Source organism: Teleopsis dalmanni, chromosome 2 (assembly GCF_002237135.1).
Source record: "Teleopsis dalmanni isolate 2A chromosome 2, ASM223713v2, whole genome shotgun sequence".
Lineage (NCBI taxonomy): Eukaryota > Metazoa > Arthropoda > Insecta > Diptera > Diopsidae > Teleopsis > Teleopsis dalmanni.
This window is the reverse complement of record NC_051847.1, coordinates 146,208,779-146,352,957: the sequence shown is the minus strand read 5'-3', so window position 1 is coordinate 146,352,957 and position 144,179 is coordinate 146,208,779. Positions and strand designations below refer to the sequence as shown.

Here is a 144,179-nt window from a genome sequence, read left to right as displayed (position 1 = left end):
CTGAGTAAATATTAACACTACTTTTCAATCGTTTTTTGTTTTCACTGTCTTGCTTGTGTATAAGTGTTTTTTTATGTTTCTATCTGACATCAGCCTTCTTTTTCTCGCACACAATTTTTTTCCATCAATAAATGTTTGATTTAATTTAATTTATTTATTGTCATTTCTTTTTCTTCTTCGTCTAATACTTTGTTTTTTTGTTTTTTTTTTGTAATCTCTTGTCCTGCTCGTTCTTTTTATTGCTTTGTTTGTTCTTTTTCTTTTTTCTGAATTTTCTTATCTCTTTTTCTCTGTGTTCTTTTTTTCTTTATCTTTTTTTTTCTTTCTCAATTCTTTTTTTTTTCTTAATGTTTCGTTTTGTCTTCTCTTGTTCTTTTTTCTATTCGTTATTCCGTTATAATTCTTTATTTTTTTTGGTGTCCTCTTCTTCTCTGAATTTTTTGATTATTCTTTTTCTTTGCTTTCTCTATTTCTCTCTTTTTTCTCTTTCTTGTATTCTCTACTTCTTTGTCTTCTATATTCTCCATGTTTTGTATATTTTTTTGTCTCTTTTTGTCCTTTTTATATTTTTTCTTCTATTTTTTTCTTCTTTTTTTTTTCTTTTTTATCTTTTTTTTCTTTTTTATCTTTTTTTTTTCTTTGTATTTTATTTTTCTTTGTATTTTCTTTTTCTTTGTATTTTCTTTTTCTTTGTATTTTCTTTTTCTTTATATTTTCTTTTTCTTAGATTTTTCTTTTTCTTAGAATTGTTTTTCTTTCCTGTATTATCTTTTTCTTTGCCTTTTCTAATTCTACTGTATCTGTTTTTCTTCAACTTTTCTCCAAAAATTTTATTAACTATTATAATTGGTACATTTTTCATATCATTCTCCTTTTTTTCATAACATTATTCTTTCACTAATTTGTTCTCCAAAAACTATGAAATTTATATTCGGTGATTTTTGTATTAATTCTCCAATTCCTATTAAAAAGAACTACCATAAAATATATAGTGTAAATATTTTTGTTCATCTTAGGTGTTTACTTAAATATTACTACAATAATAGTTTACTAAATTTTCTGATATTTTACATCATTATATATTTGCTATTAAATTAGCAATCACACAGCGATTATCTTAGTATGATTTAATCTGCAAATTGCATCAACAACATCCATCCTTATGAGAATTTAACTAATTCGTTTATCAGTTGCCTTATTTGTTCTTTAGATATATACTCAACATCATATAATATACATCGTACAAATAGAAAAGCACAGTATACATCCTTAAACAATTCGATTAGTCCATTTGACATTTGACATAAACATGTCCATATCCTTTACACAATTCAAGTAGACAAATTGCACATCAATCAATTCATGTGTGGTTTTGAATTTTTAATCGTATTCTCAAGTAAATATATATGTTGTAAGATAGGTATATAGTATGTAGTATAGTCTGTATTGATGTAAACTATCACTACACTATGATATTTGAAATTTAGTCCTATTTACTTTACTTAATTTGAAAATCCTTTTTGATTTTAAATTTTGTACGGATTTCTATTTTTTCTTATAAAATGTTGTGATATTATGGAAAATGTTATGGAAAACTTGTTGATTTGTGGTTACAAATGAAATGTATAACTTAAATAACAAAAATTTTTTGTGTATTACAATACATTCCTTAAATATTAGACAGAAAGAAAAATAAAATAATACTTTGCATTGCATATAAAAGATAGATTTAATTTTTTAATTAAATGTCGAAAATGCTTTTTGCTAACAAAAAAAAAATTTTTAATCTTTAATCACATAAATGTCTTTTTAATTTTTTATTTTTTGAGCTTAAGATCTTTAGAAGATATTTCTGATTTTTAAAGTATCTAATGGAGATAAGTTCTATATCCTGTGCTGTCTGCCATTAACGAAACGAATATTGTGTAATAAATCTACTAATAGAAAGTAATTAAGAGAATTTTTTTTAATTGATTTTTAAATTAATATTCTTTTATAGATATAAAAAATTTTTTAAACTTTTATAGTGGCATAAAATTTCACTTTGTATAAATCATTAAAAAGCTACTTAACTACTTTTTCAATTTTACTACTTTTTTATTTTGTTTTAACTTCCTTTTTCATGTTTATTTACTTAAAATGTCTCGTAAATCTTTATTCGCAACAATTCGCCTGGCATAGAGGCACTAAAAATATAAAAATACATTCTACTGCAACCAAAATTAACTCCCAACCAGAAACTCACTTGCCAATGCACATGACGAGTCCTTTTTCATCCTGCTTGACAATACAATATTTGAACTTTATATATTATATATCGAATTGTGTTTGGTATCGGTTCGGGTTATATTTGTATTTGTATTTATTTTTTATTTTAGTTTTTATTTTGTATTTTGTATTTTATATTTTATATTTGGATTGCGTTGATATAATAAAGTAAATATGAAATTGAAAAACGTGACTAAATGCAAATGCAGCATATCAACTTGGTAAATTCGAAAACCAAAACATAACCAAAGCTCTTTTGTACAATTTAATCAATAACAAATAAAATGAAATAAATAAATTAAAATTTAAAATGCATGCAGCCCACAACAAATGCCAAAAAAGAAAAATATTTCATTTAATTTACAATTAAATAAAAATTTTAAAAATAATATATATTTTATTTTTTTTATTTTCATAGCACTTGCACTCAACACATCCTCATTGACAGGACGACGTGACTCATTTGATCGCACTACTTCCGCCTTTAGCCCATCAGCTATGGATTACACCAGTAGTAGCACAATAGCCGCAACTTCAGTATCACAAGTAGCAGCAGCTGCAGCTGCTGCTGCAGCAGCACGTGCTAAATGGCCAACAGTTACTAATACATATGGTACAATTGGTGCTACAGCTTCAGCGAGTCCTATTGGTGCACCCATAACTCCACCGCCGCCACAGTCGTGCCTAATGACAAATCGCGCACCAGGCGCTGAAACCAAATTCCGCCAGCAAATGGCAGTCGGCTTACCACCAGCAACTGCACAAGTTATTGCTGCTGCTAACAATATGTTCGGTTCAAACAATTCACTCTTCTCAAAACATTTACCCATTCCAAATGCTACATCAGCAGCTTTAGCAGCTGCAACATCAAATCGTTCAGCAGCACTTGCAGCCGGTGTTAATCCTACTGCCGCAGCAGTTGCTGCAGCTGCTGTGCCAGGAGCACCACAACCAGGACGTTCACGCTTGCTTGAAGACTTCCGTAATCAGTTATATTTAAATTTACAACTGCGTCACTTGACGAATCATATTGTGGAGTTCTCACAAGATCAGCATGGCTCTCGTTTTATACAGCAAAAACTTGAACGCGCTACAGCTCCAGAAAAGCAATTGGTCTTTAATGAGATACTCAGTGCTGCGTTCAGTCTAATGACAGATGTATTTGGAAATTATGTTATACAGAAATTCTTTGAGTTTGGCACTCCAGAACAGAAGAATACACTTGGCATGCAGGTTAAGGGGCACGTTTTGCAGTTAGCTTTGCAAATGTACGGTTGTCGTGTTATACAAAAAGCTCTGGAAAGCATTTCGCCTGAACAGCAGCAGGAGATTGTACGCGAATTAGATGGTAATGTTTTGAAGTGTGTTAAGGATCAGAATGGCAATCATGTAGTACAAAAGTGCATTGAATGTGTTGATCCATCTGCTTTGCAGTTCATAATTAATGCTTTCAAGGGACAAGTTTATTCGCTCAGCACTCACCCTTATGGTTGTCGTGTTATACAGCGCATCTTAGAACATTGCACTCCGGAACAGACTGCACCAATTTTGGAAGAATTACACGAGCACACTGAACAGTTGATACAAGATCAGTATGGAAATTACGTTATACAACATGTTTTGGGTAAGTGATATATTTTTATGTAATTTAATTATATAACTTTAGATAAATATATTAAAGAGAACAGCTTGAAAACGAACCATATATATATTATAATATAAATACATCAAAAGAAAATAATTATAATAATAAAGCTTACGTTTTATTAATAACTATTTAGTAATTATTTTTAAATATTAAAAACCTGACAAATAGGAAACATAAAATATTTTCTGAAAAACATTTATAAAAGAAATAACTTAAGAACAAAAAGTATATTAGCAAACCTCTCTATCTAAACATAACAGCGAAGATATGAAGTATGGACGAGATTTCGACATCGCACACATGTCCATTTAACAACGAATTATGGTAGAATCTGCAACTGTGGGCAACTATTTTCATACGTTGTAGAATTCTAAAGATATTGACGTTTTAAATTTATTCCTGTTTACCCAAAAAACTACTAATACGAGTAATGAACAGGTGAAGTGTCCACTTATTTTCGATGGCTTCTACGTAAAAAATTATAAATTTGAAATCTGATGTATAAAAAATTAAGCGTGCCTTCGGAAATCGGAATCGTGTCGGAAACTGAATAGGAGAACTGTTTCCAGTAGTATTGACTTTATTAATTCTCTACTATTCAATTTTATGGATTATTTACTTAATGATTTATTAGCATCGGCATTCGTTAACGAATAAACTTATAAATTATTTCTGTAGCGAATGTTAATTGCACATAAGTAGTGTATGAGAAAAACATTTATATGCATTTATATTTGAATTCTTATGAGTGTACTCTGAGTGTTAAAATTATGACTTGAAATTGGAAAGGCAAAAAAAACAAACATATTTAAAAATATTCAGACAAGCCAAAAAAAAAAACAAAAAAAAATCATCCAAAGTTAAAAGAGAACACAATGTTCCACAGAAAATCAAAGTACAACAGCAAAAGCATTGGTATATATATATCAGAGTTCGTATTTGCGTACCCATGAGCGGCTCATTCTGCTCACGGCTCATGAGCCGGCAAAAAACTCTTTTCATACGATGGCTCACGCTCACGAGCGAGCCCAACTACAGAGCTCACGCTCACGAGCAAGAGCCGCCATTAAGTTATAAATGGGCTCACGCTCGTGAGCAAGAGTATGAGCTGCGGCTCATGAGATCTCATGCGCCCAATTTAAGATTTTGCTATTATTTTTTTTTTTGTGAAAACATGTCATTAAAAAGATTAAAAATATTAATAACCTTGAATTAACTTTAATATGGAAATAATCAAAGTTCCTAAAATAAATAAATACATTTTTATTGTTTATTTGTGAAAAATAATAATATATATATATAAAAGAAAGTTGTGTTAGTTACACCACTTATAACTCAAGAACGGCTGAACCGATTTAGCTGAAAATTGGCAGGGAGGTAGTTTAAGGCCAGGAGAAGGACATAGGATACTTTTTATCCCGTTCGACAGCATTCCCGTGTGACTTGACATGAAACGTCAGTGGTGAGAAACGACAAAGTAGGTTTTGAAATTATCAAATTTTTGATATAAGAAAATATTTTATTAAAATTTAACAGATAGAAATATAACTTAGTTAATGTGTTTTTAAAAGTTGTATTAGATCAATATAAGTTTGTGTTGCAATAAATATCGTTTTTAATCAATAAAACTACCTGGTTGTTGCAAACTCAACAAAATAAATAATTAACAATTATAATGTATGGTATGGTTGAAAATTTGAGTTTTTAGTTTTTTAATTGACATGAAACGTCAGTGGTGAGAAACGACAAAGTAGGTTTTGAAATTATCAAATTTTTGATATAAGAAAATAAATAAATAAATATAAAAATAAATAAATTATGAATGATTAATGTAGGTATTTTTTTTTTTTTTTGTATTTTTTCCAATTAAAAAAAAACTGCTTATTTATTGCCTTTAAGGCGGAACAGAGTTCGCCGGGTCATCTACTAGTATTTTATAAATTTGTTTTTCAAATTCAAATTATTGTTTCATTATATTGTTTTAATATGAAATTATATATTTTTACATATAACGTTTATAAAAATAAATAAAGCAAATAAACTAATAAATCGCTTTTTATTAAACAGTTGAGCTCGTGAGCTCTCGGCTCGTGAGACCTCATGAGCAGCTCTTCAATATGAGCAATTTGAAGGCTCACGCTGGTGAGCAGCTCTTCATTATGAGCCAATTATGGGCTCACGCTCATGAGCCAATTTTGGGCTCACGTAAGAATTGGCTCTTGCTCATGAGCCTGAGCTGCTCATGAGTGAGCAAATACGAACCCTGATATATATTGACTTTTTACGTCAACATACATAAAAATAAAAAGAAAAGAAATACATAAATAAATGATCAATAAACAATTTCGGAAACTTATCCGATGTTTTTCGATTTCTTAGAACTCACCTATTTCGTCCAGCAAACCATTAAAAACTAAAACAGAACAAACGTAAAAATCTTAATATTTGTTCTAACTTGATCAGTGTAGAAGCAAAAAAGAAAGAGAGAAAGTGTAGAAGCAAGAAAGAAAATGAAAAGAAAACGAAAAAAGCGGGAAAAAGGACAAAAAAATAAGAAGAGAAAAGGAATAAAAATAAAAAAAGAAAAAGGAAAAAAAAAGGGAAAAGGAAAATAAAAAATAAAAGGGAAAAAGGAAAAATGGAGAAAACTCCCCCTGGGGAAAAAAGGAAAAGGAGAAAAAAGAAAAAAGGCAAAAAAGAAAACAAAAGAGAAAAGATAAAAAACCCAAAAAAAAGTGTTATTTTTCTCTATACATATGTTATTATAAAAAATGTAATGTGCGACGGGGTACATTTGTGATACTATCCACTAGCGCAGTACAGGGTTATTTTTATTATTAAAAGAAAAAAAAAAGACAATGTGTCGTTTTTGTATTAATTTAACTGATGCTGAAAGAAAATGCTAAATTCTTAACGCATCGAAAATTTAAGTTTAAAAAACAAATGAAAACAATAGAAGACGAAAATGTTGGGATTGCTTGAAGAATGTGAAAAGTACATACCTACATATTAAATATGACAGAGTCAAATGAATATAACGAGGGTTGTCGGGGAAAGCTTGCTGGGGCAGAGCCTCCTAGTATTTATAAATAAAAATAAATATATTGCTAAGCTGGTACGTTGCGCCATATCATGTGAAGATCAAACCAATACCAAACACTATGATATTTATTTTAAATTCTATTATTAAACAACAAACAAAAATTAAAGAACCATCCTGGATTAGTGATTAATATTAAAGTCATACCAATACCAACTAAAACCTTTCATTCCACTCACTGACCGCTCAACCACTTAGTTCAAATATAAAAATTAAATCAAAAACAATATTCACTTATGAAAAAGCAGTCAAAGTATGAGATAACAAAACTAATGGAACAAAATAATTAGATATAAAAAAAAATAAAATGAGATAAAATCCTAGATGTCGTTAACTAAGTAAATACTTTATTTTCACCAGCAATCAGTGATTAACTATGTTCATACATACATAGCTAAATAATCAAAAACAACAACAGTTAACAGTATCAAAAAAACAGAACTGACGTTTAACATACTAAAACGCACACACACGCATACATACACTAGAATTTTCAAATATTAATATACTACAATTACAATAAACTGGTTACTACCCAGGAAATAGTCAAAATATCATAGTGCTGTTATTGAGAATAGTCCCGGATAAGCTTACGAATTAATTGTGGAAATAGTGTTTCGTCTAGTATTTTCTTGTTTCCACAGTCACGGGTAGCCATAAACCGAAAGTCTTATATTCTAATCGCAGAATAGCGTTAGACGATTGTTAGATATAACTAGCTCGAATCACGTTAACAACCAATAATACGAATGTAAAATTGTTCTTTAACGAACGTTATCGTTTGGCAATTGTTAATGCCAGAACAGTAGGGCTCAAAGTTCATACGAATATATGAAAGTATTGTAAATGCTATTTAGATGATATTTATCAGAGAGTTGTTGCCTACTAACATATGGTATATATGCTCAGATATTGTCTTTGAATAAATATCAAAATGTCCTTTTTCCCAACTATGTTTTAGATATGGATTTCGAAGTAATTTTTGCCTCTAATCTAATATTTATTTATTTAATGTATCCAAATAATATATCAAAAACTTTATAATATTTTTGATATCAGAAGTTGTAATCCTTTTTAACTATTTAAACGGTGTTTTAGAATACTAAATGGTGTGTTTTTTTTATAATTTCCCATTTTTTTTTTACGCGTTAAGCTGATAAATTTTGTTTGATATATTTATATATACATATGTTTTGTTATTTACATTACCTAATATATTAACGTTTTTCATTCTTGCGCGTTTCTCACTCTTGATACCTATGATTGCTTCCAACTTCAGAACATGGCAAACCAGAAGATAAATCAATTTTGATTAGCAGCGTACGTGGCAAGGTGCTCGTTTTGTCGCAACATAAATTTGCTTCGAATGTAGTTGAAAAGTGCGTGACACATGCAACACGCGCCGAACGCACTGGTCTCATAGATGAAGTCTGTACTTTTAATGATAAGTAAGTACAAATATATGTTCAATAATAATATACTTTAAAAAATAACTAAATTTTATTCATTCCTCTCTCTTATAGTGCATTGCATGTTATGATGAAGGATCAATACGCTAATTATGTGGTACAAAAGATGATTGATGTCTCAGAGCCAACACAATTAAAGAAACTCATGAATAAGATACGCCCACATATGGGAGCATTACGCAAATATACCTATGGCAAACATATCAATGCCAAGTTGGAGAAATATTTTATGAAAACAGCTAATCCAATAACAGCAACAGGCTCTACAGGTGTAGCAGCGAGTAGCACTGCACTAGGAGGTGCAGTCACTACAGCAACAACAACAGTTACAGGTGGTTTGGCAGCTATGGTGGCTACAACAACAGCAACGAATGTTGGTAATGTTGTAGGTGCAGGCGCTATGAACGGTAATGGCATAGTGCTACAAGAGAATTGTATTAATGTAACAGCACCAGGACAAGCATCACCTGCTGCTTCTTCAGCTGTATCGACAAATAGCAGCAGCGCTACATCTGTAGTAACAGCTGTCAATAGCGGTCTCGGACCCATCGGTCCACCAACAACAAATGGTGTTTTGTAAGCAGTTTAACAGCAATAGCTTAAATAGAACAAGAGCAACGGTTAATAGAAATTAGTAAAACAATAAAGTAGTAAGCAGAAATTTTTCGAATAAAATTTAGCTTAGATATTAGGTATTATAGTATTTTAAATAAAGCAGTATGAAAAAAATGAAATGTGGTGAAAATAGTAAGGAGTGGTGAAAAGAAAAATCGTGGTGAAAATAATAGAGGGTGGTGAAATTTGTAATATGTTGCTGTTTTAAAAAATAATTAAGGACTAATTAATTAAATGTTTCCTTGTCAAACACCACAATTTTTTTTAATATCGGACAGACACAATTCAATAAGTTTTAATTAAAATTTTATTGACTACATAAATAGATTGCTAGGTATAAAACACAATTTATATTTTATAAAAGAGAAATCGTTTCTAATCGTTTCGCTGAGAATACAAGAGAACACAAAATATGTAAAAAAAATATAAGCTTAGCTAAATAAGTGTAAACAACTCTAAAGTAAGAGAAAAGTAGATGTAGCAATAGCAATTAAATCAGAAACAGAAAACAGAAAATGCTAATTGTATTATAAATTGCGCTAATATATTAATATATATATACATAAATGTATGGATGTATGGATTAGTTTTTAGATAATTTGATATTAATGTCTTTCTCCAAACTATCTAAACTCCTTTCAGTCTTTATAGCGCAAGAACTCAAGCATTTTGCACGATGATGTGAACACTATGAATCATATAACAAGAATAAGTCAAAATTATGTTTGAAACTGTTGATTTCAGTGAACGCAATTGAAAAATCTTGAAAAAGTTCAAACATTCGCACTGTATTGCATGCAAAAGCAAGATAAAAATCTTTTCAAATTTATATTTATTTTTATTTTTAAAAAATTTTTTGAAACTACTTATATGTTATGTATGTTTTAATTGTACAATTTTTGTAATTTATTATATGTAAAAAATTGTTTGTAAACATTTAATTTTAAGTGTAACAATTCGAGACTCATATGAGATATATATTATATTAAATGAAATAACAACACTCACAAACGATTCATTAACAACCCATTTAGTAATAGAGTGTATGTATATGAATGCATTAACAAAGAAAAATGATTTTATTTATATATAATTTACTATATGACGCTGCTTATAAATGAATTTGAAATTGTAATTATTATGTTAATAGAAAAATTGAAAAAATTATAATTATATTGTCATCACAGAAACGTGACATTCTACTATATAGTTGTCACTCTCGCTCACTTTATGTAACAGGCATATTTGTATCCGTTGTGTATACTTTGCATGTTCTTTTGTAAAAATATGTAAAAAGCAAACTTTCCTTTTAAACAAACAATATTTTTTCGAAAATTATATTTGTAAATTAACTATATTTTTAATTTGTATACTTGTATTATTTATATTTTCGTTTATGTATAAAAATATCACTACAACTTGTAAACAATTTTTATGTAAAAATGACATTTTTAAACATTAAATTATTAAAACTATATTTTTAAACTCAACAAAAATAAAATAAAACATATAAAAACCCTTGCAGATTTATTTCACAAGCATTATTAAGAAAAGATTTTCATATTGTTAAAAACAAACAGATGCAAGTTTTTTACTATTATTTATAAATATTTCAATTCTATATTATAGCGTATAATACAGTAAATAACAGCCTATGAAAGATTAAAATACAATTAAAAACAAAGAAAATGCAAACAGTTTCACAAATTTCAAATTATCTTACAGTTTGAAATAATAAAAAATTATTAAATGTTCACTATAATTTCTAAAAACATTTTTATTATGATTAAAATTATAAACAAAAATTTTAATAAAATATTAAATTAAAAAACATACAAAATTTATAAATAAATATTATATATATAAATACATTCAATAAAAATTATATATATTAAATTAAAAATATATAGAAATATGAATGAAATAGATTTCTTAAGCATGTTTATAAGAATTTTTAGTATTTACGCATTATACATACTATTACATATATACATTTATATATGGTATATATAATTATTATAAAGTATTTTAATTTTAAAAAATTGTAATCATGTATATCACAGACGACAAACAGGACACATACGACGTAAAAGTAAAAGAAAACCTTATAAAGAAACATTTCTTTCTTATATTATAATTAAATCGCGTACATGAATTTAAAAGTATGCGGAATGCAGGAAAAATTAATTTAATTTATACGCATAAGAGAATTATAAAAAATTTCACGTAATTTTAAGTATATATAGAAATTGATTGATTTTATAAATATGTTATTTAAATAATGTTTATTAACAATTATTGTAACTTGAATATATAGCAAGCACGTGTAATTAATTAATTACAAAATCAAAAAATAATATAAATATATAAAAGCTTGCTCTCTAGGCCAGTTGTTTGGAATAAATAATTTCAGTTTGATTTGCTAGCATAATTTATAATATAAAACCAATTAAAATTAGAATACAAATAGTAAAAATTTCACACAAAAACTTAGATACGTACATAATAAATATATTGGGCAGATTTTATCAATCAGTTACATCTCTCAGTGAAATAAATTAATTTAATATTTTATACATGCAAATTTTCTTCCAAAATGAAATTGACTTTTCACTTTTGTAAGAGCTAAAAGCTACAGTTGAAATACAATATATATATACATATATATTTCAAAAAACTTTAACTTAAACAACTGTCGTCGTTCTAAATATAAATAGTGAAACTGTGGAAATATGGCTTTGGTTAGCTTAAGATATCTAGAACATAAATCATATATGATTGTAAATTTTATAATATTATAATTATATTTATTAAGTCAAGTCATTTTGCATTGTAAGTTTGAGATCTCCTTTTTCCCCTTTTCATATTATATATAGAATAGTTTTCTGAGCATAATTTGCTTATAAATTGTAGAATTGAACCTACTATAATGAATCTAACTTCTTCATCGACTATAAGATGCCCAGCATGATATTTCTTTTACTTGTGCATTAGTGCTGAATAAGTTAATTTTTTTCTCAGTTAAACCTACAAGTTTAACTGGAGTGAATTCTCACTTTTTAAAGTGATTATTTAACCTATAGTGCTCTATCAAAATTTCTGTAATGATTCTTAAATCATTTTTATTTCATTTTATTAGACACTGATATAGTGCTTACTATATCAGTAACAATATTTAATTATTAATACATATATGAAATCACAGATGTACTGAAAACGTTTGCTCTTAAATATTGAGCATCAATGACATCATAAGATACAATAAGAATGACAAATTAAATGTTCTTTAACAGGTCATTATTTATTAATAATGGTTGAATGCAATTATATTAGTTTTGGTAATATTAACTGTGAACTAAAAATATGTTCACAATTTCATTGATATAATAAACATAACATTTCTTTATATATAAAATTATGCAGAAATAAATGGTTGTTATAATTCATTTAAAATTATTTTGACAACTTATATTATTTATCTGTATATATGAGAATATGTACGAGCTATTTTGTATTCTACTACAAATCAAACAAATTATAAATAAATTTATATAAATTGTAAATTAAAAAAAAATATTTAAAAGCAAGCGAACAAATGTTTTACCGAATTGTAGTGTAGAAAAAAAAACTGGCAAATTATTATAACAAAATTTTTCTAAAACAAAAAAATAAAGTAAAACGTATGAACATATGCTACACGTGAATGAAATGAAATTTTATAATAACAATAAATATATATATATATATATATTCAAAAATTTATATGAAACTCATATAATAATAAATAATATATTTTTTCTATACTCACTAGCTTTTGTTGAAAGACTTTTTAAAATAATAAATATATAACTATAAAACTCATCTCTATAAATAGTAATTAAAAAAAAGAGCAAATGTAAAGAGATTGTAATATGTAATAAATTTACTTTTTTGCAAATATGCAAATAGTTATAAATATAAATATATATTTATATATATAGAAAACATTTTGTAAAAAATTTGTACGCTCTTCTATCTACATTAAGTTAAAACCATATTTTTTACTTCAGCAAGTGAAACCCTAATAGAATATAGTTATTAATATTTAACCTAACTAATACTAGTTTATAAAAATAAGTACATTAATAAAGCACTTGTAGCATAGCACTTCACTGAATCACACCTTAATATAAACAAAACCAACAACTATTTATGCAAGCTCTTTAAAATATAAAAATTTTAATTGTTCAAATTTATTTATTTCTAAAATATATTTGAGTCACTGTATTTTTTAATTATTACATATTTTAAATGAACGCTTAATTTTTAATATTGTATTTAATTTTTAGTAATTTTATTTTAAATTAAAATTGTAATTTGTAATTCGTGCTTCTATATTTGTACGATGTATATGCATGTATCTGCTTATTACATTTTAAACATTTTTTGTATTTATATAATATGTTTTAATAATTATATATATTTTATGATTATGTATTAATTTTTATGTAAACTTTAAGATTTTATGATTTTCAAATATATATTCAAAAAAAAAAAGAAAACTACTATCTCTTTTGGTGATATCTTTATTTCTTCTGTATTTATATTTTTAAATTTGTTTTTTACTCAAATTAACTCAAATTTTTTTTCTTATAATTTAAAAAAATCTTTTCATTGGTTAATTCTTTTTAAAAATTTTATTATATCCTGTTAATTATGTATTACATATATTCTTATTTTGAAATTAAATTTTAGTATAATACACTTCAAATAGTTTTTTTTTACAATGTAATACATATATTTTTTATTGCATTCATTTTTATTTCTAATTGATAATATAATTTTATGACTTATACTTAAAATATTTATTTAAATACAATCTATTTTATTGACTTCAATAATTTATATAAATTTTTTTCATTTAAAACTTTTTATTTAGATCATATATTACAAGCATTTTTTTAATCGATTATTACACATTTTTTTAAAGACATTTCGTTTTTTTCATGTTTTTAAATTATTCTATACCAAGATTTTATTTGTTGTAATTTTAACAAAAACATAGTATGAGAAATATATTTTGCTTAAATTAAATAATCGGTAAAAAACATGAAAACAAAAAATAATTATTTTTTAAGATTGATGTTCATTGATCTTTCACCAACGGTTATTTCAATATATTTTCATGTAATTTATTTACTATTTTTATTTTTGAAACAGGCCAATTGGCAATTAGCTAATTGTTCAAATAAACACTTTTTAAATTATTTTAAAAAACTATGTTATATTTAAACTAATATTTTGACTATATTCTATAGTCATCTTCAGGGTACTCTGAAATATTGGTGTAAATAAAACATAATTTCAATTAATTTGTTTCAAAAATAAAAATAAAGAATTTTTGTTATAAAAATAATAATATAAAATTTATTAAAAAAATATTGGTTACAGAAAAATGTTGAGATAATAAAATTCAGTTAATTTGCAAATCATTAAGTCCTTAAAATTATTAGAACTGCTGCTATAGTCTATAGTTTTCCAATTATTAAGACTTTAAACTGTTTTCTTTTACTCACCTTTCTAGTTCTAACGAGTTTGTGAGGTAGTGTTTTCTAGAATAAGAGTAATATTTCATATTCAAAAAAAAGCTTCCAATCTTTCTCTTTCAAATCTGCTTTGGGGGTGAAGTACACTGAAAGTCAATAGTTCTATACAGCCTTAACTTATTGAGAAATGAAATAGCCATTTTAAGTTATAAATAAGTTATGAGTATAACTAGAATCAATCTAACTTCAATAGTTTTCTGATTGAATATTTTAACATTCTTTTAATAATCCTAAAGTGCAGACATGTGTAGGCACGTAAGACCTTCGACTTGAATAAAAGCACCTTATGTGTACATATGAATACTCGTTACTAATGCTTAATAGTATAAATAAATGGCAAACAAAAGTATAGTATATTCAACATTTTATCTAAAAGCTTCCCTTGCATATATGATTTGATCTTGAACTCATTCGTAAGACATATATAGCTAACCAAATTATTCATTATCTGGAAAAAAATTAAATTCTTATTGCAGAGTTTAATGCAGAGTTTAATATTTTATTATTTCCAAAATAGAACTCAAAACTATTCTTCTATTACTTTTGAGAAAAATAAAAATACCTTCATTCACATAGCTTTTGCAGTTGTACTTTTGAGAAATATATTTAAAAGGCTTCTATAGTTGGGCAGGGAGTCTTAAAGTAACACTTATTAAGATTGAAGTGTATATAAACAAATTCTTTCCATTAACAAATTTTTGCCTAAGACATCGAACTCATGTAACACAACTGATTCATATAAGTTGAGAATAAAAAAATATTTGTCGTGCTTTTCATTTTATTTTAATTTTTTTGATCTTTATTTTAATATATTTTATTTATATATAAGTTTCGCATTTACAAAGTGTATGTGCATATAAGAACAGAGGCAAAGCTTGACCCACCTTTCGTATAATATAAATAATTAACCTTATTTTTTAATTAGTTGTATTCGGACGTATTTTTAAAAAAAATTTATTCTCTCTTTCTACTTAACACAGTTTTTGCCCTTAAAAAATATTTTCCTGTTATAAAAATCGAGAAGTCAATTCTCTTGAATTTGTACACTGTAAAATATTAACACATATGTAATTTAAAAGAAAAAATTTCTATATATTTTCTATACTTTTAGAAGATTTTGTATATTTGTAAATTTTGTAATAAAAGAAATTCTATTTACTACCGAAGTTTTGTAAAAAAAACAACAAAAATCATACACTGTAAAAATTACAAAAATCTGTTGTACAAATATTACTACTAATCATATATTAACTGTTATATATTTTTTAAACTTTCGAACACGAATTAAACGAATTTATTTGTTTTATAAATTTTAAAAATTAATTTTAAATTAAAATATATATTCCACATTTGTAAAATTGTAAAAAAGTAACTTTTGTTAAAATTTTGTAAATTCTTTATTAAACTTTTAAATTTATTTTTTTATTTTGTTTTTCAAAATAGTGTATATTTTTTTAAAAGCAGACAAACCAAATCGAAATTGTATATTTTTTCAGAACTGCTTGATTTTTAGTATTTAAGTAATCGATTTTTGTACAATTCAAGAGTAAAAGCCAGTGAAGCTCTATGTAATTAATAAACGGGAAAATATTTTTTGTTTTCATTTTAACAATATGAGAATTATAAGTTAATTTTATATATACAGAAATAAAATGTAGCAGATTTTTATGATATGATTTTACCATGTATAAGTAGTACTGATACTCATGTATCAGATTTAGAATGAATATTATTTTAAAACTTTTTATATCAGTATTGTAAAATTATGAAGAATATATTATAAAAATATCCAAGCAATTTATTTAATTAAATATTTTATTAAAAAACCAACTATTCAAATTTATCGATTCTATAAAACACAAAAATCTGCTGCAATTATTTAATTTTTACTGATTTATATAGACTAATTACTTATTTATAATCACATCCTTTATAATATTTTGTTCTTTTTTCTATAATAATTTTGTAAATAAGTTGTCGTATGAAATGTACACAATGAACTGATATTATTAATTTTCATTCTAGTTTGCTTGTATTATTTATTAAATAATTTAATTTTATTTTTTTTTTTAATATTATATTGTTGAAGAGTCGCTTTTTGTAACAGTTATTCATATTATAAAAATGGATTAGTGACATGTGTTATTAAGACCGATTTACATATGTTCAAGTTTTTTGATTTAAACTAATAACAAAAATTTTCAGCCAGTGCTTGTAATTTTTAAAAATATCCTTGAATTTATGTATTTAAATAATATATTTAAAAATAATACTGACAACTTTTCACTTACTGCAAAACAAAAAAACACAAAAAAATAATATAAGAAAATTAGTTGTCAACCACAAAAAAAAACATGAAGAATAAGAAGCATAGACGATGTTTTCTGGAAATGATGAACAGGAATAACATTACTTTTCATTCTCGTTATTTCTAAGTTTATGAAGCATCCATATACCAATATCATTCAGTTCCTAATTTTCCTTAGTTTTCTTAATATATTTCATGTAGCATATTGCCGAGTTATTAAATATAGTAAACCTATATATGATGATTTTAGACAAATTTTAAAATATATTTAACGTTAAATATTAACTGATAGTTATTTTACCTAATAAGTGCTAAAATAACTCCTTTTATAAAAAAAACGTTCCTATAAACTTGTAATACTCATTTAATGAAAATATGAACTATTTTCATAATAGAACTAGTTAATCGTTATTAACCAGTTCAATGAATGCCCGTTACCCTTCACAGACATTCGTTGTAATAAAAATTGGTTTATTTCCCGCACAAATTTTTTGAATGTGTGATGGCTAAATGCGTTCTAAAGACTTTCAAATTCGTTATAACTAACTAAATTCCTTTTAACTTACCACAAACTCATTTTATTAAATCTTTAGTTCTTGCAATTCAATCTTACTTAAATACAGTATGAGAGTATAAGATTCTTTTTCTTGTCATTAAAGTAAATAATGAAAATAAATTATGTTTTCATAGTTCTTTTAACAAAGAAAAAAACAATTATGTTTAGATACTTTTTATACTGTTCATTCTATATCAATTAATTATAATTCACCGCTTTTTTTTATTCAATTTTAACAATAAATTAACAAAGTTTAAATTTTTTAAAAACTAGTTACTCTTGTTTTGACTTTTCCCCATTAGCGAGTATAATTGGGAAATTTTAATGATTCTTGTTTGAACTCATCACTCAGTTCTTTTCCAGTATTTAAATTACTTAGTTGCTTAATATATTAAAATGAAGATTTTGAAAATTTATTAATATATTAATTTAAGACACATCTACCAAATATAACTAGTTTTTAAAATAGAAACTAGTTGCAAAAACTTCTCGGTACTCAACTCAAATTTGGATCATACAAAATCTTAAAGAAAATTCTAAGATTTGTGTTTCTAGTGAAAACTTTATTATTTTATATATCTTAATGATATATTGACTTCTGTAGCTGCAGTTATCAGGGCCAGAATTATTATTGGATCCTGTCCTATAGTTGGGAGTATAGAACAGCAAAACGAACTAAACTCTACAACTGTAGTCACACAAAATTCTCAAAGAAAAAAAAAACATATAAATTGGTTAATGTTATGTAGGCAGTTCTTTAATGAAGATTATAGACATTATAAAATGTCTCTAAAAAACTAAATCGCTTAAAAGGAAAATATATTACAGCATAAGAGGTAGGGTAACGCACTGAAAGTACAGTCGAACTACGTTTAAGTCACAAACTCGGGCTTAAAACTAACCTAACCTTTAAACTCTAAATTTCTAAGGATTTTTAAGGCTCGCACACACATATCAATCCAGGTTTTTTGTTATTTAAAAGATAAAGCGTATTCTTCAACATATTATTTTAATATTATTTTTCATGCATATTTTAAGATTATTTAATTATTAAACAAAAAAATTATTTGACAATTTATATTGTGTTTATATTGAAATTTGCTTGCTATAAATTATTATACTAGAAGAATAATATATACAATTTTTAACAGTAGTAAACAAAAAAACACTTTTATAAGAAAGTAAATAAATATACTTCAAATTTATTATAAATACTTATAAATATAAATATATAATATACATATTATAACATTAAACATTTTTTACACAATTAAGAACATTATAAATATATAAATAAATATAACATAAAATATTATACATATTACTTGTAATAAATGTAGATTGTATAGTAACAAAAAACAATTGTTACGTATAAATATTAAATGAAAATATTTACTTGTTTAATATAAAGCGAAGTTTCATACAACACACACAGTATAAATTTACTATACATATATAAATATGAGAAACATTTGTAATTTTTTACTGAAATGAAGAATTAACATACATTGCACTTATAAAAAAAATTGTATTTAAATTGTAGAAAAAAAAACATATTCATAAAAATATATATTAAAACTTGTAGAATTTTTAAATGAAACAGTAAAATAATTGTATAAAAAGTTTATATATAAAAACACAAATGCGTATAGTGCATAAATAAATTTTAGCCTGTTTTTTTGTAAGAAATATGAAGGTTTTCGGTGTAAAAAATAAATTAAAAATAATAAACAAAATTGCATTAAATTAAATAAACAGAAACAAAAAATGTTTTCAGCTAAAAAGGCGCAATGTCAAAAGTTTAAATATAAATTATATTAAAAATTAAAAAATGAATTATTTTGCACTTAAAGATTTTTAATAAGAACAAAATTGCAAAAAAAAATTATAACTTTTAATTTTATTGTAGAAAACTGCAAAATCTTGAATTAAATAATTATTTAAAGAGCTTCAAGTAACTGCATAAAAATCTCTTGTACACTGCAAAAAATTTTCTACAATTTTGCACGCGGCAAAATATTGATAAATATAAAAATTTAAAAAAAATTTAAAGCGCTAAGAATTTTTTTTATGTAACAATATGTAAAACATTTGTAAAATTTACTGAAAAAATTGTATTTAATTTGTATAAAAAAAAATTAAATTTTTCAATTAAAAATAAGCTTATTTGGATGCGCAAAATTAAAATAACGATGTCAAAATTTGTATTTTTTAAAAAAAGTTTAAATATGTACGTAATATCAAAAAATTTTTTCTTTGAATAACTTATTTTTAATTTAAACACAATAATTTCTTATAATAGTTTTATAATTAAGTATTATTTGATCATTACTAAAATTATATAAAAATTTAATGTAATTTAATTTCTTCTATTTAATATTTTTGCATTAATTTTAAAATTAATTTTATATTATTTAAGTACAATTACAATTTATATAATTATTAATTAAAAATATAATTATTAATTCAATATATATATATATATATATACATGCATATAAAATTAAAGTTTATGTTTCTTATATGAACTACGGAGTTTTTAAAATTTAATATAAATATTTATATATATTAAAATTATAAAATTGAAAATAAAAAATGATTTATTATGTAGTAAAAAAAATTGGTTTTTAATTTAAAAAAAAAACAAATTCTTTAAAATAATTGATGACTTTTTTCATTGCTTTCATCTATTGGTTGATTTCTTTACATTAATTTTAATGTTTTTTTTGTTAAAATTTGTAAGTAGGTTTTTGAATTAAATATAATTTATTATAAATTATTTATAATGCACAAGAAGACACATAAAGTAATTTCATGACTACATAATATTTATATTGGAATAAATATTATTAAGTTTTACTTTGATATGTTAAAAAAATTAATGAAGAAAATATTTTCGATTTTCTTAAATCGTTTATATTTTAAACTTTTAAAAATTTTGGAGATTCTGAAAGTTTAGTTATTAATATAATTATATTTACATTCTATTAATTATCATTTTTTGTCTCAGGTTTTATTTTTGTTATAGTCACAGTCATTAGAACTCCGAGACACCTGAACTGGTGAAAGTTATTTGTGTATAAAAATTAGTTTGGAATTCTTTCACTCAAGTGAAAGAAACTAGAAATCTACAGGCTTCAATGTATACCCCTAAATAAATGTGTTATGCGTTACTTTTAGTGTGCTTTGGGCAACAAAACCCCTTTGCCTAGATCAAATTAAATTCTATCCAACATTAGATTAGATAACTCAATAATGCTAAATACCAATATTTTGCATGCTTGTGTTATTATATATGCTTCGATTTATATATTTATAATTATATACTTTTAATGCTAATATTTGAATTCTTTAAGAGAAAACTCGCTGAGGGTAAATAACTATCAATTGAATTATAGAAGGCAAAGAGTTTGTTAGATTTTCTTTAATCTCTACTTTAGCTTAATCTTATGGTATTATGGGTCGACTATTTATAGTAGCAGAGCATAAGGTACTGGAATTATATTCTTTATTTAATATAACACGGCTTCGAAATTGCAATACATTTGTAATGATAATAGACGGTATGACACAACCTATTGCTCTTATATTTGTATATTAGACGCACTTATGCATTATATATATTAATGTATATAATTCCTTCCGCTTATGTGAAACATAGAGCCTCTAATAACAAATTAAATTTAATTTTATTATAATAATGGGCACAATTTAATTCCATGAATAATTTCATTCAATTCGCGTTCTATTGTTCTTTTCCAAGTCATAGCCAGCGTACCGGGTTGCCTAGAACAGTGTGGACTCCACAATTCTGCATGTCGAGTTATATTGCTTTTTGATCGTTTTAGAGTGTGCCATATTCAGCCTCATTTAGGATTTTGAATTTAATTTCTTGTTGTAGTTTAACTTGTGCGAGTCGGCTGATCGTTATTGGACATTCTCTGGATATTTGCTGCGCATTATTATTTGTAAACATAAGTTTATAAAGAGTTAGGTTTTGTATTGCATTGCAAGATTACTCTTTTATGTTTCACTTCTATTTAACAGAACATTAAATTAATATTAAAGGTTTTGTATTTCGCTGTAAAATTGAATTATAAAATAAGATATCTTATAACCAGAGTGATACATATCAAAGCGAGAGTTGTTATTTACTGAATTTCAAATGATGTGTAGTTAGTTGGAAGATGGAGGAAAAGCTGCAGTATCATAGGCATGATGTTGTTGATGTTGGGGGTGTTGTCCGGCTTCAAACCTTCCTGAAATATGTCGCACCAACTTACACTAGACATTACATGGACATATGCACTTCAAATTAGTTTTTACAAAACCGCCCTTAAAAGAGTCTTTATATATTCCGATGCCAAAATATTTAATTTCATTCTAATAGACTAGAGTAATGGTATAAAAGGTAATTAGGTGCAATTTAAACAACAGTGCCACTTTTTATTTTCTTACCTAGAATTGATTGGAACATCCAGTTCATGAAGATAAGATAATGTGTGCAAATGATATGAAACGGAAAAAGTTCATTTCGATATTTTAAGTGCTTTCGTAAAAGTGATTATTATTATGTAAATATAAGTATCATACTTATAACAATATCTATAAATAACTATAATTATTATTAATTTTTAACTACAACAAAAACAAATATATTTTTCACATTTATATTTTCGTCATTATCTTGTTGTCTCTCCGTATGTGAATAGTCTTTAAGACCAATAATAAAAGTACTATTCGAACTATCAGTTTAAGAATTCGTGCCCATCCATCATTTTATTACTGCTTAAGTAGTTATTAATTTAACCAAAAATAGTGTAAAACCCAGTCGAGTATTATTGGTCTCCTCTAAATTTCTGTTTTATCTGTCTAAGAAGATATAATAGTAAATATTTATAATTCTTGAAGTTACCTTAGTTAGATTTTACTAGATTAATAGTTAATTGATTTTAAAAAAACATTGAAACTCTTTAATATTTTTTTATCAGATTGTGTAATTTTCTATAATGAAAATAAATGTAAGACATTTTTTAATGTAAAAAAATTCTATAAATTAAAATTTAGCACAGGATTAGAATATAGAAAATATTGAAAATAAATTATTTTTTATAAGAAAATTAAAAGTAAGAAATTATTTTAACAATTGAATATATTAACAATAAATATAAAATGGTTTTAGGAAAAACTTATGAAAATTAAAATAAAATTTATAAATAATTAATTCCAATATATTAAAAATTTTAAAATTTTACTTAAAAAATTGTAAAAGCGATTCTAAAAACAAAAACTTTTAATTATTTTGAAAATTTAAATTTTAGGCATATAAGAAAAAAACTAAAAGGTTTAGTAAATATATAAAATAATTTCTAATAAATAATATATACATACACTTAAAATTTATACTGAAAGCAATTGTAGACATAACAATTAAACATATATTAGAATTCAATAAACTAAATTTGAAAAATATAAATTATAAACAAAATTTAACATTTCAAACAATAAATTAAATACAAAATAAAAAAATACAATATTCTAAAAAAATATAAACATAACATTAATAAAATTAAAATATTAATTAAAATAAAATCAAAATTAACAAACTAATTATAATTAAAAATTATTTATAAAAAAACTTACACAAAAATTGGTTATTCATCGTATTATTATATTCATATTTTTAATGAATATAAGTTATCTGGATTAAAAAAAATAAAAATAAATTTATAGAAATTTTATTATTTATTTTAATCAATTCATGTTTAATGTCAGAATAGGATATTAGATTTACTTATATTTTTGAACTAGTACTGTTAATATTGATATTTTCAGAGAGATTGATATTGATCTTTTTTATGTATGTTATATTGTATAAAGTATCATTTTATGTATCTAACCATTTCTTTTATATCATTTCACATTTGATTTTATTTAATGAATTCCGTTTAAGTCAATATGTTAATTATTTTTAATTTATATCCATTATTAGCTTACATGCTTTTCTAGTTCCTTTTTGTATTATAAAAAAAGAAAACATTTATATAATTTAAAAGTAAAAAATGAAATTATGTAAAAAATGATTAATACTAGGAAAATAAAATTATAAATATTGCTATACATACGTACATATATATATTATATAAAGATCAACATTATCATATAAGATTGTAATTGTTTCATTTACAGTAAAAACCATTTAGACTACAAACATTTAACATAAAAGATAAAAATAATTACGCATAGTTACTTTTTGAAATCATACATAAAAATAATGAATAAATTTTGCAAATATAATATATACATATATATATATATATATTACATATATATAGATATAATACTAAACCCAGTAAAATAACATCTAAAAAGTGCAACTAAAACTTGTATAAGTATTTCAATATTTCATAAATAATATTATAAAATAATAAAGGCATTATTAGAAAAAAAAGGTGGTGTTAATTTATTCCCATTAATTTTTAAAATATAAACACATTTTAGTTTATAAATATATAAAGCGGATATCTTGAATACCACGATAAGACCGATGATTTAGTCCAAATCGCATCAAGGAGTAAACACACATAAGCCAACTTTGATAGACTACAAAGTTGGAGCTGGCGAAGCAGATGGTATATTAATTAGCATCGGTGAGACTTATTTGTACTTGTAAGTCTTAAGCCTGAAAAAACTTAAGCTTGGATGTAGACATAACCGGTGTTCCGTTGTGTTCAGTTCGAGTGATGATAGATGAGTGCCACAAGGCAGGCTCAGCTTGGTTAAATGCTGCCTTATAATCCAGTGTTCCGTTACGGTTTTCTTTGATACTACCGGTTTACTTTTATGTACTAAGTAATAGGTGCTTGAAGAGCTTGAAGAGCTTCATATTTTTAGAGGTGAGCATCTAAAATATAGAATACAAAAACTTTTAACTGTTTTTGCTCCCCAGACAAAGAACTACACTTAAAATGCCAATGTAAGAAAGGTTCTTCTCACAAACAAACTATAAAAAATTATCAAGACTTATCAACTTTCAAATCAAACATCGTAGGTACCTGGGACCTGGGTCAGTGGTTAGAATTGCGCCAATGGGGGGTGTAATATTTGCTAGATAATACAAAGTTGGACAGTTTTTCTGCAGTGTATTACATTTTGAATATTGTCAAACGAAATAAGGTAAAGTGTTAGAATATCGTCGAGGTAGGTATGCCTGTCGTAAGAGGCGACTGAAATCCCGGCGTTATGTTGACAATGTTCAGAAGTGTACATGGTAGTTGTGCTGATCAGTTGATGTTGGACTTTTAGTGGCTGTGGCTAATACCCAAACTTACGCGAGTAGAATAATTGGTATTTGTTTATTATTCGCTCGGTGTGGAGTCCGTATTCATCATCATGTGCTGAGACCCAAAGATCAGCGGAGCCTTTGGTAGGCCTCATATCATACCGAGGTGGAGTTTATGTCCTGAACACATAACTTCCTTAATACTGGCGGCAATTCCTTGAAATTTCCAATAGGACGATTATAGGCGCATTATCTTGATACATGTATTTGTAGAGCACCGTGGTCTTAAGCCGTCAAGGCTTACTGTCAAACGAAGTGATCTATCTTCTTATGTTTAAAAGTTACTATCGTAATCTGATAGATAAGTGTTTTTGGGTTAAGTGAAAACGTTTTATTTTTAGACGTTCTGCTAAAAATATACATAAAAATGTAGTCAGTCGTTTGAAAAAATAAAAAGATACATCTAAAAAAATATACAATTGCAGTCAAAAAAATTTTTTATGTATCGCGAGACACCACGGTAATAACCAAACTTAATATTTACCTTAACCGAATGTGAAAAATTTTTGTTTAAACATTATTTAAATAAAACATAATTTCAATCAATTATTTAATTGATTTATTTAATTTCAATTACAACATAAATTCTTAAGACGATGTATTTAACATAGCATAAAAATCATTGTGGCGCCATCTATTGACTGCTAGCTAAATATTGATACAGTTATAAGCGTCCTCTGTATGTGAAATTTATTACAAATTATGTGTTTAACACAACAAAAAAAATCATTATCAATTTTAAATTTTTTAATAAATTTTATTTTCATTTTATGTTATGAGAATTTCAAATTTACCACATAGAATGGAAAAATAATTTAAACTTAACATTAAAAATATTTACAGAATACTTAAATTTACTAAAAGTAGCATAAAATCGTATACAAATATAATTAATTTTCACATTTAATCTACATAGAACTTTTCTCTAGGAACATTTTTAAGTAATTGATTGGCCAATTTTCCGAATTCAAGTGCCAACTTCTTTTGTAATTGTGACTGCATAGCTTCCAAGACAATCATACCATTTTCACGCAAAAATAGATTTGTAGCTTCAACTTTAAAAATGAAATGATTAATTACTTCTTTTTAATAATTTACTTCAGATATAAATACTTACGTAAGATTCTATTGTTGTTAAAAGCTCGAGAAATGCTCATATCGACCTTCTTAACATCAAGTACCAGACTGAGAGAGTCTACATGCATATAAGTACCGTCTGATTTCTCTTGTGCTGAAACCTTGCCAGTTAGATCAGCAACAGCGCCCTCTATAAGTTTTAAGAATAAGATTTAAATCTGTTTAATTGAGTATATTCATGTGTTACTTACCAAACATAGCATGGAAATCGCCACCACCTGAGGCGGGTATGATCAATAATACACCGGAGCTGGTATATTTGGCTTCAATCTTCAATTTTGGTATAAATATACGTGCTGTGAACGGTTCTCCATTTTCACTCAGTTTCAGTGACTTAACTTGAAAGTTGCTAGCACCGAATACCTCCATATTCTTCAAGGTAATCTTATAGCCTTGTGGACCATCGGTTAACTGTAGTGACAATGTATCCATTTTGAACGGTTCCACTGAAGGCAGCTGCAAGCAAATTAAAAATATTGAATTTGTGAATTATTGTGATCAATTTTAATAAAATCGTTTTTCAACATTTTGCTATATTATGCAATGTCTTAATACAAAAGTAAATCAAGGTTCTTGAAACTAGATAACAAATTATTTGCGCTACTAGTTTCGCAAACATCGCTATTTGCAGCTGCAATTCATTTTTGTGTTTATTATTTTGTTAATGACATTTTCAAAAACGGCTAAAGCCAATTTAAGTCTATAAGACGATTTTATTAAAAAAAAAATGGAATTTATCTACACAAAAGTGCATTGAACTGCGTCGATAACTTTAACTATGTTAATGTTTTTTTTTTTATTATAATACATTTATGAAAACAAGGAAATAAGAAAATAAGCGAATGTGTATTCAGTGATGTAAAGAATAATGATATAAAAGACCTCATTACCATTAAGATACTCCAAAAGATTACAGCATTTTTCAATAAATAGGGATTTATATATATATTTATTTTATTTTATAGCTATATATTTACAGGTTTTACAAGTGGTATCCAATCCTAAGACAACAAGAGATACCAGAGTTGTAGGGACTTAGAATCATCACAGCAATCTTAACAGGACAGTGTAAACTAAAATACTACCTTACAAGATTGGGCATATATATAGATGCAAGCTGTAGATTTTGAGAAGAAAATGAAGAGTCAGCCACACATGTGTTGTTGGAATGTCCAGCGCTAATGCACATACGGAATAATCTCCTGGAAGTGTATATCCTTACGGAAGGGGCAAAAATCTTTGTAAAGTAGGTTCTATACCATTTTTTATTGACGCATAGGGTTTAGAGACTAACTCTAGGCCCAAAAGCGGTCATAATAGACCAAATGATCGCACTGCCATAACCCCTCCTAATAATAATAAAAATCCAATCCAAATTGACGTTAGGAGATTAACACTAATCATTGCTAGACTTAAGAGAATTTTAGTTATTTTATGATACATTTTTAATTATAGTTGTGACCCTATATGGTACGTTTTTGAAACACTTTTTAAAAAAAGTTACGGGGGTTCTAATCTTTGCGAATAGTGTGTTATGAGAAAGAGTAATGCATGTCTACGTCATCTGTCCTACAGCTTCCCGAGATATCAAAGTATCTTGTTTACTACACTTATTGCATTGATAGCATGACCGCAGGCGTAGCAGTAGACAAAAAAGTAAAAACAGATGATTTTAGAATTGTATAAACAGAATTGTATATATAACAGAATTGTATATAAAATTTTTATAAAGTTAGCTATTTAAAGCAAAAGTCACGCTATCTGCAGATATAGTATACCTCTTGAGATAATTGAAGTTTAAGATTATTAGCACTGATTACATTTACAAAAAAAACAATACACGTCATTTCACGTTAACGTTTTATCTAAATTGAAAAATTTAAATAAAATAAAATAAATAAAAATAAAATAAACGAAAATAGAATAAATAAAAATAGAATAAAATAAATAAAAATAAAATAAAATAAATAAAAATAAAATAAAATAAATAAAAATAAAATAAAATAAATAAAAATAAAATAAATAAAAAGAAAATAAAAATCACATCACAAAATATAATGTATTAGATGTATTAGAGAAGAATTGTTCTATCTAGAATAATAATAAATCTTTCTTATGAGAGAAAGAAATACTATACATCTATCTTTAAATAAAGATTAATTTCAAACAATGCTTAACAACACTTTGAAACCATGTTTAACTTCGAAACTTTAATCTAAAGCTTTGTTTAGTGATTGATCTGAAAAGAAACGTTGACAACGATAGTAAAATTCCAAATTTTCTTCCTTAATACAACTTCTGTACAGTCCTCTTCTTGTAATACACCAACATTGGTGTATTGGTACAAGTGCTAGTATTGTATTGCAACTATACTTTTTAATATGGACGTTAGTTGAAGTGGCTAGAAAATTACATGCAATTTTTAACAAGGTTTCACATTTGTGTGAACACGTTTTGAACTTTAACGTTTATAAACTTCAACATCATTTTGTTAGATAAAGTAGTTAAGTTTAACTATGCATCCAAAAAGATTTCAATCTCTAAAAGCACAGAAAAAGTGAAAATATTATAAGGCTATCAGATTTAAAGGATCTCTGCTAAACATTTTCGAACCTTACTTCCTGGGAAACCATCATACGAGTATTAGTCTGAAACCACCAACCAAGTATCGCTAAATAGTTTTTCTCACTTCCTTAAAATCAATTAAAGCCTTTATAAATTCTTCAATAGATATTAAAAATAAACTGCAACATTTAATATTTAAATTATATATTATAATGAAAAATAAATCGAATAAACTTTATTAGCATTTTCATTATCGAAAAAATTAGTAAAACATCAAAAAAAATTTATTTGTTACGGCCATTGACTAAGATTACAAAAGCAGTAAGTAATAGAGTCAAGAAAAAAAATAAAAAATAAAAAATATAAAAATTTAAAATTGAAAATAAACAATTTGCAATATATTAATTAAAAGAAGGAAAAAAATGTTTATTGTGAAAACTTGAAAAACTCGTTAGGAAAACTTTGCAGTCAGTCAATGTGCAACGATCAAACAAATAAAAAATCTCAAATTCGCAAAGTTGCATGAAAAGTGCATTGGAGGCTTGCAACATCCGTCAATGTGTAAATCGAAGCGCAGATTTTGATGCAAAAAAGATTTTTTTGTTATATTGCCAATTTTTTATTTTACTTTTTGGTTTTATTTGCGGTCCATTTACGTAATTTCCTAACCGGCAAGTTTTTGTTAAAACAATTTTTAACCTCCTATTTCATTGTAAAGTATGCTTCCGTTTGAGTGCTTAGGTTTCATTGTTATTTAATATTGAATTACGTATGAGTTTATCTAACAAAAAAGAACAATTCGTTCTTTAAACCATTCTTTTTTGCTCTAGATCTGTGAATATTTTATATTAATTACTACTTTAGGATTCAAACAAAATTGACCTCTTAAGATCCCTAAGAATACGTCAATAATATTAAAATAGAAACCCATCACAGTTTTATGTATGGCTATCCATTTTGTGGTTCCGAAAGGAAATATAGAAAATTATATATGACTTAAATGCTTATGTTTGAGATTTCTATCAAATTATTATTACAATATATTGCTTATACGTTGTCATTAGGTTTGAAATATAAGTTCAGCTGTTATTCACGGGGCATCTCACAATGCTATGTCTTTTTAAGATAATTTTCGATTACTTATTGATAAATAAGTAGCGATAGTTTGGCTCCAATTTCAATAATACTGATTTTTAAAGCTTTTGAAGAGTAGCTGTATATATACGGTCAATCTCATAACTTCACAAAAAAGTCCATTAGTGACAATTGGGATGATATTGATGGTAAATTCATATCACCAAAACACAAAATTACATTTCTGGAAAATTTCTTGAGAAGTGAAACCAATATCATCAATTTCATCATATGACATATGTTATGGCTATAACGATCAGAACTAAAGGTATGTCATAACTTCGTGATATTTTAAAAAGTATAGATCTATCACACGTCCAGTGCAAGTGTGACCATTTTTTGTGAATGTAAATATTTTTCGACTTTCATAAATTTCGTTTGTTAATTTATCTACTAAGAGAAAAATGAGAATAAAAAAATACCATCCAAAAAATTGTCATCAATTTTGTAGTAAGTTTTTTCAGTTTTACTATGTTCAGCGGTTGTTAAACGAGAGTTCTGTGTGGCATATATTAGTCAGACAGTGCGGAATATTAATTCTTTAATGATAATAAATGTAATGGCCACACGCTTTATGATAAAGGAAAAAGATCTTGTTGAGTGAAGATATCACATTCGAAGTAAATGAATATTATGAATACCTTAACGCAATATATTACTTAGAGTAGTTGAAAAAGTTAAAACATTATTAAGCAAAGTCTGTTCAGTTAAGAGAATATTATAACAAAAATATAAAATATTTTAAAATATCTTTTAAAAAATAAAATATAAAAAATTTATACATTTTTCTCAAAATTTTAAGCGCAAAACTTGTCATTCCTTTTATATAATGTATATTTTTTATAAATATTTATTTGATAAAATTAATGTAACTAGTACTGAGTTGTCATAAGTAGTTAGTTAAATTAATAGAATAATCACTAAACCAGCACATCAAATCAAAAAAGTAATTAAATTGTATTAAATTAGCATTTTAATTGAATTGTATAAATTAACAATTGTATTAATTCTTCAGAAATTTAATAAATCGTTTGGGAACGAGAATAACTATTATTAAATTAATCATAGAAAATTTATTAAAAACCGGAAGCGTAAAATTAAATACTATAAATTAAATTAAAAAGGGGAGTCGTGCATCTTCTCTTCAACGTTATCTTTGCGCCGACTACTCGGGTTGTTACACCTTCTTTAGTGTTCCTTAGTATTGTATATATTTATTTGTGATATTACATTTTGTTATGTCCTAGCGGGTTGTGGTTTACAAGGACGCTTGTAACCAATTGCAAGGATTGTGAAGGCAGATCAAAAAACTACCAACCGCTCATACTCATTTATAGTATGGAAGTAGAAATGGGAACAGTTCTCTAAAGGACACTGGACCTATGCACCCACTCCCAACATTAACGAATAGATGACAAAAAAACATAGTGAAGTGGACAATCTGACTCCAATATTGAGCGACTACGGAGACTTTATAGGATATCATTACCCATTGCAGCTAGTAGAAAGTCCATACTGCCAAAACTGCCGCAACGTCGTAGCAACCGCAGAACATGAAGCCTTTCGTTGCGACCGCTGTAAAACAGAACGAGAATTACTCGTGGAGGTTATGTGACATCTACTATCTCCTCGCAGCATTGCATATGAAATGTGTTTAAGCAGCTTTAAATGGAATGTAGTTAAAACGTGCGCAACTCAAATTATGCGGATCCTGAGAAGTTACGAAGAGATGCGGAAAGCTCTTTCACAGCTAACATAAATGGTGAGGGCGTTCCTAAAAAGAACACACTGAAGTGATACAAGATACAATAACAAATGAACATACAGGCTGAAAAATTTGGCCAATTAACGAAATGTCGACAAAAATAGACTTTTGTGCTTCGTGCTCTCGATGGCTTCTTGATGATATCGACGAAATTTTAGTGGGTTGAAGTCTCCCACTAACTGGGTTTACGATTGCTTTACATCTTGTTAAAAAAAAACCTAACCTAACTTAACAATAATCCAAGTTTAAAACAATCACAAATTCTTATTCAGACTTAAACGTATACGTATATACAGACTAGACGTATACGTCAATACAATAACAGGTTTAAAATTTTTAGTAAAACTCAATTAAGAATTCCAATGTTAACATTTTATCATATTAAACAACTTCTTTTCTCCGACTGTTTTTTTCTTTTTTTGGGATACGGATTTCTTCAGTCTAGCTCTTCTGTAAATTGCTTTCAGGTAAAATAAAAAACAGGTTGAAAAGTGTTAATTCATTATGTGGGCAGATAATACTGAAAATTTGAATACTTGTTTGCATGTTGTAGTGGTGTAACAAGAAGTCGGAAAAAAGGTGATGCACTATTTCAGAGATACTCTCAAAATAGTGTGCCAAATGGTCTCTTAATGACTATGTTTTGTATGTTATGTTCATATATGTATTTTTTGGAGCCTCCAAGAAGCTGCGTTGGGTACCAGTTGTGACCGCAATAACATTGCTTTGTTGCACCTTTTTCTTGTTTGACACTACAGTCCACTGTAAACCTTGGCCTTCTTCACAACCTGCCTCTATCTGCTTCGATCTTATGCAATTGTTTTGTATTCATAATTCCGAGATTTCTGGCATCCTCGTACACGTTTTCCTTCCATCTCAGCTTCGGTCTGCCTCTATGCTTTGTTGTCATCGGGTTAGTTTTAAGTATATTGGCTGGATTTCTTTCAGGTCTCATTCTTACAACGTAAGCTGCCCATTGTAGTATTTGTGCTTTGACAAATCTTACTATATTTTCATTTTTCAGCAGGTTATCAAATTCGTTGTTTGTTCGTGTTCTGAATGTTTTCTCGTTCATTCGAATGGGGCCATTTACTTAGCGAACTATCTTTCTTTCAAAAATCTGCTTTGTTGGTACCTAACCACTTTTAATCATTAATAGGTTTTTATTAATTCGTATTCATAACTCTGTTTATATATAATTTTCAGTTTTACATAAACCCCCGGATATTTGTAGAAGTTCATCAACGAACTTCAAATGGTTCATGATAATCATATATATATTCATGATCATTAGTAATCGGAGTTGTAACTAAAGAGATAGAGGTATTAACTACATTTCGCACTCATCCATTTAGTATTAACCAATGCTTCATATTTTTGTTTATATTTTTAACATCACTGAAGAAAACTTTGTGATATTAAAATAAAGCTTTTGTCTGGAAAAACCTATCAGCTTGATTTTACTGGATCTAGTCTCACTTATGATTTCTGTGGTATATTAACATGATCTATATTCACAAAGACAAAGTGCTGTATAATTTTAAGTTTTATGAAACTTATGAATATGAAACTTTTAAAGGATGGTGTGGAAAATTGCAAGCCTATTTTTTTATGAACTGTAAGTTGTTCTTAACCATGAATTATTAGTTGCAATATTTTATAACATTTGCTTTTATTTGTAAACAAAATTAGGGTGTTATTATTTTCTCTGATAATTATTTTCCTAAACTTCAAAGTTTAAGTCAAAAAATTAAAGGCCTAAATAGATTCCTTTCGATCGCCGCTATAACCTAACTTAACCTAAGCTTAGAGATCACTGTTTTCTGTTAAGTAGCAAACAGTTCAGTGAGAGGATGTTAGGGAGACTTAAACCCTGCACTGAACCCAAAAGGGAAGGAAATGAATGTTTCATTAAAATTATAATTGAATCGAAATGTAACTGATCACTTCAAATTCTTGTATTAATTAAGATAGATCACATTACCAATATTTTTTTATGTAAATAAAATTTTAGATTTAACTACAATTCTAGTTTATGTTTCGTTTGATTTAATTAACTTAACCTAATCTTCTTTGAATCATTCACGAAGAGGAAAATATTTTTTGTAAAAACTCTTCCGCTAAAAATTGCCAAAGCTATCAATATTTGAACGCTTTCGTTAAGCTCAAGTAGAAGTGCCTATTTTATCGCAATCTGCGCTCCATCGTGGATTAAATCGCAATGAAAAGTGATGCAATTGCTTACCTCAATTTCTGGTATACCGCGTGCCAAATATGGTTTAAGATGCTCCAAGGAGTTTTTAAAGCAATCGATTAGCTGTGGATCATTTCTTCGACATTGTTTGATGTATTCAGCTGTAAAGAGAGCAGAAAATTGATATTTAACAGAAAGCGAATAGTTGATTAAAAAAGAAAAGCATAATATTATATTATATTAAAAGTCAAGTTGTCTACGAATTCGCAATAATTTTCGTTGATTTTTTTTAAATTGAAAGTAAAAGTATATACCCCAGCGGTTGGTTCACAGTCAAAAAAGTGTGCCTTAAAATTTATCTGCTATGCATAGACAGGGTTCGATGTACTCACAATTGTAGTGAACAATGACTATAAAGATCATTGTAAAAAAGATTCGAATAAACTGCAAAGCATCTTACACAACAAGCAGAAAATAAATCTCGGCTTCGTATTTGCTTAATTTATCATTTAGATAAATGCAAATAAATACGAAAAAATGTTTACTGAATTTTTATGTTAATGAACTCATTAGAGATGCTTTGTCAGTTTCATGTACGGATAGCAGCTAACACAGATACTTTTTTTTGAAGCAAAGCTCAACTAAAGTAATTGATGCTGTATTTAATACAATAAAAAAACAAAAGTTTTCGTTAAAATAAGCAAATCAAAACAAAAGACAAAAAAGATACTGAAATGCATCAACTTCCGCAACTCAAAAATGTAAATATTAAACTAGATACATATGAAATCTCGTCATTCGAAACTGTTTGAAAACTGTTTGATCGAAGTTTGAGGTAACATCACACGACCTTCAACTTGAAATTTTCAATGCAGTCAAACGTCAATACATTTTTTTAATATATTTTATATATTTTTATTATATGTTTCAAATCGCTTTATTCAAATTTAAATGAAATGCACGAAAACCGAATCTCATTACTTTGACATAATTTTGTCAAATTACTTTGAAATACTTTTAATGAAACTTAATTGAATTAAGCCAGTTTATTCATAATGATATAGCAATATCATTATTGGCACTAGCAGAGTTGCCAATGGAAAATAATTTTTTTTTTATATAGAAAAGAAATCCTTTGACAGTTATGAGTATACTGTACTTTAATAATAATTAGAATTTTAATAAACCTGACACCTACAGTTCAACAAATTATGTACAGACTATAAGCTAATTAAATACTCGAAACAGCGTTAATTAAAATTTTTGTTGTTGTTGCTTCATTACTGTTCGAACCATTACTGTTTTATTAGGTTGAAAATTTATTTATTTTCATAAAAATTTTATTTCTATCTTATATTTTCAAAATATATGCTTATTTTAAGCTTATTAACTAAAATATTAATTTTGCAAGTCATCTCATCATTTATACACTGATTTTGAAAAGTTTAGAATATTTGTATTCGACAGCCATTTAGATATGTTAGAATTTTATTACTTAATTCTTCAGACACAAAACAATCATTGCTTACAAGCAATACAATCGGTAGAACAGTCACAGTTTTTGTAACCTAAGTAAAGTATTACTTATATCAGTCATTAAATGTAACTATTTTTGTCTCTAACACTTTCGATAATAATAAAATTTAATGATTGATGGAGGTATACTTTCTTAAGTTTAAGAGAAGTGTCACATTTTTGTCACTGGTTCCCACAGGAAACTATAGCCTAAATTCATAGTCGGAAGAACATTAAATTCTTAAGGCTTTTTACTAACAGCTCAAAAGAGTTTAAAGCTCTAGCAGACTTTTGCAAAAATTCGTTAAAATTTGTCGCTTATTTTGTTGACAGAAAGATTTCATTATATTAAACATAGAACATAGAAAAACATGTCCTGCTTGCAAAGGAGAACATATATTGTAGATTATCGAAATTCAAAAGAAATTGTTTAAAGGAAATTTTGCTAAAGTATAGCATTAGCATAAATTAAACAAACAACATTTTAATGTTCACTTTCTCCATATTTTATTTACGGAATTAAAGTCTTAAACAAGTTGAAGAAGTCGTTAATGTGGTTGCTGTAGCGAGATCTCGAAAATATATCGCTTGCCCATCTATAGGATGTTTTGAAACTAAGTTGGTGCTGCGATGTCAAAACTTTCATAAACTTTCAGTTTTGGTATAATGTGATATGGATCTAGATAAAATGGAATTATTCTCATTGTGGTGTTCGAAAGCTCAAACAACAGCTATTTACGATTTTCCGCTTAATTACAGAGTTATAATACGATTACCTTTGAATCCATAAAGATTTTACTCGAATGCAAATATATTTGCATCAATGCAAATAATTAATAACACATACATATGTCTGTTATTAGGTGACACATGGACATGTGGAAACAAGAAGTCTCAACAGAATCTTTTAATTTCTATAGAAGATATAGATGTAGATAGATGATGTTGTTGTAGATACAGAAGTATATTAAGCGTTTTCGGTAAATCGCAAGTATGGCAAAAAACAGCAAGTTGCTGGCCTATACTGACAGAAATGTACCCAAAACAACAACAGTATTTTCTCTATCAAGACTACACATGGACATATGGAAGCATAACGGCGATGATATTCAATAGAAGCAATAATTCCAACTTTCTGCGAACAAGATGTCTTAACAGAAATTCCTATTTTGTATTTAAGATATAGATGAAGACAGATGATGTAGATGTAGATATAGAAGAATATTTTTTAATATATTTCAATCTATAATTTTTTATGTTAGATGTAAGTCATCTGGGCTTCCAGACAAATTAATTACATATACATTTTTTCCGTTTTTGTCCAATTCATTGTTAAAAAGATACAACCAAGTAAGGTTATTTATTTGAAATAAGGTTTATGTGATAATTTATTTATGTAACTTATTTTTTCTATAACTTTTTTTTTCTTTATTGTTTATCTTATGTTTTCATTTATTTCGTTAAAATTAGTTTGCTCTTGACCTTCCCACTTTTTATTACTCAACACTTTTATTGCCAATTCTGAAGCCTCTTAAGTGAAAAGTTATTCAACTTACTAAGACGTTCGATTCGTTAATTTATTTAACGTTATTTAATAATATTTTTTTTAATTTTTAATATTTATATTTTAAACGTTTATTGACAAATTTTATACAATTTAAGTCAATTTCCGTGTTTGAAACTTCAGTTTATTTACTTTTCGAACTTCAAATGAGTGCGAATTGTCTTTAGTGCTAACAAATAGAACCAATGTGTGAATTTTAATTAATTGTTCATTAATGCAAATTTTTAACTACAAATATTTAATTACATCTATTTATCTAACAATTAAAAATAACAAATATGAGAAATTAACTACAGTTGAAAGTTTGGCTTGTGTGGCCTAAACAATTAATTAAAAATAAATGAAAAATTCAAATGCTTCAAAATTAATGGAAATTTTTTCATTTCAATTTATATATCAACTTTTGATCTCAATCGATTTTGGGCGTATCATTTTGATTACAAGCGCGCTACTCCTCTAGATTTTCCACAATTAAAAGCAATTAGCATTTATAAAATTGTACTGCCGTTTCTACGAAATGAATGAAGTAAAAACTGCAATTTGTATACGTAACAGATGTTATTTAGATACAATCCATACATCTATACATAGTGTATAACTGCTATTGATTGCTAGCGGTAAAGATCAGTAATCTATTAACACTGTAGGTGTTATTTATAATTCAAACATTTCCATATGTAATCATCGTCAAGTCACCTATTAAATGAGCATATTGATCATTTAAACTTTCAGCAGTTCAAAGAATTTTTGTAGTTAAAAAACTGACAGATAGATTCATATCTTAAAATAATATAACATATTTAAAAACCATTCTTTAAATAATAATTTTTATATAATAGCGAATAGACTTCATAAACTAATAAAAGGCGGTTAACTCCCAAGCTATGAGAGTAAATATAGTATTGAATTGGATAAAGTAGACCCTCAGTATAAAAATAGAACGTTGATATATTCATATATAGTCAGTCCATTAAATAAAAAAAAAAGATGAATTGATATATGTGTTCAGCTTCCACCAATCTTTTGCCGGGATAGCACAACAACACACTACATTACAGGGCATGGTGACATTACAGGGCATAGTAATATTTGAGAAAACAGCAAAGCTGCAAAATAAGGTGTGCGCACAAATATTCTTCTACCTCGAGTCGTTCACTTAGAAAGCTAACGTAAGATACAAAACGAAGAATTTGAAAAAACATTAATTTGATCTATGCCAATTAGAATAAGACACTGAAATCAATTGTAGAGAAAAATTGAGCTTACAGAGATAGAAATAAATATAGATAGAAATAGAGATAGTACAGACAGAAATAGAGATGAAGATTGAAATAGAGATAGAGAGAGATCGATATGATATATTTAAGATATAATTCTCTCATGCATTAATAGCAACGTTCTAGTGGAAACAAAAATATTACGCCAACCTAAAGAGATTTAAGCCCACTCTTCTTATATATATTTCATATATGTTTTTAATTTACTGTAGGTAATATGGAGTTAATATTATCTCGAACTGCAAATAAACCTTTCAAGTTGTTTTTTGTCATCGAAAAATTCGATGATATTTTGCAACTGGTGGAGAATTTTCATAAGTATAACACTTCTAACAGGATCGGGCTTTAAATAGCATTTTATGCTTCGCAAAAGGTTCTAGGTGGTTTTAAACCCTGAGATTTTTAGTATTTATATACGGCATCACAATGGGCCAAAAGGCCTAAGTGGATCCACTAGGGATCACCGGTATAACCTAACCTAACCTAACACTTCTAAAACGCAACGAAGTCCAACTATTTTTTAAGTGAAGCATAACGGATGATTAAAAATGTATTAAATACGATAATATTCACCCCAAGTGATCATAGTTAAAAGCCGGTGATCTTACACAAATGATACAGAGTGGTACGGGCCCGCTTCATTGGTATATCATAATAATATTTAATATGTGTGTATGGACGCACATAAAATATTTTCTTCTGCTGCTACTGTTTCGTTTAAAAGAAGTGGTTAAATTGTGGTTGATTGTTTTATCAAATCGAAACCGATTTTAGTACTGATAAAAGAAATGTTTGCTTTAGAAAACTTTTATCCAACATTTTCAATGTGAAAAAAGCAAAGATTACAGAATTGGAAAGACTAAGGGCTGATTTATAGCCACAAATTAATTTTTCAATACTAACTTAAGTATGAATTGAGTCAAAAAAAAAAAAATGGAATGCTTAAACATGACTAATTCAATATGAAGACATAAATTACGACTGTGAATTATTTGAAATTAAATTAGCTTGAGGTTAGTTTTGATTTAAGTTGGATAATCCCAATCAGGTTTGTATATTTAAACATATGTTTAGAATTTTATGCCTTTTCAATTCGTTTTGTTAAGAATTAAAAACTAACTGGAAGCGGTTCTTGATCACCTTTACTAATGCTAGTGCTATTAACTATTTTATTACAACTTAACTATCATTACTAATTTGTAATAAAAAGTAAAAATGAGTACTTTTAATATGAAATTAATTTTTTATAATTGCTCACTTGGTCCATAAAGTTTTAAACAAAGTATCTAACTACATAATAACTAGTTTACGAGTATAAGATTATCTTGTACATGTTTTCTGACATTGTTAATTAAGAAGTATGTAATAATAATTATAAAAAAATTCAATTGATTTGTTTTAATCATTTGTGTGGAACGGTTAATAAAATTTCAAAATGAATTTTATTTTATAAATTCTCTATCTCAAAAATGTATCTAATTAAAAAGTAGAAAAAAATCAAATATTTTTCTTTAATTAATAATACTATATAAAATATATATGTATACATAAACATAAATAAATAAGTATGCCAGTACAATTTTGTGAAGCAGCAATTATTAAGGGTAATATAATTATTAAAATAAATTAAAAAGTAATTACTTTCGTAATATAATACGCTGTCATAATAAATATAATTTATTGTTCCATTAATAAATTTTAATTAGTACGAGTTTAGAAGTAAAAATATTAGTCGCACATATAAAGAAGATTTGAGTTATTGGATAGATTGAATATATATTTTTTACTAGTATTTATATATATATATTTTTTATATATACCAATATAGTATATTTTACTAGTATTTTTTTAATTTGTATATATATTCATACGCATATTAGTTTGGGTAAAACTAATTGTGGTAGTGAATTAAAACTTAAAATATATATCAATGCTCTGAAAGCCTCTGATTTAATTATCTGTTTTAGTTTTTACAACTATAATTATAGATAAGATTAGTTAAAATACTTTCAAAATTCAATTTTAATCAATATTTACAAAAAATATTCCTTCTTCTATATATTTGGTCTTCACAGACCGTAGTGACATTTTATTTATTGTAGAACGAGCATACACGTAGGCTGAGTAGGTATATTGCTTCGTCCATCATATCACCGAGCAAATGCTGTAAGTGATCTATCGATCTAGTAGGTGATCCTCATCTTTTCTATTTTTGTTGATGTTCTCTTGTAAAACGTGCTGTTTCAATGTTTCTGATCTACTTCTACTGCATAACCAAAGTATCTCAGACATGTAGGTTGTTGTGAATTATTTTTAAAAGTCAACTTTTTATACTTGATTGAGATGTTGATGCTGTGAAAAGTCCATTGAATTCCTTTTTAATGCATGCACAATTTAAGGACTTGGATATTCTGATTGTCTTATGTTATTATTTAATTTGGTTGATTAACTACCAAATTCTCTATTGGTAACTATAGGAATACCTAAGTATTTATTAATCGAAATTTTTTAAATATCCTGTTAGTTATTATTATCCTGTTATTTTTATAACAGATTTTTAGTGATTTTACCATTATAATATAATAGATGATTTATTTGAAGCAATCGCGGGTGTATATTATGTAGAAACCTAAGTAATTTAATTTTTAACTACGTAATTGACTGCAATAGTTGTCACGTTTAATTAATTATTACTTAGTCTGTTAACTATCATTACTTTATTTTGACTTGCTAATTTTTAGATCATATTGAAATCAACACAATAAACTTCTCATTTATAACTTATTAATTATAATAAAATTATTTATATACTACAGTTTCATTCTAATTATTTATTTAACCTTCAGTTTATGCATATATATATATATATAAATAAGGTCTTTTTAATTCTAATGGATATATTCAATGCATAATTTAAGTGCAACTTTAGATCCCAATAAATGATATTAATTGTGATAAATTTAAGCTTTAAGTTAATGTAAATTTACAAAACCTTTAAAGAAAAAAAATTTAAAAAGACTGCTTATATTTGAATATTCTTGAACGAAGTTATAATTTAATATTTTGGAAGGACCCGAGTTCGATTCCTGGTACTTGCAGTCTCAAAAATAATTATTTACGAATAATTAAATACAAGAATTATTTCCAAGATCACTGATGATGGGTATTTGGCAATACTCGAAACAGCTGTATGGTCAGCCAAAAATTCAATTAATTAAAATAATATAAAAAATAAATTTTTGTTGTTGTAGTTCACTACTGTTCGAAAAACCTCTTTAATTTAATATTTTTTAAATTTTAATTTTCAATAAAAATTATTTTGTAAGGAATTGTTAAATTCAGTACTGTAAGATAAATCTCCATTTTATTTTATATATTTTTTAAATTTTAATGGTTATTCATCCAATGTGATTTGAAAATGTGAGTTTAAAGTTTTTAAAATTTATCCTTCAATATGTTTATTAAAATTTAATCTTAAAATTATTTCATAAGTACGTCACTTGTCAGTACACATTCAAAATTCGGTAAATATTTGTCAGAAAAATCTTTATACCTTTCCTAAAAGCTGACCTAAAATCTTCCATCCAAATCATCAAAAAAATCTTTGTATAGTGTTATTTAATTCTATTCTACTACAGAAATAATTTTTTTAGGGCATCATACTAAACTTATACCGTTTCCGATTCGTAAATCTGGGGTAACTGTTTTAATCGAGATTCATTTTTAGTATTGTTTTCATTTTCGAATGGTAAATCTCAAGCAGTCAAACAGTCTAGATTTTTTGCCAGAGTAGCAAGATTGCTCTTAAATTAACGGCTGTAAAAACATAAATATCTAATAAATATTAGATTATTTTAAAAATTTTCGATTAGGCAGTAAAATTTGACAGATTGAAACTAAATCTATATTTAGCAATCGAAAATGCCATCAATCTGTTGCTTCCTCCTCTTTATGGCCGTATGCTTGTAAATGGAACCGTTGGAATAAAACCTATTATAGTATGATTAATATGGTGAATGATTAAATTTTTATACTGAAAGATACTAATGCAAAACAAAGTTGGCAAATGTAGTAAGCAGGTGTATGCACATATATATAATTGTTGAACATATTATATTTCTTTGAGCAAAACAAAAAGTTTTTAAAATTTCTCAACGTAAAAATTTCACAAATAAAATTATATATTATAAATAATACTAAATATTTTTTATTTAAAATATACTAATTTAAAATTAAAAGCAAAATTAACAATTGTAAAAAATTATTATAGTTTAAAAAAAAATTTGCACAATATTAAACAAATTAAAATTTAAAATTTTTAATAAACAAATAATTTTTTTTTAATTAATTTTTTTTAAAATTAATTTTAATTTTAAATAAAATTATTTTTTTTATTTTGAATTAATTAAGATTCAGATTATTTAGTGATTTTGATTAGAATTTTATAATCAAAATAAATTAATTTTATGTTATGTTACGAAATTTATATTGACAGGACATAGTTTTGTTGATATGTTATAATAATATATAATAATTTGCATAAATAAAATGATGTCATTCGTATATTAAAAATATTTTTGTACGAATTTCAAAATCTAATCCTAAAATCCAACTTACGTATTTCACCAGTTTTTGCAGCAAAAATAATTTGCAACATTGCAACGTAAAATAAAATCTTCCACATTTTTAATTTAATTTTTTTTAATTTAATTTAATTTTATTTTTTAATTAAGTTCACTTTATACAGCTTATGTATGATCCTTTTATGATTTATGATCCGAATTCACTCAAAAAAATTTAATTTGAATTATTTTAAATTATTTTAATATTTCACACTCCGTTTCTTGCGTTTAAAAAAATGAACGTCCATTCACAGCAACTTGAGAATTCAATCTGGCATTGGCAGCGACTTAAATCCAAGATTTAAAACTAAAATTTTCACAAAATAATTTAAGCGCAGCTCTGTTCACTTCGAAAAAAAATTCCACAAAACAAACGTCGACGTAGTCGTGTATGCAGTAACGAGTAACGAGTTTTCAGATTTTGGGTACTTTTTCAACACTCTATACACCTCATAGCAGAGTGCTTCCATTTTGCATGATAGCGTGAATACATGTGTTAATACAAGACACGAAACTAAATAATTGTATTAAATGTATTACTTATAACTAGTCTAATTAATATTATAACAAATGAAAGTAACTAGTACTAAGCAGCAACTACCCTGTTTGGCATGTGATGCTCCATCCAGCTACTAATAAGTGGTAAAGTAACTAGTCTAATTAATATTATAACAAATTAAAGTAACAAGTCCTAAGCAGCAACTACCCTGTTTGGCATGTGATGCTCCATCCAGCTACTAATAAGTGGTAAAGTAACTAGTCTAATTAATATTATATTACAACAAATTAAAGTAACTAGTAATAAACAACTACCATGCTTGGCATGTAATGCTCCATCCAGTTGCTGTGATGCATTAATAAGTATTGATTTTAATAAATACAAAGTAACTAGTGAGTAATTAATTAACTAGTTCTATTATAAGTAATTGTATTCAATTAATTTTAAAAAGAATTTAAAATAGTAGCATTAATGGTATACTAAAAATACTGCTAATGCTAAACATTTTTTATTGGAGCCATTGTTTATTAAAATGGTTGAGTAAAGCGAATACGAGAATTAATTTAATTTACTTAAAACGAAATCAATGAATTCATAACAACTAATACTTATTTATTTATTTATTTTTGCACAAAAATTGCAACAATTATAAAATTTTATATGATATCATTATAGAAAAAGTAACTAGTATTTAAAAGAAAAGTATTTTAAATTCTTAATAAGAGAAATTTAAGTGAAAAAATAAAATTTACTTAAAAGTTGTTAAAAATGGAACTACAATTTTAAGCAAAGCCAATTTAAATAATTCAATAATTTTTCAAATAAAAGATATTTTTTTTCTTCGACAAATTTTTCTAATTTCTTTCTTTAATTTCTCTAATTTGTTCTCAAATTTTTCGTCCTTTCAAAGCAATAAATTTTCTCCTAGTCCTCAAAATAAGCACTCATTTCAGTAATGGCGTTTTCATTTGACCCAAGTATGTCACCGCGGAGCCATTTCTCCGTGTTGAGAAACAGGATATAACAAGCTAAATATGGATTATACGCTGGACTAGGTAGTAGTACCTATTGTGGCTTGAAAGTGAACTATATATGATGAAACTGAGAATTCGGTGACCGAGTTAAGTCAATATCCACAAAATAGTAGTAATTTAAAAGCTTTCAATGCTTACAGAATAAATAAACATAAGCGGGTTTAAAAATCAGAAACCATCAGTCATATTGCTTAAAAGATTATTTGCGACTTTTTGGGACAAACACATCATAAGAAGTCATAAGAAGTCACTTTTTAATTGTTCTATATGGCCCCGAAATATCTATTGGAAATAAGAACAAAGTGTTCCAAAAAAATATATAATGACTTCACCATATTTCAAACAAACCGATCAAATTTTAAATAAGGTCTATGTAAACAATCCCATATTTAAATAGCAGTATTTAATTATGGGAACAGTAGCTTTATTGTAGAAAGAGAATGAACTAAACTCTGGTTACTGATTGTAGCAAAATCGACACATATCGTTACTGATGCGTCATTACAGGTAACTGCTAGTCTACCGAGCTGGGAACTTCTTTAAACAACGAGCAGTCACAAGTCCGCAGTAAAATAGATATAAAGTTGTTGGCATTAACTTGTTTGAGGTAATAGAATATCGTCACCATCTTGAAGATTTTTTATACATGTTTGTGGTTATCCTTTATTGTAGGAAGGATAGCTGTAGGCTAGGAAAAAGATTCTGGAGCGATAGCGTCTTTTTCCATATCAAATTAGTAACTTCACAACAGAAGGGTTCCGGGTTTTGATTCGACAGGATTAAGATAATTTGTATCAGAAATAATAAAAATATAGCTTGAAAACTGAGTATATATATATATAAAGAATCTGATTTACACTATTATTATCGGTATGAAGAATATTGAATCTTTGTCAAAACCATATTCCTTATCAAGCTTCCATTTTATTTCAAATTTCCATTATTTTATACTTTTGTTTTTGGAAATTAAACAAAACTGGTACTGTCAATGATTTCTTATATGATACTAATAATCTAAACTAGGGCTATCCAGCCCCCATGCAAACGCTGCCAATACAAATCACTGTAGTTTTACCAGTACATTAAAAGAAAATTTGAGTAATTGTGGTAGAAAAAAAAACATGTCGCGGACCGCACAAACATTTGCCGCAGACCGCATGTAGCCCACTGTTCGGGTTTTGGACAGTCCTGATCTAGATCAATTAATCTATTTAAACATATTATAAATAATAACAAACAGTGGAGCTGCCAGGCAGGAGGTTTTGATACGCCTGAATGCGCTGACAAAGTGCTAAGAGCATGAGTTCATACCCACTAAGGTGGATATAGGCCCATAAGAGTGACGGTACTCCATTAAGTACTCATTAAGTAGAATCAATTAATCTGTTATATTATTACTACTTCAAGATTAATTGCAATTTTTACCATATTCTTATACATTATTGTGTAATTAAGAAGTAATTCTATTAATATTCATACTCATAAGTTTTATTTTCATTATCACATATTCTGTTCTCAAGTCTATTTATTGTTTTGCTTAGATTTTATTACAAATGTCAAATTTATGATTTATAGACAATAATTTGTAAATAATAATAAAAATTATAATAAATCTTTCTTTTGTGAGAAAATAAAGATATATTAGAGAATTATGTGCTTAGACAGAGGGTCTCCAAAAAAAATTGACAACTTCAGACAATTGAACTACGAAAAGTAGATTTGCATGTTAACTATAATTTTTAATATTCAACACCTAAAAGCGATTAGTCATTTAAAGTAATTTAGAAAATATTCCTTTAACAATTGTGTTAGAACAAATTTAAAAAAAAATTATATATTCATATATATAGAAAAAATATTATTTAAAAAATTATATATAAATAAAAAGCAAACAAATTTCCTAATAGTTTAAGAACACAATTGCGGTAAGTCGATTTAGTAATTTACACAGTACACATTTATTTATTTTTATTTTAGATTCATTTATTTTTTTTTTTCGATCAAAGTACAAAAGATATTTTCGCAAATTCACGCTTTAACCAAAAATTGTTTTTTAATGATTTTAAATAAAATAAAAAAAAACAACAAAATAGTAAAAATAGTAAATAACGAAGTTACACTCAAAATGACTAAAGAAATAATACCTAGTAATTAGATAAAAACCAAAAATGTAAAAAAAATTGTTGAAAACATATTAATTTGATTGCCTCAAAATATCTTAATATCTCTATTTTATTTCCCGTTTAACACCTCACTTATGTAATAAAACAGCACGGCACAGAACAATAACAAGAAAACGAAATTCATGACAAAAACATCAAAAACCAGTTAACGAGTTTTAGTGTTTCGGCATAAATTAAGTAGAAAAAAGCTGCGCTAACCCAATTCTTTAGCACCCATAAGAAGTCATAAGAAGCCGCAGAGCAGTGGAGCCACAAAGCCACAGAGCCACAGACTATGAGTACTTAATGACGAGTAAAGATTGATGGCCGCCTCAAGGATGTTAGTTTAAGGAATGCGATGAGCTGTTTTTGTTACTCTATGGAGGTTATTCGACCCATGCATATGCATTGATTATAGGCAGAAAGAAGAATTACATAAAAGATGTAAATTAAGTAAAAGTATTTTAAATGCATTTAAAAGAACCGAAATTTTTAGCTATAGTCAGCATTTTCGATTGAAAATGTTATCTCATATAAAAAAGATGTCATGAATGATTCTTTATTTTATTTTTAATATTTCAAAACAGAAATACTCAAATAGTTGGCATGGCATTTTCTATTTAAATTTAGAAACATATTATGAAATTTTCTAATAGTACACTCACACTTTCTCATTTAGGCATTTTAGATTAATGAGTGAACGTTCACATTATAATGAGATCATTTATGCAGCTGATAGAACTTTTCTAAACTTTAATAAACTTCACACAAAAAAACTAAATATATAATTCATATATTCAATCATTTATATACATTTTATATATCAATTATATATTCAATAAATAGAAACAAAGATTTTATTAAATATTTACTTCCTCAGACCCTTTGCTCAGCTGTTGTTTGTACAGATTTTACATATAAACACCTTTGTTGGTTTTATTTCATTCCATATGTTATATAGGATAACAAGCCTACACCTAAGATAGATTAGTCTGCAACTATACACTTTTCAGTTTTAACAGAAAATGTGCACAGATATTTTAACATCCAATTTCTACAATAAGGTTCTAATATGTTTACCCCATGGTACCATGCTAAGGTTTCAATCCAACAGTGTGTAAGACTTTGGCACAAGTTTTCTGTTTGAGAAAATTACCAATGCATACATATACATATCATAATCCATAACATCAAGCAAGTGCTTTGTAACTGTTACCGCATTTTAAAACCTAGATGCTATGTATACCTAAGCGTAACTAATCTGAACAAACTAAACCCACTGCTTACTTAGTAAGTATAACTTACTAAGTATAACTTACTAAGTAAATTTCATTAACCATACATTAACTTTCATGCTTTTTAACTTACCTAAAAATAAAATGCAATCCTTAAAAACAAATTTCACACAAGGGAAATTACAAGGGAAATTTGAAATATTTGTCATTTGTTTTATATGTAAAATGTGAACAAACAACAACTGAACTGTAAACAAACATACTGAGAAAGTGATTATTTAATAATATTTTTGTTTGTATTAATTGAATACGTTTTAGATAAAATGTATATACATAAATAATTTAATATGTCAATTATATATTTAATTTTTTATGTGATATATTATATTATTAAGTGAAATTTTTCTAACCAGAAACTCTCTTAAAACTTTTACAGAACTTTCTACCAAGTAAAATCACTTTCAAATGCAGTAAGTAACTTATGCCAATGGAATCGATAAAATCTTAACGTTACTTAAGTAACTTACTAAGTAAGCAGTGGAAGCATGGTATTAATCAGAGACAAAAAGATATGTCGGTTGCATCGGATTAAGAAATTGGATGTTAAATATCAATCCATCAAAATATTTCTCCTAATATCTCAAATATATTAAAACACACAGTAAGAATAATATTTTCTTATGATATTTATTCTAGGTAAAAACAATATTCGTTATTGACTGTAGTAAGTAATAACAATTTGTTAAAATGTGAAGACAGGAATAAAGATGAGTAAAAAACTTATACGAGTAAGTTTTTTCTCACTTGAGAATAAAATCTGCAATTACAATCTATGAGCAAATTTTAGACCATTTGTGAACCACGTTAAGAGAAAATGTAGCAATACTTGTTGAGGTGGTACACAGAAAGGGCAAAAACCCCCTTCCGATTTAAAAAATTATTAATTTATTTTTGTAAAGACTTCACTTTTATATATTTTTGTACCGATTTCAGATATTAAACTTAGAGTATTTCAAGTTGGACGAATACACCACTGCAGAATGAATAAAAATGGTTGGATGATTTTTGTGAATTTCTTCTCCTGTTAATTTCAAAACTAAACCACATGTTTGATAAAAATTATTATATTATCTGGACACCAAAAATATTATGGAATTAACAATCTCAAACAGATTTAACTATGTTTTATTTAACATGTTTTATGTTGAACCTCTTCCAAGTTAGTACATCTGGGCACTTTTACTCTATGATGGCTGGGAGGTTTCTGCAGAGTCCCACCCATCTCACTGGCTAATTTGAGTATTCCTCATAATCCTCGTGATTATTCAATGATTGATCTAAGATATGCGTACCGCCCCGTGCGGTTAGTGATTACTCTCAGATTGGATAGTGGAGCAGCCTATCGGTTTTTGCATATAGCTTCAGAGCTATGTTATAGTAGTTACATTCGAGGGAATGTAAGAATTGCAGACATCATCAAAAACTATTAACATGACGAAGTTCAACATAGTTGGGTATATCGCGTGGAATAAGAATATGTATAATAGTGTTGCCAGCGTGAAATTAAAAAAAATTTACCGATTGGATAAAACGCGGGAATTCAAAAAAAGAACGAATAAGTTATTTTTTGATCTCAAGGTATGCTACTAGTATATGTTCCTTAACAAAAATTTTACGTGTATTACAAGTTAAAGCTACATAGATAATAATTATAATGCAATGGCAGTTTTTACTTATTCTCTTTCATACCATTATTTAATGAACTTGTTAATAAGATAGTCGAGAGTAGAATCATCAAGAAAAAATCACAAAAGAATCCTCATTGAAGTCAAGGAAATTCAAAACCGAATCAAAAGTTAACCAATTCGACGCACTGAAGACTGAAAGACTGAAAGACTGCACATGTCATAATAGTTTCTTCTAGTTTATTCAATAATTTTACTCAGGTTTCTATGCCAAAGTCGTAAATTTTTTGTTGTTCAAAACTCGATTAATTATTTTATTGTAGTTTCGATGCATAAAAAATTATTAAACCGGCATTTATTTTGGCATTTTTTTATTAAGAATAAATTAGATTCGGTGTGATTGCTTGAGAGTCACAAAACTATTTTAATTTTAAAATCTATTAATTTAAAAAAAAAACTTCTGAACTCGTTTTGTTACTTAATCACTTAATCACTTTTTCAATGTTTTGGTTCATTTTCAATTGTGTTGAATTAAAATTTTGCAAATTTTGTTCTGTAAAAGTTTTATTACTGTCTGTCTAGTCGGATACGTAACATAATACTGTACACAGATAATATCAAATAACTTTGTTTAGATTTAGATATATCGACAGAATTAATTGGTATTACATAAAAATCACTAGAGGAATTTTAATTTAAATTCTCTTTAATTTTAAAATAATTTAAATGTATATTTTATTGATTTATATGTATTTTATGTACTATGTCAGTAATAAGATAAGATGATACACTTTAATTTATGATACTTGTATATTCGCCAACAGAAATTTCAAATATTTCAATCAGAAAAACTTTGTTTCATTCATTATTATTATTAATTATTATGATAAAACTACATACATTTAGAAATTAAATGCATATCTAAAAACTCTATATTCAGTTATCTCTATTCCGTGCCATGTACCTAAGCTCGTAAAACGATTTGCATGTTTCGATGAATACTGTTTGCTTCCATGTTATCTTCGCTTCCACGTCCTCTTCTTCTTGATCCAACCGGGTTCCATTCTAAGGCTGAACGAGCTATACTGCGCGTATCTTTTGTTAGTGTATGACTGAGACATCCATATTTTCTCGTTTGGATATCATTTAGTATACCAATTTGCTTTCAAGAGTCTGGCATTACGTCTCCAGAAAATATGTAAAATGCGCCGTAAACATCGATCTAAAAATGATTCCATTTTATTAATAGCGTTGTTTGTTGTATACTATATTTCACAGATATACTCTTTACACAAGTGTTTAAAATTTTCAATTTAGTTCCCTGGATGATGTTGGCGGCTCCTCAAACTCTAGCTAGCTTTTTTAGGTTGCCTTCACTAAACGGGCAACAGTTAAAACTATCAAAAAAAGCCAAATAGTTGGAAATTCTGTTAGATAGTAAGCTAAACTCGAAACACTAAGTACATCTTCGAATCAAGAAGGCATATGCAGCTTTCTATTCTTGCAAAAGGATGTTTGGTAAAAATTGGGGATTCGTCCCGATATTACCCACTGGATGTATACGCCTATTGTACGTCCAATCACAGAAGCTTTAAGGACAACTGCCTCGGACGCCCTAAACGTGATGTTACACCTGCTACCTATCGATCTCCACATCAAAATGAACTGTTGGGCAGGACCAGGCTCTTCGTACTATCTGAAAATATAAATAATTCTCTTAGGCTACCTAAAGAGCCTGCGGCTTTCAGCCTCAAATCCTAGCAATTAGAGAAGCTTGTCGACAAATTGCAAGTCACATCAAGGACAGAGTAGTGTTGCCATTTTCATTGACAGCCAGGCAGCAATTAAAGCCCTTGAATCTTTCATAACAAAAGGAATGTAGAGAAACAATCGACGAAATGGCCAACCTATAATAAAAATAAATCCTCGGAACTCATCAAATGAGACGCAGTGAATACTGCAAGGCGTACTGTAGTTCTTACTGGTCATTGGTATGTAGGAAATCACGCAGAAAAACTGAGCATTCCCCATAACCCTCATTGCAGAAGTTGTGGAAACCCGCAGGAGAAAGAAACCAGGAAATATAGGTTCTTAGGAAAATATTTCTTTATTTCTTTCTTAGTTTATCAGACTGTTCATCGGTGAAGACGAAAGACCTATTAAATTACCTAAATTTGGCGGAATGAATTTAGTCTCTATTCTTTTATACTAGGGTTCTTGCGAGGAATGCGGTAGCAAAAGGGCGAAAAATCGCTAATTGCGGTACATGGAAGTTATTTAATGACCTGTCACTGCAACCAACCAACCAAGCTAGCTAATGCGGCATAGGTACGCTTCGCTTTTTGAAGGCGATTAGACATATATAATAGCTATGTCACCCTCGGGGGCAAACTTACTTTCCAGGTACTCAAAATCGTTAACATCATCAATATCACAATCATAAACGTTGAAGATAAATTTTAATTTTAACGTATTCATTTTAAGACCAGCTTTTAAAAAGATCAGCAATAAGATATTGTTGGAAAAGATTACGCTTTCAGAGTCGCTCAAATTGTATCCCTTTTAAGAGCATCAAAAGCTTTTTCAAAATCAATGAAAGTCATACAGAGCATTAAACTCAGCTAATTGTTTAATAATAATCCATGGTATTAATGTGATCAGTACATGAATGGTAACGACGGAATCCATCTGGACTTTTTGATATTGTTATCACTCTCTATTAACATACTTTTTACATGTAATTCCATTAGTTAAGACTATGACAAGAATGCTTTTATGAAAAATTCTGTATAATCTGACATAAACTTCATTTTGAACTGGAATCATCAATTACGTCTGTAGATGTTGTTGCAAAATGCAAAAGACAGGAGAAATTAGAAACTACTGGATTATTGAAGTAAGATAATCCAAATCCATAATAGTGATTGCGAAGAATTTATGCTTGTGAAAGTCTAATGAAATGTGTTATTTATTAAAATCATCGCTATAACTTTGCTCGTAGAAGAATATTGTTGGAATAAACCGCCAGCCATTGTATGACTGGACTTATTTTTGCGATATTGTCCACAGATTTAAACTCCTCCTCTTCAGTATGACCTAACATAGCACTACTTTAACTCTACTAATTGTAGTTTATATTATCGTTGTACATCAGAAGTCAGAAGAAAGATTTTCCTGTGGGACAATTACTTGATTGCAGCTTGGCTATATATATAAAGTAACCTTCGAGATATACAAGGTATACTAATTAATAGCGTACGTTTTTGTCGTTCCAGCTAAGTACTTTAATTATTTGTTATTATTATTTTTTACACTTCCAGTTTCAACTTTTTTTCAGAAAGCCCTTTTACTGCGATGACCGAATGTTGTTGGCCCATACAAGGTGTGTAAATAAATCAACGGCAATTTAAAATGAAATATCAAAATATACATATTCAGGGACATCAACTCTAAATAATCAGGATGTGCTGCAGTTTATAACATTGAACTTAAGAATATTTAGTTAATTTACTTAAAAAATGAAATAATTTTTTTTTTTTTGGTTTTAGTAAAAGTGATACATTCAGCTGATTCGTATCAGCTTTTAAATTATGTTGAAGTGCTTGTTTTCTTTATTGTAATTTATTTTATACAGGTAAGATTTTGATATAAGAAACAGGTTCGTATTTAAGGTTAATAAACCCTTAAAATTGTAATGCATACATGGGTGACTATGGTCTTCTACAATACAATTTTAAAATACTACTGCAGGTAAAATTTTTTTTGGACGGTAATTTAATATATAAAAAAATATTTTTACAGTGGCAGTGAGCTAGACAAAAAAGACAATCCTTTACTTTTTAATGAGAACATCAAATGGATGCTGTTGTTAACAATTACGTCATGGTTTGGGTATAGTTTTAATTATTTCAAGAAGTCACGAAAAGTTTGGGCTCCAAAATACAGTTTTAAAGATATTCCCATAACAGCTTATTGACAAAAACCTTTCGTTTTTATTTGTAATATATAATTAATATATTAATTAATTATATAATTAATATATTATATAATTAATATATAATACTAGGTTGCAAATGTGCACCGATGCAAATACATAACCTTTCGATGCAGATTCCTAGTTTCAGCTTCCAAGGTAATGACGTATTCGTCGAACAACCGGAAAACGATATGAAGTAGTCATAGGATGTAGCTAATGAAGCGAGAAAGCCTACACGAGCTGTTTTAACATATTTTAAAGTAAAGGTCAATAAGCTTCAAGTCAGGTTAGTATGTTTAGAAGACAGCGGCGAAGGAATCTGAAGAGGAAATCAACAGCAGTGATCCCAACCTCATTAGTAGGTTTCTGGTAAAAAAAAAAAACATGTATTCATGCTTGGCCTTCCTAGAAGGGAGCTAAGCATAGGATTTACAATCCAACCTCGAAAAACCCACACTATAATGACTTCACAAACTATAGGTTAGGGAAGCACTGGTTCACCCAAGACTATTATGTTCAGATAGAAGAAAAAGAATATATAATACAAGCATTTTTACAGTACAAGTATTTTTATGTTTCAAAAACTACAATTGAGACAAAAGCGTATAAGTATTAAATAAATTTAAATTTTATAAATATTAATCACGTAGTTTTTTTCAGTAAAATATGCAGGATCCAAGTTTTTTTAAATGTGCAATTAAAAAAATATACATAAAATGTGTACTTAAATATATAATGATATAAACAACTAACAAATGATAAATAAAAATTAAACTAAGTTGATAAAATTAGAAAAATTTCCGGTTCAATGCTAAGAACAGGAAACTGATATATAACCAAATAATTCGTCCTTTACTTCTATATGGTTGTGTAGCGTTTAGCAAAGCTTCAAACACTACTATTCACCAGTAAGAAATTGCACAAATCCAGGCTCTGAGAAGACTTTTCAAAGTACCATGGTACATTAGGACGAATGACATCCTCAGGGACCTCAAGATTGATCCCATCAAAAAATACATAAAGGATAGAGCCCTGAAATTATTTGCGAAATCTGACAGACTTACTAACATCGCGTTATCAAATTTCAGAATGGTTACAGGCTCCTCGGGGATGAAGTGATAAACAATATTCCAAGGCGCAAAGAGGGGTTTTGAAGAAACCTCGCAGTTAATAGAGAGTAAAAGTGCTCAGGTGCACTGACTCAACTAGCCTCAACATAATAATAAATTAAATAATTTTTTTATTAAAGTAATTAAACGTCATAATGATGAACTTATCTTCTTTCGTATAGAAAAGACAGTAAAGAAAATTATTTTAAATATAAATATTTGTTTTTAATTAAGTAAATTCTTTGCCAGACGTTACAACTGTTTCCAATATTTCCAAATCTTTGTCATTAGTAGTGTTTAGGAATATTTCTCTTTATAAAATTTTTAATTTTAGATTTTTAATATTAATGGCCAAAAACTATAAAATTATGTGGACTGCAAGTGTACAGATTTTTGTACATATATATAATTATACATATATATACATATACAATTATACACATATACATATACATATATACATATATACATGTATACATATATACATATATACATATATACATATATACATATATACATATATACGTATATACATATATACGTATATACATATATACATATATACATATATACATATATATACATATATACATATATACATATATACATATATACATATATACAATTATACATATATACATATACATATATACATATATACATAACATATATACATATATACATTATACATGTATACATATATACATTATACATATATACAATTGTACAATTATATGTGAATATTGTTAATTTTACCTAAATTTTACAGCAATACGTACAGAAACAGACTCATTAAATTTCTTCAGATCAAAATTAAAGCCAGACAATTTATTCTTATTGATTTTATTCTCTCTTAAAACTATGCTACACATTTTATAGCATTAAATAGCGGGTAGTACACGAATATTTCGCACACAAGTATGCAACATTTCAAATCAAAATCAACATCATAATCATGTTATAGTGTGTTACTGTAAAATAAATATATATAATTTAAATTTATATATATGAACATGTACTGGGGTCAATATTAAATAAATATATTTTAATATCCTGTATAGTCGCTATATGTAACTTTATATATATAATATAAATTAAATAAATAAATGCAAGAAATAAACTTTATATACAATAATGTTTATAGTAATAATTACAATTAAAATATTTTATAGAGAATGATATATACATAATTAAATTATATAAAACGTACTAAATATCAGAAGTCGTAAATATAATATATGTATAAAAAGTCTGTTTAAAATTATTTGAAATATATTATTTCACATAGTTTTTTGAACGCATATAAACGAAAATAAATAAAATCACACTCATTTTGAATAAATAAGATATTTTGTCAAAAATTAACTTTCATTATAAATTCTAAAGAAAAACTGCGAATCTATAAAAATCTTTATAACTTGCCAAATTTTTATGATATAAAGGATCAATAAACTTTGAGCAATAAATCAAGATGCAAAAACTTATACACAAGCGTCAGCATTTATTTTGCATTTTGAACATTAAAATCTGTACAAAATAATCTACAAGCTTTCATGAGTTTATATGAAGTATTGTAAATATCTCATACTTAAATGATTAATATTTACTCTACGGCTGTGTTTTACTTGAACAATGTAAGTGGCATTTTAATTAGCAAATACGCTTCACTGCACCAGAAACTCCACCAGAAATGCACGACTACGAGAGAGAAGGTTGGTACCCTGTGCGCAAATGTGCCATTGAGCTTGAATCTCACGTGCGCCCAAAGCAATTTACGAGTAATTTGGTGTATGGAAGATTTTATACCGTAAGTTGTGGTAGCAAGTGCATGAAACAAAGAGATTTGTTTTATTTATTTATTTTTACATTTATTTTACATTTACAGATACAGTCGGACATCCACTGTCTGGCTTAAATGCAACAGAACAATAGAGGTTAGTCATAATTGTTTATGATAATGCCAGTGGTGATAAAAAATTCAATAATTGCAAGTGAATATATTACCTTATTTCATACCTCAATAATTTATAGAATCATTCCTTAATATAAATTCATAGAATCATTCATTAATATAAATTATTATTTAAACTTTAAGACCCTTTACGTTTTGATTTTGATTTGTTCATTTTTTACATAAAAGATCTAAGAATAATTTCATTGCAGAATGGAGGAGAAAGGAAAAATATGGTTGAAGAAAGGAAAAATATGGTTGGAGAAAGGAAAGAAAATTTAGATATATCCATTCTATTGTACTAAACAAGAGGGTTTTGTTTTAACTTTTCATTTTTTTATTGAATTTTTGATATTCTACAAGGAAACCATCTTAATTAGTTATAGTGAAACAGATGTGATTTTTTCTATTTCGAATAACTAACTGCTGAAATGTACTACTGGGCGAGGGTATACGATTTCTAATTATGTTTGGGCTGAACAAGTGGTGCTGGTATGAAATATATACAAAAATATGTTTTTTCAATATATTTTTAATTAAATTTCTTTCAAACAACAAAATTATGATAATTGAAAGCATTCAATATGAAATTCAATGAATTTTATTGAATAAATTTCATTTTTATGAAAATAAAAATGCTACAATGCTTCTAAATAAAATTCGGTTTACGTATATACATGGGATTTCATTAAAAGATTAATAAAATGCAAATAAAATCATCAACATTAATTTATAAGCCCACTCCTTATCAAAAAGTGGGTGCACTTGTGGATATTCTTTTGTTTCTATGATATACCACTTCAAAAAAGACACAGCTCCTACTTTAAGTTAATATGATTCGAATATGAATATGTTCAATATAAATTACGCTATAGTCAGTAAACTAAGATTACATATATACATGATATAACACACAAATAAAGTGCTAATTATTAGCAAAATGAATAAAAGAAAAAATCAAAGTGCCAACTAACAGCATTAAAGAATGAGGAACAAAAATATAAAAAATAATATAGAAAAATAATATATAAAAATAATATAAAAATAAAAAATAATATAGAAAAAATGAAAGTGGCAGACTAATTTCTGTAGAAGTATAGATATAAATTTTTATTAAAAATAAAAAAAATGTTATTGTTATTTTTCTTATTATCTTATTAGTGCTATTTTTGATTTGACTGATTAATTTGTAGAAACAAAAGTTCAGACACCATGGCTCGATAGTGTTCGCCATTCACCGTAACTACAGCTTTTTCTTCATTTCGAAAGAAATAAGGACCGATGATGATGCAAGTGTGTAAAATCACACCAAACACTCAATTTTAATGGATGTAATGGTGATTCAATAATGGCTTAAGGATTATCTTATGGACGTAGCCATTTAAACAGAAATGAGGTTCATTACTAAACACAATTCCTCGACGAAGTGCTCTACGAAATTTGGGAACAGATTAATTTTTAAAGAATATTACCACAATTTGGAAGCGTTAATCTAGCGTTGAACGATTCATAATAAATTACCAAACCTTTCTGAACAGAAATGTCAACATAGTTAAACATTCTCAGCTGTCAAACCATATTTATGGATACCCCATGCAGCTAAAAAAGAATCGATATAATAAAAAATTTAATATATATATACATAGATATCGATAACTACATATAACATAAACATAAATATATTCGTCATAAGATTTTTTATTTTTTACTTAACAATAAATGTATAAATTATACATTTTCAAAGCACTTCCATCACATGGTATTTTTTCCAGAATTTCATGTTACATCTGGATAAAGCCTTTAACAAGAAGAGCCATTTGTAAAGGAAGTTCGTCTGATTTGCTTAAACACTGTGTAAGCTTTCGAAGCGATGGTGCGGGTCGTTTTATGTTCATAATAATTTTCTGTACTTGAAGCATCACTAAGCACGCACATTTGCTTTACAAACAAAGGCAGAGTTGTGGAAAGAAGGGTTATTTGGATGGTTCAGTAATGCTTATTAGTTTATTTTATAAAATTTGACGATATTAATTTTGACTATATGTAGTAAATCTTACATATATATCAAGACTGAAATTATAAAGCTATATTGTTTTGTTAAGTTGTCAAGTTATTCTCATACGATTCTAGATACTCACACTTCAAGCTAGTGGTATAGAGTCCATATAATTTTTGTGTATACTGTTACCTGAGAGAAATACGGGCAAACTTGAGAGAAAAATACTATGCAGTCCCAATTTTTTAATTGAATGCACTCTAACTTACTACTCTAACTTTACTACTTACTCTTACAGCTAAATATTTAAGGTTGCATTCTAACCATAAATTCGGCAAATTAAATGCATAAAAAAGCTCTGCTCCGGCTGAAGCTTTCGTCAAATGGGTCAGCACACAACGATAAACTACAACAACTTATGAGCTACATATCAAAATTGTAGGGATGAATGATGAATCTTCTGTATAACATTTCATGATTTGGAAAGTTTTGATAAGTCCTTGTAGCAAAGCTGCAATGTTTCATAAAATTTTCAGAGGGAGTTTTAAACAATTTTTAACTATGCGAAAACAATTATTTGATCCGGTTTCAATTTGCGAAATTAATTCAGTATAACCAGGCACATTTTTTTTTGTTTGCAGTAAGGAATGTAAAACCCATGGACCATCAGTACCAATGTCATCAGTGTCATGATACCAATGTGCCAGACTATTACCGCTTTAAACACAATATCTCTTCATTAGAGAGAACTATCTGGGACCACTTTTTTACTACTTCGGAAAGGTTCCTATTTTTTTTGGCTTCTTGCCATCTTCTTTGTTTGTTAATATCTTGCGTTCAGACTGTATCGAGAAATATCTTCTTGGTTCTTAGCACATGCTCAGCAAATCTCGGTACAGCGTTCCAATTATCTGCGCTTTGTAGCATTTTATTTATAATATTTTTTGCAGTGCATCATCCGGCATTACATTCGAGCGGACATCTTTCATTGTGTCACTGCGAGCAGTGGAAAAACGTATGGTTGGTATCGTCTTCGTCAGCATCGTTGAATAAAGAACTGGTAGCTGTTGCCTTTCACATTCCATGGAGGTATATACGAAGTAGTATATCCAGGCACATTGACTATCATAAAAAATTGAGCATACTTAACAACATTACTGAACAATGTGTATAATGTGTCTTGAATACCGAAAAATCTTTCCATGTGCAAAGAAATAACGTCTTATTTTATCAACATTGAAGTTTAAGAAGTTAGGAACAGACAAAAATTATCAAAAACAAAAAATTTATAAATATTTAATGATAAAAGTATTAGTATAAAATACTATTTTTATATATTTTATACGAATTCCTTCTCGAACGCAAACTCTAAAAATTTTTTGATTTGTTTCGGACTTTTGCAGTGTTCGTTAAGAGTTTTTTAACAAAAATGCAAAACAGTACACTATGTTTGGTAGTTTAGTGTTTGTTTTTGCTTACTGGTGTTAAAGATGTATTAAAGATGTCAAATGTATTAAAGGTGTTAACGAATTATAGTCCAAACGAATTATATACGGACTATAAACTAATTAAAAAATTCGAAATTTTCTATGACGAGTACTGACGATGAGTACATGGCACTACTCGAAACAGCGTTGTATGAGTAGCCAAATTTCTTTGCTCTTCAAAACCCTCGAACCCTCTAAATTTAAAAAAAAATAGCTTCTTTGGCAAAAATAATTAAACTTTAAAAACAATATTGATATTAATATTCGTAATAACAAAAACAATGTAATATATTACAATATTCCTGACGTGAGCAATTAGAATGACGCATAATTCCCCTTAAACCTTTCTAAAAAACTTTCCTGACGCCACTGTGCCTGTGTATTCTTTCTTCTTTCATTTCTCTTGCATTACTATTTTAGCTTTTTTTTCTACTTCTGTTACATATCTACTTTTTCTTTCATTTTTTCATGACTTTTTCCGAAACTCGGTTTAAATGCTTTGGCCGAGAGATTTTGGGCTCACTTGTGTAATATTCGGCACGCGTGAAAGTTGTGCGCTTCCCAGAAATAATTTCAGTGCTTCTTCAGATTGGAGTCAGACTGTGCAGGAAATAGTGTTCTTTGCTTAGTTCTTTGTTGCTGGAGTCAGTGTTTGAAGTTGTGGCGGTGTGAGTCTTCAAAGAATTTTATTTTAATTCTTTCGCATTGGAAAGCAACGCTGCCGTGACCCAATTTAGGTTTTAAAATATTTAAAGAATTCATTTTGCTATACGAATGAATTTATTTAAATATTTTAAATTAAAGGCTATTACTTTGTGTTAAAGTGAAAATTTTTATTTACTTATTAATTTTTATATAGTTAAGTAAAATTCGTTACTTTCGCTTAAATTATTGAATTTATTTAAAAATCACAAAGAAAAAACTCATTTGTGTGCTGTGTAATTTGAAGTCGAGAAGTGCTAATTTTCTAAGAAAAACGTCAGACGCTTTTACTTTTAAAGTCTACCGAAAAATCATATAAATTCAAAAAAAAAAAAATGCTTCAATTGGCTTTGTTTCTATTATTGACTGTGGTCGGCAGTATTTTCGCAGAACAACGTAAGTATTATTAGATATTGAAATCTTATCTAAATTTAACACTGATATTCAACATATAAACATTTTGCTTTATGTCAGCATAGTTATTCATAAATAAATAAATATAATAAATGTAATATATATAAATAATCGAACATATATTTTTAAGTGATTAGTTACAAAAATTTGCTTAAGGATGTACATTTTATTTCTATTAATTAGTATAATTATTATATAAGTATAATTATTTATAAATAAATAAATATAATATAAATAATCGAACATATACTTTTAAGCCATTACATAAAAAATTTCTTAAGGATGTACATATTATTTCTATTAAAATAGTTTTATCTTAGAAAAAAATGTTACTACTAAATTTTTCGTTGAAGTACTTATATATACAATTAAATTTTATTCCATCCGGGACCAGATAATTTGACCTACATTACACCGGAAAAAGTTGCACCAGCAAAATATCTGGAACACGTTAATATCCCTTTCCCCTTAAATTCAATTTATACCAAGCTCGTTATATTTATAGGATTTATAGGTTATAGGTTTTTATAGGAAGTAGCAAACTGCAAATTACTCAGAGTTTTGCAAATTGCAAATCACCTGCAAGAGGTCAGTTTGTTTCATAAAAAACTAAACGACAATTTTACCAGTATTTGGGAAATAATAGACATTTTATGTACATTAAAATGCAATAAAGGAATTTTCTAGGCAGCAGTAAAATTTTGCATATAATTTATTATCTATAAGTAACAAAATGTATTCTTGATAGATAAAAGATGTACTACTTTTACAAGTAGTAAAACTGAATAATCTGTTACTAACTCCATTTCAAACTGTCAATTTCTTACTACATATTCGTATACTATCTCATTATTATTATTATTTATTTTAAATTCAACGAAATTCGTACAGAACTTACAAAAAATTATAGAATTTTACTTAAAATCTAAATTGATAATAAAGTATTTGGTATGTGTCAGTTACTATCTCATTGGTATAAGAGTAATTTCTGTCAAAGTGCATTAACATGAGAAGTGGATTTTTTGATTCAAGTATTTAACAGAACTAATAACAACAAATATTTTTACAACAAAAATTTAAATATTTTGAAGCAAATTTTTATTAACAATCACTGATATTTACCAGATGACATTGGTTATTATTGTTTGTCTAGCTCTTCTCCATAGATTATTTAGTTTATTTTATAGACCAAATATTGAAAAATTTAATACAATAATATAGCCAAAAATTGATTACATTAAATATTGTTAAAAAAGTTCAACTATATTAAAACTATATACGTTAGAAACATGTTTGCTTAGTAAAGGATGATTTTAAGATAAGGTCCATTATAAAATAATTACATATGGCAGCTCCACCATAACTCAAATACACCTGTCAAGATAAAAAGGATTATTAAATAGGATAGAAGGATAAGGATTATTGCGGGATTAAATAGTATTCAATAGGATACTCTTTAATATTCGAATCTTAGGGATTCTTAGGGATGTTCTTGCAGAGAAGTTTGAACGAGAGTAGAATAAATATAAATTATAATAAATAATAGCATAAGGTAAGTTAAGTTTTATCCTATAGTTAGGCAATTGGAGTGCCTAATCGTAAAAACAAGTTCTCTGACTAAAAGGTTACTTAAAAGGACACTTAAGTTTTAAATGAACTTTTTTTAACTTTAACAAATTCTGAATTTAACACAGGTGGTTAAATATATTTATAATATTTTCTTTATTTTTTCTGTACCACGGCATTCTTGTAATTATCCTTTATATTGTTAAATAATCTATTTGTAGAGTTAACATATTTTTATAATTGTTTGCATAACCAAATAATGGAATACCATTATTTCAAATTGATATAATGATGGCATTATTCAACCAATTTGGAGAGTTCTTAAGGAGAGTAAACTTAAAGAAAATTGTCTCTTAAGAAACCAGTGCACTTTACAACTTAAAGTTTGAATTTTTTGATTCAATGATTTAATTCGCCATGAATACTTAGCCAGTGAAGATGTTAGAGTACCTGAAATCCCCTTCGAATGAAACTAGTGAACTATATGTACAAAGGTACATATATATGAATATGGTAATAAGTCTGCTGTAAAAACCAAGTAATACATCAATCAATAAGTCGTGTAACTGACACACAAATGGCGCTGACATTATTAAATCCATATGATGTTTATGAAGTACTAATCTTCAAAAGACTATGTGTAAAATTTCATGACATTTCGATTAGTCAGAAAATAGTGACAGCCATTTAAGTGAAGCTACTTTTGTTATTTTCAAAATAATGGATTCAAAACTATTTCGTGTGTTAATTTATCATTGCTTCTTGATGAAAAAAAATACTGTATAAGATCAGCAATGGCTTCAAAAATGTTATCCGGACTCTGCTCCATCGAAAAGAACCATTTATTATTGGTTTGCTGAATTTAAATGTGGTCGTACAGACACCGATGATTTCGACCGCTGTGGTCGTCCAATTGAGGTGGTTACTCCAGAAAACATCAAAAATAATCTAGAAATTCGTTATATCTGATCGTAAATTGAAATTGCATATGTATAAATAAGTATAAATGAGTATAACTAAGAATAAAAAATTTTCTAAAAAATGTATACTTGTGGATTTTTAACCTGTGAGCCCTTGTTGAATTGAATTTTTAGTTTGGTGGTATATACAAATTTCATTTAATTCGACATTACGAAATAGTAAACTATCCATTAAATCAATAAAAATCTTGGAGACTACTTTGGTTTTAAACATACATATAAGTCGCAACTGAAATAAATGTCGTTCCATGGATCTATTTAATGAATCTCTAAATAGATGACACTATCTACTTGAGACAAAAGGTTTTCAGTGATATTATATATATATTATAATATATAGGCCTTAATTGTTTTAGATAAGTCCATTATGATATATTAAGATTGTTTAGTGTTAATGTCAAATTAAAGGTCTCAAATTGGACTGAAATATTATGTATGTCCAAACTATTTTAATGATTTATTTTTCGGATATCATACATTTTATTTTTGGCACTGCCATATATATTTAGATTAATATTGATAATGGTGGAAATACCAGTATAACAACGAAGTTGTGAATTGTGTATAGTCAAATAAAGGGCATTATAAAACAAATATGTGTGAAGTGTTACGGTCTAGACACTCCTAAATTTCTACTCGAAGTATGGAGGTTTGCTTTTAAAGTTTAGCTAAGTTCTTTGTCAGATGTTAAAAACATTAAATAAAGAAATGCCTCATACGTGCCCTCTCTTCTTAAAAATTGACCGAAGTAATTATTTATAGTGAAAATAAGACTTTGGAGTAATTTTCGCTGATGAAGTATTGGTCATGTGTATTTATAGGTTATAATGCAATGATTTTTTTTCATTATAATAAATGATATGACTATAGATATTGCGGAATTTTATTATTATTATTATCTTGCAGGAATTTGCACTGCGCCCTAAAGATCTACTGTGTTCCCTTCATGGACTTAATCTATTTCCCAAATCCAACTTCCTTTTCATAATTCTAGTATTCAATCTACATTGCAGAGTTTTATTTCTTATGCATCAGTGCCTGAAAAACTTTAAGCACGTGTTTTACAAAACTTACAAAATCAACAATTTTCATTAGTATAAGTTCCAATTTTTATAATGTGGTAGTTTAACCTACAGTGCTCTGTCGGCATACCTGTTGTGATTTTTAAGTGATTTTTATATAGTTGCATACAATCGTTGAATAAATCGTTGAAGAATGGAATGTTGAAAATCCCTATAAGCAATTTCGATTGCGATAGCTTAGTCACATTACTCCAGTATTGTTTTCTTTATTTTTTCTCTTCGTCCTGAATGCGTAAAACAGAAATTATCTCGTTTTAAGTCACAATATCGTTCTAGATCTTCAAGAACCGAGGCTGCACAATTATTGACAAGTTTTTCTGCAAGTTCATTGCCGGAAATTCTGATATAATCTGGAATTTATCCATATTGATCCATACTTGATTGATATGGGCAAAATGTCAGCTTTACTATTTCTATGGTTACATATAACCAAATATAAAAACAACCAGTGATTCATAACTTTGTTGCAAAGCTTGAACTGTGGCTTAATAGAATATAAGGAGAAAATAAATCATATTTGATTTGGAAACTATAACCAATATTTAAAAAGGGTATTTAAGATATTAAATAACTAGACCGGTTTTATTATCGCTTTGAGTTTTTCCTGTCATTATTATATTATTCTCAGCAAAAAGGTTAATAAATTAGTTTCTTAACCGATAGAAATGGGTTATAAATCAAAGCAGAAAAAAAAGTATATAAGACAAAATCTTACAAAATATTAATTAACTGTGTAAAAATAAGATTTATAGTTGAAGACAATAAAGATTTTCTGATATAAGTTCTAATATATCAGAAAATCTTTCTTTAAGAGAACCTTTATATTGTTTAATTAGTTTTTATTAATAATATTTGATTATTCGATATTTGTAATTGTTTTAATGTTTCCGTAAGCGATTATTAATGATGTGCTTAGTTTTTGTTTGCATAAATCATTTACATACAAAATAATGAATATTTAACGAGTATGTCTTCAAACAGTTTCCCCTTCCGATATCAGCGATCAAGATTTTTTCTAAAGTTAATAAAAAATGTGTCAATTAGTATTTACATATAATTCTTTACAGTGAAATGCACTTTTAAGTAATTATTGTAATCTTATCTAAAACTTCAAATATATTTTACTATTTCTCCAGCCAACCGAATAATTTCTCTTAATAATAGTAAAAACTTTAATTAACTCTACCTTAACGTTTTCTAAACACTTTCTCAGCGCCTCCTAAGCGTACCGATAATCAAATTAAGCAAATGAAAACGCATCAACACGAGTACAATACATATAATTAAATTACTTAAATTACTTCCTTCATGTCTATAATTTATTGCAAAAACAATGCAAAAAACACAAAATTTCAAATTAATTAAATTTCATAAAATTGCAACAACTGCCTTAACGAGTACCGCAAAGTCAGAACGATGCACGATCGGATTTTGATAATTTGATGGGTGAAACACGCCTAGCAACCGTGAAAATATAGTAGTAATTAAATGATTATCAAATAAATATGACAAATTGGTGTCAAGTAATTTTACATTTCTGTGATTTGAATTGAATTAGAAACGTGAAGAAAATTTTATAACAAAACTATTTAACTATTCAATTACAATGCATTAAACCTTTAAGTCACATAATTCAAATGAATTTACCCGCCCTACTACAGTTGCTGACGTATTTCACAAAATCCATATTCAGCACTTGTAACTTTCTTTTTCGAAGAATTACACTTCAAGTTAATTTATTTAAGAAACACAATAATTAAGAAATTTATTATGCATTATGTATAAGTTAATATAGAAATACGTCATAAAATAAAAATGCCCAATAGAAGTGGAATTATTCCTGAACAGTTTTTCAATATCTTCTCAGTGGTCTCAGATACCAAGTCTACATATACGATCGAATGAAGATGTCCAATTCGAAATACCCTTTAACAATAACATTATTCTCATTCATTTAAAACTTTAAATCGTTTAAATCGTACTTGAAGATACGGTAAAAAGTGGTTCAAAGTTCGCTTTAAGCTTACTTTAATACCATATATGTAAGGAACAGTCACAGCGTTAGGATGGGCGCAAGGAGACGATGATCCAGTACAACAGAAATGAAAGGATCTATAGTATTCACTGCTATTTTGAATGTGATCAAATAGTTTCCATCATTATCAGAAGTTTTTGGAAATGTTCATTAATATAATACATAATTTTTGAGCTGCAAGTTCTAGGTATCGAATCCTGTACCCAGACTCGTATATTAACACATGTAACCAGCGTACACTTAAATTCATATTGATATTGCTATAATATGTTGTAACTGAAAATGTGATTAATTGGTTGAAGATATTTATCTCTAGAGTTTGGTTTTACTCATCTAAGTCTTTTTACGTCTAAATTTTAGTGCAGCCAGATTTAAAACTCAGTCCATTGTGAATGTTCACTGGAAATCTATTGCAAAATCCCAGTCATTTATTAAAATCATATGAGCATTTCATTTATTAATAAATTCAAATACATAAATAAATAAATTAGTTTAAATATATGAGATAAAAATTTGTTTTATTTTATTTAAATTAATTAATTTTTAGTGTTTACAATTTTTATATTTCATACTATATTGTACTCAACACAACAAAAAACATATAACATATTTTAAAAGTGATGCCAATTTGTTTCAACCAGATTTAGTTCTGTTTTTTTATAACTCTGAAAAAAAAAATACGGCTAACGTAACAAAAAACCAAGAACAACATTTATTATATAAAAACATATTTGGAATTATTAAATAAATAATAACTATTTTGAACAATATTTTGTTAATTTAAACTATTTTTTTAACAGCTTATTACGTACAACAATGTCCACGAGAGGAACCGGCAATAAATCATTGTCTATTAGAAAGTACGAACAAATTAGTGGAGCTTCTAAGAGAAGGAGTACCTGAATTGGACATGACCGAGGTAAATACTAATACTTAAAATAAACTATTACATTTAATAATAATACATCTTTTATATATTAGATTGAACCAATAGTAATTGATGAAATTGGTATTGTTTTGGGTAGCGGACCTGATGGATATCGTGCTCTCTTCCGTAATATCCAAGCATACGGTGTTAGCAACATAACAGTTACAAATTTCCGGTTTGTATAATATACTTTATTTTAAAGATAATGTTAAAATATATAAATAATTATGAATGTGTATATCTTTTAAGTAGTTTGTTATATGAAGATTAACGGCTTCACTTATTCCTCAAATTAAAAGATATACACTTAATACTATAATATACGGAACCTCGTATTAAAATGAAAAATATTCTTAATATAAAAATATTAATTCAAAATTGATTTAGATATATAATTAGAGAAGTCACAAATTACTCGTGTCGAATCGAATATAAATAGATTTAAATCAACCATTTTTTAAGCTCATTTGTAGAGACATTTTTGTTAGCTGTAACTCAAGTGCTTAGCCCATTTTAATTAACATCCGAATAATGCTTCGTAGTTATATGCATGCATAATATAGTAGAATTAATAAATTCGAAAAGTCTTTATTTGTATAATTTAATAGTGATTTAGAGTACTTCGTAATACTATTTATCAAAAATGCCAGTTCTATCAACTTATGAACGTTAGTTTATAATTAAGCATCATCCTTTGTTAGACTGCACAAACTGACTGACTAAAACAATAACTAATTTTGAATTTGTTGGTAATAATCAACTCTAGAAATTAATGGCTATAACTTTAATATTTTACAATTTATAATTTAAAAAGAAATTTTTTTACCCACTAGAATTAATATAAACTTTGTATGAAATGTAAAAGTAAATTGCTTTGCATTGTAATATTAAGTTGAGATATTAAGATTTGTATTTTAATTAATAATATCCTATATTATTTAAATAATTGTATTATTTATATATTAATCTATATACAAATATTATCAAGTATAAACATGTACTTAATCTAACTCTTATGTTAGAGTTAGATTAAGGTGTTTAATAAGGAACATACATAATTATCTTACATCTTTTACTTAAGAAAAATAAAATTTTATTTTAGCGTTAGATTAAGATGTTTAAAAATAAATATACTTAATTGTTTTATATTATTTATTTACGCGCATACGCTGCAACAAATGTTTCCCTATAGTTATTAGCTCATTATAAAAAGTGTTTATTTAGGCACATATGCCGCAATAAATGCTTCATTATGTTTACCATCGTATTGTGATTTAGTATTAATTTAGGCGTATAAGTTGCAGTAAAATAGCACGAACAAATATAAATAACTCAAAGAAAATGACTAAATAATTTACGAGTAGTATCTTACAACTACTCAACTTGTATATTATTTTATAGACAAGAAAGTTTCTGCAAGAGCTAAGATCGAAAAATATTGTTTTTCGAAAAAATATTTTTTTTTAATAAAATGGAATACTTGATTACGAATTGTGGATAATTTAGAATATACTACAATAACCGTTTTAATTAATTTTGATCATAAGTTGAAAAAATCAGTTTAGATTTACAACTTCACACAATTTTTCGAACAATTTATGATTATAAGCAGTTCTACTTTACCTAATCACTTTTCTATATCTTATTATGAGCTATATCAAAAAAAAAATTTAAATATTTTTATCAATAAATAATTCGTTTGACTTTGGAAATAAAAATGAACATACTCAGAACTTTAAAATTGCGTAAGTTTGTTTATTTAAGACTTCATTCAGAAGAATTTTTAAATTCTCATACATAATAATCTCCACTGAGGTTATTATGTAAGTCACACTCATAGATCGCGATAGTTGAAATCAGTAGACTTTCCGGTGTGACCGCTAATGAATGCAGTGATACATTGCATGTGTGCAATTTAAAATACAAGTACGTCCATTGCCAAGTGAAATAGTATGGACATTCGATTCTGTAAATGTTTAAGAACATGATTTAAATATTAGACAACAAGAAAATCCACTAGTGAACAGCTAGTATAAATAATTTAAGCTTCTCCATCCGCACATGGTCAATAAAATCACCAGACCGGTATGTTTGTCTCATAGTTTTTGCTACGTTACAAAACTCATGTATCAATGGTGTTGTGACTTGTTAATCGCTACCGACATGTCGCAACAATCTGCGACCATGTGCTTTGATACAGAAATTTTGATTTTGGCCTTTGACTTGCTAGGCTAAATAACACGTTAACCAGCATTTAACTCGATTTAGCTGAGTAAATATGCGATTTTTGCAGTAATACAAATGCAACTACAATTGCAAGCAAATTTTACGGAAGGAGTTCTTATGTTTTACTTTCAAATTTGTATGAACAATACCTAAATACTATAAACAAATGAATAAACATAATTTTTGGTAGTTTTCCTTTAAACCTTTTTATTTACATTGGAAACTGTTTTTACCGGCAATTGCATATCTTTTCTCTATCAGAATTTATTACTTTTTTTTTAACTCTATCGCAGAGATTGACTATTATGTCCCACAGTTACTATTTAGTCATAGATATTTTCGAAAATATTTATACAGAATGCGAAAAGAAGAGCAGCCCAACTGTATATACTACGGATCAGTCGAGGACAATGTTGAGCATACTTTCTCCAACTGCGAAAGATGGCATGGAGACTGTACACTAATGACAGAACCTGAAACCTGAATGCAAATTAATCAAAAACGAAGAGCAATCGGAATACTTTCCAATTCGAATCAGGAGTGGGCGCCTGAATGCAGGTTCTACGAGAAGCATATAACATGAAAAATCAATTTATAAAAGATCCTCCCTGAATTAATGCAAAATCGGTCCCGGAGCAAGAAATCTGGAAGAAGAAGAGGGGGTGTTTTTGTTCGTAGCAGTAGAACTCGGATATACCGTTCCAGCAACGGTCACTTTGACGGTGCATAAAGCATTCGTTATAATTGTAACTCCTGTATGGCCGGCCAATATATTTCACAATAATTTTGTTAATTAATTCTATTTATTAAAAAAATAACATATATACATAGGTACAAACAACAAGTTATTGTTTTTAAGATAGTATAACTTTTCTAACTTTTCTAATAACTCAAACTTTTACAATTTATTCTATTATATAATTATAATATTACTTACTTTATTTTTATTTTAATAAACAGTACTGATTTGGAAACATTACAATTCCAAATAACATGCGACATACCACGTATCAGGGTCAAGGCACAGTACCGTTCCACAGGTGTTTTAATTTTGGTAAAAGCATCAGGAGCTGGAGATTATTGGGGTGAATATGGTGAGTACAAATAATAAAAATTATAAGTTGGTTTCAAATTCATCAACAAATAATACAACTTCCCATTACTTTTATTTTAATATAATATTAAAGTTCTTAATATATTGTGTTTCAATCAACATCATTAAATTAATATTTTCGTTCTATTTTAAATTTAATACTTTTGCAGAGGATGTAAAAGCAAAAATTTACTTCAAAGCCAATGCACATGAATCTGAAGATGGTCACACATATTTGACAGCAGAACAGGTGAAAATGGATTTCAGTGTTAAGGACATACAAATGGGCGTTGAAAATATTGCAAATGGCAATTCTGTCATACGTAAGTATTTATCCAGTACACATATTTATATTTAAAATATTTAATATAATCTATGTAGTTTGGTTCAACTCTAAAGACAGTAAAATATTATTAGTAGAAGGAATAAATAAAATAAATTAGTAAAACCTGACATTTGTACCTGACAAAGGTAAAGGTACTTGCAATAGTTTCCATATCCATTTGAGTAAGATAATAATTTGTGTCGCGATTTCCGCTTTATTAATGACGCACTAAGTTGTTTTGCAGCTGACATAACTTTAACGACGACACCTATTACGAAATAAAAACATAGTCCTCAGTCCATCAGCTGCTTTTACTGCCAAGTTTTCGTAAAGTTTTCTTGTAGTATCTAACAACCATAGGGTCTAAACTGCTGATCTTTCTTGGTTTTTTTTGCCCCTATCGATAAGTACAAATCACTGTCTTTTCCATATATCTGGAAAGATTCCCTCTTCGAGACATGCGTCGCATATTCCCAGCAATAAGTCAGGTTTACTTTCCGTTAATATTTTTAGAACTTCAACTGTCACCCCATCTGGTTTAGGTGCCTTATTTCGAAGATCTTTAGCTGCGATGGTGAGTTCTCTCTCCGGAAAAAATTGAATGTCCTCCGGGTAAACTTGCAGGACGTTTTCGTCACTCCCGATAAATTTAATATTGGATTTAAAAAAAATTACTATTTAATAATAATAAAATGCACCGAAAGAGAATGTCACTAAACCGATATTAGAAAGAGTTAGTAAGTGAGAGAGAGAGGGAGAGAGAGTGGGAGAGAAAGTGGGAGGGACAGAAAGGCATAGAGAGAGAGAAAGCGAGAACGATAGAGGGAGGGAGAGCGAAATATTTTTGCATATAAATACAAACATGAAATTTTATATTTACGCATCATAGTTTGAACTACATACCAATATATAGAAATCAACATTATTTTATATATTATAAAATTTGTTTATTTATTTAATAAAAAAACTAAATTTAATTCTTTAATAAGAAAGAATTGACTGAAAAGATAATTATAAATATTTATTCCTTTCTTGAAATTCATATTTACCATATTATGTTTCAATGAAGTAATTTGAGTCCTCTTCAATAAAATAAGATTAAAACTAATGTTTCAGTTTTCCCAATAATTAAATAATTTTTTTATTATCCATAAAAATATTTACACGTTGCAAATGTATTACTATTTTTATAATAAATTAATTAAAAGAAAAATATTTTAGCAAATCCTAAAATTCTATTATATTATAGTGATAAATCAAACAAAATTGATTTCATAAATAAATAAATGTTTTGTTTTACGATAAAAGTATTTCAAAAAAAAAGTATCTTTCTTATTATAACTATTAATTTAAAATAAATATTGGTCTAAAATGGGTTTAATTTTGTTCCAAAAAACACAAAATTATATCGATGTTAATAAAAACATTACATTATTATATTATATATAGGTCAACATAAAATTTACAGTGTTAGTTATTAAAAAATCGCACCCAAACGAAAAAGTTAACAAAGCTTAAGTCTTCTTCGTCTTCTTGTAATTTGTTATATATTTTTTTCATTTAATAATTAAAAATTAATTTATAATATTTATTAATGTTTTTAAATCAAATTTACAGAAGCTGCTTTGAATCTTTTCATTAATTCAAATGCCCAAGAGCTGCTCAAAGAAATGAAACCAGCACTCAGAACCAAATTGTCTATGGTCCTACATAATTTTCTAGACCGACTCTTCGTTAAAATTCCTCTCGATGAATGGCTTAATCTTAATTAAAAAAACTGTAGCATTTAAGTGAACAACTCTCAGAACTTAATAGTCTAAGCAACTTTTAATTATAACATATTTATTAATATTATTTATTACATATATAATACATATCGAAAAAAAACAAAATATTTGTGAATTTTCAAAGAAATGTAGTTGAATGCTTTCCACGTAGTAATTATATGATATAGTTCCCAACTATAGAACACAAAATCAGAATTGAATATAATTAAAAATAATAACCCATAATAAATAATAAAACTGTATTTTTAATTATTTAACTATCACAACAGAATTGCACCTCGCACGGTAAGTATTAACCTATAGACCTTTTAAACACCTTTTCTTTAAAAAATCTTTATAATTTTTAGAACATTAAATTTTGCTTTGTGTCTTTAATTATATTTTTTAAATATAATTTAATCGTAAAGTTCAAAATTTGAATAATTAAACAAATTACGTAAATGAGTCATAAACAATTTATATTACATCAACAGTCAAAACTTATATATATCTTAGAAGTGTATATACTTTTTAAGTATTTTATTGAAGCATTTTAAAAAAAAATCCGAAATGCACGTGCCCTTAAATCTAATACTAAATTTCTATTATACTAAATTGTAAGGCAGTAGTAATACTATGCTTACTATAAATGAGCCAAAATGATTATGGGTGTGTCACAAATACTAATCATTTGCACGATAGAAACTATGTGCTTATGATATAAGTCCATTTCTCATTACTGAAATAATGCATAATAAATAATATATTATATTAAAGATTTTTATGTATTGTTATTTTTCATTAGGCAACAGTAGAAAGGTAATAATTTTTTATTTATGTAACAAAAGAATTATATAGGTAATGTTAAATGAAAAAGGGATGTTAAGAGGTTGTATGAGATCAAATTCTCAAATAAAGTATTTCAAAAACTTCTCTATTAACGTTATTCATTATATATTGGATGCTATTGTTACACTTATAAGCGGTAAAATATTTCAAAATCATGAAAAAAAAAATATATATTTATATATATATACATATATATATTTTTATATGACTATTACCACTATTGCCTAAGTGGAATCAATGCAATGGAACTTAGAGGTTTGGAGCTTCATCTGAATTTTTTTAGCTTCAATATATTTATGCCAAGTTAGTCGTCTGTATAAGTGAATACCTAAGTATGTTATGTTAACTGCTTGTGGTATGGGAATGTTATTTAGTGAAATTGTTGGAGATGTACTCCGATTTAAGGTAAAAGTGACGTGTCTACATTTTAGTTCATTAATTTTAATTAGCCATTTTGACAGCCATTTCTGCACCCGAAGTAAGTGAGATTGAAGTTGATTTGAAGCTAACACAGCGTTTTTGTTTCGGCATAAAATTGCGATATTATTGGCAAACGTTGTGGTGACAACTGAACTACTTATTGGGATATCAGATGTGTAAAGTACATACAAGATAGGGCCAAGAATACTTCCTTGTGGAACGCCAGCTTCTATTGGGAAATTATTAGAAATATATGATTTACATTTCACTTTAAAGCTTCTAATATGCAGATACGATTCTAAAACTAACTGAACATTTGCAGGTAATGAACAGCGTATTTTATATATGAGCCCATTATGCCATTTTTTATCAAATGGCTTTTAGCCTGATAAAAATCGTGATTAATTGTCAATACTTGATAAAGTTCAAGTTCACAAAATAGGCGAGATAATATATATAAATATGTTATAAATTTTTTAAAAAACATTAAATCTGCACGTATTCATGCATTATATATACAAACGTGTATGTATATAAATGTACACATACATAGGTTTGTATGTAATTAAATCTTTATACTAGAAAAAAATTGTTTAGATGTATTTAAAATTCAATACACTTCCGTATTTGTAAATACAATTAATTTTGGTAATTAGTTATATGGGCACTACAGCATTTACAGTCAATTTGTTAATTTTTAATAACAATTTTGTTAATTAGTCGTCTTTATATGCCTGAATTCACATCAATACACCGCGCGAAATTTTATATTGCAACTTAGTTATTAAGATTTTAAAACATTCACTTCAGGTATAGAAGTAAAATATTATTACACTTGTATTTAAAATAATAATAAAAATCATCATAATTGTCTAACTTAAATAGAGAAAAGCTTACCTATTTTACATGTTGAATAAGAGGTTTGTTTTATATGTAAGTCGATAAGTTTTATAATTTAAATTTTAAGCCCTGATTTCTTTTAATAAATATTGAAAAAATAATTTTTTCATTTATTTTATTTCATTTTTTTTATTAAATTAAAAAAATTAATTTTCATAGAAACCATTAAAACATAGAAAACTCACATTTACGTTTTTTTGGGTATATTTAACTGTCAACAGCTGCATAAGAGCATAAATAGTTTTTTTAGATTACTTTTTTCTTTTTTGTTACGCCAAGCAAACGGCAACGTTGCGTCTTTGCAGCGTTGGCTTCCATTACATGTTTGCTTGAAGAACATTTTTCATTTATTTACATTGGGTTTACGTTATTTTTATCGTCGTAATTGAAAACTTTATACATATTTAATTTTTAAGAAAACAGTTGTGAATTTATAAATAATTTTAATTTATTTATTTTATAATTGAACATAGAAATAATACAAATGAATATAAAATTATTTTTATATCAAGTAAATGCGTTATTTTGTTTAAATTTCATCAGATCCCTTCAAGCATACATTGTTTTTATATAAAAATTATCAACTTTATAAATAAATAATTATTACACTTTTTAAACTTAAGCAATTATTTTTTATGTTATTTGTTAGAATTTTATGTTTCAAAATAATTAACTTGCACAAATGTAAAAAATTTTTTTTCATGATGTAGACGCAACTATTAACGGTACATAAAAGTATACACATATAATTAATAACTACATATATTTTTTTACCATATTAGTTTGAGTTAAAAGTATGTAATGAAAATAAATAAAATTATTTTCGGAGTGATTAATATTATTTAAAAAATAACTGAAATTTTAATTTATTTTTTTTCTGTTTACCAAACCGTCCACAAAACAAACGTCACTCAAAGAAGACTAAAGAAGAACTAAACAAATGAATGCCACTTATTAATTAAATGAACTCACAAAATTTTGCTTTTATTTGGGCACACAAATGTAACGGTTTCATCCTCTTTGTTTCCCTTAAACTGCGTTGTCGCTGTTCACTTATTTGAATGTTTCATAAACACTTCATTTTAAATAATTTACATTTAGAATAAAGTTACATACATATTAAACATACATATAGTATATAGTACAAATAAATTACTTATTAAGTGTTATGATTATACATATACAACATATAATTAATAGCTGATGAGTAAGTAATTAAATATTGTCACAAGCAATTCATTTCGAAAAAATTGAAAATAAAACACTAGAAATTAGAATAATTAGAATAAATTTAAAACGATCTTATTAATATTAGTAATATAAATCAGCGATAGGTATGCATTGGCTTAATTTGCTCAGTCAGTTATGGAACAGTTTGAAAATCACAAATCAAACCGACAACAGCAACATCAACGCATAACAAACCTGAAACTCCAATCAGTGGCGGATAACAAATTTTGGCATATACTTATTTGTTTTTGTAATGTCATTTAATGTTCGACTTCATACGATTAATACGAATATGAAGACAAAGAGAAATGTTGTCAATATGCATGGGTAAACATATCTATGATATGCAATATGCTCTAAATGCTCTGAAAAATGACATCAGAAACTTTTATTTATTTTGAGCCAAACAATAAAAAGCATTGGAGCATCAGTAGAAAATATAAATTTTGTTTTCATGATATAGAATTTGTATGTGTAGATATGATTTAGTGTTTGTTGTTATTTTGCTCTTTAAATAGACTTCTATGCTAACCGTTGATTTAATTAGCGTAGCTAGTATTTTCTATATCAAAGTAATCACACTTTAACGCCTTTTGAGCTTAAAGTCGTCAATATTCGCGGCAGTGTACTCCAAACGAAGCCTTTAAAGACTAGCTTAACAACATTAAATTTAAAATAAACAAACATAAATTTTGTAGATTTATCTATTAGAAATAAGTGTTTGCGAATTATGTTTTCTATGTATAAAATGACTTATTTGAGTTATATTTACTAAAAACAAATATTTTTTATTGTGAATTTCAATTAAAAGAAGATTAAGAATGGCTGACAAGAAGAATGATTTGGTTTAATTTTAATTTTTAATACATAATATACAAAAGAGTTTTAACTACATTCTAAGGTTCTAAATACCTGAAACTCAATTGGCTACAAATACCCGCATATGGTGAGAAAAATAATAGAAACGTTATATGTACGATAAAATAAATGATATACAATACATAAATTAGAACAAAAATATAAAATAAAATTTAAAAATATTATAACACAAATAAAATAAATATCTATTAAAATAATTTAACAAAATGTATCAAAATTTAATATCAATATATATGTAATATATTCAAATAAAAAAAAAATAATATAAAATTAAATAAAAAACAATTTGGGTTAAAATAAAATAATATAACATGAAACAAACAAATTAAAACTTTATTACACAAAATATTTTTAAAAATTAATTTTAGTTTCATATAAAATATAACTCATTTAAAATAAGACACAATAATATTAAATAAAACAATTAAGAATAAAATAAATAAACTAAACTCATAAATTAAAGCGAAATTGTTGAAAAATAGTATGGAATAAATTAATCTCCTTAGTAAAAAATAATAACTTAAATTAATGTAAATATATACAAAAAAGTGTGGTTATATGTGAACATAATTCAATAACATTAAAATGTGTTTAAAATTAAATTTAAAAATGATTAATTTAAGATTACAGCATTATTAGATTTATTAATTGATATAAAAAAATTTGTATCTTCTTATTAAAATACATATGAATTAAATTTTTAGTGTCAATAACAAGATTTATCTTTTGTATAGTAAAGAGGATAATGGTAAGGAAATTTCGAATTAATTTAATTTTTAATTAAATACCTTTATTGGTCTGACCCGTTTTGGGCCCTTTTTCTGATATTACTAAATATCTCTCATCAGCGGTTTTTGAAAACAACTCTTCCTTTAAATGTCCATATATTCCAGATTTCAATAATCTGGAAATTAGTTTGCTTGACTGTATAATTTGATCCACAGTGACTTTTGTTAAATGATCCACTTTTGTTAAATGTTAAAGAATGACATCTGCACTAAATGGATATTTTAACGACCATGACCCAATGCCTTATTCAGAATGGTTAATAAAACTATAGCATCCTACAAATAAATTTGAGAAAATAAAAAAAACAACACAAACTTTAAACTTTACTTTATATCATGTTATACGTATTATAGTCAAATATTTTTAATCAATCCTTCTCTGTGCTTTAATACTTACAATATAATTTTGTTGAATTCTTATCTAGATTCTTAGATAACAATATTAATCAATTTATTTATAAAATTAAAATAAATACTAGTATTTTAGAAAGAAAACAAAATCTTTAAAAAAAAAAGACTGAATAAATTGAGGAAAAGAATTTAAAAAGACTAACGTAAAGGCGTCATTATTGATTTAACAAGGAATTATATAGTTCCGCTTCTACCTATTATGTTTTATGCATGTTTTCTTATTAAAATAGTATTTACGGCTCATTAGACATTTAAATAGCAGCAATCGAACAGATAATTTTACTCTCCGAGATATTATGGACTCGAATTAAGTTAACAAAATATTAATTAAGTTATTAACGATATATGTAATAATCAGGTGCAGTTTTAATAATTGTTCAGCTAATGATATTATTACTATATTCTTTTACTATAATTATATATGCCAGGCGATATTCTACTAAAAAAGAAAATTATTTTTAAAGTTTAAAACACAATAATCTCGTTTAAATAATTTTAAATTACAAATAATAATGGGTTAATGGGTTAATAAGTCAAAATAAATTATGGTATACCACTGTGTCGATTAGTTAGAGTGTTCCAAACTTTTTCCTGGAATTTTTGAATAGACTAATTGGCGTATATTGATTAATTAGTTAGTAACACACATTTTTTGTGTAAATTTTAAGTTTAAATAAATTTCGAATTCTTTAATAACATAGAAGAGAGAAAAATAGCAATTAGCTTCCGGCATAAAGTTACGATGGTCTCCATATAATATAGTGTGTAATGTTCTAATTAAAATGTCAAAAAATATGACGTTTATATGTACATGGAGGTGAATATATACGCGTTTTTTTTGTGAAAAAAAAAATTCCTTACCTACAACTATAACTATACCACTATGAATTAGTAAACCCAAAAGAACTGAACTTAATCTGGCAGGCGATCAATTCCAAACATTGTCAAAACAACCCAAATGTTAATTAATATTACATACATGATTTAATTAGAAAATGTCCTTAATGAAACTCTTGTGTAAAAAATTGTGATTTCATCTTTGGAACTCAAAGCCCTCGATTTCTTAACGATTTTAATATACAGTTGTCAATTCAAACTTTTAGATGTTTATATACAGTCTTACAAGAGGTTTCAATGACAGCTACTTTTATGCTTGTACATTTAGTCAAGCAGCATTGAAGGCATTTTTGGCTTGTACGTAATGTTCTAAGTCTCTGGTATCCTAGGTTGATACCAGTCGCAAAATTTCTGGTCCGGAATCTTGAAATGATGTCTACAACTATGATTTTACACAACAATAGAAACATGAAATTGTTAGGACGACACTAAAGATAACTACTACTAATGTATATTTTAAGAAAAGGTATTAAAAAATATACCTCTAAAAGGTATTTAAAAAGATACACATTTTTTTTCTTAACAGTAGGTTGAAAGCTTACGATGCCACAGTGTGACACTTGAGCCCACTATAAGCATCTCTTAGAATGAATGAAGAAGATTTCCACAGGAGTGTGAAAACTTCATTCCAGTAATCATGTGAGAGAGATGGGAAGAGATAGGCTTAATGCGTAGTGGGCTAGGTTCATCTAAGCCAGAAAGCAAGGGCATAATAATGAAGGGGGTGGAGTTATAGCTAAGCGCGAGAATGAGATTAACGTTAAACTTTGTGACCAGGGTCATTAAAGCCATAGTATAGATTTCAGAAGAATGAAGAAATGTCTTCAGGAAGGGTATTGGGAAAAGCGACGTCAGGGGGATCGTTTCAAATAATTATATCAACATATATCAATAATACTATCAATAATTATAATTAAATTGAAGTAGCATTTCACCAAGTATATAAAGCTCAGAGAAGGACTAGAGGATTATGTCGAGAAGTAAAGATAAAGCCATATCATATCTTTTAATAAATAAACTAGTTTCTCCATTTTTGAACTATTCACTCAAATATTCACACAAAAGCTTTTCATGAACTTAGATAATATATTCTATATCTGTTATGTATAAGAATTTGTTACATAATTTTAAACCTATATTAAATTTTCTTAAACCTATATTACGCTACTATCAACACAGTTCAAGGACTGTTAGGATTCTACTCTAATAATTTTATTAAAGCTAATAAAACACTTATCAGTGGTGATAGTATATAGCTAAACCATATTTAGAAATTTAATTCTAGTGGGGGTTTACAGAACGGGGACCTTAAATATTTTTCTATAAAAGTTTCCAAGTATTTAGTCTATCGCGGCCAATTATATTTCCTGGTGAAGTTTTTATTCATTTTATTAATTCCTATTTATTTAATTATTAACGGTTGCAGCTGTTAGTGAAAAAGTAGCCATAATCATAAGGAGATACTTCATTACTAGATAATAAGTTCGATCAACTTCAAAACCTTAGTATGTGCATTACTCGTTGATATGCTTCCACATCGAAATATGAACTCGGTTTTTATTGGGGATGACCACATTTTATTGACATTTTATAGGGGTGCATAACAATTTGATTAAAAGAGAGATTCGGTCCTTTATGAGTTTTGTATGTAGTATGAAAATATATTTAATAGAACATAACGAATATTATGAAAAAATAAAGACAATCTTAACTACAAATTGCAAGAGAGGGCAAGGACAGTCTAATGACGAAAATGTTGACTCCATTGAACATTGTACCAAATTTCACTCTTGACTGCTCGACAATGTCGATACCTGCAGTTCAGCTTGCAAATCTTTTAAGATTTCAAAACTTTTTGTAGCGCTGCGATGAGTAGCGATTTTCATAAAGCAATGCGCGTTAATTGGACTTCAGATACTTTGTTTGACAAGATAATTTTGTGCGCATTTCAGATTTACTTGAAATTTGAGGAAACCAATCAGAGCAGTTCTAAGGTGACTTGTAATTTTTCATTATACATTAAATTGGTTTTAATTTTAATTTATTATATTATTTTTTGCATCCTCTGTTTACATCTTTAATTTTGTTATTACTTAATAGAATTACTTACGGCATAATACGAGCTAAGTTGCTATATTTTATATAAGTTAATAAATGTGTAAAAGTGTACTTTCATTATTTCATTATGCATATATATACATGCATATGTACTTAGCTTATTACCAGTGACAACAATACCAACAGGCTTGCATGAATAGATACTTTTGTTGCATCTGATATGGGAACGAAACTTATTTAATAATTTATTAGCATTAATGGTCGGTCTCGCGTTTATTATAAGCCTCGTCACATACGTGGTGGAATTACCTACCAATACTCGATTTTTTACGATATTTATACTTCGCATTTATAGTTTGTATCTACTTCCACTTAATTTATAATTTTATTGTATGTGATTTTGTGTTAACTCGCACGCGTTCACTGTTTTGTTAGTCAAATTCTAACAAGTATAAAACGGCGACAATTTGCGGCACTTCGACTCAGTTTGGCTCAGGCGGTGTTTAAGACGTGCTCGTTTCGGAGAATTACTTAAGAACATATCACATTCTAAGAACTTCAAAAAAGATTTTAGCCTAAAGTTTTTTTTTTAAAATTTAATAAAACAAATTTTATTTGTCCTTGTGCTAAAATTAATTAAAATTAATTTCATAGATAAACATTTTTTGAAGAAGTGAAAAAGTGAGTGAATTTATCGAATGTAGTTTATAAAACATATATATAAAAATTTAATATTAATATAAGAAAAATATTTAAAAATATTATAATCTATTTAAAAATTTTAAATATTTTATATTCAGCTAATTCTGCCATCAGAACAAGTGTACATTAAAATATTGATTTACTTTTAAGAATCTCAGCAAAAACAAAATTAAATTTATAAAAAATATTAAAAATAATTTATTGATGACGTTAATTTAAAATGATGTTAATGTTAAAGAAATATTAACTGCAAATATGTGTGACAACATGTGTATGATTTTTCAATTAATATTATCTATCATTTTTGAAATTTAAAAAAAATATTTTTAAATTTAAATCTTTGTCAATACACACTAACAAAATGGATAAAACATTATATTTTAAAAATATTATGATATTTTTATCATTTAGATAAAATTTATTTAAAAAGAGGTTTTTTCGCGCAGTAGTGAGCTACAGCAATAAAAATTAATTTTATATTATTTTAATTATTTGAATTTTTAACTGAGCAGCTGTTTCGAGTATTGCCAAATACCCATAATTAGTGGTCTTTTTTTTGACTGCAATTACCAGATATCGAACTAGTATCCTGCCAAATTTGAAGCTCAGAGTCAGCGCACCTTAACTAACACCCAAAGCCGTACTTGACTTTTATGTCCGCATATTTTTCTGCAGTTTTGTTACATAGCTGTGAAAGTTTTATTAACCAATTTATTTATTTATATTTATATTTAGCTTTTTAAAAATTTAAAAATATATATTTTAAAATTAAATTTGAAATATAACTCATAGTATTTTGTCCGAATCGTTCCAAGATTTTTCTTATTCCCTGAAAGTGTGTTATATTAAAAACTAAACATTTTCATCACCAAATAAACTTGAAGAAATATTAAAATTTTTATAATAAATTTCCAATAAAAAGAAATATAAAATATATATTGAATTTTAAAATATTTTATAATTAATTGTTAATGCGATCAATTTTATCAATAAGTTTTTAATTTTCACCGGGCTTAGATTTAACTCATAAAAATGATAAAAAAAATTTATACCAAGTTCATTATTTTATTAATTAATTTGGTTGTAGTCCCCTTCTCAATAAGTACTAAAGTACTTACAAGATGATGACAGCAAAGTGATGATAATTTACAATTCAACGTATCATTATTAATATATAAAAATTAATTGCTAGTATTTAATAAACTCTGATTTTACATACTATAAAATATATGAATGCCATATATCAAACTTAAAACTATAATTTATTATTTAATTATACTAATAATAATTTAATTATAAACTGAGAGTTAAATTTTACTTATATCACAAAAAAATCAAAAAAATGTTTTATGATCGCTAACATTATAGTCGAAGTGGAAATTAAGAGAAAAGATACAATAGTACAGATTTAAAACAATAAAGTAATATAAAAAAATATTAATTATATAATAATATTATAATTATGTAATAATATTATTGTAATATTTATTATTGTAATATTATTATTATAATTGTATAAAAGTATAAAATAATATTTATTATACACATTTTTGACTGGACTGGGCTTTCCATATTACCTTAAAAGATTCGAAATTCATTCAGAACTTACCAAGTATTAAGGTCGTGTGCGAGTTAGGCTAAGTTGATGCTAAACCAAATGGGAGATTTTTTGGGATTTTTTGCACTGCACACATTTAGCCATTTATCAACACGTATTGACACATCACTACATTATCGGCTCATCTTAGAATTTCCCTCATTTAGAACGCAACTTAGCCTAACTCGCACACGTCCTAAGTACTAAATATTAAAAAGTAAAAGAAGACAAATTCATAAAATATAAACATAAAAAATTTCCTTGTTTGCTTTCCGCAATGAATTTTAATAATTGACCAGTATGGAAAGTGCTAGTTGAGTAAGTGGGGGGTTTTTCCCTAAAGACGATGACAGAAAAAATGATCGAAAACAAACTGGGATCGCATAATAATGTTTGCTGCAAAAATCCTGTGGTTGAAATAAGAAGATCTCGACAGAAGGAAGCTCTAGAAAGCAGCTGTATTACACCAAGGCAAAGTATAAGGCTAGCTATCTGAAGTAGCAGAGTAGAAGAAAATGAGAAAATGAAAAATAGGGGCCCTACTGCGCAGTAATACAAAAGAGGAGGAGTTTAGTTCGTGCGAGTCGGGCACACACTTACTGGGTCACCGGGTCTGTGCGTTGGCATTCCTCTCCTTTCTACAATACAATACAAGACAATACAAATTAACTAATATCAAAAACACTACACCTGAATTACTGAATTAAGTCAATTATATTTATAATTAGAATTATAATTAGAATACAGTAAGGGAAATGCTTCATTCAAAAACTGCTCATATCTTTAAATCAAAATGAATTAAATTATTTTATATTTTATATAATAAAAAAAAAATTTTTTTTTTAAATTATTATTATTTATTTTATTTTAAATATTATTATTTTATTTTTCGCAATAGCGGAATAATGACGCAAGAATAGATTATATTTATGAATTTTGAAATAAACTAATATTAACTTTTTTATTTGTTTAGTAATAAACTATAACTAATATTGACCTATCCCTGAATTCTGAAGTCTAAACATACTAGTCTTAAATATAATCTCTAATTCTTAGTCAAAAATTAACAAGAATTGCCGTCATTCATTAAAAAAAAAAAATAATGGTACATAATAGTAAAAAGATTAAAGCATACTTCAATAATAGTTAGAAATATGTGCAGAAACTTTTTAGAAGTTGTACGGGGTTAATGAGAAATCACTGTATATATACTCGATATACATATAAATTTATTTATTCTAGCTTAATTAAAATAAAATGGCGTTCAAGACTTAAGACCCTAAGGTCATATTGTACAAAATTCCAAGATATGTCTATGAATCAGACTTCACAGAATAAGATCTAGTCTTGGAAATTTTTTGATAATAAAATTTTGTCATTTCAAATAATAATAAAAAAATTGTCATTACATTTCTGGCAGTCCAAAGTAATAAAAAATATTTCTGCTGTATAATAACTTTTATTTGTTATTACTTAGCATTTTTTAACGATTTAGCAAAATTACTTTGTTTACATTCTGATGTATTATGGTATAATGACATTTTTACATGTTTAGAGGCAACGTGAAAGATATTTCCCTTCTTAATTTGCATATGAAACCAATTTTGTCTCTCATGTGTGGTCTGCCCAGTGAATTTGTATTCAAACCGCCTCCAATTAGTTTACAAAAATGAATTTAGCAATAATTGCACATTTGATAAGAAATTAACAGTTAAGCAAATTATAGACCTTTTTTTGAAGGGTAATAATAATAATTAATAATAATAAAAAAAAAATGATATTCCATTGAATTCAATTACATTATTTGCAATACGAAGGCAAGTAATTTTAATTGAAATAACGAAAGCATTTGATCGAAACTATATCGCTAATAGGGACTTTACTGAAGAAGAATATTCTGCCTTTACTTAACACTCTATTCTTAGTTCCATATAAATTCATTGCAATTGAAAGCATACTATTATTACTAATACTATAAGAATCAGAAAATCAGAAATATGACTACCGCTGAGTGTAGTAATGTCTGATGTTGCCAGACTTTAATATTCAAAATTCGCGATCTCAAATCGAAACAACAGACCTCTAGTTGTACAGTAACAAAAAGAAATTTATCTCTAATCTAAGCTCTATTCAAATCTGTAATAGTCTAAATTCAAATTCTAATACTTCTAATTAATACCACTTTATTGGTATACTATATAGCAAAATTTGGGTTGATGCGCTAAACGCAGAATGTCGTAGAAACAAATACGCAGCAGCTCAACAAACAGCAGCGCTTAGAGTGAACACAGCGGACCGTACAGTATCCGAAGCTGCAGTGATAGTAATTAGTGGGGACACACCAATCGACCTCCTAGCTCAAGAAAGGAAAACACGTTGGGTACAGATACAAAACAACGAAAACATGGCGAACAGATATACGCGGCTATGTTATCAAATGTTATCAAGGCATGGTTATGTTATGTTCGCAAATACCTCCTTAGAATGGTGAACAGCTGCTAGCTGTATGCTGGCGAAGACGATAACAACCACACGTTTTTTTACTGCTCGCAGTGCCACAATGAAAGGTCTGCACTCGAATGTAATACCGGAGAATTCACTGCAGAAAATATTATAAATGAAATGCTACAAAGCGAAGATGCCGTAGAGAGATACTAAGAACCAAGCAGATAGTTCTCCACGTAGAAGAGCGTGAGTAAGCAAAGATGAGGCGGAAGTCTGGACGCAGGCTATTAACAAACAAAAAAAAAGGCAAGAAGCCAAGAAAAAAAGGAATCAGCCCGAAGTAATACAATAGTGGTCCCAGGAAGGTTTCCCAGATGAAGAGGTATGGTGTTTTAGTCGGTAAGAGTCTGGCACACCGGTATCATGACGATGGTATTGACGGCCCATGATGGGTTTAACACACCTCATCGCAAAATAGTATATAATGTCACAAACATCTCAATGGTCGTTCTGTTACATAAATATATACATAAAATATAATATACAAGGACATTGAATACAAGGTTTAAGCTGGAATTATTTATATTTTAAAAGTTCACTTGCAATTTTATGTTTTTGAAAATCAATTACTTCACGGAAAGTAATTTCTACACCAATTATAAGAATATACAAGAAGAAAAAACTAATAAATCTATCAAAAATCTATATGGACCAAATTTTAAATTATATATAATAATCTCATAACAATTTTTAATTATTTTGACTCTTTCTCTTACAGAAAAAATATCGCCCAAAAATGATCACATACTTTCTCACGTCTGTTTTAATGCTGTTAAGCTATTCAAGCATCACCTTCTCAAATGAAATACGTTAGTATAACAATATTAATAATAAATATAATTAATATGTCTTTCTAATCCAATATATATCTAATTATATAGCTGATTACATAAAACTCTGTAGTCGAAATGATCCAAAAGTCAACGAGTGCGTCAGAAACACTGTTCACAATATGCGTCCTTACCTTAAGAATGGTATTAAAGAGTTAAATGTACCTGCTATGGAACCACTTTATATTGGAGATTTAAATATATTGGATGGTGGATCTGCCGGTATCAGTGTAAAAGCGAAAAAATTAAATATTTATGGAGCTTCAAACTTCGAAATTAAAAAAATTAAGTGAGTACATAATGACTAAAAAATAAAAAGATATGTAGAAATAATTGATTTTGAAAATTCGGTGTCTTAAATTTAGTTCAAATGTGCACTGTCGAAAATTTAGAAAAGAACAAAATTTAAGTAATTATAAATATAATAAAAATGGTGCTAATATAAAGTATATTAATGCTAACAAAATCTATTTTATGGAACTACATAATAATTATTGTGAATTACAGTTGATAGATAAAAGTAAGATATTAATATATAATCAAAAAACTCTTTGTGTGCGAGTCGTATAACTGCAGTAGTGGGTTATGTTTAGTATAGTGGTATAACATTATAAGCTTGGTACAATACCATGGATTCTGTGACATCCAACGTGCAATGACATATATGATATATGCTTTTATTTGCATAGAGATTTGCAGATATTTGCATAAACTATAAAAAAAATGAAAAATTAAAATTGTACTGTTACATCATTATTCGTAATGTGAGTGATATAAAACGCATAAAAGAAATTTATAAGGTTGATTTTTTATGTCGAATGTGACGCGTCTTATGACGAAAAGAAACTAGAATGGTTCGAACAGATTTGGAGAAGAAATAGCAAAAATTTAAATATATTAATCAAATTTTTGTTATTGCTCCATCATTACTGTTCGAACCCTTCTAAAAAATTACAATTTAAATATTTTCTATCACAAATTGTTAACATTAGAGCACTGCATTTTCGCATAACGCATTGATATTCTAATTGGGTATCTGAGTAAATGATTAGTGGGTAAATGGGTAATAGTTTTTTTCTTTTGAGCGTCGTATTAGATATACATACAACAAATGTAAATACAGTAAATAACCGAAATTTCATACCTACCATAATAATAATAATAATAATAACTTTTCATTTATACTTCAAGAGCGAATTGAATCATTTGGGCTTTAATCGCATGTCACACTCTGCACAAGACAGAGTTGTACTTCTCTAATTTTTTGGCGAAAATTTTAAAAATAAAATAACGAATTTACAGTGTGAAAGTATTATATTTCAAAGTAGGGTAGAGACTATCAAAGACAGTCAGTACCAAAGTTAATTTTAAAACTCTCTTCTACACGTACAGGTATTATTTTTTTTTTTTTGAATCGAGAATTGTCTCCTTAATTTATTTATTTCATTTAATTAGCAAAAACCCAACACATTTATTATTTAAATATCCGAAATTATTTTATTTTTTTGTATTTTATGAATATTCAACCGTTATTAATTTAATTGTATTGAATTATATTTTTTGAAGATCATCAAATAATGCGAAACGTTTTGATTTCGAGCTTAATCTGCCAAGTTTACACGGTGAAGGTAACTATGAAATGAATGGTCAAATTTTAGCTTTACCGCTAAAAGGAAATGGGCCATTCACTGGAAATTTCAGTAAGTAATCCCAGTTTTATTATTTTTTATTTTACTTAATATTTCTTGATTTTCTATAGCTAACTTCTATGCATATGTCAAAATCATATTTGACGTAGAAAACGTAAATGATGTAGAGAAGATGTCACTTAAAGAATTGCGTGTTAAAATTCGTACCGGTACGGGTAGTATACATTTGCAAAATCTATTTAATGGGGATAAAGCATTGGGCGATGTTGTTAATGAGACAATCAATAAAAATTTCGAACTCTTTACGAATGAAGTCATCGTACCCATTGAACGTGCATTAGAAAAGAAATTCTCGGCGATCACGAGTAATGTTGTGGGTTCCTTCACATATGATCAGCTATTTCCTGCATAAAAAAGGATAACTAAAAATTTAACACTTATTTAGTTAATATTAATATTAAACATTAATATGTTAATGTTAAAGTAAGTTAATATTAAACATTAAGTTAAAGTGTGTATAAAATAAAAATAATTTATTTTTGTTATGTTGCTCTGGAAAATTAATATATTCTATTAACTTTTGAATATTCGTATACATGATTCGTATGTAAAAATGTGATAATTTAATTAATTAATACCTTGAAATAATTTTTTTTTATTAATAGTTAAAGTATTTATGTAAAAAATAATCACAAATAATTATGTATAAAATTTATTTAATATAATTTTTAATTAATATTCGCTTCCATTTTTGGTAAGGTATTAAAATATATGATCTCCCTTTTTTTATTTTCAGTTATCATTTTTGCTATTTATATAAAATAATATATAATATTACTTTTTAATATAAAATAACAATAACTAAAATATAACAAATTTATAATCTGATCTCACTGCCGTATTAGCAAATATTGTGTGCCGCTGAAAGCAGGATAGTAAGTCAATTTTCAAACAATTTAACATCGATAATGCAGTTCAGATTAAAGAATGAATAGGAAACCGTTGCAACGGTTCACCAGCTTGAAAAAATTTAATAAACTCGTTTAATAATGAAATTCATTTGCTCAGTTCTCCTCTAACCTTTTTTGAGTGACGTTTGGTTTGTGGTCTGATTCAAAAAAAACGGTGTTCTTAAATTGCAGTTATAAATCTAAACAAAATCAATCAATCGAACACAAATTTTATTTGTTTCAATTGTACGTCAACTAAATATAATCAAAACATATGATAATTTATTATTTTTTCTGTGCATATTTTTATGTACCGGCAATAGTTGTGAAAATCGTGTACATCGTGAAAAAAAACTTTGCTTCACTTAATATAAAAATATTTTTATATTTATTTATAGTATTTCTGTGTCCAATTATAAAAAAAATAAATTAAAGTAATTCACTAATTCATAACTGAGTTAAAGATAAATTTGTTAAAGGTTTTAAAATTCTAAAATTTTTAAACCGATATACATATATAATAACGTAAACAAATGTAAATAAACTGCAAATGTTCTTTCAGCAGAGCAGACATTTTAACGAACAACAACGCTGCAGAGACTTGACACTCTTCAAGCAGACATTTTAATAGCAACCAGCGCTACAGAGACGCAACTTCGCTGCTAGCTTCGCAATACTAAAAAAAAAAACCACTATATATGCAGTTATGTGGCTATGTGGATAATCAAATATAAACTAAAAAAAACAAGAATTTGAGTTTTATGTGTTTTATCAACGGTTTTTGTGAAAAACTAATTAAATTTATTTTGTATTATTTTCACTAATTAAATAAAAATATAAATTAAATTAATAAAAATCTTATGACTCTTTTAAACTAAACCTAATGAATATTTTTGATATAATCTTTTTTAAAAAATGAATTTTTTCTTATTCAACAAATAAAATAAGGTAAGCTGTTTTTTTCTTTATTTTCAGTTAATTATTAATTTAAATTAAGAGTATGAATTTAAAAGCTGCATATGTTGTATCAAAAAAAATTTCCTATAAATATATATGTATATACAATTTTTTAATAAAAAATTGATAAAGATATAAAACATAACACCTTATTTCAATTTTATATTATAAAAAATAAATTATTTATTAATCATTTCTAAATAAAAACAACAGTGACAAAAAATGTTTTCAATCAGTAGTGAACTTTAAAAATATTTAATGTATTTAATATCCATACAAAAAAATTATTGTTTATTTATTTAATATATTTAAAATATATACAAATAAGTTATTGTTTACTTACAACATATTTATTATATGTAGTTATATGAAGTGTGTATAATGTTCATAAAAAATTTTAAAAAAAAATTTTATATTATATATAACAAATATACATATGTATGTACAGATGTATAAAATATGGAATAACATAACGAATTTCCTTTTTATTGTTTATTCAATTGCGCCTAGTTAAAAACAATAACTAATTAGCAATATTTTTATATCGGGGACTTAAAAAATTCGATATGAATCCTTATATATAATATTATAGTACTATGATTAATATTTATTTTTTTTATACTAAAACAATTGAATCCAAAATGTTCTTCAAGCAGTAGACAAGTCATATTTATACAATCAACGCTGCAGAGATACGGCGTCACTGCTTAGTTGTTGATCATTAAAAACGTAGAAATATAAATACATGTATTGTATTCTCCATGTTAAAAATAATCATCGATTTTGAAAAGCGGCCATTAATGAAACCTTTCTATGTTTTTGGTGATTACAATAGAAAATAAATCAAAATTAATATGCGTAATAAGCAAAGAAAAAAGATAAAAGTATAAATAAGAAAAATAAATTAAAATCAATATGTGTGACAAACAAAGATAATGAATGTTATTGTATTCGTGTCGCTTTTAAATATTCTATGATATTTCTAAGCCGACTATCAAGCATTTCGCAACAATAATTTGCAATCAGCACAATCCGCATTTTGTTGTTGCTAACTATTTCGTTTGTATCATATTAACAAAAATGTATATATTTAACAGAAATATATAAATTTAACAGAAGCAAGTAAATAAAAAATATTCATATGATTATTACTGCTGTTATGATGACGTTTTCAATGTTGTTTGCTCAACATAAAACAAAGAAAACTGTGTACTTGAAATTTTCTTAAAATTTCTGTTCTTTCAATTGTACTCCTAAAAACTGTTTTTTTTCATTTAATTTATAGATTGATCAGATAAAAGCTACGCGTTATTTATAATGTAAATCGTAGAAATAAATAAATAAAAAAAAAATTAATTTTAATAATTAAAATTTATTTATAGCAATTATTGGATAAACGAATTAAAATAATAAAAGTTATTTTTCAGAATAAAATAGAAGCAGATTAAACAACAAAATGCTATCAGATATTGTCAGAAAGAATATCAAAAGGGTAATTTCAAGGTTTTTATACTTGTTGACAATAGCATTAAAAACCATTTTTTCGACTTGTCTTTTTACATTTCACAAACCAATATAACAGTATAAATACGCACTCTTAAACGTAAAACAAAATTTCTGATAGCTTGTTAATTTTGAATATTGGTAGTTAGAATATTGATAAGTGTAGAAACTTTTCGCTCTATTTTTGTAAGAGTATCATAAGTAAGAATTTAACATATATCAGTAGTTCCAATTAGAAGAACGAGAAAAATTGTCATTCCGTACAATAATTTTTTGTACGCTATATACGCTTAATAGTTCTTGATATGTACTGTATTTGAAGTTTTTCACGTACGTCACATTATTTGTGTACTGTACAAAATACGAAGAATTATCAATAACAGCTGACTGAGATATTTCTATGTTTTCTGACGTTTGCTTGTTGCTGTTATTCGTTATTAACACATTTTAGTTGTTGCTCGTCGGTTGTGTTGTCGGTTGTGAAAAAAGTTTCAGTTAAAAAAATTCTGAATTTTTGTGGTATACTACGTGATAAAAGTTTATTTTTTTTTGTTCATTCTGAGCTTCAAAATAAATGCATAAGAAAATATTGCTAAGCAAAAATTTGTTGAAAAAAAAAATATCTCAAAAATGAACGAGCATCGATTCAACGATTTTAAAGATTGGGAGCTGATTCAGGAGCTCGGAACTGGCGGTTTTGGAGCAGTTTTGCACTGGCGGAATCGCCGCACCAACCAGGAAATAGGTAAGTGCATAAAATAATAAATTTTACTTTATGCCTTAATTTAGTTAATGTTGCGTTAATGAAGTGCAGTAATAAATGCTATTGCTGTTGTACGTACTAAAAGTATTTGTTGTTATTGTTTTGGAGCACTTATGATTCACAATTTTTTTTATACAGAAACAATTCTGAGAATCGTTTAAGTGTTTTTTTTACGCTATCCGCTGGCGAAATGATAATGTAAAGTATTACTTTGTTTGTATAACTATTTCTGGATTTGATTTTTAAAAAAAATTGAAAAAATATTGGCTATATTTACATCACCTGTGTTTGAAATAAATTCATTAAAGTTTTGCAATAATTTCTGTTCTATATTTTTAGTCACAGTTTCCTTCATAAAAGTTAAGTTCAATTTCAATGTCATTTTTGTTTATATCATTCGAGAAAATATAATAAAAGAAGTCTTGTATCAAAATGAATACTTTATTAAAATATATGTAACTTAAAATTAAATTAAAAGCAATCTTACGTGAATTTATATTGTGGATTATTTATTTGTTATTTATTATATATTTGAAATTTTTTGTTAATATTAATAATTTAATTAATAGTTCTCACAGACTGTGGGTAAGAATATATTTAAATCTCTCCCAGACTAAAATTCTTATATACATACATATATAAGTTATATCCATATACCCTCGGATAATGTTGAAGAAGGGTAAAGGCAGTAGCGAGGCGTCAGCTTTTTGGCAAGGTGTTTACAATTTGATCAAAACAGAATTCCAACTAAAACGTATTCCCCCTACTCCTGAGTTTTGTCCTTTCCACAAGCAAATAGCGTACAAGACCAACAAAACAATTTATTTAAATGTTCGCAGCCTGTGATCCATTGGTTTTTATGGTAAATAGCTGTAGGAAAACGGCGACTTATTACAGATTTCGGCATTTTTACATCAGGTACCAAATTCTTCATATCTGGAGTTGGTCTACTCATTTTATGAATTAAAACCTTTTTTTCAGAAGATCGTTTAAAAAAAGATATTTGAATCAAATCTTTAATCACACATTTATCTATTTCTAAATATTATTTTTCACTTAAAATTTCTTTAATACTTTTCTTTACTTTTACCATTTGCTGGTATAAAATTGCAATAATGACTTTGTTTTTGGTTTATTTCCAACCTCTACATAAAAGTAAGAAACTCTCAAGCGTTCATTTACTCTTTTACTTTGTATTTACTATGCGCGGTTCAGTTTTTTTACTGAACCATTTGCCCATATAAAACGGCAACCGTAACTTTGATTGTTTTTGCACGATTTGCATCAACTTGGAGTCCAGTTTAGTCGACTGAACCTCTAGTCAAATGTAAAGCGATTTTCGCACAGTCATTTCTTTTCTCTTTTGTATTTATTTTGCATAACATTGAAGGTTCACTTTTTTTATTGAACCGCTTGCACGCATTAATTTTACGTACATGTTTTGCGGGGCTTGTTTTCTCTTTTATTTTTATATTTGTTAGTATATTTTGTGTTTATTCAATATTGAATATAGTCGCAATGTGAATGCTATTCCATTTGCATGCTTTGTAAGCAGCGCGGTGGAGTTTTTATTCTGAACCTTAGTATATTTTAAGAGGAATGTGTTTTCTTTTTATTAATTTTATTAATTATAAGTAATGTTGGGTGTAACTAACATATGTATGTGTGATTTTGTTTGTATTGTACGTTTTGTGTTTATGTTAATCTGTTTGGAAAAGCTATTATAAAAAATGTTAAGTAGCAAAATAGCGAGATTATTTACCTAATAAAAAGAATGATCTAAAAAGGAAGCTTTGTTAAGGTGTTCAGTGAACACTCTGAACCATTCGACGCCTCGCCTCTGGGTAAAGGTAATGTGGAACTGCATAAATAAGAATTATTTGTTATTACACTTTTAATAAGAAGTGTAGGTATATCTGTTTTTTTTTTCTTTTCTTTTTTTTCTTTTCTTTTTTTTCTTTCTAATAAAGCCCAGGACTAACGTCCATTTTGCGCGAAATATTTGTCATGAAAATCTAACTCTAACAAAACAAACTCATAATGTTAAGAATTTGTAGAATACTTTTTTATAAAGAGTTTTATGTCTATTTTTCGTGGAAAATAGATGCTAGTCGTAGGCTTAAAATGAAAACATGAAAAGAAAAAGAAATACGGTCTTAAGATATGAAAACACATTACTGTTTATGAAATATTTTTTTAAAAATAATTTTGTTTTTTTACGGGCTAATCGGTCAATAGTTAAATAATAAACATTTTAAAATATATTTATTTGTTTTTAATAGATTTTACTTTTACCGATATATCGACTGATAATTTACCGATCGATAAAATCGGTATAGGTATCGGTAAAAATAAAACCTTTTAAAAACAAATAAATATTTTTTGAAAACTGTAAAAAAACAAAATTATTTAAAAATTTTTTTTTTTGGTCATTAAAACAATAAATTAATGAAATATTTATTAAATATCTGCAGTGTTTTTTTCATATACTTTTTATTTTTCAACTTTCTTCTGTTTAAAATCTAAACAATAATCTACAGTTCAAAGACGATTTTCCAGTTTCAGTATTAATTATTTGTCGTCATGTTGTCATTGGCCTGCTTCTAAGCTGGGTTCCATGGAGGTTCCATGATAGTGCTGCGTGTGGGATATTGTCATAGGACCTGCGCAAGGTATGGCCTATCCAACCATATTTTCGTTTTTGAATTTCAATATTAATAGACATTTGGTCAGTTTACCTCCAGAGTTCTTCTTTTGTTATCATTCTTGGGCACAATATCTTCATTATGTTTCGCAGGCAGCGGTTGGTGAAAGTTTGAAGTGTCTTTCTAATCTCCTCCCTTAATATTCAAGTCTCTGAGAGAATACTTTCCAAGTAGATAATGCTCTCATATCATTCACATCTTCGCTGCCAATTGTAAAGCTGGCTGTATTATTGGATTTTATGCGCATAGATTCAGTTTTTCTTATATTTATTTTGAGACGGTCTTTCGAGGATTCGTTATGCAACTGGGTCAGCTTTGACTGCATATGTTGGTATTTATGTGAGAGCACGACGATGTCATCTGTGTATTCTATTCAGATAGAATAATTTCTATACCGATGTGCAAATGTCACATGTACAGATTTTTTAGGGTTCACTTTTATTTTCTATTTCTTTTAGCCATGTCGTTATCTGACATTGAGAGGCTCTTGTTGCAATTATCACTGTGTCATCATGTGGGTAGCTAGATTTACGTTATTTAGAATGTGACTAGCTAACTGTGAGTAGAGTGTAAAGTATGGGGAAACGGTATAGGCCCAAGGAAGGATAGGCCCCAATACACTCTTGTATTGATTACGTAAATATTTGATTTTTATAAATTTTATTTGAACCAATATTTCGACTATATTCTATAGTCATCCTCAGAGTACCAAAATGTTCTTATAATATAACCAGAATTTAATATAAATCACAAAGAAATAATTATATAATACATTAATATTAAAACATGAATTATAATATATAGGAAATAATTATACAATACATAAACAATAAAATATAAAATACATAGATAGAGGAGTGATATATTTATCCTCTTCAGGATTTGTTGAAGATGTTTTTATACACGTCAAGAGCACAGTGTTTTATCAGTTTCATAATTGTATCAGACGTCACTAATTGTTTGTAGAATATAAAGCATATCTAGAGAAAAGCGTTTTTGTTGGTTAATTTCTTGGTGTAACTTTTTTACATTTTCTAAATTCGGGTCGAGCGTTGGACGTAATATTATTTTTTATACTTCACGCTGTGTTTATATCCAGCTATACGCGTATTTAATTTGTTTTTTGTTGTACCAACATATATTTGGTTGCTTATCTTGGATCCATCACTTTCACATTTGATTTGATAAACCGCATTGGATTTATCTATAGTGTTAATTTTCGATTTGGTGTTTGAATATAGTATCTTCATTGTGTTTTATGTTATATGGTATATGTTACTTTATATTGTTGTTTGTCATATATGTATATTGAATGCTGGAATTTGAGATTAAAGTTGAGGGACGTACAGAACACTTATAATTTTGGTTATTTTGATTAAGTTGTTGAGTTCTGCTTAGTTCCAACATTTTGTCGTGCCCGTAACACTCTACATAAGGTGGGCCTAAGATAGTTCTTTAAATACCCTTTATTACTTTTAAAATATACTCCATATTCCAGCATTTTATAAAGTTTTTAGAAAAGAAATCTATACTATTGCTAATTTAAGTAATCTTTTCACAACTTTGCTCATGATTCATTTTGTGATTATCAGCAGAATTGAAATTATATTATATTATATTATATGCTAATATTAAATACATACATATAATGGAATTATACATATGTATATACATTTGCATATAGTAAATATATACGCGTATCGACATATGTATATGTATGCGTGAGCGGTATATGTATATATATTTATCACTTAAAATATGTTGCACAGTTCATAAATAATAATAAGTGAAAAGTAAGTATTATGTATATATGTATGTGTTTATGCCAGATCGCTGATCAGAAGTGTAACACCCAAGATAAGAACATTAGGAAGTCAATCAGTAAAATGTATGTGATCTGACGTTCTTGGATTCAAATTTCATTTACAAATCGCCAACTCAACAAATTTTTTAAAATTTTGTTTATAAGTTTGTGAAGTGGTTTGCCATAGAAATACCAACGATTGCTAAGGCATTTAAGATGTTTTAATAGAAAATAGACTACAGCAGTTATCGATAAATGTTTATCGTTTAAATGCCTTTTTGCTCATAAAGACGCCATACATTTAGTCTTGATTACATGCGATGCTCAGTTAAATGCGTTCAGATAGACTCTAAATTTTATTAATTTTTTTAATTAACTGCTGACTGACTTCTTTATTACTATGGATTGAGATAACCACCTTTAATTGCAAAGGCTTTTTAACTGTAACAGAAATAGGTAATATTTTCTTTTACAATTTACGAAATTAAAATACAGTAATTCATGAATAAAAGCATTAATTAAAGTTTATTAAAGATTGTAATCAATTTAACCGAGACTTTATGGGGGATGCGATAATTTTCTTAGACAAATTTCAACATTGCAGATTAATAAAAATGGTATAGCCCACGTTTCGCCTCTTTGTATAGAGATAACATAGATACTACATTGTATAAATATCATGTAAATAGGAAAATACTGTTTAGAAGAAAATACGTTTTAAACAAATATTTAGCATGATAGCGATCCTAAATATTGACTACAAATATAAATGATAAAAATGATATTGCTTGTTTGGTAGCTATATATAAGCTTACCTTACATCAGCTATACCTTATATCATAAATATAATTTACACCGATTCAGCGAGTTAAGAAAAAATTTTAAATATTGAAAAATATCCAACTACTTTCAATACTCTACTACAAAACGTTTCGTTATCATCTGCATGGGATATCGAGATTGTCATTTAAAGAATGACTTTCTTTTCTCATCACACAGCTCTTTGTATTCTCTGTTTACTTTCTTGTATTTGTCTAAATCTTGAAAGATTTTCTTCTTGCAGCTTCACATTCCAAATCATATAATCATATAAATCAGAATGACTGAAAGACTCTGCTGGTTGTTGTATACAATTCTGCAGAATATCATGTCCTTCCTTCGACGTAAATGTATTATCTACGCTAGCTTTAAGGGTTTCATCAAGCTTGTGTTGATACAGATCTATATAAAAATTCTCCCATATCAGTTTAGGTAGCAACTGCATTTTAGTTTCGTTTAAATTAGAAGAATCTAGATTTATTATAATTGCTAGTGGCTATGATCTGAGAGTATCGTGTCGAGTATTTGAAACTGTTTTACTATTCTTAACCATACTCGTTTGACAAAACAATAATTTATCGTTATCTTTGAAAATTCCAGTAATTGTTTGATATTTTTATTTACAACTGTATCCATTGTTACCATGTGGTCCAATACGTCAGACCACTGTATAACTGGGCTGAATTCCAGACATTGCTCTTCGCCTATTCGTATATTGCAGTCACCTGTTATCAATGACATTTTCATTTTAAGTTTCCATTAATATGTAATAATATGGCCAGTTATTATAATTTAAATTTTGTTTTGCTTCCCTTTATGTATACAACTGCCAAGATTTAGCATTTAGTCTACATTTTTACATAATGGAAATTCCAATAATAATTCAAAAACAAAATTAGGAATTAATAATGGATAAAAAAAAAAAAGAAAACTTCTTTAAATTAAATTGTATAATATAATTAAATTAATAGATAGATGATAGAATAAATGAGTCAATTAAATAGAACAGGAATAGGAGATTCACTTTGAATAGGTGCTTCACATTTCTTTGCAGCTTTCCATAGGAAATAATTATGCTCTTTTTGTAACCCAAGACTTTCTGGATATTTTTGTATGGAATTGTTTCTTTCCTAGAGGTTGAGTTTGGTCTGGGAAAACGGTATCTTTGTCAATCTCGTCTAGCATTACGCTTAGCAGAAATAAGTCCATTCAAGGTCGATGTAAACATTGTTTTTTTCGCATTATCCTGTTGGACAATAGTGGACTTAGCAGCCGCGTCAATTAGAGTTTTGTTAAATACATCGACAACGTGCTCAATTTCATTGGGATATCGAGGTGCAAAAATTTCTGGAAAACTACTTTCAACTTCTCTACCGAAGTGACGCCAGTTGACAAATGATTTAATATTGTAGGTTTAACCTCCGGAAGTATTTATCAGTGTTAAGATTACTGGAGAATGGTCTGAAGACAAATCATACGATGGGTCAGCATAGATATATTCCTTATTTAAACTCTTGATGACATCAAAATCGATGAAATCAGGAGTTTTACTGGTATCGGTCGGCCAATAAGTGGGATTTCCAGATGATATGATTTCGAGTCCCTTATTTCGAGCTGCATAGAGTTGTCTTCCTCATGGCGATATTAATCTGGAGCCCCAGAAAGTGTGCTTAGCATTAAAATCTCCAGCTACTAGGAATTTCGGTCTTAAGGAATTTCAAATTTCGGTCAAAGTATTTAGTAAAAAGGTCAGTTGTTTGCAAAAATCTAGGTGGCAAAATACGGCAGATAACACTAGTTTCATTTGGGCGAAAAGTATGCAAATAATAATAACTTGAATATGTTTTCAGAAAGTTGCTTTAGTTCGTAATGTCGCATTGTGCTTCTGATAAAAATACCAGTACCACCGTGTGCCTTGCCACCGGGATGTTTGCTGTCAGAAAAAGAATAGCCTTGTATGCGAGTGCAGTTTTTACGTGTTGTGTGTTTCAAAAATTAGCAAAACATCGATATTGTTTAAATATAGATCACGACTGACTTCTAGAATATTGTGGCTTAAGCCGTCAGCATTCCAGTGGCAGGTTTTGATTGGGTTCAATCTGCTCTCAGTACTCTGGAAATAAGCGCTTGATTCTGGACCATACTTTGCATCCATTTCATAAACTTATCCATCCTTTGTATAAAAGAAGAAAACATAGGCTGCATTGGTAGATATTTTCCACTTTTCCCAGGATTTTCCCAATTTTTCTCCATAAGAATCTTATTCGTACTATAACAAACACATTTTTAAATGCAATAGCCAAATTGGTGTAGTTGTTTTTAAGTCCGCGCTAATCCCAACAGAAAGCAATTTATTTTTATTATATGAATTATAATTATAATAACCCTAATCTAATTTGTATAAATTAAAAACTATTATTAATTATAGTTATAATTAATATTTATAGTCCAATAATAACTAAATGTATTTTTATCTCCCATATTTAATACTCTTAATAGCTAGTAGGATATCTCAAAGTTGTTATTTCTATCAGAACATATGCACATTTTGAACACATGGTAAATATTCCAGTCTATTAATGCTATTTATTACATTCTATCTTGTTTTCAATGTTTCTATTTTGGAATTATCCAACTGCACAGCTTAAAACAAATTGCATTTACATACACATATTTCTTCTTTAAATTTATTTCACCTCAAATGTACAATAATTTCGGCGCATGCGTTTGATCGGCACCGTCTAATCAAAGACGCCACCAACAAAATTTACTGACCTCTACATTGGCTAGACTTCGGCAAGTTATTTATGTGTGGATGACAAGAATTTTATGTTTTTCTGAAAAAGTGTGTATTTGCCAAATCTTGGCGAAAGTCAAGCCAGTGTAGACGTAGAGTTTCTGTTGTTGCTTTGTATTTTGTCACTTAAAATTTTGATTGGAACCAGCTGCGATGTATTTCCTATGTTTAAAGTCTTCAACTACTTGTTAGTAGGCTAACAGCAAGCAAAATACTTTCAAAACTCAAATAATGACTCAAAATATCAATTTTGGTTTAATATCAAATGGCAATATAAATAAAAACTCATAATTATTGTAGATAAACTGAATAATAATATTAAAGTCTGTTAAGCTTAGCCTTTTCTACTTATTCCAATACTTGGAAAAACTGATTTTGGTATGCAAGAATTTGCACTTTATTTACTATAATATCTACAAATATACATACATACATAATAAATTTTATATTGATTGTATCTAATTACATATCCATTTATATGTACACTTAGCAGAAAAACTCTGCGTACAGAAAGTAAATTTTGTTTCGACATATAAAAAGTTACTAAATAAATAGATTTTTTAAATTAATTTTATTTTTTATTTGTACTTTAATTCGTTATCTTCATTTTAAGCTAAAACTTATTTCTAACAGATTAGTAGAAAAATTATAATAATTAAAAATGTAAAAAATCAGTGCTATCGATGGCAGAAAAAGTCTGCGTACAAAACATATAAAGGGGAATTCCTGAAGTTTTAACAGTAGAACTCTGGCGTGCTTTATGTTTTATTGAACCAGTATATCATTATACACAATCCCACGCACTTATTTTATAATTTAATGATTAAAAAGTAATTAAATTTTTAATGACAAATAAAGGAAAAGAAATTATTATCTGTGAGAGCAGTATTATTATTGATCTATGGACAAAAAGGAAAATGTATCGCGAAATTGATCAAATCGTTAAGCGGTCACATTTTTCTATCCAAAGAGTAGTAAACAACAACAGCTTAACAGGATTATTGACCTCGAAGCTGCGATTTGGGCGTCCATTCAAGCTGTCAACAAGAATAACTCGCAGCATTATTAATTCAGTGAAAGATAATCCTCGACTAACTGAACTTCTGTTATATAAATATATTGACCAGACATTCCAGAAGCAAATTCATGTGGACACTGTACACAAAATATTAAAAAAATACCACTACTATGGCCGGTTTGCACGAAGCCAGCCGCTTATCTCCAAAGCTATTAGAATGAAGCGTTTAGCATTCGCAAGGGAGTATTTAAATAAGTCTCCAGAATATTGGAAACGCATAATTTTTTCAGATGAAAGCAAATTTTGTCTCTTTAGCGTTAAAGGTCGAACGATTATATGGCGAAACCCGGGTACAGCCTTTAATGATGCAGATTTGTATCCAACAATAAAACATCGTAGTGGAGGAGTAATAGTGCGGGGGTGTATGGCGAGTAATGGAGTGGGAAAAATGAAATTTATTGAGTCGATAATGAATAAAGTTGATTATTTAAATGTTTTAAAATGCAATTTAAAGAGCAGTGCCGAGAAGTTGGGGTTACAGAATAATTACTTATTTCAACAAGATAACGACCCAAAGCACACGGCAGAAGTTGTGAAGCTTTGGTTGCTTTAAAATGTGCCCAACCAGATCAAAACGTCATCATAATCGCCATATTTGAATCCTATAGAACATTTATAGGATTTACTGGAGCATCGGATACATGAATACAATGTAACCTCCAAAGAAATGCTGAAGAACGTAAGCGACGCGGAATGTGGTAAAATAAGCAGCGATGAGACTGCGAAGCTGGTCAATTCGATACCAAAACGACTTATGGAGGTCATAAAAAGGAAAGGTTATCCAACAAGTTACTGAAAATATAAAATCTTTTAAAAAATAATATATTTCGATGCTTTTTAAACTCTTGTACGCAGACTTTTTCTGCCACCGATAGCGCTGATTTTTCACATTTTTAATTATTATAATTTTTCTACTAATCTGTTAGAAATAAGTTTTAGCTTAAAAGGAAGATAACAAATAAAAGTACTAATAAAAAATAAAATTGATTTAAAAAATTTATTTATTTAGTAATTTTTTATATGTTAAAACAAAATTTACTTTCTGTACGCAGAGTTTTTCTGCTAAGTGTACGTACAGTGGCTCTCTGCTTATTTCATACAACATTGTTTCAAATTTTTAAAACACTGCATCTAAAAAATGAATTAGAAAATAATCAAGTTTTCAATGTGAGTGAGGAAACGAATTGGTGCTAATCCATTTTAAAGACGGTCAACCTCAGCGGAAAATTGCAGAATTCGTTAATTTGAGTCGCTCCACTGTGTGCTCTGCACACATTAATCGATTTGTTATTAACCGATATTAACCATTAACCGATTATTATGTCTTTGGATTTACGCGCTAGCAGAAATGGGGGGTGTATGTAAAGTTTTCTCGCTCACTGTACATTAAAACAATTAAAATTCACAGAAATCTTAAATTGAATAGCCTGTGGGATAACCTTTGCGTTTAATAATCTAATTTAAGCGTTTTTGCATAGATTCAACCAGCTTTGCAGTATCCTGTGCATTTATTTTTTGCTATTATTCCTTGATGACGTTTCTGAACATATCCTTGCTGGAAATCGTGTGCTGCCGAATCTTATTTTCCAAAAAAAACCCACAAATGTTCTATGGGACTATGGTCTGAGAGCATAGTACAGTATTCAAATCCGTATGATCGCTGCTGTATGCTTAGAGCCGTTGTTCTCCTGAAACAAAAAAGTTGCCTCATGTTCTAACATTTTGTCATTTTCTTTCAAACTTGTTTTTGGTAAATATAGATACCCACATTTATGCGTTTTATCTTGTATAAATTTAAGTTTGTCAGCACCATTACTTGCTATACACCCCCAAACTATTACGTCTACACCACCATATTTCACTGTTGAAATCAATTTTTGTTTCATAGGCTGTACATGATTTTCTCCACACAAGTTTTTTATCTTTGATTCCAAATATGCAAAATGAACTCTCATCAGAGAAAATAACTCATTTTCAGAACTCCATGGGTTTATTTATATGCTTTTTGCAAAGCTTTATCATTTTATTCTATTATATCTGGATATGTATGGCTTCTTTCCTGCAACATGGGTATAATACATGCATTTCTTCAAGGTTTTCCGTACAGTATCAGGACATATTTTGTTTTCAAGTATTTCGGCAGTATGTTTAGTTAGTTTGAAGACTGTTACTCTTGGATTTACTTTCACCTGGTTGATTGTGCAATGCCTTCTCTATCTGACAGAATTGGGGGGCGCCCAGTGCGAGGTTTAGAAACGTAATTACTCGTCTCTAGAAAGTTATTTACAATCTTTGCACAGATGTGTTCGGTTCAATATCTTGCCACTCTTCGAGCAGTTCTACCTTTGCTGTTATAGCGCGCTTCTTTAGCGGTCTATCTAATTCTTCTCACAAATGTTCAAAGGGATTGAGATCTGGAGATTAGGACGGTTGCGGCAATGTGTGTTTTACATGGTGCACGAGCAACATAGGCACATCATAAATCGTATGTTTCAAATCATTGCCACTTTGGCTGGTAAATATGGCTGGAAAACTCAAGAAAAACGAGAAAATTACATTGCTCCAACATCCTAAATGCTCTGGTTGTTGATCTGCAATATACTCATGATAATACAGTGTACTCCTGACCGCTATGCGATGAATATCCTTGCCAAACTATCGTTTAACTTCAGCTGCGATCTGGCTTGAAGATATTTTTGGGTTGACCTTCAGTTTTCTTATTATTTTGCTACGTTCACGGTCACTCAAAGTATTATAATTTTTTCATTCTTAATAACAGCGAAGTAACAAGAATTGTGTAAAATAGGTGTACACTAAAATATATTTTTAAAGTGTTTTATCTGTAGACTATATTACCAAGAGACTGGAAGTTCATCGAAGAAAAATAAAACAAAGAAATGGAGCTGGATAGGACACTAGAAATGATACTAGAATGAAACTCACAGGGGTTGTCCCTTTAATAACCTGGATACGATCGGTAAGAGCAGAAAGACGTGACAAAGGTTTTTGGCAGGAAATTAAATAAATAGTACAAGATCGACAAAGCTGAAGGAAGTCTGTTGCTGCCCCATGCTTCACAAGAAAGAATAAGTAATTTCATTACTTGTGTTTAGCCAGATAATGTGCCTGTTTATGATATGTATCTACATACTTGTACATATAAGCTAAATATCAAGGAGAAGAGTTGGAATCTGTTTTCTAATCCCTCTCTCACTTAGATACTCAATTGACTTGTGCATTTGTTAACGATATTTAAACTTCGACAAGCCCAAGACTAATTTGTTTTCTTGCTTCTATAAGGCATTTCTTTTTTAGTTTTTCTAATTGCTTCCTAACTTTATAATAAAAAAATTAAAGAATATGGGAAGATAGGTTTGTAACTAGTTTTTGTTCATAAGACACTTAAATGCATTTTTTGAATTTTTCAAATTTTTTCAAATTTATACGAGAGCGCATTAACATTAAAAGCGTAATCTGACGAATATTGAATTTCCGAGCCAAAGTCACGAACAAGAAAAACTAAATAGAAATTATAGAAAAAGTTATTCAAATTTCAAAAGAAACTAATAAAATTCTCCAGTTACTCTAAACAAACAATCTTTGTTTATTTTTTCAAGTTGGCTTCTACAAATTTCTTCAATGTGCATATGTGCATAGCACATATTTTGAGTGCTGACTTAGAGTGCAACAAATGGTTCTTTACGCTGCAGAATTGATTTTACATTTTATAAGAAATCCCCAATATTAATATTGTACATACCTATAGTTTATGAGTTTTTTAATCACTAAGTTTTATTTTTCATATTTTTAGCTACCAAAAGCCTGAAAGAAAACTATATGTTGAACCAGGACGAAATAGCTAAAATAAATCAAAGATGGAAGAAGGAATATGATTGGATGCAGAATATGGAAACGGAGAGTATTGTCGGTGGTATAGTGCTTACCGATCTCGAATTTGTAAACTATTTGAACACAAATCATTTATGGCGTCCTTTACCAGTAATAGTAATGAATTACTGTAATGAAGGAGATGTTCGTAAGATTTTAGAAAAACCGGAAAATATGAATGGGTTGCCAGAATTTGAAATCAAAGAAATTCTTCGTAGTTTGTGCGCTGCAATAAAATATATGCACACAAAATTCGAAATAGAGCACAGAGATCTGAAACCCGACAATATTGTTATACATCAAGATCGGGTAACTCGTAAAAAAATGTATAAGGTACGAAATAATTAAGATAGAACACATCAAAGTAAAAAATTATGCTTTTTAATTGTTATAAAAATTAAGATAATTTTTGTTTTGAATCATCACGATTTATTGAAAAGTTTGGATTCAGTGTCTCAAGTTAATAAGCAATACTTGAAAATTGTATCTACATAGTAAATTTGTATTTAATTAAAAATTGCAATAATTGTTTAGAAGGTCTGAAATATACCACTCTGTTCGTTAGCTGCAAATCATACTCCAATAAAATAGTTTTTAGTTTTTTAAGGTCTGAGATAAAGTCACAGAAGTCAGATGGAGATAGAGGAAACAAATTTATTTGTAACTTAGTTCATTGTTTTAGCAATGGTTTTTTCAGTTGGGAAAAATGTTTTTTTTTTTTCTTCTATAAACCGGAAGTGGTATTTTTGCTTCAATTTTAGTTGCCATAATTTTTGTTCATTGTCTAATGGTTTTTTACAGTTTAACGGTAACACACTTTGGAGCCATAGACTCTTCTTCACATCACTCCTGTACGAGCGATTGAACGGCTTTATCCAAATTTAGTGGAATTTGTAAATTGACAACAAAAAGACAATCCATCTTAACCCATGCCTCATTATCTAATCATTTTTTTCCATAGTTTTCTGCAGATTACAGCATTGATCAAATCTCGAATGCTTTTAGATGTTGTCATCGTTAACTGTCTATATCATTTTATAGGCCAATATTCTGAATCCAAAAGTTACGATTATTTCAATAAAACATAATCTTTGTATATTTTGTTTTTATATTAAAGTTTGATTTTAATTCAATCTTAATTTAACGTTTCTATTATTTTGGAATGATTTCTATTATATAGTTAACTGATTTGGGATTTGCACGAAAAACTGCAACATCTAAAAATACAATTCTTAAAAGTGTTGTGGGTACAAGACATTATTTTGCACCAGAAATTTTAGATACAAAAAACTACACTAATAGTGTAGACTATTGGTCTATTGGGATTATAGCATATGAGCTTATGACAGGATCCCAACCGTTCATACCTCATGCCCCACTGCCTGCGATTATAATTAATGTAAGGAAAAAGTGTCGAGACTGCATTGCTATTACAGAGAATGTTAACAAGTCGTCAGAATATATATATGAAACAGAATTGCCGAAACAACAATTTTTAAGTAGTGTCTTTAAAACAAATATGCAGTATTGGTTGCGATTGGCACTAGATATAAGTCCCAAAACCCGTGGATTTGACTTAAATCAAAAGAGTTTTAAATTTTACGAAAGTATAGATGAAATTGTCGATAGTAAAATTTTGACAATATTTTATTTAAATGAGTGTGAATTTTTATCTTATTGCATAACACATGAAAACTTAAACGAAAACTGGATTAAAGTACTCGAATATATTGCAAAAGATACTGGTACCGCACAGGAGAGATTAATTTTGATTCTACCATCTGGTCATAGAATAGCTCAATTAACACATCAAACAACAATTGGAGATTTGTTTATGGAAAATTGGCAGGATACAGCCGCAAGTAATACTCCTCCAGTAATGCTATATGTGGTTGGACATAAGTGTCCTTTTAATTTGTCACAAAAATATTCGCCGTCTGAGACGGTTTTAAAATGTGTCAATATAAAAGTGGATAATAAAGTAAAAAATAATAAAGTAACTATTGATGAATGGATTTTGCGTGATTACAAACGAGAGGCACATTTTATGTTAACTAAGGCACAACGTATCTTAGAAGCATTTGCTAATGGCATTTTAGAATGTATTTTAACAATCGAAGATGTATGTCACAATAATAAAGCATCATTAGATAATTCACTACAAAATATAATATTTATGAAAGGAAAGATACATCAATTTACTGATGTGATAAATCATATGATCAATGAGGTAAGTGTATTGTTTTTGTATATTCTAAATGATCTAGTCCAACATAAATATTTTTCTGTATATCTTACAGAAATCATATAATGAAGAATTCATTCATAAGTGGAAGTTAAGAGCCGAACAGTATAATACCTATATGATGCAAATTGAAAATATGACAGCACCCTTAAAAAATCAATTCAATGTTGTACATTCAAATGCAAAAGAACTGGCAAAAAAAGAACTTTGTGATAATTTAGTAAAAAAGGATATATATGAAATGTAATTATATTTATTAATTCAATTTTCATATTATTTTCTGATATGATTTATTTTAGAAAACAATTTGAAAGATGTATGACATCATCTACTGCCGCAGAGAAGAGTGTTGTACTAGAAATGTGTACAAACGCTACATACGTTTGCTTTAATACATATGAAGATGGTTTTAATAATAATAATGAACTTAAAACATATCTAAATAATGCAATGGATTTGTACGAAAAGTTCACACAAATACGTGACATAGAACAAACAAGTGCACAACACATCATCTCCTTGAATACAAATCTATTAAAGTCTAATGAGGAATTAATTTCCGATTTAGGAAAGTATAATCAATTGAGTAATATAACCAATCAAGTGCATTCATTAAAAATTGATGGTGCCGGGTTACAAGACATAAATTCGTTTGATTCTATATGCAACATATCGACATCAGAGCTAATCGGAAACGTCTTAAGTGATATGGTTTTGTATGTATTAAATTAATCTAATTATTCAATTATTATTTTAAATAGATAATTTAATTAGATATAACTCTCAAACATTTATTTGAAGTATAGTACAGTTATTATTTCTAAAATAAGAATAGGTCTTACCTAAAGTTTAAATTGTTAGCTTTTAAACAAAAAAATTAACCAACTAATCTTAATTCTTAGGTAAAAACAACATAATTATTATTATTAGTTATTTCAAAAATATTCAACTAAACCAGTCTGCAATTAATTATACAAGTCTTCATTATATTCATCTCATGATCTATTCATGTTTCTTGCCTTGGAAGTTCTCTTCACGCTAAAACAATAACAAAAGATTTTTGTTCATTGCAGTACATCGTACACTTTTATTTATTTTTTTAATTGAATTTATTTAACATAATAAACATATATTAAGCATATATTTATTAACATATTAGTCCTCTTAAACTAAGCAATTGCGTGGATGACTCGCTTAGATTTTCACTGCTGAAATCAACTATTCTAACGGAATTCATGGCACTTTGATAGGAAATAATTACTACTGAAACTGGAAAAATATTTTTTTATCAAAGGAATTAATCAAATTTAATCATTAAATTAAATAAAATTATTCACTTATGTCTTCCATTTTCTATATGTTAAATATTCCTCAGAAAATGAGCAGAGTTGTTTTTGTTATAAATAGCGTGTATTCTCTTTTTTTCTTTCCATGAGGTATTCAATACTTAATTGTCAGAAGTAAAATGCGGTGACCTAAGTATGTTATTCTTTGCTTTATAGTTTCAATATTGAATTCTGTTGATTTTTTTAACTACGAAACCTAAAACGAGGCATATGACATTAACGATACAAATCAAACTAAGTCACAAACCAATTGCGCCCAAAGCCATTTCTCTGTATGGTACCCCGATGTAATATATATTATATGAAATATGGAAGATATTACACAAACAAATACATACATGGCTTACGATATGGTTGGGTAAAAGCAGGGTGAGAATAAGGAGTTGTTTGAGATAAAGAATGTGTGAAAAGGTTGGTTGGGTATTAATTTAACCTAGCCTGGGTGGACGTGGACAAACCTATCCACTTCAATGGATTGCTGCCAAAGAGCGATGGGAATAAATTGTCGTGTACATTGGAACATCACAGAAGTAAAGTTGCAATCAGGGCATACATTGGAAGTTGATATAAGTATGCGCGACAAGGAACTGTGTAGCACATAGTTAACACATGGCTATATGTATTTATGTATGTATTTTTATATACTATCAAATTATGTATCCCACAGTCTTGTCATAGTTTAGCTAGACTTATGTAAGTACTGACATATAAAACTAGGTATATATAACTGATTTGTGTTGAATCTATAGTTATCATTTGTCTTAATTTTATCATAGTTTTTCTGTTTTCATTATGTATCTACAAGATCTGTTTAGGTACGCATTTCATAGTATCTATATAACTTTGGGTAATATCTATATTACTGGTTTGGTTTTGTCACAATTCCATATTTGTGCATATGCCTTTGTTTTGATGTAATTGATTTAATGAAGGCATTCTGATATTCGCACTATCCTATTTATTAAAATTTATATACTTAATCATTTCAAAACAAATTTTCATGGATTATATGAATATTTAAACATAAATATGTCTATTTAGTTGAAATGATTTATAGTAATATTATTGTCCATTGCTTCATTTATGAGTATTCTATACACATATTTATTGTAGGTATATAACAGTTTTCTAGAAATGATTGAAGACTACTTTACAATGTTCTTAGTAAACTTATTTCAATAGGTAGATCACATAATATATATTTATAATAATAGTAGTAAAGTCGGTTTTATTTAACAATAATTATAATTGATTAATTTTTTTGCACTTATTTTATTGATAAACTTTGAAAAATTATAATTTTATGTAAGTTTTGATTTTTTTTCTTTTTTTTCAATTAAATTAAATACAATTGAATTTAATGTAAACTTAAATTTAAATTATTTTTCTATTATTATTTGTTCTAAATATTTTTATTTTTATATTTATTTTAGGTTACAAAATGAAATTGACGAAGATATATCGTTGACTCAAACAGCTTATAATTAAAAAACTGCGATGCATTACTTATAGATTACTATTAAATAGTAAACTTGAGTTTTTTTTTATTTTATTTTAAAAAAATTTTTATACTATTTAAAACAAATTTTTAAAAATTTTAAATAAGTTTTTTACTATTTTAAATACTTATACACTTGTTTTATTTTTATTATTATTGTTTTTTTAAATATATGTTATGCTTTAACGACTTCATAATTGTTATTTGATATTGTTATTAGTTTATATTATATATTGTATTATAGTGATCATTATACTTTTTAATTACCACACAAAATTAAATATAAATATTATATTGTTCTTCATATAAAAATTTTATTATATGTATATACATATACAATACTGTATTTTTAATATTGTTTTTACTGCAATGCAGTAGTTGACTATATGTTTATTAAAATAAAACCAATTTTATTTTATTAAGCTATATAAGCTTTTTTATATTAAGAAAATTTTTTATTTTACCTTTTAGCCTTGTTAAAGTAATAACGTTTACGTTAAGAGTAATTTTGACTTAAATTCAACAAATATAAGGAAGGAATGAAAATAATTTTATATATTTTAATAAAAATTTTAATAAGTAATTTTATATATGTATATATTTACAGGGCAAAGGACCTAGTAGTCCAGTTCCTTATTCTTAGTTAATTTTAAAATTGGTTTAAGTGTTAACTCACAAATATATATATATATATATATATATATATATATTAAATGCTATTAAGAATATTATATTTTATTTTAATGTTAACAACAGCATATACACTAAGTCATATTGTAAAAATATCGTTTTGAACTAGACTATATAAGCTATACATAAGCTCTAATGTATAAAAATTATTTTAAACTGTTTTTGTACTAAAATAAATGATTATAAAAAAACAAAAAATTTAAGTTTTGAATGTTGCTTATTAATATATTTTATATCTTTTACTATTTTACTATTTACTTTCAACCTTTTGTCATTGGCAGAAAAGTGCAAGATTTGCAATGTCAATGAGATATGCTTCGTCAACCAAGTTCACGTTGAGAATGAACAGTTTTAACTGTCTTCGGTCAGCAAATTATGACTTTATTAGCTTGAGCTTCTGAGACAAACATTACAGTATATAAAAAGTTATTGCTAGAGTCATAACTTTAAACCGAGCAAAATGTATTACAGCAAAGGACATTTTACTTTACTTCTATTATTAGTCCTGCAACAACTGGTATTTGCAGTACCCTACTATGATAAAATGTATACGAAATTGCGTAAGTAAAGATTGAAATATTTTTTTATTAATTATTAAAAACTTTTTATTAACTTTAATTATTTCTGTGTGTTTAAAGCTTCCTTCATAAAAGTATGTCATCGCAGCGATCCACAGTTGAATATGTGTGCACGAAATTCACTAAATGATTTAAAGGAACGATTTATTGTTGGTATCCCCGAACTCTTTATACCACCCATTGAACCTTTAGTTATACCAGAAGTTAAAATGGATCAAGATTCGGGTGCTATATATTTACATTCTACTTTTAAAAATGTTAAAATAACTGGTCTATCAAACTTCACATTAAATGATATAACTATTGAGCCAAAAAAATTAAAATTCTCTTTAAGCACAAGTTTTCTAAAACTTTCCCTCAACTCTTTATACATAATGAAAGGAAAAATTATGATGATGCCACTTGTTGGACAAGGCGGTTGTCAAGCTAACTTGAGTAAGTATGAGTATAAAGCCGAATATCATAAATATTACTAAATATTAACCAAATTTAATTTTTTAATTCATAGCTGACGTGGAACTCAAAACGGTGATTATTGGACAAAAGTATAAAAAGAACGGTGTCACATATATTAAGGTAAAAGATATAAATCTTAAATATGAGTTGGGTAAAGCTGAAATGCATTTGGAAAATCTATTTAATGGTGATAATGCTTTGGGTGAACGTATGAATTCTTTTCTTAATGAAAATTGGGAATCACTTTCGGACGAAGTACGACCTTTGTTGGAAAATGCAATGATTGAAGTAATACGCTCTTCGACGGATAAAATTTTCGATGCTTATAGTTATGATGATTTATTACCTGAGTAAATTATTAAAGATTATAAAAATGTATAAAATAAAAGTAGAAAAAATAAATCCCTATTTGTGTTATTATTGTAAGCAATTATTATATCATCTTGTGATTGATGATATATAGCAGAATAACATATGTATTCAGAAACTTCACTTACAAGAAACTATTTTCTTAATTGAAATATTTTTCCAAAAAACCAGTGATGGCAATACTTCAAAAACTGTATGCTCAGTCAAAATTTCGATTAATTAAAAATAATAAAATTCTGTTGTAGTTATTTAATACTGTTCAAAAACCTTCCTTATAGGCTTTTCTTTTATTAAATTTATTTCAAAAGAATAATAAAATATACTTCTGAAATAACCCACTCCTATTCTGAATGAAGTGATGTGATAATAGGAGTTTCTTATTTTCTATATTCTGAATAAAATGGGAATGGTTTTTTCCCCTATTTCGTACCAATCTTTTCTCAAGCAAGTTGTGTGGGGGATTAGTTAGAATAGAGTTAAAAAGAGTTTAATTTAATATATAAGTAATCAATAATGATCAGCTTTTCTAGTATATTTAAATACTTGTTTATTTCATCCGCACACATTTTTTCTACAAATTTAAATGTTAATTTAAAACATTTAAAACAATAGAATTATGGAAAATTTAAAATGAACGAAAATTTAGGACGAAATTGAAAACATATTAAAAATAAAAGGACTAATACTTCATATAAAACATTAACAATCCCATTATTGTTGCATTAATAAATAAAATATATTATTTTTGTTTTTGTTAAAAAAAGAAATAAGTTATGTGAATATATATAAAATAAAACAAACAATTAAAATAAATAAAATAAAAATAAAAGTTTTTAATTATGCATCAAATGCCGCCAAAGTTCAACAAAAGAAATTTGGATTTTTTGTTGTTCCTACATTTTAAGGGAAGTGGATTTTTTGTTGTTCCAACATTTTAAGGGAAGAGCTGCCTTCCGAGCAATTCAAAAAAGGGGAATTAAATTTCAGGGAGAAATACATTTTAGGAGAAATTTGTTTCCTGGGAATATTCAGAATAGGGCTGAACATGGCTAAATACTTCTTCTAAAATTTAGACCTATACACTCAATTAAAATGTTTTTTAAAAATAGATTTCTTTATTTTTTAGACCTAATATATAGCAATAAATATTAAAACAAATATATACAAGATTTTTACGAACAAAAAAATCACAGCAACCATAATTTTGTAGGCATTTTGGAGAATACATTATTCCATAATCCATGAAAGATATCAGCTAATCCACTTTCCAAATCAGGGCGTAATTCCGAAATAACTTCATTTGCATTTTGATTTAGAAAATTATTAATTGAAGCCGCCAATATATCATTACCGTTAAATAGGTTAGTTAAATGTATGCGCATGGCACCCACATGAAAAGTAACCTTCATGTCATCAATATGTATAACTTCCTAGAAAATGGAATAAATCAGACAAAATAAAATAAATTAATATATTAAGTGTAATGAATACTATATGTAATATTTTTTTTTACTTCAGGATCATTGATCAAATGTATTTTGGTATTGACAGCTGTTCTGACATTCTTCAGTGCCATTCTAACGTCACCATTGCCTATGAGCGGTAGCAGTAAAATGTTACCTTTCAGATTATATTTAGCACGTATCCGTAATATTGGTAATTCTAATTCGAAATTCAATAAGTTTTTGTTTAAATCTAAACTGAAATTTAAAATATAAAATTTATTCTTAATATGCATATTATGTTAATGCCTTTCGATTTGACAAAATTCTTACTTTGCTCTACGCACAGTTGCATTTGAGGGACCACGTATAACTAAATTTTGAAACCCTCCAGAAAGTACTAAATTTCCACTTCCCTTCGAAACAGAAACTTGTTCTATATGTAATGGTTCGAAACTCTTAACTCCAATTTCTGGTATACCTGCCGCCAGCGCGGGAAAGCAACCTTCAAAGAGACTGCGAAAGCATTGATTTTCATTGGGGTCATTTCTTGGGCAAGTTTGTAGCCAAGTTGCTGAAAGAAAGAAAGATAAATATTTTAGTTTTTAATTCTACTAGATAATATATTATACTTTTTTAACAAACATTTAGAAATACATTTAGTTATATAGTATAAACATTATCTTTGACTTTTTTAAAATGTTTGAATCTATTTGTATAATTTATGATAATTTGCTTTTGTAAAAATCTTTTCCCGATAAAAACATATTATTCAACTAAATTTTGTTATATATATTTTCGGTTATATATATGTATATATATTACTGCAATAAATTTTAGAAGAGTTTTTTGAAAATATAACCGGGTTTAACAGCCCATTATGTCTTGCTAAGTATTACTAAATTACATCCATTTATATGGGTTTTAACAATCATTGTCTTTTTTTGGAATAATTAAACATGACGTTCAAAATATTTTCTTAATTTGGTGCAGTATAATATTTCACAAACGAATGTCGTTTCTTAAAGGTCAATCTTCCTTCTCTTATTAAGTACAGAGGAGATGCTAACAAAATTAAATTGATTTCATTCTTAGAGATATTGAAAATATCAGACTCTGAAAAATATAATATATCTTAGTATTTAATAAACATCAGTTGAGCACAATTAAATATTTCATATTTCATAAGAAAATTTGATAATAAATAAAAGTATTGTTTTTAGAAACGTATTGTTTCTATTTTTCATTTAACCGAACAATAACCAAACATTTACTTATAAGATAAGAAATTAATATTTAAATACCTTTATATTTCTAACGAGTTAATGATGCACTATATTTCATGCCGCAATGTTTATATAGATATTTCTGATACTGAAACTGCAATACTTATATTTATCAAGAACCGGCAAGTTCGCATTCGATGCTTATCTGACGAAAAGGGGACCTATTGAAGTCATAAAGAAGGAGAGAAATTTGGAAAAGAATGTCTATAGCAAAACTACTTATTTAATGACGATATTCATATCTTTTAAAATACGAATTTTAAACCAAAAAAAAACTATTTGCAAATTTAAGCTTAGTAGACTCAAATTTACCGAAAACTATTAGAAAATCAAAAAAAGTTTTAATTTTTATTAAATTATTTAATTCAATTATGCAAAAATCCACTGAGCATTTGTCTTAAAAAAAAAAGTTCTGATAATTATAATCACTTTCTTTCTTTATTTATCTATTATTTTATTGGATAATTATTAATACAATTTACTATAGACTCTTAAGTCATTCTTGTGCAGAATGGAAATAATGGGCAGCAATGAGAGTCTGTAGATTTTAACAATATCATTCAAAGTATGTTTTCAACATAGCAATCACTCATTTACCTAGGATATTTTTATATTAATAATTTTAATATACATAAAATTTTATTATATTATTTTAAATGTAGTCAAATCGTGTACATATGCACTTCTTAAGTATTTATATAATATTTATCTATTTGTAATATTTATAATTAATAAATATGTCCAATACTTTTATTGTATTTATATATTTTAAAACATAAATGTAATATACTTATGTTTGTGATTAAAACGAGAAACAACTGCATAAATTTCTGTGTGGATAGCCAAGCAGCCATTAAGGCAGTCAAATCATATTGGTTATCATTCAAAAATGTACTGGAATGCAAGAAAACTATGACCAGATTAGCCTGCAACCGCAGAATTTGTATGTACTGGATTACTGGTCGTAAAGGTATAGAGAGAAATGGGACAGTTAATGTTATTGCTATGACTAGCGCAAGACTTTCAGAGAACTAAACGATCGAAGTACTCAGACCTCTGAAACAAATACATAAACTTTTGAACGAGCACATGACAAGGAGAGCAAAGGAAAGGTATCGTAACTGAACCATCTGTAGAATAACTAGGATCATGTGTAGACTTATAAACGAGGAAATAAACACAGAGGATGTTATATCGTCTAGCCAAAGGAACTGTAGAACATTAATTGGTGTATTGACAGGTCACTCTCTGGTGGCATCACATGCGCACTGCGCACAAACTAAACCTAATTCGCAGCGATGCTTGCAGGAAATTCAACGAGCCGGATGCAAAGAAAATTCTGGAGCATTTGCTGTGTAACTGCCCGGCTTTCTCGAAAACTCGACAAAAATACTTTGGGGCTGTCAGTTTTACAGTGCTGGAGCACATATCTGTGGTTTCTGTTGAAATCCTAATAAAATTCGCTAATAACACGTGCATACACACTATCGCATCGATAAAAATACGATTCTGGTCTGGTATCGCAATGGACCTTAATGGTCTATGCGTGACCTTTTTGGTATGCCATCATAACCTAAGCTAACTTAATATATTTATAAAAATTCATTATTTCAAAATTTTTATATCAAAATCTATGATATTTGAGACCCTATGTTTCATATATAGTACAGACATTAATTTTATATTTTTTGATTTTTTTTACTATATATATATTTATTATATTCATATAATTTACATTTAGATTCATATTTAAGCAATAAACTTTATTTGTTATTAATTTATACATAAGAAAATGTATTTATTTAAGTGCTTGATATATAAATATTTTATAAATATATAAACATAAATTTGTGACTTATATTTTATAAATTGTAATTGTTAATATGAAAACCATTGTTTCAATCAGTTGTTTAATAGTTAATGTATTAAATGTATAAAATTTATTTTATTTAATAATATTTTTTATTGTTTTAATTATATTTTTCATTTCATTCATTTGAACTTATGATCATTTCTTACGTCTTTCCTGCAGTTGCGGTGCATTATTAACAATTGGAGGTTGTTTTCCAGTGATTTGAGTTATGCAAACTATGCTAAATATGCAAAATCCCAGTTGATTTTTTACATTCCAATTATGCCACATATTTTTATTATCAGATATTTATGTAATGTTTTTCACAAATTAACAAACTACTTCCTTAATTAACTTTTTTAATTGAGGTATTTCGAAAGTATTTGATTTGGTTATGGTTATTTTATTTAATTTCACTATGTTTTAAAATATTTTCATTATATTATTTTAACTTTTTCGTTTTTTTCAACTATTATATTATTAAATAAATATTTTTTGTCCTTTCGAAAAAATAATAACCTTAAAGTATTACTCTTAATTCCTCTTCAACTTTTAATCACAACCGCTGCCGTCGATGGCTTAAACTGAAGTGTTATTGGATTTTCAATGTTTGGACCGAGCTTAAAATTGTTTTTAAATTAAAAACTTTTACTCTTGTCTTGTGTTTACATTCATGTTTAATTGTCCATTGGCTCAGCTGATTTGATGAAAAGCTGGTTTACCGTTGCTTCGAATAAACTGTAACAACATTAAATACTATAACACCCTACACACTTATAAGTAGGTATACTCCTGCTTGTATTGAACTATAAATTATATCGATTATTATTTGAAAGGTAGAAATTAATATTTCAGATTTTATAAGTTTCTTATTATTAATAATTCTCCATTGCTATTAAAAAAATTATTTTAAAATAATAAGAGACACTAACTAAAATACCACCTTACAAGACTGGGCATATATATGGATACAAATTGTAGATTCTGTGAAGGCAATGAAGAGTAAGATACGCATGTGCTGTTAGAATGCTCTGCGCTAATGTACATACGGAATAGATTCCTAGCGATATTCACCTTTACGGAAGCGGAAATAAAACTCTCTTAATTAGGTTCTATACTACTTTTTATTCAAGCAACAGAGCTTAGAGACTTACTCTAAACCCATAAGGGAGCAAAGTAAACCCGACGGCCATAGTGCCAGATTTCATACAATTATCCGATTGATTACCGATTGAGATTAATAAAGATTAGATTACCCTGAAATGTTATTTGATTCGATATTTGTATTTATGAAAAATATAAAAGTCTACTAAAACTACTACAAAATTGTTAGATTACTTTTATAATATTTGATTTGGCAGCAAAATTTGAGAAATGGAGAGTAAATCATTAAATTTTCAAACAAAAATGTATTAATATTGTTACAGTAATATTTATTACAATAAAGCTTAATCAACCTACTGAATTAGAAGAGTTAAAAAACGTTATATTAATAATATCAATAATAAACACTCTTTAGGGTTGTGTTATTAACCACAAAGTGAAATGGATGATAGCTCTAAGGCTGTAATCTTTTGGAAAAGGTTGATTTTGTATGCGTATATATTTTTTTGTTAATAGACCCCTTCGTAATCTGTTCAATTTATCAAAGTATCGATTTTGAATTTAAAGTATTATAGGCAAAAAATAAAAAACGTGATTCTAGTTTGCTGCCGTCAGATATAGTGAAGACAATGATACGAAATACATTACAAACCCGATTTTATCTATTTTTTTAGTATATTTTAGTATTTTTCTAGTATTTTTTTATTTTTATAAACCCGTGTTTCCGAATTCCTTAGAATTGTACTGATACTATTATATTAAATTAAACTAAATAGTAAATTAAAGCTTAAATAACACTTTTCACAGATGAAGTAGGGCATCACACATGTCATTGTGGGCGCATAAAAATATTTGTAAACTCGTTTATTGATGATGTAAATATAAACCATGACATTAGGCCCGCAGCGCACTACATTGTTGTACAATAGTAACCTGTAACCAATGTAACCTGTAAAAAAATGTTGTTTTGGTAATTTCGGAAATTTCTGCGATTTGCAGTTAAATGTTTTTTTTTATTGGATTTTGAGCGCCGCTGTTGCATGCTCAGTTGCATTTTCTTTACAACATCGGATAGTTTAGTTAGCCTAAGCCTTGGGAATCGTCTCTAAAAATGATGGTCATTAAATGGTATTTATGTGTATTCAATATCTGAAACTTCACCGGTAACAGGTCAGACTTTTTATACATTTGATTAAGCAATGCAAGACATTTCTCATTTGTTATTATCTTCGCAACTTGCCATGTAATGGACCGGACAAAAAATTAAAATAAAAAGTAGAAAAAAATTATATAGGAAATTTACTTCTGGTTTTACGTTGTCGTAAGCCCGTCACGGTCGGAACGGACCAGCAATCGCATATTTTGAGTTCAATATAAATTTCATTCCGGCAATATTTGGAAGTATGTAGCAATGCGGCAGTTGCAACAGTTTTAAAAAAAATGTCTTGTAACATTTTACATATTGTTTATTTCAATTATATAGTTTAAATATATGTATATAATAATAATACACTCGTAGAGCAATTTTTTTAAATATTTTTGCTCATACGAGTATTGCTAAATGGAAAAGGCATTATAATTTCTCATATATTTGTTAATTTTTGTTATTTATTTCAATAATATTTTTAACTTAATTATTGGCTATTAATCAAATATTAACAAATTCGCTATTATTTAATCAACTTCACAGTAATTGAGTAATATCTTGGCTCATAGGTATAGTCTATAAAATGTTAAGTTACTATAAACTGTTTGCTTGAATGAGAAGATATGATTTTTGGTATTTGATGGAAGAGCAGCTTTAGCAATTAACTTACTCCTATTAAAGTACTTTTATTAAATTATTGAAATATTCCTTTTAATTCTGTAGTGAATGTTTTTAATAACTAGCTTTTTTCTTCTCTTCTATATCCGATCTTACAATATAGAATCCAACAAAGAAATCGCAATTTTTTCAAAAAACAAAAAAAAAATGTGTGGTTTAGAAAATTAAAAAAAAGTTGTGTAGAAAACTTAAGATAGTTTAGATATAAATCTATATAATTCTAAATTAATCTTTGCCCAACCCACTATTAAATTCAATTAACCAGAAATGTCAAAAATTATTGTGAGGAATATATATTTTTAGTTTCATATATCAGGAAGTCTATAGTTCTCATCATCGCCCTAAATAAAAATCTGCATATATTGAATAAGAACTCGATGTGAGGCATTACATATGTCAATATGGAAGTTGTATGAATTTTGTTGTGAAAAATTCACATTTTTTTTAAATTTTTTTAATTGGTCATGTATACATAATAAAGGTTCTTAAATAAACAATTCCTTCAATTTATATATGTATTGAGACTATTTATTGCCAATTAAATGTATCGGTAGTCAATCGGTTCCTATACTGTTTTAAATTGGCGCAGTGCAACTTTTACTCTATCAGTAAAAACCATTTGTCAATAAAAGGAAATCGTTTTGTGAACGTAAAAGTGATTCAAAAGTCTTATTATAAACGACTGTTAAGAAAATTTGTCACAAGAAACTGTCACGAAAAACTGCCACGAAAGACTGTTACAAAGGACTATCACGAAAGACTTTTCACCAGAGACTGTCATGAACGAATATCACGGAAAACTGTAACGAAAGACTATGTCGAATGATTGTCACAAAAAACTGCCACGAAAAACTGTTGCAAAAGACTGTCACGAAAGACTGTTCAAAAGACTGTCAGGAAAGACCTGTCTGATAGATTGTCGCGAAAGACTATCATGAAAGGCTTCCACGAAAAACTACTATTATCTACTAAGATATAGTTTGACGGTATTGTAAAATTTTAGTAATGAGAGTCTTTAATATATATTAATATTACTAAAGCGTATTTCAAAACAATTTCTTTTTTAATACTTAATACGTCAACTTTGGCAAAGTTGAAAATCTCGATTTATAAAATCCTACCGACATGGCTAGTTCTAATTAGAATGATTTCTTTAAGAATGTAACTTATAATACTAAATTTATTTTCATATAACACTAAACAAATAGGAAGATCGTAACTAGAAGGCGCATATTAGAAGTTGAACAATGTTTGTTTAATAGTTCAATACTTACTACAAGCTATAGAACCAAATATTTATGTCAGATTCAAATGCTATTTTATCTTCCGTATTTCTGACTGACAGCTACCCAATCATTGGTAATTCATTTTCGTGCAAATTATCAGTTGTGGAAATAATAGCTTTAAGATTACATTTCACATCTAAATTTTTATTATGTATTAAAAAGATTTTTTAAGATTTATAATATATAAATTTGATTAAAGCATTTAAATGTCATCATTAAAATTGCATAATTTCATTGATCATGGCCTATCGTGCTTACAAAAAAACTGAAAGCAGCTTTTCATGTAATTCGACACCTAAAATATGCACTTAACAGCAAATAAAACTGACAGTAGAAATTTATTTAAAAAAATTATCGAAAAATGTAAATAAACAAAATCAAAAGCAACAACTACACGCTGCTTGCATTTGACTTAAAAACAAATACAAAAATAAAACAAAAACAAATAAAGAAATAAATAAACACAAACCAGCAAATAGTGAAGTGCTAAGTCTGCATTCCCAATAAATATTCATTCATAACATTGCATACATATATTTTGTATTACACACATTTCGCTCATATGTTTCTTTGTTTGTATAACAGCAACAATGTTAAAGAGAAAAGTGAAGCCGTGAGAGTAATCAGTGATTAATAAAATTGATTAAAACCGGTGGCGCTAACATTATTCAAAATGCCTACGTGGACCATTTATTTTTTGTTTGTTTATTTGCATATACAAATGAAGTTAAGTCGTAGATAACAAATACAGTTAAGCGAATGTAAATATGTATGTATGTAATTTGGCTTTAAATTGGATTTAGCAAATATTTTTAGCATTTTGACAGCTTCTCTGTTGTTTAGTTCTGTTGTTGGAATCTGTTAACATTTTTCGCAGCTGTAAAATTATTGTTGTTTTTTTTGAAGAGAATACATATATTCGCAGCTTAGCTCTTAAGTTTATTCAATAAACTTTATTGTGTTGTTTGCATATTCTTTGTGAAAGAAGGTAAAGTGAGATGGTGCTACAATTTTATTTCGTATATATTGGTATGTATTACTCTCTTCAATTTCCTAGTAAAATTAACAAAATTTTCTGGTAAAATTGAAGAGTAGTGTATACATTCTAGTAGATAATATCCTTCTAGAACAGAATACTAGCATGCATATAATCTAGTAGAATGTGGGACATTACATATTACTTTTTATATTAAATAGGTCTAATCTATTTAATTTAGGCTATAAATTTCCACCTACTTCACAATTTATAACTTCCATAAATTATTCATCATCCCAATGGTGAATTCATTGTTTTAGGTTGGGTTAGGTTGTAACGCCGATCCTAAGGATCCATCTAGGCGTATTGGCCTAGTTTATCTTCCCGTAAAAGAAAATCAGAGTTCTGTAGTCATAGATTCCCATCTAATTCACAGTCTACGACATAGTCCAATAGTTATTATCCCATTGGTGAACTCGTTAATGTTCTTAGGTTGGGTTAAGTTATACTGGCGATCATAAGGATCTATATAGATTTCTAGCCCGATTATTTTATCGTAGAAGAAACTTCGAGGTTTAAAAACTAATTTGAATCTTTTGCAAAGCTTAGAATGCTCTTTACAGGGCGATCCTGGAGTTTAGAATCCTCTTAAAAATAACTCCCTATAACAGCAGATCAACGCTAAATAGTAACAAAGCAGATATGAGACACTTTCATCGTACTCTTCACAACTATGACAGGCATGATTAAAAAGGGATTTAATCTTAATCTTTTAAGCATGGTTCGCTAATCGGCTATGATCCTCCAACTAACTGACAACAAGATTGATATCTTTATGGATTATATCAATGAGAGTACTAAATTTGTTTCTGAAAGAACCCGTTTAACTTGCATACACAAAGCCCGCCTACATTGGAAAATGCAAACAATGTTTTTATTATGTCAACGATATGCCTACATTTTTTAAGATGTTTCGATTAAATACTTTAGGCACCCCTTTTAGCCAGTTTACCTACAATGCGATTGTTGAAAATATTGCTATGATACTCGGGAACCCAGAGTAGAGTGGTGTTAAACTGCGTCGTCATTTCATTAAGAAATGTGTAGCAATCAAAAATCATCATGGATGTAAATTGAAATGAACTCAAATCTAAAGCAGTTTGGCTATCCGATAGTATGTATATATATATTTCTATGAAATATAGTATCCACCTCCAAATAAACTATAATTTTCCTAATACCAATTACCTCTAAAAAATACTGCAGTTATCAGGAAGCTCATAATTAATCAGAGTTAGGAGCTGTCATTGGTAATGGTTAGTCCGTTTTCTAATGAGGTCAGATGTCTCTAGCTTAATGTTCCAAAATATGTGACTTTTTAAGTCTTGAATACTTTTCTGTGTAACTATTTTTTATTTTTTTTTTAATTGGAGTTAGTTAATAACTGAAAATCTAACTGAAAATCATAAGAAATTTGTTAATTAATTTCTATAACATATAAAAATTTTCTTATATTTTTAGGAATTGTTCGGTTATAGTATGTTTCCACTGGCATCGTTAGATCAGTTAACTTACTTGAGATTACTTGAATTACTTGACTCTCAAGTAAGAAAACTGGTCTAATGAAGTTTTAATTTATCTAGATAATACTATAATAAATAAAATTGTAGAACACCATATTTAAAATTAAATTATTATTGCCTTTACTGGTTAATGTTTTAAAAAGTAAGAACCCTAATGAGAATATAATTCAGATCTATGCCGCAAATCTCAGTTGTTCCTTGATTTATTGTAAGAATGTGAATTAATTGAACATAAGCAGTTATGTGAATGCACATAACTATTTCATTATTTTATTTTATATGAAGTATTTTAGAGCACATAGAATCCCGATAATCGGATTTTTATAACTACACTTTCAATAATGCAATCTACCGAGTATTCTTTAAGTAATTTCTTTTTATAAAACCTTAATTGTCGAAATTAAGATCTTCATTAAAATTTGGTAATTTAAATATATTAGATCCACAATTTGAAGTATTTACTTTAGAAACTTTAGTTAGATAAATTTAAGTTTTACTTTTTTCATTCGAGGTGAAAACTTTTCTTCGTCAGACCAATTTAGTTGATTAAATGAATTCTAGATTTTCTATCTAAAAAAAGAACAAAATCTACCATATGAGCATCAATTATTATTAAATACTATACAAAATAGTTCACTTCACGTTCCTTATTAAGGATTGCGTGATATATATTTTAATTTCTATACGAATAGTTCCATGTTCCTTAGTAAGTGCAGTTCATCCTGTGCCGGATATTGTGGTACATACTTTAGAAAACTACTTGTTAAAGTTAACTTAATGTTGAGAACAGATACTAAAAAAATATTTATCAAAATATAAATCCATTATTATTTAAATTTATTATTACATTATTATTACAAACTTCATCACTAAACTTGATATATATAATAACATATTATTGATATTTTTCATTGTATCTTTTTAATCAAAAATTTAAGAATTTGGTTGATTGAAAAAAATACTATATGAGGAAGGCGCTCCGTAAGGTTGGCTGATGGAAATATGATAGCGACTTTACCCACACAGAACAATAGAATACTGTCGATAGTTATCAAAAAATGTTGATTAGGCGATTACTGATGTATTTTTAATTAGTGATTTGCGGTGTTATGTTTTCGATTTATTCACATTCATTGCTGTAAATCATATGGGAATGATTTAAATTGGAACATCATCTGGCGAAGTACTCTACATTAGACGTATTGTGTGGAGAAGGCGGCATTGCATGTCCAATGTTATATATATTAAGTTATATAAAAAAATTAAATTATGTTATTAGTTTCAATTTAATGCTCTTTGAATTTGGTTTGTTGAAAATTACTTACGTAGTCATACATAGACGGCTTTCTGTTTTTTGGTAATGAACACTTTGGATCTTTACTGAGAGTTATTTCGGGAATGTTGGCAACGTACTTATGTGCTATTTTTGTTAAAATATCTAACTTTGTTTGCGCACTTATAAAAGACGAATTTAAAGGCCCATCGCAAAATTTTTTTGGGGTCATATTTTCTGGCTCAATTATTAATAGTAGTCGCTCTATAATCATTTTCTCTGATCCATTCAGAAAATCTATACCACAAATTTGTTTTTCGGAGGCATTTCGTTTCTTTGGCATAAAATTTTTTTCTACATAATTCTCAACCATAGAGAAGTGATCCAAAGTAGGAATATCTTTATGAAGCTTATCCATAAGTAGTAGAAATTTTGGTGAAGCCATATCGTATATTTGTGAAGATCGCATCAATTCATTCTTTTCAAGTCTTAATTTAATAGCATCAATAATTTCATTATAATTTTTGACGAGCGGAGTTTCAAGAATTCTCGCGAATTCCAAAATTGATACAGGCGTTTTACCTTTTGTTTTAAGCAAATCTTGAGTCTTATCAGATAAACCAGAAAACTCATATTTTTCACTCAAATATGCCAACTCCATAAGATCGCCTAAAGAAATGCTATCAAGTAAAATGTCAAAGTAGATATAATTGACAAAATGTTGAAATGCATTTGGTTGAATATCATTCAATATAATTTTAGAAGCCTCTTTTGATTCCATATATCGCCCAGCAAACATAGACTTGAAGATCTCCGAGAATTGTGATAACACCTTCTTGTGACATGGAAAGTGCCGTATTTCGCCTGGTGCTTTTCCAACTATAAAATTACAATCAGTTAGATTAGCTGGATTTTGTATGAAAGTCAGTCGTTGTTTTGATCTAAAAATACCTTTTTAGTTTTACATAACTAATGTAAGTATTTATATTATAAACTTACGAAAGATCTTTCCAATTTTCACACGTGTTCGAAGACATTGTACCTATTGATAAAACAAAATTTTTCTTATGGAAGTAATAAGTCTACTCTCTATTAATATTCGGTAATGTAGAGGGATTGATTTGAAAGTACAGTTGGATAGAACCACTACAAAAAATGTATTTCTATACATGTATAAAAAAAAATAAGACATGAAAAATATATGCCTTATATTGTTTTTTCTTTTTTGGGGTAAATTTCATGTGACTGCCTTGATTTAGTAGGAATTCTTCTCGTTATACGAAGAAAAAATATTAAAAATATCGATACACAGTGGGGTGAGTTGGCTAAAAATGCGAAAAATATTAAGAAAAGAAGAAAAACTTTTTTCTTTTGTGAGTTGATTAATTGTGGCAATATAATAGCATTTTATGTGGGACACTGAAAATGTAAATATAAAAAAAAAATTTTTTTGAATCTCAGATGTAGTTATCTTCAGCGCAAACCAAGATCGACAAGTGAGTTGGTCATTCCATGAATATAAACATACAAAATCTTCAGTCATTCACGAATACTACTTTTTTGTATTCAAGAATACTCTGGTGTCTTACGTGCGTAGATTAGCTTTAAAAACGTCCTGTACCGAGAAGTCGAATTGACTTGCTTGTAATGACATGTAGGTCAATGTATAGTCAAAACGAAATCCAATGTTACATCTCAAACATTATTTGATTTTCTGTAATGTTCCATAACTTTTTTTGAATGTTCTTTTCCAAAACTAAAATTTTTGATGCTTATGACATCAGAACACATTCTAAAAGTATTTAATAGTGGATTGATCTTGCCTTTAAAATACACTAACAGAGAGGAACTACCGAGTTTCATGATTGCCAAAACAATCATTAACGATAGTTATTGATATCTTGTTACCATTCAAATATTTAAATTTCGTATAATCTCTGTCTTAACTATACTTTATCTTAAGGTTTTTTATGAAGAATTGTTTGCATGAAAAAAAGATATTCCGCAAAAACGAGGCTAATTCGTAAAAGTACAATAGCGCCTTAATTTTTTGGAGTCTTGTTATTTTTTTCAAACTTCAGTGAAGAGGTGATTCACTTCGCGTTCGTTTTTGGATATTCTCTGTGTGGCTGTTTGCAATAAACTTAACTGAGTATCCATTTTTTTACTATGGTGTGTATTTCCTTTAATTTGATACTTGACTTTGTGAACAATTTCTAACACGGATGTAGTTGTTTTCTGCTGATGTGGCATTGTTTTGCACTGTATGGTTTGGCAACATTGACAGTTTTATTAAAAGTTAAAACATCCGGGACACATAATATTTATTCCCATTGAACAACTCTTTTGCTATTCATATGCTATCTACAGTCATAAACAAATAGAACGGTATATACTTAAACGGAATAGATCTTTATCTATCCTTGAGTGAATTATATTATTTAATAAATAAAATTTTATTAAACAAAAATTTTATTATTTAAGGGCGTTATGCAGTTTTGTCTATTTGCTCCATCACGATTGTCACGATAAATACTTCATACATGAATTTGTTCCACTGTGGCTCAATGCCTGAAAATAATTAAAAAAAATTGTGGTGAAGCAGTTAGGTATGTTAAATACTTGTGCTTACCTGTAGAATTATTGCGGTGAAAGTGATCAGAAGCACAATATCAAGAAAAGATTTGATAAAAAGCAGTGGCGGTAGAAATAAAAAACTACAATCCATTAAATATAAAGAATTATTTCTTTTAAAATTGATTTTTAAAGTCAATTATGACGAAAGAAATTATTTTGTTCATACAAATTATTTTTTAATAGAAATAATGAAATAATAATAATATTTGAATATTCTTATATTTAATAGAAATATTTTACTTTTCATCGAAGTATTTTTATATAAATATGTTTTACATTCTTTAACATCATTTGATTTAACATTATTTAATTAATTAATTAATTAAGTACATATATATATAACGTACAATGTATCCATACATGGTCTACATGCAATAAATCTGTAGACCATTTAATCCATTGTACTAGTATGTATACTAGTTTGTATTAGAATTTTTGAACTAGTTAATTTTTAAATATTATCATTAGTTATTATTATTAGTTATTATTATTAGTTATTATTATTAGTTATTATTATTAGTTATTATTATTATTAGTAAGATTACTGCGTATATATAACCACATTGTTATTGGGTTAGAGTTAGTTATTAAACTCATCTCTGGATTATTTTGATTTTATGCAGAAAACATTATGTCTGCCCGGTATAATTACGATTATTATACGACCTCATTAATGACTACAGTATGCAGTGTATTTAGATTTGGCAATTATAATTGGAAATTAACTTAAATTTATATTTTTCGATTCAATAAAGTATAAAGTTTGTCGAAAATATATTTCTTTAATTTCTTTAATGTATACTATAATATATATATGTATATATGTACGAATATATTTAAATAACGTACTTTCATGTAAACTAACAAGTTTTGATGTGTAATTTCAGATCTTATTAACCAATAATGATTTTGGAAAGACACTGGAAACCAATACAAAGGGTAAGTGCAGTTTAATAATATTTTAATATTTAATATTAATAATATTTAATATACTTCAACATTAACTAAAAATATAAATGTACATAGTTACATATAAGTTAAAGTATATACACATAACAGAAAAAGTGTACGAACGCCCACAAAATTTTTTTAAATTTGCATAACTAAAACAATAAACTCATCACGATTTTAAATAAACATAGTTTAATGGTATTCAGATCGAAGATTTTCTTCTCAAAAATATATAAAGAACGGATTTAACAGTTGTAACTTAAATCTTAATACTGACTTAAATATGTAAGTCAGTTGTGAGATTTAAATTATGATTAAGAAATCTGTCTTAAATGTGTTTAAACATCAGCTGTTGTTTATATATTTTGGCCATTAATCGACAATATTTAAATACAAATTTTGAAGTCGAATGCATAGAATTCAAATTCTATATCAAATTAAATATCTTTATAGTATATTATCATTGGTTTCGTTAGACCAGTTAACTTACTTGAGATTGCTTGAATTACTTGAATTTCAAGTAGGTTAACTAGTCTAACGAAGCCAGTGAAAACGTACTATTATACATATATATTAGCTATAACTCTATATATATATATATATATATATATATATATATATGAAGTATATATATAGATCTTATTTTTCTCTATTTTGTTTACAAACAGTACATATTTTAGTTTTTACCCACAGAAAGATGTTTCTGCGGGTGTGTGTAGACATTTTTTGTTCCCCAGACTCGAAAAAAAAAAAAAATACATTAGGAAACGATGTAGCGGATGATCTCTTACGATTCTAAAACGTTACCTTATTAACTGTTACTATTTCTTCACTTACATAAATCTATTGCGTACTAGCTTTTGACTGTTAGATCTAATCTGAATTAAATCATAAATAGCGAAAACGAAAAAACAATGTCTATAAGTACATCAAATTGGTCTTACCTGAAATAAATTAAAAGGTTACAGATTTGATGGTAATTTTTTCTAGCAAAAACTGCGAATAAGGATCATTGCGATGACTGATCACACCACTGTCGTCAAATACTTCTTTCGTCTTAACTTCGCTAACAATCGCTTATATTACTCTGTTTTGTAGATGGCAAAATTGTAATATATCTGCTATACTTTCGCTATATACATATGTGAATAAATATATACATATATATACATATGTGAATAAATATATACATATATATACATATATATATATATTATATATATATATATATATATATATATATATATATATATATATATATATATATATATATATATACGTATACATAAATAATTAATATATGTATATATGTGTGTAAATATATTTATATAATTTCAATTACATTCTTCACTATACATTTCTGTATATTCACATTTCTTGTAAGATAAAGAATTGTTTTTTAAATTCAGGAAAAATTTTTCTAAAGAAATTGTTAGTAATTGTTTTCGTCTTAATAGAAAAAAATTTACTATATTCTTCTTATCTATTCTCTCACTTTAGCTTCTTATTCACCATCCTATTATCCCGTGCAATCATGTTATAATACTACTACAATAACAATTATAACAATAATATGGCCTTCATGACGAAGTTGAATATTCCTGCTATGCAACCGACTAGTTAGTTAGTTAACTAACTATGCAACCGACTACTGATATATAAATTTTAATCTGTTTTTAATTTTTCCAGAAATATTATTTTCCAATGAATTAGGCTATATATATTATTTTGGAAAAATTTAATAACAATATTCCCATTAGTATAGTGTAGTAAGATACTTTATACAACGACACGAAGTTATAGATTGAGTGATATACATATTTCGTCAGATAAAAAACAACGATTTCATTTTAATTATTTTATTGATTTTTCACACTTTCTTTCTTTAATTAATTTCTTTCGTATTTAGGATCACGGAATATTGTGTGTATTCTTTTTGGAATGGGTGCCACATATACTTCAGGAGGATTTTCAATTTTTATTTTAGACGCCTCTTCAATGACCCTTCTGCCAATTTTAGCTAATACATCCAACTTTTTGTGCACGTTTATAACGGAGGACTTCAGTGGCCCTGAGCAAAACTGTTGAGCAGTCATTTTTTCTAGGTCAACTAGTAACAGTAGGCGATCTGCAATAATTTTATCCGTTCCATTTAGAAATTTAGTTCCGCCTGTCTGATCATCACACGTTTTTTCTGATATACAATTTTTCTCTATGTAATTCTCAATCATAGCAAATTTATTCTCTATACTTCTTGTTTCGAAAAACTTTTCCACAAGTAATACAAAACTTGCTGCAGATATATCAAAAATTGTACATGATTGCAAATATTCATTTCTTTCCCATTTAAATTGAATATGTTCGATAATGGCCTTCTGATTTTCAAAGAACGGATTCTCAATAACCTTCGAAAACTCTAAAGCTGTAAGGAAAGTTCCATGTTTCTTTTCAACCAATTTTTTAATGTGTTCACATAACGGTAGAACCATATATTTATTACTCAGGGACGCCAAATGGAATAGATCACTTAAAGAAATTGTATCATATAAAATTTGAAAATAAATGTAATTGATAAAGTATTGAAATGCAGTAGGTTTGGCATCATCCAAGAAGACTTCACAGTTATCTTTTGATTCCAAAGACCCCCCAAAGAACATTGAACTAAAAACCTCGGAGCATTCTGATAGCACCTTCTTATGTAATTGGAAGTGGCGTATTTCATCTGGATGTTTTCCAACTATAAAAATACAATCAGTAACATTCGCTGGATTTACTAAGAACTCCAGACGTTGCGATGATCTGAAAGTAAATTTTCACTGTTCTACGTAACTAATATATGTACATATGTATATTATAAACTTACGAAAGATTATTCCATTTATTAGAACTGGACATTGTTGCAATCAACACAACAAAATTATACTTCAGCTAATTAGAACCACTACGTATGCTCTCTAAATGTGTCCGCTGGACGCACCGTTCGCTAGTGTCACGATAAAAATGATTTTTCTTAATTCTTCTTTTACTTAGGCATAATGCAAGCGAAATCTTTGATTTAGTGAGAATATTTTTGTTATAAGAAGAATTACTAATTAAAATAAAAAATCAATAATACCGGTGCACAGTGGAAGAAGTCGAACAAAAATTCGAATTAAATAAAGCTGGAGAATTGAAAAATTCATATTAGTCTTTTGAAAGAACACAATTAACATAATTTTCTTTATGATATGGTCAAACATTGCTTTTATATATATATTTATTTATATATATATTTATTATATTTGAAAATGTTTATATAAAAGCCTTGTAACACATTTCTTCGCTAATTATTATTTTTTTTCGCTACATTCATTATTACCGTTTTTAATTGCATTTTCTAAAATTATTTTGTGCTTTTTTTCTGCGTTACTGATACATTTCGGTTGAGTTGAGAAGCATGAGCACATTATTGCAGTTAGCAGAATTAAACTTAAATTCATGTTGGTTTGTATGTAAACAATTTATTTAAGTTAATTGTGTTAAAAAAAAAATTATATATTGGACTTTTAATAAAATTTGAAACATTGAAATTCCTTTATACAACTATGTAAAATTAAAATTTCGTGTATTATTTATAAATTTACAGCACCCCAATTTCTATACAAAGTATATCAATAAGAAAAGAAATTTACTTAGTTATGACATTGGTTTCAATATCTGATTTTAATAGTTTAGTAAATAAAGTTCAGGATTTTTATTTTTTTTTAATGATTTTAAAATGTTTATTATAAAAAACCAATTAATGTCATGCATATTACAAATCTGTTATTTACTTTTTTCTTTATTTACTATTTTCTAAAACAAGTCTAAAAGAAATAAAATAATTTATGAATATTTTATTTAGATAAATACCTAAATAATTTTTATGCGAATTTACAGTCAATGATTTAGTAAACTAAATTTTGGCAGGTATTTTGAATGAACATTATACGATAACCTTGAATCCAATGAGGAAGAGCTTTATAAAAAGGTTTAAGCAAAGTTCTATTCGTTTATGTCAAAATGGGTAAGTTTGCATAAAAGTACCTACGTTCCGATAATCAGATAGTTGCTTAATCGAGCATTGCTTCATTAAACATCCCTATTAGCATTATAAGTTTTTCGATGCTCCTTCACTGGGCTACAAACAGTCTTATAAGCTGTAACGACACACTTTCTGTCGCTGATGATGCTGAGGTATACTCAGCCGTCGTCCAGGGGTCGTTGCAATAGAATTTTTATTTTGGAAGTCAAAGACAATGTGATGTAGTAATTCAATTATTTATTTAGGAGAATTTAAAATAAAATAAGGTTTTACAATCTAATTAATTATAATATAATGCTGGTTTGCTAATTTGATGATTACGATTATTTGGAATAATTGTGCTTCGATGATTGTTCCGATTGTTGTTTCCACGTGCCTGAAATGTTGCTGTCAGACGACACTACTTGTGCTAATCTTGGTGTTTTGTCAGAAGACGTCGTTATCTAAAGATTAGAAGTGTTATGCTGGGTTACAGCCTTGGTTAGCATTAATGTTAGGACGTATTACTACCCTAACTCAAACCTACAGAAAATTCTACTAGTCAAGATGTATCATGACTACCTTGGCTTGATTTACATATAAGACTACATATACAATCTACTTGTCAAGACGTATATACTACCTTAACACTATAGTTCTACTGACTTGTTTCGCAAAGACGTATTACTACCTTTGAGAGTTTCCCAACAAGTGCCCTTGCTTGTACAATGCGCGTTTATTTATACTCAAATGACCGAAGCTTTTCCTGTAGCGCATCGGTACATTTGCCGTTGGTATTTTTGATACTTGTTGTCTTTTGCTGCTGTTGTTCGCCTGGGTGTAATTTCTGTGCTTTGTGTTTTCGTGTGTTCTTAAATTCGCCGTGCTTTGTATTTAGTTCAACCAAAGCTTTCACGCTTTGACATTTCTTGTTTTGTTTACAAACGTGTTTATGCCGGTGTTTGTGATTTATTATTTATTAATAAATTTATTTATTTATAAATATTTATTATTATTAAATATTTATATTAAATAAATATTACAAATATTAAAGGTGAGTGTATTATTTATTTGTTTAAATATATTTTATATTACTTGCATTTTCAATGTAATCTTAGGTTTGTTTATTTGGTGCAATTACGTGCATGCGGGGGTGGGTTTATGGTAAGTTGTTTACGTTTTATATTTACAATAAAAATTAACCAGTTTTCATTGTAGATATTAACTCCACAGTGATTGTATGTAGGTTGGAAATTAGTTAAAATTTCCATCCTTACAAAGCTAATGAAGTCCTGTACTCAGAGCAAAGCCTCCACAAAATTTTTAATTGAATTGAAGTTAGAAAATTCTGAATCTAAAAATTTTAGAGATTTTTATTAAAAGTTGTATACATTAACTGGATAGCAACTGGACCTTCTATGCGGTTGCGTCTGAGAAAATTCTTTTTGAAAAAATTTAGAATCTTATATACGAGTGTGTAGCCTATGCACTACTTCGATATAAGAGGAGAGTGTGGTAACTAAAATGTACCAATCATTAAAAATGAAAACTTTAGACTTGGAAGATTTCGAGGCAATTCGTTTTTGAGAGCATATCTTTAATAGACCTGGCACTGTATTATTGTTCTCCATTTTTCGTAATAAGGTAAACGAACACAAATAAAAACTATATCTTTTTGTGTAGATCTAATATTCGAAATATTCTAATTTCTGAACGTTGTTTTTCTCATAAACTGGAATAAACTGCAAAATTAAATCAAAAATGTTTAATATTTACTTAAATTTTTTCTATACTTACACTATATCTTTATCTTGCATATGTCAATGAGTGTTGTTTGGTGTTTTGGATTAATTTTTAATAGTCTAGTCTGCTTACAACGAGATTGGTTTTTGGAAAGTCAACAAAAACGATAAACTGTGCAGAAGTTGGAAATTTGTAGGAAAAAGAATCTAAAAATAATCTATATTTTTTCTGTGAATAGGCGGCTCTGTCGTCCAGAAAAAATAACTTTTAGGGAAGTTTTTTTTTTGACAGTTTATCGGTAAAGACGAATAATGTATTAAATTATCTAAATTTGACGGGATGGATTTAGTTTGTATCCTTTTATCTGATCACTAATTGATGTCAATGGAAAGCTCTGTTGACCTACTACTACAACCAACTTGGCTGGTTGTAGTAGTCATTTTGTTGTAGGATATTATTTTTAGAGATATGTCTATTAATTAATTTTCGATAATTATATATAAATAGTATATAAAAATGAATCTGAACGACATCCATATAAGTCCATGATCACTTTTTGATTAGTTCATGTATCAGTTCGTTTCACTGTAGTGCAATGGCAAAAATGATTAAAAATGCTGAGGTAGAGCAATTATGTTTGCATGTAAAATGTTGTCATTTACTGAGAGATTATTGCGGTGAAAGTGATTAGAAGCAAAATATCAAGAAAAGATTTGATAGAAAGCAGTGGCGTTTTGAATGATTAAAATACATTAATGGGAATTTGAAGAAATTAAAAAAATTGTTAAGCAAATGCACATTTGTTTTGCTTTTTGCAACATTTGTTAAAATTATTTAGGGGCTTTTATTATTTAGTTTGGTTGTTTGAAGTTGTTTCTGTTAGTATAATTTCGTGGTTTTTATTACACAAAAAAGGAATATGGATGTTACGAAAGGCTCTTGAACTTTTCTATTGATAATCTTAATCTTTAAGTAAAATATACTATTTACATTGATCAATAAAAATTAACATACGATCCCCATTTCCGTATATTGAGGATATCATTGAGGATATAAAATTTAAAAATAAATATTACAACGACATTTGAAAGAAATTTAAACTAAACAATATCTACAAAAAATATAATACTAAACACAAAGATCTTTCTACTACAATTAATAGAGAGCGAGCAATTTACAATCTCAGCAGAACAATAAAAAGTATAAAAAATCAAAGCATTGAAGTGCTTTAATATTTTACTATTTTATCATGTAAAGAGTACCAATTTAATATATAAGAGCTGCGAAATGTTACAATAATTAAAGAATATTTAATATAAATTATCAAAGGTTAATAAACAGTAAGAAGCAACCAATTTTACCATGCCTTTTTACGAAATTTAAACTGTGTAGAATATTGAAAGATTGCCGGAATAGACATATACACAAATTTGTTTGAATATAGACTTTATTTGAACTGTTAAATTTAAAAAGAGTCGTATTAAGTTCACTTATTCTGAAAATGTATTACTTAATTATTTTTTTATGTATTTAAGAAAGAAAATTTTCATGTCTTAATTAATATATTCCTAACAATATATTGTTAATTAAAGCTCCTTTTAAAGTTTTAAAATACTTTCAGTATGGGAATAGTTTCAAGATAGCCATTTTCCAGCTTTTCACAACCCAATAGGCTAATGTATAAGTTTTAAAATCAAATTTTTTTTAACTATCGGTATTGCCTGATTTCAACGAAATCGTTATTATTGAAAGTAGTAAACTCTCTTTTATCAGAGAGTTTATAAATCAGAATGATTCCGATTTTCTATGCATCCATAATGTAAGGAGTTTGCTCTTACATTATTAGATTATTTAACTTAAGTACTGATATTATTATCTACGAAGTAATTTATAATCTCACCATCTTCCTATAGAAATTGTACCCAATCATTCTAACGTATTTGTTTTTAGAGAAAATTGTAAAATTTTCCTACCATTGCTCTAAACAACTTTGGCGCCATTGCGTTTTCCTAGACACACGAATTGAAAAACGAATTTTAAAAAAGACTAGTTGCTATTTTAAACAACTTTTCTACTACGCTATATAAGTCCTAGTTGTTTTATGTGGTTTCCTGTCATTAGTCTTTAACACAACAACACATCAATAAATGCCAATACATCAATTGAATGAAAGCATAAATGCTAACACTTTTCCTGAGTAAAGTCTGACCTATTTGACATCGACTTATAACTTATTCATATTTATTCACAAAATATTCTTTACAATATGTTCCACTTTTCACAGAAGTAATAAAAACTCGTTCGAAGCAATTGAGATTTTAAAAAGAACGAAGATGCCGGAAGGATACATATTAATATCTTTAGATGTAATCTTGCTCTTTCCTAGTATTCCCAAAACATTGGTAATAGAAATAATTAAAAAATATTGGAATTTTATAAGTTGCTTCACGACAATTCCAAACGATTTAATCATTGAAATTGTTTTGTTTATATTTAATAATAGCTTTTTTAAATTTTATAAAAAAATTATACATCAATTGGACGGCACAGTAGCTAACTTCATTATGGGGATTATAATATAAATAGTTCTAGAAAAATTACCATTTGAAGTAACATTAGCTATATATTATGTTGATGACACATTATTTGCAATACCCAAGGACGAAGTTAAAAATACTGTTGCAGCATTCAATAACAAGCCTTTTCTTTTGTAAGCATATCACAAAAGAACAACCGCTTATTTTATAAATAACATATGAAGCAACAACACTGCTGGCTTATTTAGTCCAACCTTTTTGAAATCGCTTAACTAATAAGCAGCTCAAATCTCATGGTTACCAAGACTAAAAATTCGTTTATTATGAACGATTTTTGGAAATGCTTACAAAATTTCCAGTTAACTGTTAACGAATGTTTTTGTTAATTATTCGTATTTTTGTCGTCATTGTTCGTAACAAATATTTCTATTATCTATTTCCATTTATTATTTTACTGTTAAAAGGCAAAAAATCATATTTTTTTCACAATGATGTAAAATAAAAATATTCTTACCAATAATTGCAAAGAATTATAATTTATTTTTGAAATTTAACTTTAAGTTTTATTACGTGTTTTGCATAACAAAATATCCATTTTGTCCAGAGTTGCCATCGAAGTAGTGGTTATTTTATTTGTTCTTTTGCGACATGCTTACAAACGAAAAGGCCTAATATTAATTCGAATATTCAATTCACATATGAAATTGAAAATGATGGAAAAATTCCTTTCTTGGATATAATGGTAATAAGAACTGCTTAATTTTTTATCCAATCATTCAATTCATCAAAAAATAAACACTGTTAGAAACATTTTTAACAGAGTTAACAGTTTAAGTGATGAAATATTTATGGAAGATAATAACATACAAATTAAAAAAATACTGAAGAATAATATGTATCCAAAATATTTCATTAATAAAATATTTCAATCTAATAAACATTTGCAAGTAGTAAAAAAGGCAATAACGAATAATACAAATATAACTAGAGGACGGTGCAAATTTCCGAACATTCCAATATTGTGTCAAAAAATATCTAAACTGTTCAATGAAGAACAGGTCAATAATATTGTTCTATATAATTTGAAACTACTAATATCTTAAAAGACCAAGAGAAAAAAGAAAATTTATCTAATCTTATAACATATATATGCAATGATAAGGGTATGACTAAACAAAGATTAACAAAAAGATTAAGTGAACATAAAGGTACTTGCAGACGTACAGATATTTATAAAAAACAGCTCTATCTGAACACCATCATTCAACTGGACATACTTTTGACTTCAAAGAAGCTGAGATTCTTGAAATTGAAAATAACCACCAAAAGGGAGTATTAGCTGAAGTAATACATATTATATTGAATGGTAATCAAGTGGTAAATTATAAAAAAGATACGGAAAATTTTGGTTCCCTATATTCTAATTTAATTGATAAATATCAATCAAGAGAAAGCAATAGAAAGAAAAAATAAAAAAAAAAGTAACAATTGGACCGGTTGATATTTATGCAGAGAATTTTTTAAGAGAATAGAAATATGTTGTATATCTTTTTCTGTGTAAAACAGTGACAGCTATATAATGTTTGCTATAATGTTTGAAACAACAAAGCTGTTTTTGGAGGTTTTCTATTTTGTTTTGTCTTAGTTTATGGTTTTTCAATTATTATTATTGTGACATTACTCCGTCTAAGCGTATATTTAAAAATAATGTTTTTAAAATAATTAATTATTATGTTGAAGCTTTTTTGAACTAGTGCACTTGAGTACTTTTACTATTTCTTAACTCGAGGTATTTTCAAAACCCCTCTTTACGCATTGACTGGATTATTGTTTATCACTTAATCAGACTAAGCAATAATTGAGCTCAGATCTGCATACCTCCCCGAGGAGCCTGTAACCATTCTAAGATTCGATAACGCGGTGTTGGCAAGTCTGTCAGTTTTCTGAAATAATTTCAGGGCTCTATCCTTTATGTATTTTTTGATGGGATCAATCTTAATCTTAATATTTAAATATATTTGATACCGCCAGATTTTATCTCTGTGGCTACTTAAAGTCAAAGGTAAACCTTTGAAATATTACGACCAAAAATTTCAGAAAACGACACACTACACTTTTTGAGGTATGAGTGATCACCTTTGCGATATGATGTGATAAGCCTCTTTAAATCAAGTTAAGTGATTTTTAACTGAAACATCAAATGATATGTTTTTTCCCTTGTTTTTTATTAAATAGTGGGTCCACCTAATATAGCCAACCCTGTATTTAATGCAATATTTTTACGAAGCAAATAAAGAAGTTCGAATTTATTTTAAATGTTATTATTATGAATTTATCAATTCCAAGCGGTCATAGTTTCAGATACTTATAATTAGTGAAACTATAAGGAAATAATTAACTGTGCTTTCGGTTTGTCTTGGAAATATTAAATCTTCAACAGTTTGACAATAAAATTATTGGAGCCAACTTTTGACAAAACTTAGTGCGGCTGATTGGCAATCGTTGGCAATATTGTAATATCAATAAATCAAGTCTTCAGTTTAATTGTTGCAAATTTCTCAAATCTCATGTATAATTATTTCTACATAACGCAATTAAATTCATATTTATCTTTTCAATGAGATTTGTTAGATTTACCAATTGATCTTAGAGATATGGTGCGGAAATGTCAAATAATTTTATGGAAATCAGCAAAGCGAAAATAATTTTTTAAAAAAATCGAAATAAATAAAAAATAATAAAATTCAAATGCTTTTAAATAATTTTAAACTACATTCAATTTATTTTAATATTTCTATAGCATTTATGGATGGCAATTAGTTATGTTGTAATATAAACATTAGTACGTGCCGACATAGAGAAAATGTGTCTTATTCAAATGTTAAGTGTTATTGCCCTTTGAGGAGTGCTTCCAATACAAATTAGTGACATTGGCCCACAAATGTATTCGATATTACATCAAATTTTGGATTTTTAACCAATAAATTGCAAAAGAAATTGAAAATTAACATTAATAGTTTGGCGTTAGTGGTTTAAGCGAGAGGGTAAGATGTGAATAGTAATGTCTTAGTATAGAATATTTGAGTATAGAAAATCTGATAATGCTAATCTGATGTAGTTGATATAATATGTAAGGTATATAATGTGTATATAGTAGTATTTATAAATTAAAAAACTCTAAGAAACCTTGATGATTGTTTCTGGCTTTGCTTATACTAAACCTAAAGGTAAACGTAGCTTGGTCTCGATTATTAAATTAGAATGATTTTTAAATATTAATTTTAATTTAATTTAAAAAATATAAAACATTAGAATTTAATTCGGAAAACTGAACCACTTTATTGTACTGAACTGAACATTATAAAGGTTGATTATAAACTCTACTAAGGTTTGATAATCCTAACAATATATTGAAAACTGAATTTATTTTCTTTATTCTATTTATAATGTTCTCTCAGTTATTTTGTGACCCTCCGTGATGGCTTGATAGCTGCGGAACATGACATCAGATTGCGTTCGATATTTGGGATTTTGGTGAAATGTCACCGTTTTATTTATCTTATGTACTTATATGTTTTTATTATTCACATTTCTGAGTGCTTACATGCTTATGAGTGCTTACATGCATTCTCTCTCTCATAAGCATCGTATATATGCACATGTGTATAATATTATAATACAAGGTGTTTTATAAAGCGAGCAGAACTTTTCATGAAAGAGAACAACAAAAAGTTTTGGGGGAAAAATTAAATTTCTTATTTAAAACTTATTTTAGTAGAGTTAATAGTTTTAAGCAACTTCTTTTACTATGCTATAAGCCGATATAGCTTGTTTACATCCTGAGATATTAAGGTAAACTTGGTTCTCATAAATAAATTTCATATATATAAATTTTATTACTATTGTATTCATATATGTAAGTTTTATGTATAATATTCATATACAAAAAAACCGCGATATCTAGAAAGCTAACATATATACCGCGTATATATCAAACATATCGCTTAGAGGAATTAATTGCTTAAAATATCTGTTGTCTAATAGATGTGGCCAAGTGACTGTTGTAGTACATTACTATACCATGACTTGATTTTAGTTTTAGATAAGTTACTATACCAGTATATTATTTTATTAACGATCTGATCAGTCGTTTCGATGCCATAGCCATTTGACACCCTTTGGAATACAATAATTTATTTTTAATTCTTTATATTTCCATCATATATGACAAAAGATAATACGATATGGCAATATGATGTAGTAATATGATATAATATGATAAAATCATGTTTATTTTCCTATTATTTATCTTCTATTATTAAATATAGTATTGTATTTAATAAAATTTGTTTTTAATCCATGTTGTTTGTATATTTGGCAACAAATAAATAAAACAATACATACAACTTCCACTTTTTTGTATGCATGCAAAGAAATATTTACCAAAATATATAAAAACTATAAAATTTTGTTTATGTAGAGTTTTTAGTTTATTTGGTTTATGTTTATAGTTAATTTTAAATATATAAATATATTTAATAATACAAATTTCAGCTAAATTGGTGCAGTTAATACGACTTTAGTAAAACATTGAAGACCGTAAGTTTTTGAATAAAGAACTCAATACACGATTTTTAAATACGGTCTTTGACGTTTTTATACTAATACGTTCATTGTTGTTTACGGTCTAAATACGGTCTATAAAAATAGTGTTTGTAATTTTTTAATTTATGACACAAACCCAAACCTTAATATTACGGTCTTTGAAAACTACATGATTATGTACTATATTTATAGCGATGACCGTGTAAATAATAACACTGCGCGACACTGAATTCTCTGCTTTTTATTGTGTTGTATTAAGTGAATTTGGGACTGATGAGTCCCATCTGAATCTAATCTGAAATTAGTGTTTTTTTAATCATCTGGATGGCCAGGAATAACAGGTTAAACTTCAAATAGTTGGGTTTTAATAAGTTTAATTTTTTTATTTCACTTGTATTGACCCATGCCAATAAGTTTGAAACGGATTTTAGTTCTAATTTTGAGATCATGACTTTTAAGATGTTTTTTGTATTTAAGAAAAGTATTACGTGCTACTTGTATTCAACATTTGAGCTCTTTGAAACAATTCTAACTTTTAACATATTTATATAGCATTCAAGATATTTAAAATGTTGTACTTTTTCTATAACAATATTGTTAATAATTAAATTTGTATTGTAAATTTTTTTTTCGGTTAACAATCATATATTTTGTTTTATTTATGTTTATTCGTAGGCCATATTGTTCTCTAGTGTTGCTTACCCTGTTTACTAGCTCTTGTGGGCCAGCAATAAGAGTCTTGTCATCTGCGTATCTGCGTCTTGTTAATGAAAACACCGTTTACATTCACATCTTGTTGAGTATCACTAATAGATTATTCAAATATTTTTTCGGAGTATATATTGAATAACAGTGGCGATAATATTAAATTCTGTCTAACTCCTCGTAAAACAGATATTCCTTCTGTTATATTGCCAACGATGTTTACATGCGCAGTTTGTTGTTAATACAAATTTTTAATGTATCTCTCGGATTCCTTGTCATCAATATTAATGTTTTAAAGAATTTTTATAAGTTATTCATGTTTCACGTTGTCAAACACTTTTTCGTGATCAATAGAACAGTGGAAAACGTCTTTGCAGTTTTTAACTAAAACTTGGATATATAATAGTGCTTCCCGATTTCCAAGTCCTTCTTTAAAACCCAATTGCCATTGTATGATTTTTAGAAATATTTTTAGAGCATGTGACATGACGCTAATAAGTCTGTACTCATTACAGTTTTTTGCAATTTTCTCCATAGTCAGTGTTATGAATGTAGATTTTACCCAGTAGTCGAGATATTGTCCACTATCGTAAACATGATTATACAATATTGCGAGGAGATTAGTATTTTCTCCATCATTTAATTTTAAAATTTGAGATCGAACCTCGTTTGGGCTAGTTGTCTTATTGTTTTTCATGGATTGTATGGCTTTCTTCACTTTGTCTTTAGTTATATACACTTCAGTTGGCGTATTTGTAAGATAAATATCATTATTTAGCCTATTGCTATCTGAAGAAACGTTTTCAATAAATGTTTTCTAAATGCGTTTCTTTGCAATATGTCAGAAAATAGAAATTATAAAATAGAAAAAAAAAGACAAAATAAATAAATAACTATAACAATAAATGTTTTCCAAATGCGTTTCTTTCCATTTATGTCAGAAAATAGAAAATTAAAAAATAGAAAAAAAAGACAAAATAAATAAATAACTAAACAAAAGAAAGGAAAGGAAGTAAGGTTAACTACAAAATAAAGAGGCGTAAAAAATAGACTAATTTTTAAGTAAAGTAAAGTACAAAAGGTAATAAGCGTAGAAAATAATAAGAGTAGAATAGTAGAAAATAATAGTAGAAAAAATAAAATAGAGCACAAAAGTAGAAATAGAAAAAGGCACAAATTACAGGAAAACAAAGCAAAAATAAAATGATTATTGAAAAATAAAAAAGAAGAGGAACGCATAATAAAGAAAATAGAGA

General features: G+C 27.4%; 9 protein-coding genes across 14 annotated transcripts in view; 5 read left to right on the top strand and 4 right to left on the bottom strand.

The window, feature by feature from the left end:
* Positions 1–10,012, top strand: part of LOC119678125 (maternal protein pumilio) — a 400,630-nt gene extending 390,618 nt beyond the window's left edge. For all 3 annotated transcript variants that reach the window (XM_038089798.1, XM_038089799.1, XM_038089800.1), the window contains 3 exons: positions 2,687–3,892; positions 8,296–8,464; positions 8,540–10,012. In XM_038089798.1, coding sequence (XP_037945726.1) covers positions 2,687–3,892; positions 8,296–8,464; positions 8,540–9,065 — 1,901 coding nt within the window. In that variant the 3' untranslated portion in view covers positions 9,066–10,012. The remainder of the gene's footprint in view (positions 1–2,686; positions 3,893–8,295; positions 8,465–8,539) is intronic.
* Positions 10,013–25,632: 15,620 nt separating this feature from the next.
* On the bottom strand, positions 25,633–42,938 carry LOC119685767. The gene is made up of 5 exons (XM_038100145.1): positions 42,660–42,938; positions 33,738–33,847; positions 26,220–26,484; positions 26,009–26,158; positions 25,633–25,946 (listed from the first exon to the last, which is right to left on the bottom strand). The coding sequence occupies exons 1-5, from the start codon at positions 42,724–42,726 to the stop codon at positions 25,795–25,797; spliced, it is 744 nt and encodes a 247-aa protein (XP_037956073.1). The 5' UTR covers positions 42,727–42,938; the 3' UTR covers positions 25,633–25,794.
* Positions 42,939–60,311: 17,373 nt separating this feature from the next.
* Positions 60,312–73,164, top strand: LOC119683755 (protein takeout). Of its 3 annotated transcripts, none has more exons than XM_038097597.1 (7): positions 60,312–60,466; positions 60,715–60,896; positions 67,378–67,496; positions 67,559–67,680; positions 70,692–70,825; positions 70,995–71,147; positions 72,767–73,164. In XM_038097597.1, the coding sequence occupies exons 2-7, from the start codon at positions 60,836–60,838 to the stop codon at positions 72,919–72,921; spliced, it is 744 nt and encodes a 247-aa protein (XP_037953525.1). In that variant the 5' UTR covers positions 60,312–60,466; positions 60,715–60,835; the 3' UTR covers positions 72,922–73,164. The 3 variants fall into 3 exon arrangements, with proteins under 3 accessions (XP_037953525.1, XP_037953523.1, XP_037953524.1); XM_038097595.1 differs by having other exon boundaries at positions 60,658–60,896; XM_038097596.1 differs by having other exon boundaries at positions 60,312–60,535; positions 60,658–60,896.
* Positions 73,165–81,988: 8,824 nt separating this feature from the next.
* On the top strand, positions 81,989–89,121 carry LOC119680152 (circadian clock-controlled protein daywake). The gene is made up of 5 exons (XM_038092834.1): positions 81,989–82,028; positions 86,870–86,960; positions 87,033–87,270; positions 88,548–88,681; positions 88,741–89,121. The coding sequence occupies exons 2-5, from the start codon at positions 86,888–86,890 to the stop codon at positions 89,040–89,042; spliced, it is 747 nt and encodes a 248-aa protein (XP_037948762.1). The 5' UTR covers positions 81,989–82,028; positions 86,870–86,887; the 3' UTR covers positions 89,043–89,121.
* Positions 89,122–92,596: 3,475 nt separating this feature from the next.
* On the top strand, positions 92,597–112,095 carry LOC119678504 (inhibitor of nuclear factor kappa-B kinase subunit beta). Of its 2 annotated transcripts, none has more exons than XM_038090364.1 (6): positions 92,597–92,785; positions 105,818–106,227; positions 107,075–108,124; positions 108,195–108,382; positions 108,439–108,855; positions 111,955–112,095. In XM_038090364.1, exons 1-6 carry the CDS (start codon positions 92,671–92,673, stop codon positions 111,980–111,982), a joined length of 2,208 nt encoding a protein of 735 aa, XP_037946292.1. In that variant the 5' UTR covers positions 92,597–92,670; the 3' UTR covers positions 111,983–112,095. The 2 variants fall into 2 exon arrangements, with proteins under 2 accessions (XP_037946292.1, XP_037946291.1); XM_038090363.1 differs by lacking the exon at positions 111,955–112,095 and adding an exon at positions 110,919–111,002.
* Positions 112,096–112,113: 18 nt separating this feature from the next.
* On the top strand, positions 112,114–113,095 carry LOC119678511 (protein takeout). Its single transcript, XM_038090373.1, has 3 exons — positions 112,114–112,233; positions 112,312–112,686; positions 112,760–113,095. The coding sequence occupies exons 1-3, from the start codon at positions 112,134–112,136 to the stop codon at positions 113,059–113,061; spliced, it is 777 nt and encodes a 258-aa protein (XP_037946301.1). The 5' UTR covers positions 112,114–112,133; the 3' UTR covers positions 113,062–113,095.
* A 1,152-nt stretch (positions 113,096–114,247) lies between these two features.
* LOC119678510 (protein takeout) lies at positions 114,248–117,974 on the bottom strand. The gene is made up of 4 exons (XM_038090372.1): positions 117,824–117,974; positions 114,852–115,092; positions 114,590–114,776; positions 114,248–114,506 (listed from the first exon to the last, which is right to left on the bottom strand). Exons 1-4 carry the CDS (start codon positions 117,945–117,947, stop codon positions 114,264–114,266), a joined length of 795 nt encoding a protein of 264 aa, XP_037946300.1. The 5' UTR covers positions 117,948–117,974; the 3' UTR covers positions 114,248–114,263.
* Positions 117,975–125,323: 7,349 nt separating this feature from the next.
* LOC119678508 lies at positions 125,324–126,832 on the bottom strand. Its single transcript, XM_038090370.1, has 3 exons — positions 126,703–126,832; positions 125,756–126,644; positions 125,324–125,618 (listed from the first exon to the last, which is right to left on the bottom strand). Exons 1-3 carry the CDS (start codon positions 126,738–126,740, stop codon positions 125,589–125,591), a joined length of 957 nt encoding a protein of 318 aa, XP_037946298.1. The 5' UTR covers positions 126,741–126,832; the 3' UTR covers positions 125,324–125,588.
* A 4,302-nt stretch (positions 126,833–131,134) lies between these two features.
* LOC119678509 lies at positions 131,135–132,338 on the bottom strand. Its single transcript, XM_038090371.1, has 2 exons — positions 132,155–132,338; positions 131,135–132,090 (listed from the first exon to the last, which is right to left on the bottom strand). Exons 1-2 carry the CDS (start codon positions 132,184–132,186, stop codon positions 131,181–131,183), a joined length of 942 nt encoding a protein of 313 aa, XP_037946299.1. The 5' UTR covers positions 132,187–132,338; the 3' UTR covers positions 131,135–131,180.
* Between the last annotated feature and the right edge of the window lie 11,841 nt (positions 132,339–144,179).

Coding starts and splice junctions, on each gene's coding strand:
- LOC119678511 (XM_038090373.1), top strand. CDS start 112,134: ATGTATTACAGCAAAGGACATTTTACTTTACTTCTATTATTAGTCCTG. Junction 112,234..112,311: donor TAAAATGTATACGAAATTGC/GTAAGTAAAGAT, acceptor GTGTGTTTAAAG/CTTCCTTCATAAAAGTATGT. Junction 112,687..112,759: donor CGGTTGTCAAGCTAACTTGA/GTAAGTATGAGT, acceptor TTTAATTCATAG/CTGACGTGGAACTCAAAACG.
- LOC119678504 (XM_038090363.1), top strand. CDS start 92,671: ATGAACGAGCATCGATTCAACGATTTTAAAGATTGGGAGCTGATTCAG. Junction 106,228..107,074: donor CTCGTAAAAAAATGTATAAG/GTACGAAATAAT, acceptor TCTATTATATAG/TTAACTGATTTGGGATTTGC. Junction 108,383..108,438: donor AAAAAGGATATATATGAAAT/GTAATTATATTT, acceptor GATTTATTTTAG/AAAACAATTTGAAAGATGTA.
- LOC119678508 (XM_038090370.1), bottom strand. CDS start 126,740: ATGTCTTCGAACACGTGTGAAAATTGGAAAGATCTTTC. Junction 126,645..126,702: donor GAAAATTGGAAAGATCTTTC/GTAAGTTTATAA, acceptor AGGTATTTTTAG/ATCAAAACAACGACTGACTT. Junction 125,619..125,755: donor AGCCGTCTATGTATGACTAC/GTAAGTAATTTT, acceptor CGTCTAATGTAG/AGTACTTCGCCAGATGATGT.
- LOC119678509 (XM_038090371.1), bottom strand. CDS start 132,186: ATGTCCAGTTCTAATAAATGGAATAATCTTTC. Junction 132,091..132,154: donor AATAAATGGAATAATCTTTC/GTAAGTTTATAA, acceptor ATTTACTTTCAG/ATCATCGCAACGTCTGGAGT.
- LOC119683755 (XM_038097597.1), top strand. CDS start 60,836: ATGCTTCAATTGGCTTTGTTTCTATTATTGACTGTGGTCGGCAGTATT. Junction 60,897..67,377: donor CAGTATTTTCGCAGAACAAC/GTAAGTATTATT, acceptor TTTTTTTAACAG/CTTATTACGTACAACAATGT. Junction 70,826..70,994: donor AGATTATTGGGGTGAATATG/GTGAGTACAAAT, acceptor ATACTTTTGCAG/AGGATGTAAAAGCAAAAATT.
- LOC119680152 (XM_038092834.1), top strand. CDS start 86,888: ATGATCACATACTTTCTCACGTCTGTTTTAATGCTGTTAAGCTATTCA. Junction 86,961..87,032: donor CACCTTCTCAAATGAAATAC/GTTAGTATAACA, acceptor CTAATTATATAG/CTGATTACATAAAACTCTGT. Junction 88,682..88,740: donor GCCATTCACTGGAAATTTCA/GTAAGTAATCCC, acceptor GATTTTCTATAG/CTAACTTCTATGCATATGTC.
- LOC119678510 (XM_038090372.1), bottom strand. CDS start 117,947: ATGTGGCATAATTGGAATGTAAAAAATCAACTGGGATTTTGCATATTT. Junction 115,093..117,823: donor ACCGCAACTGCAGGAAAGAC/GTAAGAAATGAT, acceptor TCTTTCTTTCAG/CAACTTGGCTACAAACTTGC. Junction 114,777..114,851: donor GCAACTGTGCGTAGAGCAAA/GTAAGAATTTTG, acceptor TTTAAATTTCAG/TTTAGATTTAAACAAAAACT.
- LOC119685767 (XM_038100145.1), bottom strand. CDS start 42,726: ATGTGGAAGATTTTATTTTACGTTGCAATGTTGCAAATTATTTTTGCT. Junction 33,848..42,659: donor TGCAAAAACTGGTGAAATAC/GTAAGTTGGATT, acceptor CTCTCTTTACAG/CTGAATACATCAAACAATGT. Junction 26,485..33,737: donor GCGGTATACCAGAAATTGAG/GTAAGCAATTGC, acceptor ATTTGCTTGCAG/CTGCCTTCAGTGGAACCGTT.